Below are 144179 nucleotides of genomic sequence, written 5' to 3' on the forward strand. Positions count from 1 at the left end.
TTTTCCTAGAGCATCTTTTTTTCCCCTCCAGCTTGAAGAGAGCAGAAGTCTGAGGAACGCAAAAAATGTGAGTGCTTTGCTTGGTTTCTGCTCCTTCAAAGCTAGGCATTCCAACTTCACCCCTCCCCTTTTTGCCTGAACTAATTTACAAGAGGATTCTTTCTTCGGCCGGGAGGCAAGCCAGCTAAATATACTCGCTAAAATGGACAATGACAGAGCTTGAGAATTTGTTAATGAGAGCTCAGGGGAAGTCTCTGAAAGTACACAGAGATTTTGCAAACTGATAATGTCTAAGCACCCAAACTCTCGTGAGACGAGACTTTATTACATACTGCATACAGAAATGGAAAATCTAACAAACGCACATATGTTTTATTTGTTAAACAAAAGCAACTTAGAGATACTGAAAGCAGTTTAAAAGATTGAAAATGAAATTCAAGATACCAGGAAAGAGCTCTCAGATAGAATTGACGGTTTGAAGAAAACAGCTGATGAAAACACAAATCAGCTGGCAACATACCAACGTCCAGATGCCAGACAACAGAAGTGGGAGACAACATTGGAAGCAGAACCACAAGCTAGGAGCACTAAAATTAAAGGCGTCACAGAAGAACTTGGGAAAACAGATCTAAGGAAGGAAATTACAAAAAAAAAAATTTACACTACATACAGGAGGAAGAGATCCGGATTGATAGAGTATACAGAGCCTACTCAAAGGCGACTGCAAGCAAGAATCAACCAAGAGACTTCTTTGGTCCTGACAGAAAGGCGGCAAGAAATACTCTATACAGGAACCATCAGGTGACACCGCTGAGTGGGATGGATCAAAAAACACAAATACTTCGAGACCCACAAGCAGATACATCATGGAAAAGAACACAATTTCATTTTCTGCGACCACCTGAAGAATGTGATGAACAGTGGAGCATTCACTAGGCTTCCTGTGGGAAAGACAGCAGCAGTAACTCTTAGGCCAGGGCCAATATATGAAGGGAATTGACTTTATACTACCTAAGACAATAATAGAATATATTATCATAACAGATTATACTCTCATATGTATCAACAATTACTTTGCTAAGAAAGATGGTAATAACTTCTAGATTAGGATTAATTTGTGATGGGAACTGAATATGTATGTCAAAAGAGGATGGCAAACTATAGTTTCATATGTATCAATAATTATTTGGTTAGTTGATTGGCTTTTTTTCTTTATAATTTAAGCGATGGGAATTGAGCACGTATGTTTCAAGATAAGAATGGATTGTGTCTTTATATAGATTAATGATTACTCTGCCGGCCAGCTGTTTCCTTTTTTCTCTCCATTTTTTTGTAAATTTAAGAAAGACAGCAGTAACTTAGGTTAGGACTAACATGCAATGGGAACTGACTATATATTTCTTGAGATAATATCAGATTATACTATTATGGTATACATGCATAGACGATGTATAGACTGTGTACTAATAATTATTTATTAGCTGGTCATTTTTCTTTCTCTCTCTTTTACCTTTCTTTAAATGCTTTACATAATAACAAACAATAAAATTTCAGAAACAAAAAAAAGAAAAAAAGAAATTATAAATCTGATTTTCTCCCTGTTTATGAAGATTTTGAGAAATATAATTCCACCATTTTACCTTAGTTTCATTCCATTACCTTTCCAAATAGAAGAACTGTTTTTTAAACCTACTTTTCACCAATTGGAGGAGTCCCAAAATATCTGACAAGAACCTTTCACTTCCTTTTTCTACAACAGACACCCTGTGAGGTAGGTGGGGCTGAGAGAGCTCTAATAGAACTACAATAAGAAACAGTCCTAAGAACTGTGACGAGTTGACTGCAACTGGAGGAGTGAGGAATCAAACCCAGTTCTCCAGATTAGAGTCTGCTTCTCTTAACCACTGCACCACCCTGGCTCTGGATGTACCAAACATGTGCCAGCATGAACCAAATAAACATCATCTTAAGAATGTGGTAAAATAGTAGCAGAAAGACTATCTACATGCCAACATGACTGTACTTTTATAATGCACATAAGCAAAAAAAAAAGTCACAACAAATGATCTTATATAAAAAAATAGAGATCAGAGAAAATTGCCCAAAGGTAGTTTAAAGACAGTATTAAATACCAAATAGGTTAGCAAATACATCCCAAACACTGCAGGTATGTGCTGAAGATTTGAGAAACATATTGGCTCTTATCTCAACATGTGGTGGAAAGGACACAGTATAAAAGATTATTGTGAGGCTGCTTAGAAAGGGATTAGAAATATCACAGGGGAAAAAAACATACCTTTTATGTCATTGATGTGTCTTTTGTGTCATAACACAGACCAGTTACTGAACAATGTATGGTATCTAATATAGAATTTATTGATAGTGGCTAGAATGTTAATTCCTAGGAAGTGCAAACTGCACTTTGTAAGAAGAAGAAAAACACAGATAATTTCTGCTTACAGTTGGATCCCTCTCATTGATTTTTGTTTTATGAATTTACCAACTGAAACTGTTTGTTTTTTTTTAAAGAAAGTATTGAACTGGGTGGAGAATTTGGACTGGGAAATCCCTGATGGTTGACATGATTTTATTCTCCTAAATATGTATTCTCTGTGAATGAAATTTTGTTATCCCTATCTGTCTTTCTGTCTGCCTGTCTATCATCTATCTATATCTTTTTTTTTAATAAGTCACAACAAATCAGTGGATAGAAAAAAATGGAACCCAGCTAGGAAAGAATGGAATCAGAATATGGGTACTTTTATTGGCATAAAGGGAGTAATGGAAGAACAATGGATTGATGGTATCATCTAGGACCCCTATTACAATTGCATGTGCCAACCGCATGTACCCATCCAGATGACGGAAGTATGTTTGACTAGTGTGTGGAACATCCAGTTGGTAAATGTGGTTTCTACAAGTAGCACTTGAGCTTCATTTTCTAGATTCCCAATTATTTCCAGAAAAGATTTCAGAAGAGGCCTGGCTCTACCATAAGGTAGAATGAAGAGGGCTGCTCATGATGGCATACATTGGGTGCCATTTTGAGCATCAGAATCAAACCTTTATTGGCATACAAAAAGGGAAAACAGAAAAAAAAAGTTATAAAGCATGAACTATTCTACAATTGTGAGACTTCACAGCCAGTGGTAGAAACTTGGCAACTGATTCAATTACGAAAGGGGTTTTGGTTGCTAGTAAGAAAATCATCTTGGCCTTAAAAGAAGTGAGTTTATGAGCTGCCCATGTATAGTGACAGAGTGGACAATAGAAAAAAACACATGTAAGATGGTTTCGACACAGCTTGAAGAGAGGACACCATTAAAGTTCAGCATTTCTTTTTAATCATCACAATTTATGGCAAGTCCATGGAGTTTTCAAGGTAAGAGACATTCAGAGATGGTTTGCCATGCCTGCCTTCATGTCACAAATTTGGTACTCCTTGATGGTCTCCCATCCAAATACAAAGGACCAACCCTGCTTAGCTTTGGTGATCAATGATATCAGGTTAGCCTGGGTTCTCTAGTAATCTAGTAATTTCAAATCATTCGATTTATTATTGTATTGTTATCCTGTATAGCCATGGGAAAGGGGGTTACCCCAATATTTATTCTCAGACAACAAAACGTATGGAGGCCGGCTTGTTTCAGAATGTTATTTCAAATGATCTAGGTGGTTCTCCTGTGTCTTTTTCACATGAAACGAAAAACAGCAAAAGTCAAAATTGAGGATCAACTCAAGCAATACAGCATCTACACTTAGAGTCTTTCTAATTCCACACTGATATTATTTTATATGCTATTACTGCAGAATCCCTGGGAATGTCTAATGAAAGCCAAATCCTTGCTCATAATCTTATGCCTTTCCATAATAAGAAATCAGAAAAGTCGCTTTTTGGAGTTCAGCATTGCCATGAGGTATGTTTCCTGAATTAGACAGAAACATTGTCGGTTTGATGAATGGAGGAAAATATTTACTTCATTCCTGAAATGTGCAAACAGGTGCCTACACTCTCAGGAAAATAAATACTTTCAGTGTTTCAAGAACAAACCAATTTAACTAATTTTAGCATAATAGCTAAGGGAAAAGACTGGAGGGGGTGGTGATTAAGTCACAGCCAACCAATGTTGCTGTCACAGGGTTTTCAAGGCAAGAGATGGTTTTCCCTGGCCAGCCTTTGCATGGGGAGCCTTGGGTTTCTTTGGTAGTCTCTCATCTGTGTACAAACCTGGGCTGACCCTGCTTAGCTTCTGAGACCCAAGGATATCCCGGGTTGGGAGGTACATTCCTTCATAAACTGTTAGTTCTGCCATCCATCTGGTTCTCCTCTGACTCACAACATATAATCCATGGATAAAGGTAAAGGTATCCCCTGTGCAAGCACCGAGTCATGTCTGACCCTTGGGGTGATGCCCTCTAGCGTTTTCTTGGCAGACTCAATACGGGGTGGTTTGCCAGTGCCTTCCCCAGTCATTACCGTTTACCCCCCAGCAAGCTGGGTACTCATTTTACCGACCTCGGAAGGATGGAAGGCTGAGTCAACCTTGAGCCGGCTGCTGGGATTGAACTCCCAGCCTCATGGGCAGAGCTTCCAGACGGTTGCCTTACCACTCTGCACCACAAGAGGCTCCTGTTTTAATCTCTGAACAAACATTAAATATATTAGCAACCTAGGCAATCAGGGAAGGGCTGCAGCTCAGTATCTTCTTAGCATTCTTCTGTGCATTATCCAGGACGCAACTCTGTACACCTCTAACCATTTTTCCACAGCCATGTTCAGCAATGTCCATTGCAGGAAAGCATCCAAAGATTACTGAGAAAAACAGGTTCATTTAAACACAACCCTGTCGGAAGGTATTAATAACATGCCACTTATCAATTTGGCTTCATATATTGCCATCCCTCAGCCAACTTGTTGCTGATAAAGAAGCTCATATGGCAACTGAGATAAGGAAGCCGAGCTCTGTAATTGACACATTGTAAACAAGATCCGTATCTTAATTTCATTTGACACTCTGCAATTGCATTCTTCTCCCCGGCTTTTGTGCACCTTTCAAACACAACAGCGAAGGATTCACCCAGCCAATACTTTGCTTTGTATGATATCTATTTTCTAAGATGAGTCTTCCTTTGAGTCGCAACTCATGGATTAACCCTAGGCTGACTATTATATCCAGACTGAAGTCAGGGTTTTTTTTTTCTTTACAGAGTCACATTCCCTCCCCCCAGACACACACGGACCTAATATAAGTTACCAGTGGTGGCTTGGGCATTCACAGATCTCAGTGACAGTAATGTGTGTGATGGGAATGACAATGTGGGTTGGGGACATCAATAAACCTGGTTACTTCCTACACCAATATTGCTTGCCTATGTTATGTGTTTTCTTCAACCAGAACAGCTGTATATCAGTGCAATCCTAAATGGAATTACACCCAGCTAAACTCATTGACTTCAATGGATTTAGGGTGTAATTCTAGACTGTACTGAAACAGTGGCTTCCATACCACTGCTGCTAATGTATGGTAAAAGATACACAACTTAATATGTGTTGTTTATATTTTGATTATTCTATGTCAGGTGTCATTGATACTACAGTCAATATCTTAGATCAGGGGTAGTCAACCTGTGGTCCTCCAGATGTCCATGGACTACAATTCCCATGAGCCCCTGACAGTAAATGCTGGCAGGTGCTCATGGGAATTGTAGTCCATGGACATCTAGAGGACCACAAGTTGACTTACCCCTGTCTTAGATCCTTGTGATAACTCTCTACTCTTGTAGAGGGGTGTTTGGATCCCGAAAAAAGTAGATTCTACAACCAGGAGGGGTACAATTTTATTTATTTCTTCAAGTTGTTACCCGCCATTCTCAGGACACCAGCTCATGGCAGGTTATATAACAATCCCAATACAATAAAATACAATCCCCAATTAGAACCTCATAAAAAGTTTACAGAAAGAGTCCAAAAGAATATGGCAGAAATAACTACAAGCCCACCCAAACAAAACAGCTACCAGCCAGGGCAGTGACAACTGGCCACACTGTTGAAGATGCCAGCACGGGATGATGGTGCACTTATAGTGTCATTTCCCCCTTAAAATCAAGGTGAATATCATTAATTTAGCCATTTAAACTGATTAACCAAATTGAATAAACAAGGCTAATCTAATAATCTAAAAAAACAAAAAACAAAAAGGGGAGGAAAACCCAAACTGCTATATTATACAATAAAATGTATTTCATTTGAATTTTATTGATGGAGCTCAAATATATAAAAGTATAAAAGCAATAAAAACAGCAGGGAGTGACACAGGTTATACATATAAGTTCTGTCCTACCATCCAAAGTCCTAATGCATTTTGACCTATACAGGTCTTCCCAAGGGGTCAATATTAAGTACACAGAATTGTTTTAGAAAAGCACACAGATATACATAAAATATATTTTATATCATTTCCCAATCACCATGGTAGTGAGCCAGCTTCTGTGTTCAAGTTGAGGTCCCTTGCATATCCACTGGATGTCAAATGTTCTCATGCAGATAAGAGTATTTCAAGTGGCTGTCTTCAATAACCTTCAGCTTGGTATACTGGTTAGGAGTGTGAATTTATAATCTGGTGAGCTGTGTTTGATTCTGCGCTCCCCCACAAAAAACCAGCTACTTGGGATCATCACAGAACTGATAGAGCTGTTCTGATCAATCAGTAATATCAGTGGGAGACGACTGAGGATGGCGCCATACTAGCCGGGCTTGTGCCGGGCTCTTAAGCCATGCTGCGGGTTAGGAGCAAATGCACCTGGCAGACCTGAGCAGATATGCAAATTTTGCTCGCCGGTCGCCCCAGGAACCGGGAACGGCATCCTGAGAGTCCTACAGATCCGTGGAAACTGAGTTCTCTGGATTGCCGCGGCATGTGCTCAAGGTCATGATGGCACCCTTGTTGTAAATAACTTTCTAAGCTTGAAACCACCAGCTGACCCTACATTCTTCCCAGATCATCTTTTACCAGACTGACAGGAGCCAGAGTCTGCAACAGTAAAGACTGTGAGTTTTCTGGTTTTTCCTTTCCCCCCCCCACAAGCTTTCCCCCCCTCCTCAACCAATTTACAAGTAAATCCTTTCGTAGAGTGGGAGGCTCCCAGCTAAATACTCTCATTAATCAAACAAAGAGAGAGCTTAAAGAAAAGAGAGACTTTAAAGATTTGTTGGAGAGAGTTCAGTTGGGGACACTGACTTGATACGGAGATCGACAAACTGATAATTTTGGATCACTCGAGCTCCCGCAAGACTTCACGAGACTTTCTGTTTATAATCTGTGACTGCCTAGAACTATGGAAAAATTAACTAAGGCACAGCTCAAAGATACTGAAAGCAGTCAACAAGGTGGAAAAGGAAATCCAAAAGATTAAGAAAGAGCTTTTAGACAGAACCGATGGTTTGAAAAAAACAGCTGATGTAAACACAACTCAGCCAACAATACATCAAACAAGAATTCAATGTCCGGAAGTTAATCAACAGGAGGGGGAGAGCTAGGGACATTAAAATCAAAAGCACCTTGGAAGAACTTGGGAAAACAGATTTAAGGAAGGAAAGCACCAAAAACCTGGAAGTCTATTTAGAGCAGGAAGTGATTTGGATCAACAAAATAAACAGAGTGTATTCAAAGGCGGCAGCACGCAGGAAGCTATCAGGAGATATCTCTGTGCGACTAGAGGAAGAGATCCGGATTGACAAAGTATACAGAGCCTACTTAAAGGTGACTGCAAGCAAGAATCAAGCAAGAGACTTCTTTGGCCCTGACAGAAAGGCAACCAGAAATACTCTATTCAGGAACCATCAGGCAACATTATGGAAAAGAATACAATTTCATTTTCTGCGACCACCTGAAGAATGTGATGAACAGTGGAGCACTCTCTTGGTTTCCTGTGGGAAAGACAGCAGCAGTAACTCTTAGATCAGGGCCAATATATGAAGGGAACTGACTTTATATTACCTAAGACAATAATAGAATATATTCTTATAATAGATTATACTTTCATATGTATCAACAATTACTCTGCTAAGAAAGATGGTAATAACTTCTAGATCAGGATCAATATGTGATGGGAACTGAATATGTATGCTAATATGTATGCTAAAAGAGGATGGTAAACTATACTGCATATGTATTAACAAGACAGCAGCAGTAACTCTTAGGTCAGGGCCAATATATGAAGGGGACTGACTTTATATCACCTAAGATAATAATAGAATATACTCTTATAACAGATTATACTCTCATAAAAAGGTAAAGGTATCCCCTGTGCAAGCACCGAGTCATGTCTGACCCTTGGGGTGACGCCCTCTAGCGTTTTCATGGCAGACTCAATACGGGGTGGTTTGCCAGTGCCTTCCCCAGTCATGACCGTTTACCCCCCAGCAGCAAGCTGGGTACTCATTTTACCGACCTCGGAAGGATGGAAGGCTGAGTCAACCTTGAGCCGGCTGCTGGGATCGAACTCCCAACCTCATGAGCAAAGCTTTTCAGGCGGCTGCCTTACCACTCTGCGCCACAAGAGGCTCTATGTACTCTCATATGTATTAACAATTATTTCGCTAAGAAAGATGGTAAAAACTTCTAGATTAGGATTAATATGTGATGGGAACTGAATATGTAAGTTAAAAGAGGATGGCAAACCATATCAGCTGCTCGCTTTTTCTCCTTTACTTTCTGTAAATGCTTTATCTTTAAACCGCCCGTGGCGCCACGGGCGCCATAGACTAAATAATTCGTTAAGGGGCCTTGAGGTGGGCTTTGTCCGTGATGAGGAAGGGTCCGGATTGGACCCTTCCTCACAACAGACAATCGGAGGGACCAATTGGCAGGTGCTTCGCACCTGCCGATTGGTCCCTCCGATTCCCAGCCCCAGCAATTGCGAGCCGCGCACAGCGCGGCTCACAGTTGCTCCCAGCCTGATGCGGCGAGAGGCGCAAAGCACCTCTCGCCGCGTCAGGCTGCCGCCCCAGGGAAGCGCCTCTCGCCGCGTCAGGCCGCCGCCCCAGGGAGCCCCCGGCATTCGCGCAAAGTGCGGCTGCCGGGGGCTCCCTGCCTCGCGGCCTGGCGCGGCGAGAGGCGCTTTGCGCCTCTCGCCGCGCCAGCCCGCCGACGACGAGAGAATGCCGCAGCCGCGACTCCTAAGTGCGACTCCCAGCGCGACTGAAGGATGAAGGCCCGCCAACGACGAGAGAATGCCGCAGCCGCGACTCCGCTCTCTGCCAGCTCCTGCCGCTGCTGGCTGAGGAGCCGGACCTGCGCTGGCTGGCCTGGGTGCTTCGCCAGAGGTGAGAGAGCGCTGCACACGCTGAGAGAACACCGCCGCCGCCACCGACCAAGCCGCCGACAAGCAAGCCAGCCACCGCTGAACCACCGACGCCACAGTAAGTCCCTAGCGCCCGCTGCATTTAGCTGCAGCGGGCTTGATTACTAGTATAATAATAAATAATAAAATTATTTTAAAAAATCAGTAATATCAGAGCTCGCTCAGCCTCACCTTCAAAAGATGTTTGTTGTGGGAAGAGGAAAGAGAAGGTGATGGTAAGCTACTTTGACTTATTATGCATGGCGGCAGCTATGCTGGGCTGCCACTGCAGGGATGCCGTAGGTTGGGGAAGGAGCACGGCCCAAAAGCCCAGCTCCTCCAATTACGCATAGGGGTAGCTCGACCTAGCCCTCCCCTGTGCCTACGACAGTTCCAGGCCCACAGAAGAATCCACATTTCCTTAAACTGGGTCTTCCGAGGGCCTGGGTTGGGCCAGGCCTCAGATGGTGGTAATGTCATGCATAATCAGGGATTTTCCCCAATGCCCTGTCACCACCATCATGGGCATTCCAACCTGTACATAATTGGTCTTTGTGACTCCTTCGGGTAGAGAAAAGCAGCCTATAAGAACCAACTCTTCTTCTTCCCTAGTTTTGAACAACACCTGCTGTGTGTTCTTGTATGCCTATACAACTTTAACAGCAACCGTGGTGCTCCTGGGGCTGGCGGGCACGCTGCCGCTGGCAGCATGCCCGCTACACATGGGGAGGGGCCAGGAGCGTCTGCATGAGATGCTTCCAGGGCTTTCCCGCCTCTCTGCCGGGCCACCGGGCAAGTTTCCCTCCCTCCCATTCCCTATTAGCATAGTTATTGTTATCTTTTGCTTGTTATTTGTCACAGTGCGGTATGCTCATGGAAAGAAGCCAATTTCGTGGGGAGCCAGTATGTGATTCAACTCTCTGCAATGGTTGGGGCCCCCTTAAAGGGGTGGTAATGAGCAGTGCAATACCCAGCAGGATGGGCAGTGCTGCTTGTCAATGACCAGAGAACTCGAAGGATGAAGCCACGGAGGTTTGCACCCTTTGACTCTCTTTACGGGTTGTCTACCATCTCAGCATTCCAAGTAGAGGATCACGTATTCCTAGCGGGGATCATGATGTGTTCCTTTACATTGTGGATTGAAGGGGGAAGCTAGCGGACTGCTTAGGATTAGCTCTTCCCATGCTGCACCAACCTTCCGGTGGGACGTTTTGTTATATAATAAAAGCTGTGGTCAAATTTAAGCCAAAGAGCATTGTAGTCATGTTTTCCTTCTGCCAACACTGGCCTCCTGCCTGCCAATCAGATCACCAACATATACCAAAACCTTAACAGATTTAAGTTAGTTCTTGTTTGATTGATCCCAAAGTAGCAGTTTTGATCACACATACTCTGTGACATTAACTAGCGCCACAATTTGACGTTGAGAATGTTGAATTCCAAATGATTCGTACACATATATTATTTGGGTGCTAGCTTGCCATCTTGGAAGGGTGAAATATCATCTGCTAAATATATTCTCAAATATTTAAAATAAATTCCACTGCCATCTGCTTGCTCTGAAATTAGATTCCCCAGTTGCTTGATTTTAAAGAAGGACATTTTCACACATGTGTTCCCCATCACTGTTTATTAAGACAGCAATTCATGACACACTGGGGTAATTGAGCTAGTAGGAGATGAATGGAACGTAGTTGCAAATAAGTGCATGGAGGATTCAATAGCGGAAACGTATTGGCTTTGTTTGCGCAATGTTATTTTAAATCATTCACTTGTGCCAAAATTTAAGGAACATACTTTATGACACTGGATAGAGACTGTGGTGCACTCTCCTTTGTGTCCTCTTTTCCTTGTCTGAATGTATTCTCAAAATAATCAAAAAAACATTGCTTTGTCCAACTGGATAATATGTGATACACTTTAATTTAAGATAGCTATAAACCCCCTGCCCCTCCCCCCAAAAAAACCCTGGGACCTGAGTCAGGTACCATCAATAAAACTAATACATCATAAAAATATCAAAGAATATCCAGCAATAACACACTGAAAATAGAGCAAAACCATTTCTCGTTGGAAACCAGCATGATAAATTCCAAAAATATAAAACAGTGATTTTTTCTTTTTACTTTTTAAAAAGGCTTTCAAAAGAAGGGAGATAGGCAAATCAAGTATTAAAAAAACAAAAGTAAATAATTAAAATAAGGGGACAGGCAGGCAATTTGTGCTTACTTGTAGCAAGACTTCTTCCATATCTTTGAAGATATTTTCAGGTAATGAGGAGCAAAAGATTTAAATCCCCCTCCTAATTATCACTGTAGGATATAGCATCTGCTTATTGGCTAGTTGGCTCAGGATATCCTGATCTCTGCCTGGCTTTTTATCCCAAGAACAGAAGGGTCCTCTGACTTAATGAGAAATCTCCCTCAGCTTGCCACCATTACCTCGGAAGCTCTTGGTGGCCCTTATGAGGGCAGAAGGACAATATGTACATTTTGTAAAATAAATAACTAAAAAAACTAGGAACCACTTCTCTATAACTGATGATAAGCTCTGCAGGACAAAACAGATTAACAGCAATTGAGTCCTATCTTGTTGAATGTGGCCATGCTCTTCTAGGACATTCAGGGCTCAATAAAGCACCTCTTTTTGTTGCTTGCCAGAGACTACAAAAACAGGCTTGCCATGCAATTTACAGGACACAGATCATTGTTGATAAGCTATATGTGGCAACAGGCTGGGCAGGTCTTACCTAGAGTCAGGCATTGTGCTTATATCACTGTGCTTGGTGACTCAGTACTATGTAATTGAATTGAATTAATTTCAGAGTATATTTGAAAAAACGACAATAGCTCAACCCAAGATCCCTTTTCAGTTGCTCTAGTGACATGTACCAGAAGCCCATGGAAGGCAGTGCATGCTATCTAGAATGCTCTTTATATATAGTCATCATTTTGCATGTAAGGGCAACACACTGATTATCCATGTGTTTACAGATTCAATAGATGCCACATATAGAGTAATAGAATAGAGCTGGTAGGGGCTATTCAGGCCATCTAGTCCAACCCCCTGCTCAATGCAGGATCAGCCTAAAGTATCCTTGATAAGTAGAAGTCTAGAAGCTACTTAAAGACTGCCAGTGAGGAGGAAATCATCACCCCCTTAGGCAACTGATTCCACTGCTGAAATACTCCATGATTTTTTTTCTCCTGATACCTAGCCTACATGTTGTTTAAAGCCATAACTGTGGGTCCCATCCTCTGCTCCCAATAGGAACCACTCCCTGCCCTCCTGTAAGTGACAATCTTTCAAATAGTTAAAGACAGCAATACCAAAACACGTCATGTTGCTCTCATTACTTGAAATGGAGTCTGTGAATATTGTGAGCACCCTGAAGAGCACACACCTCTATTAGTGGGCTCCTGGTATATACACAGTTGCAGCACCTGGAAAGGGCTAGGTAAAAATGTTATTACTAGGATTCATCTTTAAATCCCAGATCCTCCAGTTTCCTTCATTCATTCCACTGGATAGTATTTATACTCTTGTGTTTAAAGCAAAAAAAAAAAATTCTCCTTATACTCTCCCCTCATGAAATGAAACAAATTTTCTGGCTCAACTTCTGGGGAAAAAACTTAATTTACTCACACACAACTGGAATAGAACAAAATAAATGCTGAGATCAAGCCTGACCCCGCCCCCAAATTTGACATTTAATAACAATCATTCCTCAAAATCAAGACACTGTTGAAAATTGATTAGTATTAAAAATGGGTTACAAATTATAGTTTATTTAGTTTGAAACATGGATGTTCCTGTCATTCAACATCATGGTGGAATTTTTATTCTTCTATTAGAGGGATTATTTAAATAAGACCCAGCGGGAGAGAAATACCTTTTCGCTCTGTGTGTAAATATCTTTATTATATGTAGACGATCTCTGCAAGCCTCCAACTCTTGATTTCATTGGGAGTTTCATTCAATCCACAGAAGGGAATGGGCAGCTTGTTACTTCATGTAAAGCAATGTGCAACACAAACCAGCAGGCCAACAATTTATTTCAATAAATAATTTCTTTTCTATAGGGAAAAAAAATCTGTGTTTGCCTTCATGTTGCAAATGTCCAATATCAGAAATCTATTTCCTATTGACAGTTTAGAAGTAGCATCAGAACCTGATATTGACCAAATGAGTTGCATGAATTTGAAGTTGATCAGGTGAGGTCACTTAAAGACCTCTTTATGAAACAAGAGGGTTTGTGTATGCTCCATTTTAAAGGGACGTACACGATAATTTACACTATAATGTAATATTTGGATTGTTATTTGGATTATGTGAAGCCTGCTGAGAACCAGCTTGGCCCCCAAGACAAAAATTCCCTTATCATTTCCCTCCCCTCGCATATGATATTCCCAGTCAGAAATAAATAGTTGGGCAAGAACCAGCTTGATGTAGTGTTTATGAGTGTGAACTTCTAATCTTCTTCTTCTTCTTTTCAGCTGTGACTAAGACATGATGCGTGTTTGTGTGTTTGTGTGTGTGTGTGTGAACAGGGCAACACAAGCATTTTTGTATGCACCAAGAGGTACCTACAAAAAATCTAGGTTTCTGATTACAGATATCATAGCAGGGAAATACATGTGTTGGCCTTTTATACACAAATGGAAGCCACACATCTGGAGGGGAAACCGCAAATGCAGCATCATCTCTGCTAGGATTACAGAAATCTCAATGACTGAGCAGTGCTATAGAAACACACATGTGGAATGCAAAGATAGGAAAAGCCTGCTTCCCCTGGATCATCTTGTCTTCCCCAGGACAGTCTGGACCTCTAGAAGTTTGTCCTTGTTGTCCCTTCCTTCTCATTATTCCTGTGTACACTGCCAATAACTAAGCAAAGGAACCCAAACAACAATGAATTAGTAATAAACTAGCAAGGAAAGGGAGATGGAGAGGGGAAAGAGGACCTCAAAACCAGCTGAATATGACTCTCTTCCAGACTGACAGCTAGACTGTAGCATACCAATCAACCATGTATTTGCAAGTCTGTCACTAAGCCAGCTTTTCTCAACTTGTTTTGCCATTGAAAACCCCCTGAAACATTCTTCAGGCTTCGAGAAACCCCAGAAGTGGTATGATCATGCAGAATATGGTTGGGAAGCATAGGTGTATACATACCCACCGAGGCCTGTTTCCCTTCCAGCCTCCTCCAGGCTCATCACCGCAGAAAACCTGCACTAAGAAACTGCCAAGGAAGGTAATTTCCAGACTTCAGAACTTAGTAAGTGAATGTGGAGGGAGAGTAAACCAGCAGTACTTGCAACCAGAGGGGACAGAAATTCCTTAGATAAGACCTGAGAAGAGAGGGGGCTATCGTACATGTCATTCAATACACGAAAGAAAGGTCTACTGAGTGCTCCAAAAACTTGAGTAAAGTTCTCCCACTATCTACTCACGTACTGCTTGCCTCTGTGGACACAATGGGAAACAATAGTACAGACTCTAACCTAAAAGTTGCTTTCAGGATATAATCTTTAATGGCATGAAAAGAAAGAAAATGAAAGACTACTTCAGTTTGGTAACAAAAGAACACACTACACTTTGATAAGCAAAAGACCAAAGGGGGAAAGAAATACTTCCAAGCCTTAGGCGAAGAAAAGTTGCTGAATTTCATTTGGAGAAGAAGGGGAGGGAACCTGCATTGACCTTGTTCTTTTTGCTGGAGTTGTATGCTAATCCACAACTTCTGTTGCATTTTGTGATTTTTTTTTTTTGGAGGGGGATTGCAAAATCCATGGCTAATCCATGCTTATGACAATTGTAATAGTATTGGACAATGAATTTGTAATAGCTTCTTCCGATATTAAATCCCAGCCAATATTTGGGACAGGCTGAAGCCTAATTAAAAAAGAAACCCCAGCTATCAAATTGCTCTCAGAAACAGAGAAAAAAAATAACAGGGAATAAACAAGAGTTCTATGCCAACAAGAACTGAGTATTGGTACACCTGTTGATGGCACTGTGAAAGTGACTTTGGACATTTTGCAAAGCCAGTATTTGAATGGCGGGGTGGGGGACAGAGCATTTCTTGGGGGGATTTTGAGTATGGCTACTAAGGCCAGGTTGCAGCAGGATGGGACAGAAAAATGGAGTGGGGACCAACAGGTAGTAGAAGACCGCTTCAGGAGGTAGGAGGGAGGAAAACCTGTTCTTAGAAACTGCATAAAGTAATATGTATTTATTGTATGGCATGTGTAGTGTAGCCAGCTTGGCAAAAGACTTCAGATGTAGTTTGCCAATTCCTGCCCCTGTCTCATGACCCCTAGTGTTCCTTAGAGGAACTACCACCCAAATCCTTGGAGGTCTCCCATCCAAATACTAGCCAGGGTCAGCCCTACTTAGCTTCTGAGATCTGATAGGCTCAGGCCTGTTTGGGCTTTCCAAGAGAGGGAATAAAGAGACAACTTGGATCCTATGACAGTGTTCCCCTGGTGCTTCTCTTCAGCCACTACAGAGGCTTCCTCCTACTTTGGTGCTCACTTCCTCTGCACCTAGCATTTCTACTTGTCCAAGGCTGATGTTTTCCCAGGGGCCTTTACACATGTAGAAGTTCTAGTGCAGGGGTGGCCAAACTGTAACTCTCCAGAAGTCCATGGATTAGAATTACCAGCATGGCCAATTGACAGTAACTCTTAGCAACTGTAGTCCATGGACATCTGGGGAGGCACAGTTTGACCTCCTCTGTTCCAGAGGTACAGGAAGAGAAAACCACAGCAGGAAAATGCCTCCAAAACAGCTGAAGTGAAGCATGGCAATAGTGTCACAGTCAACCCAATTGAGTTCACTATAGAGTTTGAGGCAACTCCTATAGCCTCTGCAGACACAATGATGCCATTTGTGCAGGAAAAGACATAAAGATCTAAACATGACACTGATCATCCCTGGTTTAGTCCTGTTGCTCCAGACAGCAGTCGTAGGAGCCCAAGGGATGGCAATCAAGAGATCTCCCACCAAAGTGGAAGTCATAGCACCCCTAATCTACACCCAGGTTATTCTACCTTAATAGCTGATTTTCCAACAACACTAAGCACTTTATGACAGACAAGGACAATTATATCCTTAGTTAACGAAAGTCTTTTCTGTCCATCCAGGCCCAGCATTGTCCTGGTCTGGGTTTTAAACAGCTTACTTAGGCATGGCACTCATTCAGGTTCACATTGGTTCTTCTCCTTGTGTGGGGAGCAGAAAGCAGGAGCTTAAATGTCTCCCTGTTATTTAAATTAAATATCGAAGCTGTGCTCCCTGACCCTCAGACCCTCAGCTGTTTGGAAACCTCTGCTTCCTGCTCCCTGCAAAAAGTCACTGGGAGCAGATCAAAGGGGTTTAAATTTTAAACGGTCCATGAATCCATTTGAACCAGATAGGTTTGCAAACCAACCGCCCAGTTCGTACAGGTTCATAGTTCAGTTCACAGCCCATCCCTGGTCAACCATTCTGAAGCTATCTCACCAGCCAAAGAATGTGAATTGGCAGGCTATACATTGCATATTGATTGCACATGCACTGACAATAGACATATATAGGGCGGCAAAGACTCACCGCAGCCGCTGGTTGACGCTGCGGAGGGCTGGCTAGAGGCGGACACGACTTCCCCAGCAGTCCTGGTACGCTGCATGCTTGCAGTGTGCAGCACGTAAAACGGAGAGGCGGGACCGCAGTGCCTATAAAAGCGCCATGTGTGCGAGTCCCGGCCTCTTCTCCAGGACGCCTCAGCGCAGCTTCCCACCCTCCCACCCTATGTCAATGTTTGAGGTGGATGTTCTCTGTTACTATTTCGTCACAGTTGGGGGTTCGCATGGGACGGTGTGCGATCAGACTCCCTGGGGTTCGGGACCTCCTTAAGAGGTGGCATGTAAACGAGCGCGGCTTACCCGGATGGGAGGCCAGGGGCTCGTTTAGCCAGGCGGCCTGGGGACAGCCAAATGAGGTTGACGCCCATTGGCTCCCCTGCATAGGTCGCTTCCCCTACGGCAGACTTCAGTAGGCAAGGGGATCTGCTTTCCCAGCTGGGAATAGTGCAGGTCCCCAGAGCGCCTCTGGACTCCGTGGATTGTGGTGCAGTCTGCTGACTGCTAGATCAGGCTCCCTCTCCCATGCTGCGTCAACCCTCCCGTGGGGAGGTAATAAAAACTGTGGCCTTGTTTATCCCAACATCGGTGTGTTGTGTCTTATTCCAGCCCAAAATGCCCTCCTGCAATTCAACTGCTGCATACTCTGAAACATTAACATTTAGAAGCTCTGGGGAGGAAACTGAATCCTGAAAATAAATGTCCATCTTAGTATGAAACAGTCTGGCACTTGCAACTCCATCCTTTGGACTGTACATTTCTTGATAGCCATTCATACATTCCAGAGAAGGGGCTTTTCTGGGTCCTCTCTGTCATCCAACTGTTAGGCAGAAGGGAAAAGTTTTCCCCCCTCAAAAGGAAAGCACACACATGCCCACAGACCCCCCTGTGTTGCACTCAGAAATGCCCCCCTCACCTCAGTCATGGGCTGTTAGAGGCTTCCTTTACAGCAGGCCTGAAAGGAATGGGGAGGGGTACAGAATCCTGGGCAAGAACAGCAATTGGGCCTGGAGGATGGGAGCTTCAAACCGGCCGGCAACTTATTGGAGGCTGCAGTTGGTGCAGCGGGTGGGTCGGCCAGAGAAGTCGCAGCCACGTTGGCCCAGCAGGGAGCATGGGCTACGGTGGCGCGTTTGGGTGGTGGTGTGAGGGGCGGTCTCTAGGTGGCACCGATTTAAGGTGCCACATGTGTGAGCCTGGCCCTTTCGCTGTGCAAGAGCCGAGAGACAGCAGCCCACCTTCCCACCTGTTCTTGGGTTTATAGTTGTCAATCACTCACAGTGGCAGAATAGGGGCACGAGGTGGAGTATTTGCCAGGAACCAGTCTGCATGCTGGGACCCTGGGGGCAGGGGTCTCTGTAAGAGACCAGCTAACACTGAGCATGGCCTTACCTGATGGGGTAGCTCAGGGGCTAGGAAGGGATGGTTGAATGAGGTGGACACCTGGCAACCATCTACTGGCCTCCTCCCAGAGGAGGGTATCAAGGGACAAGACATCCTTCCTCCCGGCTGGGAGGAAGGGGCACCCAGGGTGCCCCTTGAACCCCAGTTAGCATCCGGATGGCTGTGCGGGGATTACTCTACACCTAATGTCAGGCCAACCCTCAGTTTGTGTTGGTTAATAAAGCTGTGGCCTGTTTTATGCCAAACAAAGCGGCTTGCATAGTTATTGGCCTGTATACCATCCTGCCAGGCAACACCAATAAGAGTCTTTGGAACCTTCAGCATGTTGTCAGAAGTATGAATCATTCTTTTTGTATTCAAAGATGCATTTATGTATGTGATTATTCTGTATGTTTATGTTATGTGGTACTCTGCCCTGAGACCAATGAGAAAGGATGGGTAATAAATACAGTAAATAACAGTACAAAAAACCTGACCTGAGCCAGGTAGTATACTAATGATTTAGTACAAATCTGTCTTGTCTTTTTAAGATTCTAGTTTCTGGATTTAAGTATCCTCTGATGGGGCCACATTCAGGATTAAATATATTGATTGATATCCCTGTATATTAAACCTATGGAGGAATCTATTAATGCCAACATACTTCTCCTTATCATTAGAATTAATAATTTGTTATTAATAGAATGCCAAAGTAATGGAAACTGTAAGGGAGGAATGTGCTCACACATACTTACACACATACACAAAAGTAAAGATAATTTTCAGCAGCCTATTATAACACTGCATATAATATTAGAAAAGCTGGATTTTTGCTATGTATCAGATCCGCTGTATAATTCAGACTGAAATTTATGAGTATCATTAGGGATTTTCAAAGAATTTACTGACTGTTGTAAAAAGAAAAAAAGAACATGCTCCAAGGCAGAAAGAATTAAGAGTGTCTTGAATTGCTCCTAAAGGTTGTGGGAGTAAATTACAAAATTACATTAAAATTAGCTTCCCCCCCCCCCCAAAGGTTCTTTTCAATACATCCGACATTCCCCAGTGCGTCCAACCCTGGGGAATGAGTCAGAATATTCTTGTTCACATCACATCAGACCTTTGAACGTTCTAGTGTACTTCCTCAAGGCATTCCAGTTACTCAGTTCAAGGAGAGAGGCTTCAAATTGGTTCAGGCACTCAAAATTCTTAGAGGTTTACTCACTTGGCACAATGCTTGAGGGTCATTTTTTTTTTCCGTTTATAAAAATCATTTTTATTTTTCAGTGAAACTTCAAACCAGAGGGTGCAGTCACTGGGGCTGCCAATATATTCTTTAAATGCATTGAATTACTAGTGCAACTAATGAAAATTAAAACTTACTGTGTGACAACCTTTTTCACTCCGTCTCTCTATGTCCTTCCACAACTTCTCTCATCAGTAAGGTGACCAGATTTTAACATTGGTAAAGTGGGACACCATTGACCGGGGGGGGGTCTTGATTAAAACTTTGATCTATATGGAGCAACAAAAAGTTTCTTAGAATGCTTTGAATGCAAAAATAGTATTGTAATATATATATTTTTAATTTCAACGTAAGTACAATTTGCGAGGTACCCCCTGATGTCCCTCCAAAAGTGGGACAATCTGATCACACTCAACAGGTTCAGAGCTTTAGGGAAGCCGGGTAGTGACAATTTACCACCCACTTTTCCTATGGTGACCAGATTATCCCACTTTTGGAGGGACATCTAGGGGTACCTGGCAAATTGTACTTATGTTGAAATTAGACCAAAGTTTTAATAAAGAACCCCCCCCCCCCCGGTCAATGGTGTCCTGCTTTACCAATGTTAAAATCTGGTCACCTTAACTTTTCCTTTCTTAAAACATATAGACAGCCATGACCATTTTACATACCAGGGCATATAGGTGTGCGTGAGTGTGTTTGTATTAACCAGAAGAATGCAGGGATTAAAGAGTGATGGACACTAATCTGGAGAACCTGGTTAGATTCCCCCACTCCTCCATTTACAGCCAGCTGGGTGACCTTGGCTTAATCACAGTTGTCTTAGAGATGTTCTCACAAAGCAGTCATTTTAAAGCTCTCTCAGCCCCACTTACCTCATAGGATGTCTGTTGTGGGGAGAGGAAGGGAAAGCTGTTTATAGGCTGCTTTGGGACTCCTTTGAGTAGGCAGGGCATTAAAATCAGCTTGTCTTCTTCTGCATATATACCTATCTGTATATATACACACACAAATATATGTACATGGAGATTTTAGTTTACCTATGTGACTACATATATAGGCTGATATTTTAGTTTGTATGTGTGTTAGACAACAAATTCATGAGTTTAAGCAAACAAGGGTTTTGAAATAACATTGATTGAACAGAGTTTACAAAGTTGCTTTCAGTTGAACTTTTGAACTATTTAGGTTTCATTGTTATAATTTGACTTTTTTCCAGTCAGCATTAAATTGCTCTTCTCCACTGCTTCACTCAGCCAGACTCACTCTCAAATGAACTAATAGATTCCTTCAAATGTCACTCACACAAACTTTCTGTCAGCTCCCACTGCCCACTCTTAGGGAGAGGCAGAATCTAACCTGTCTGTCCACACCTATTTAAAGCAAAGCAGAATCCATTAGTATAATAACATGTGAGTTTAAATATTAATAAATATCTTTTTTGTATTGCTATGCACTCCACATTGACTTAAACACTGGCAACTTCCAGGACCACGGCTGTCCAGATCTGATTTCCTTTAAATGAAAGAAGCAGTAAAGCCTTATGGTGTGTTAGTAATATATGCTTCTTTTAAAATATATACAAGCAGGACATGTTGAAATACAGAGGCAGCAAGCTCTCTGTTCTATATTCAATCCCTGAAGACAGAGTTACTAAACATCAAAGTGCTTCAGTTTTTAGCCAGCTCACACCTTCCTATGTGCCCTGACTGCTTTCAGATTCCCTTCCAGCTTGCTCTTCTCCCTACAGGCACTTGCTACTTCTTTTCATCTAGAACAGTGGTTCTCAACCTTCCTAATGCTGTGACCCTTTAATACAGTTCCACATGTTGTGGTGACCCCCAACCATAACATTATGCAAGTGTTCTTTCACAGAAATTAAACCAAAACTGGCCAATGGCGTGAAGATCCATTGTTCATGAGTGTATATAAATTGTTTTTTTTTCAGTTCAGTTCTGCCTCTTATTCCACCATGCCCACCTTGCTCTTTTCTGCTGCTCCAGACAGAAATGCCCTATCTTGATCTACCCCGCAAGGCTGTTTTGTGGATGGCACACCTCCAGCCAAACTGCTTGCCCTGCCGTGATCCCTATGAAAGGGCCATTCAACCCCCAAAGGGGTCCCAACACCTACATTGAGAACCATTGATCTAGAAGGACGCATCTTCTCCAAGCCTGGAAGGACATCTGATGAAAAGATGACACCTTCTCCAAGCTCTAATGGGCATCTCATTGAAGAACACAGAGCTGTTAGGAGATCATCTCCTAACAATTAGCTCCCATGGAGGAAACTGATGCTGAAGAGCACTGACTTTCTTTTTCCAAAGTTCCTGACTCTCATCAGGTGTCATTAGGTAAAACCATCCTGACAGATCTATTTGCAGTTAACAGAGAGTAAACTTACAACAGTGGTTATCAGATGGCTCAGTGTAACAGTGTTTGGTCATAAGCTGTCATAAGGAAAAGGGATGACAAATTTTAAAGAAATGTCTGGTATTGTTAGCTATTCATTTCTGGCACATTAAAAAGAAGGAGGCCTCAAAATCAGCCATACCATGTTATAAAGGTTAGCAAGGTTTTCCTTTTCAATGTGTTACCATTTCTAACCTTGCCACTATGAAGAGATAATATTTTTTTCTCCTATGCAATTTGATATTTTTTTGGATTCAGATATACAAGATCTCAAACTATTGTTATTCCCAAATACCAAATGTCAGTATAGTATGCAAATCTGGAATTTTTTGTTGGTGGTCCAAATTTTTCAGATCCATTATTCCCTATGGGTAAATTTTGCTGGGAGGGAGGGGGGAGTTAAAGGTACAAAGACCAAAATTGCAGCCAAGCCAAATAGAACCCAAATCATACCAGAGAATCTCTGAAATGGAAACTGAATGTATGGGACACTTTATCAAGACCAACAGAACCAATGGCAAGGTACGTATACCCAGAAAAAAAACCACTGTCAATGTGACAATACAAGCCCAACATAACCAAAGTCAAACCACAGAATCTCTATAGTAGAGGCTGAAAATGAAAGTCATTTCTGCAAGCCCATCACTACCCAGTGTCATTGTGGCAGTAAAACTGCAACTGAATCAAAGTCAAACCAAAGAATCTCTACAGTAGAAACTGAATGGGGGCATTTTGTTCTAAGTATTATTACCAACCACATAAAGAACAGAAAGAACTCCAGGACTTAAAAATGAATTTTCTTTGTCACACTACACATGCTAATCTCATTTAATACTTAAATCTGTTTTCTCACCAAGAAGAATCATATATTTTCTTTGTTTTATTTAATTTTATTTCTTATTTGAAACAGTACACTGGAATGGATATTGTAATGCAATGCAATGAATAGCAGAATGTAATGTAATCTGGAATGGTAGATTGGAATGTATTTCTCTAGTCTGGTGACAATGAACAACCAATCATCACCACCTGAAAGAAAAGGGATGCTGGTAGTTATCTCCATGCTTGAGAGAAGATGGATGGAGTATAGCAACTGTGTCTCAACATTTCACATTTAAGAAGGGTGAATTTACACATCAACCTCCAGTTCTGATATGTTTGTTTCACTATGTTTTCCCCTGGAATTAAATCCAAACAAATTGTGACCATGCAAAGTAAGTTTGCTATTCCTTTTTGGTGTTTTCATCTGTTAAACATCTCAATTATGTTGTATGCTAATTTGCTGTTCATCCTCTACTTATTTGCATTGACTGGTAACTTCTGGGCTGTGCTGTCAGTGAATCCAAACTGAAAAACTTACTCATGTGATTTTTCAGATATTAATTTACCCAGATTTTTTTCTTTCTATTTTTGGCCATCCAAAATGGTCAAGAATAAAAAAAAACAGTGCCTGGGGGACAGGAGACACTATTTTGAGTCCACCAGATAGCCACAGTTAAAGTACATATAAAGGCAACTTGGTCCCTTTGGACTCTCAGTATCAAGAAGACATTTAAAGATACTGTGAGTCCTTTAAATGCCCTTGGAGTTCATTTGGCATTTAATTTTAAAGGAACCAGGGTCTCTTCAAATATTAAATACCTTTTCCCACCTCCAATAGAAACACTGGAGGATGGGGGCATCTTATTTGGGGGCCCATAGAATTGGATTCCTTGTCCAATCTTTTTCAAACTGTGGGCTTGAGGAAAGACACCAGCCTCTGTGCTGCACATTTGGTGCCTATGCTCAACAAACCCCTTCTAGAGCCCCAGATAATCTCAGATCATTCTCCATTATAGCTCCTAGATTATGAGCCTCAGGGGAGGGCAGCATATAAATACAATAAATAAATAAAATTATAAGCTATAGTAGACCTGGGAAAAAATAGTGTTCCCAAATATTTACCGAATCCAAATACTGTATTAGTATTGGGATTTGGGAATATAAGGAAATACTGATATTTTGGGGGTTAAATATACACCCAAAAGACCCTGTATTTTTTGCAGATTCCTAGTAGCTTCCATTTTAATGTATCTGAAGAAGTGTCCATGTAAATGAAACTTATACCTTGAATGAAACTTTGTTGGTCTTAAAGGTGCCACTGAACTCAAATTTTGTACTGTTGCTTAAGAACAATACAGCTACCCACCTGAAACTATATTTCCATCCATTTGTTATTTTGCCCACCTGTCTGATGAAGAGAGGTGAAGGACATTGTTGACAGTGGATGGCATATATATCATCAGAAGATGATCAAGTGAATGGAGCTGGTTTTCTTAGGTCTGATGATTTTGTTCTTAGAATGAATATGGGAACAGAATTTATTGCAAGCCTTTGTACCATACATGCTAAGTGCATTATGGGTGATAAGTTGGTTAAAGTTGATGCTTTCTGGAGGCAAGAAAAATTCTCCTTCCATTTGCCCAGGAGACAGGAACATCTTTACCCAGAACAGGTTACAGGTCATTAAAGATGTGATGTGAGCTGCATGGGACCACTTGTGGTATTCTGTTGTTTTGTTTGGGTCTGTCTCATAGTGGGTTATCCCAGGACATAATTTTGGCTTTGCAAATGTGTTTCCTGACTACATCAGGTGGGTATTGGGAATTATTCTAAAAAAATGTGGTTCTAATCCATGATAAAAGTACCCCTCTGATCTTCCTTTTTTCAAGAAGTATGGAGAGAGCACAGCTATAGTGATGCACTATGGGGTATACTAGATGTCATCCAGACCAACCATAGCAGTTCATGATTCTGGGAAGCTTGAATTACAATCTTAGAAGACTATGAGATTAAAAAAAAGCTTTTCAGTATGGTACTTGAGAATATTAGATTTCTCTCTCTTTGTTCCTTTCCAATTTTCTTTCAGAGATGTGTGGCCTTCTGTAGTTTACATCTGCTACATTCATTTGATTGCTAATCTATAATTGTACAAATTGTTGAGATCACTGAGTACTGATTGATCTGGTGCTAAGGCAATGCTTTTAGTGCTTCTAATGTGTGTCAGGAGCAAAGAAATAATTATAGTGGGAAGGTTTCTTTTGGTGGCAAGTTTCATGGTAATGCTAAACTGGAAAAGGCCAACTCCAAGATTAGCTCTCCTAATTATTTCTTGAGAGCAAAGGACAAAACAAGTCATGGGTAAACGAAGGGCATAATGTAAAGACTTCTCATGCAAGGGATTTCTTAGAAGATGCTAGTATGCATAAATTTTGTTTTCTTGAGATATGTGGATCTGTGAAGTCACATAACCGATCTTCCAACATGCTGCTAGAGCACTATGTAACAAGTCTACCTTCTAGAGCTACTGGGGGGGGGAGCATAATAATATAGCTCATATTATCCATTTCTCAGAAAAGAAATTCCAATTTATCAAAAGTATAATTCTGAAAATTTCCAGGCAGTGCAGCGATTTGGTATCAAAAGCAAAAATCCATGTGGTATACTAGGCAATATTTTTTGTGACATTGGGGTTAGATTACCTAAACATGTTCTACCTAGGACCTTAAAGTCAATGAAGAAAATCGAATCTTTTTCAAAATACTTCAGTCCAATTGTTGTCATAGGCCAAGTCATGAAAATGCATCTTTGCCTATTTTGAAAAAAATAATAATTGGATGCCACTTGTTTCAGAGTTCAATTCAAATATCCGTTAAAGATTATGACCTTTAAAATATATCATGGATTCACACCCATATATTATTATCTACATATGACCAATCTCAAATTGACCAGAATGGGACTTTGTTTTAGTTTCACGTTGTTCTTAGGCAGCTGGGTTTTTCATTAGGTTTGGTACAAATGAATTGTTTAGACTGTAACTAAAATATACAAACAGCCTTGTTTGATCAGACCAGTGGTCCACTTAATATACTATCCTTTTCAAACAGCAGTCAACCTGTTGCCCTGGAGTGCCAACAGAGAGAGCACAGAGGCCTTCTATTGATGCTGTTTCCTAGCAATGGTAATTAGAGGTCTGTTGGTGTTACGCATGGCAGGATCCCTGCCTTATGCCTTGGCACACTGTCTTCTATAACCAATGGCACCCCACAATAGTCTAGGCTTAAGCCAAAGCCATGACACTGCTAGGGTCAGCCGAGCCAGGCCAGACTCCATCTTAGAAATCTTGCTCTCTGCCTTAGGTTTGGAATGACAGCCTTTGCCTTCAATAAAAGCTTATATTAATATTTTACCATTTAAATCTGTGTTTGCCTTGAGTTCCTACAGGTGTAATAAACCCTCGTATACAAAGGTAACGATCCGATAACGCTAAGTTACCCCCCTCTCGTAGTATTTGAGCTAATATTCCCTACAAGCTCAAAGATACGTGTTTTAGGACACGTGTCCACGCAATTTGGGTAACAGATTATGGTGGATCTCGCGGGCAATTGCCCCAGGCTTACTCGGGAGTAAAGTGGACGCATGGCACTCTCCAGTAACCCGGACGTAAGGGGAAAAGCCCGTTTGAACTCTTGGCATAAGTGTGTGAATGTGCTCTTGGAAGTGTGCTTTCTAAAAGGGTTGGCCTCTCTCTCTCTCTTTTCTACCCTTTTGCTATTGTTTTGCTCCTGCTGGAGATTAGTTTCCTTTAAGGCTAGGAACACCGAGGCAAGGTTTTCTTAGGCTTAGACGGGCGGGTGGACGACACGCACCCAACAACTAGGGATTAGCCAAGCGTAGGAAGGCGTTAGGCAAAATTCCTCTTAGCTGTAGGAAGGACCAGGAAAATCCCCCTACTGCTACTTTTCGTGCAAGCAGAGTCGCTCTCTGTAGCACAAAACTGCCCTGCGGCCGCAGGAGTTGGAGTTTCAAGTGTCGGGAGTGGCACGAGAACTCAAGCGGGCTTTGCAAAGCTCAGATGATCCAGGTTTTGGTAATTTTCCCCGTGTTCAGGAAAGCCAGGGCGATCCTAACCGAATAAATTAGCCGGTACCCTCAGGTTTTCTTGGTAGTTTTGTCCCTGAATCGAGAGAGCCCCGGCCATCTCGGTATAAAATAAGAAAACTAGCCAAACCCCGTAAGGACGTGCCTTGACGGGAGCCCTTCCCCTTTTTCCCCTTGCCGCTTTGAAGGATATAGAAGCCGCAAGAAAATCCCCCAGTGATCTCTTCCCTAAAAATACCTTCAGGTTTTCGGTGGTTTTCCCGAGGATCAAGTGCGCTCCGGCAACCTTGATTGGAAAAATCAGCCATCTGCTTGGTTTTTCGGTAGTTTTTGCCCTGAACTGAGAAGAGCCCCGGCCATTCTCAGCCAAAAACAAACTAGCCACACCCGTAAGAGGTTAAACTCCACGGGATCCTTTTCCCTCTCTCCCCTGCTGTTCAAGAGACGAGCAGCGGCTGCCCCTAAACTCATCCCCTCTGTGCTTGCTTGCCCAGCGACAAGAAGCCAGAAAACCAAGCCCCGTCCCCTTTAAGATCTTGGAAATTAATAGGAAGAAATGGCATCCAGATTCAATTTGACTAGCCTGATTGCCCGTAAGGAACCGGCAGACAGATTGACACTCTGGGTGACCAAGAAGGGCGGCCGGAACCCCTGGCGCCTGGGAGCTTTTAAAAGCTCTAACCCCCTGGAAACCCTTACCGAGGCTTTCCTAGAAGGGTGTAACACTAGGAAGCTCGGGGGTGGCACTAAGGACTCTTATGCCACTTGGGGTATGTTTGTTGCACTTCAGGACAGTGTAGCTCAGATTGCTGAGCTGCAACATGCCCTGGAGGAAAAGGATGCCCTATTGAAGGAGCAGGTAGCTCAGCTAACTGATCTCCTGGAACAACAGGAGGCCCAGTCAGCTGATCTCCTGAACCAAAAGGAGACCCAGTTGACGGATCTCCTGGAACAGCGTGAGGCTCATATCATCCACCTCTCCAACGAGATGGAGGACATGAGGACTGAGCGCTTGAGTACACGGGTGGAGAAGGCTCATCAGCTTCAGACCATCCAGGAACTAGAAAGTCAGCTCCAAGCCACAAGGCAAAGAGCTGAGGTAGCAGAGGCTCGCATTCTTGAGCTAGAAGCAGAGCTAGTTAAGATCAAGGGAGCTGCACAGTTCCTAGTGGAGAACAATGTGGCCAAACATGCACAAGTCAGTCATGATGCATGCCACAGGGAAGTAGAAGCCCTGAAAAAGAGATTAGGGAGTCAGAATGCCCTGATCTCTGTCATTTGCCCTAATGGCCTTCCCAGTCTGCCAAGTTTGGTTCCAACTGAGCCCTTGCCAGAGGAGGCTGTTAGCAGTCTACCAGTAAGCCCTGAATGGGTAAATCTGGCCCCTGCAAACCCAGTCCAAACTGAATCGGTTCAGCAGACCACCCAGGGAGATCCCATGGAGCAACAAGAGATCAGGAAGACCCTAGCTTGGAAACCACATGAGGTTAAAGTAGTAGCAGACTGGCTTGGACCTCTAGACAAGGACACCGGAGTACAGTGGCTTTCGGTAGTTTATTACCAGCACACTGATGCCACTGCAGAGGACTTGTGCCAGCTAGCACGACTTTGCATGTCAGGGTCTGACCTGGCTGTCTTGAACTCAGCAGTTGCATCTAGAGGGCTGAACACACTTCCGCGTCTAGAGTGGGTCCGAGAGGTTGCCAGAATACTTTGGCCAGATCAGTCTCTCACTGACATGTTTTACACAAGCAAGCAGGGAGCAGATGAAAGTGCAGAGGTTTATGTCTGCAGAAAGCAGTTCTTAGGGCTGCTTTCGAAGCGTGTGAGGACAGACCACAATGGTATCCCTCAGTATAACACCCCTGAGTTCAAGGAAGTCATCATAAAAGGACTCAATGCCCCGTCCCAAATCATGTTAGGCCCCATTGAACTGGCTGACCTGAGTTGGGACGTCCTTGCCAGCAATCTTAGGCAAGTCTCTGATTTTCTCAGGAGAACTGGCTCCCTGCTCCCCACAGCAGGGAAGGGGAGAGAGGCAGCACAAGAGCCTGTTCAGACAGTCACTGATGCCATCTTTGACCCCCATTTGAAACCTAGAAAGAACAGGAGAAGCAGCAGCTTTAGAGCCAGGAAGAACCCCTTTGGCCAAAGTGCAGAGTCTTCTCTTGGCATCCAGGCTGCTGCTCCGTCAACCCCTCATGGGAGCCCTCAGCAGGCCGTTCCCTCTGCCCAGAAACAGTCTCAGCCCCCAGAAACTTCCCTTCAGAAGTGCTTGTGGGCTAGACTCAGGAAAGCCGGACTGGACATGGCCCAGTTCCATAAGCAGCCTCTGGACAAGCTGGTCCTAGCATATGGGAGACTCTCCCTCAACCAGGCAGAGTTCCCACCGCCACCTTCTCCTGTACAAAACAGGGATAAGCCACAGAGTGGTTTTTCTTCCAATAACTTCCCCCAGAACAATCCCAAACCTAATAGAGATTCTGTCCCTCAGAGGCAGAATAAAATTAGGGACCGGATTTTTCTGTGGCGGGAACTTAGAAATACTGGGGCAGACATGACCCAGTATGATAACCAACCCACATCTGTGCTCATGTGTGCCTTTGTGAAGGCCATGAGGAAGAGAAAAACCAGGAAAATGCTCAGATCTGAGCCAGAGATGGAGACAAGAACTAGGCCCCCAGAAATTTCTTCTGAATCCCCTAAGGATTGGCAGAAGGAAATAGAGAAATTTAAAACTCTTACCCAGAAACAAGATTTAGAAATTAAGGATCTTAATGAGAAAAACAAGGAATTCCAGGGTGAACTTTTTAAAGTAAAAACACATTTGCAAAATGTACTGGATTTCCAAAGCCACACAGATAATAAATTGAAAAGAAAATACAGTAGACCCAGTAACCCAGCTTCACCTCTTGTCTTTAAAGAAGAGAAAATATTCTCAGTTCCCCCATCACAGAGTCAGGAAGGAAATCTTGCCTCTGAACCTGTACAGAGTTCCAAAATCCAAGTTGACAACAATTGTTTTAACAGGGAAGAATTTGTTGCAAGGCTCTTAGCTTCCCTAAAGTTAACAGGTTTCCAATTATTTTCTCAACTTCCACAAATGGTTCCAGTGCCACTGAGTTAATTTAACATGTGTGCTTCCATTTTTACTTTTTAAAATTTTCAAATTTTAAATTTGGCTGCAATTGGTAGAGCCTCCAGCTATAGTTGCAGTCACACTGAAACAGCCACTATTTTGCAATCTTAAAACAGACTCTCTTTGTCTAACTGCCTTCCTAGGCACTCAGCCCCATGACTCATGCCTTGCTCTCCCCCATCCAGGCAACTAATCCACATAACAAAGGACTGAAAGTATTCTTTCTTCTCAAATCAGGAAGGGGAGAAGTTTTGTTTCTTTAAAGACTGACCCCTACCTCAGAGAGAATCTAAGGGGGGGGAGTACAGTAAAATAGTTCTGTTCTAAAATATGTTTAGTTTTAGTTTTTATTTTAAGACAATTTTGGCTGCTTTTAATATTTGAAATATTTTCTCTTTGAGAAAAAGCTTTTCCTTCCCTCTGACTTCCTGTTTCAAATTTTAATTGGCAGTTAACACTTTGTTCTTTTTTATTCATAAGACCATTTTGTTTAAAAATCTGTTTTTGCAATTTTGTTTTTGTTTTGAATATGTTTAGAAAGCTTCATACAGACCTTTCATTTGGGTACTCAGGCTTCCACTCAGCCTGACTCCTATGAAAAGGCACTCTGTGTATGTACAGAGGAACAGTCTTTCCTCCTTAAGAACACAATTCTTTTGACACACTATTATGTAATGGGACTCTGACTTCATCTTCATGTTCTTCTCATTCATTCTTTCCCATTCATATTCTCAGCAGTACTCCAATGTAACTTTTAAAAGAAGCAATTGACATCTAATCAGCCTGGCCTACAAGCAGGCAGATCTCAGTCTGAAAAACAAGTTTCTATTCCTCAACCCTTGAATTTTCTTTAAGGTTATTTGTTTTATTCATTTTTATAAGAAACCTTTGCTTTTAGATTTGTGCTTATGTGCTCTAACTTTTTAGATTGTTTATGTCAATCCACAACATTTTGCAAATTCTTTTGCCATGTTTTTGAGTCCTCTTTTAATTAGGAGTCCTCTCGTGCTCTTTATAGCAAGATCTTTATAGATCACAATCAAAGTTTTGTTTTTGAAGCTTTCTTTTTGTGTTTATTAACTGGGAAGCAATTGACCAGATTCTATCTAGCAATTCTTCTTTTTTCCCCTCATATATATATGTGTATTTGAGCTGCTAATCTATTCATTCATAGACCATTTGCAACATGTTTGCAGGAACCTTTAACTTTGGCTCTTTGATTCTTTTTCTGAATGCTTCTTTTTACACAACAGTGCAGAAGGCCAGTAGACCTAACCTCCAAAAACTATCTTCTTACAGGACTTGAAGGACTTTCTCTCGTGTATTTCTACAAAGCATCTCGCTTCAGTCACCCATAGTAATCTATCAGTTTTCTCTCAAATTCCCAAACTCACCAGGAGTTTGGCATCCTCCTTCCCTTGTCTTATAATTTTGCTCTAATCTCCCTCTCCCTCCCTGGAGATGGCATCTAGCTCCTCTTAAATTCTATTTTCAGTCTCTGTAAGGTCATGGTGGGCACCCAGCACAGTAGATCTTTTTGACAGTCACTTATGGGGGCAGCCCTCTGCTCCAATCTTTCATCTTGAGTTCATTGTCTTCAAAGCTCTAAATTTTGAGTATTTTTCCTAATCTGCATATCCATCAGGCTGTGTGCCTACTTGAGCCCAGCCTCAGCAGACTTTGCAGCATCACTCTTTGCAGCTGCACACACTTCTCCACTGAACTTTTGTCAATCTTTGTCCTTCTCTCAATTGGGTGTCTCCCCCTTGAGCTCTTCAGCTCCACTGTGCTGTTGATGCCCTGGGTCATTCAAATATTCTTGCAACCCACGTCTGCCAAGTCTGCTCTAAGGAGGCTCCAGGCTTGTGCATCACAACCACTTCCTGATGGTCCTGCCTGCATGCTGTTCCTGCTCGCCAACCTCCAGACCTGACCTGGTCAAGATGACAGCGATCCTCTGCCTGCGTTTGCTATGGATGTGTCCTGTGATCATGACCTGCTGCTCTGCGCTTTCTGCCTCAGCCTACCTGCTGGTGAACTTCTGATGCTTGCTGTTTACCCCAGCTCCTGCTCTAGGAAGTCTCACTGCCCAGCTGGCCTGCTTCTTCTTCTGTATGCTACCTCTGACCCTGCATACGCTCTGACAACCTGGATTAGTGCCTTCACCGCCTCTTCCCCTGCCATTTCAGTCACAAGGGGGGGGGGGAGAAGATCAGTTTGCAAGCTAACCTGGACCTGCACACATCTCCAGCTATTTGCTTGTTGCCACAACCTCTTGCCAGTGGCTCTCTCATAAAATGGATCCTCGCCAAAGTTGCTTTTTACCCCCATGGAGGAACCTCCTTCACCATTCTATGTGTTTGCAAACATCACCCAGCAATGTCTTATATATATATGCATATATATATCAACATCTTCAACTGCTGAACCAGTTGCTCATCTTCATCAATCCTCATGTTCAACTATTCAAGGTATCTCCAGCTTCACTCCCACCTTTACCAATTGGACAAGGGGGGGGGGGGGGGAGGAAGTTTTTCAAACTGTATTGTCTGTATTCCAAATTGTATTGTGCCCTGTATCTCAACTCACTGTATATTGCATTGTGCCTGTATCAGTTTTAAATAGTTTGCTAGTTTGTGTATATAAGTTTTGCTAAATTGCTTAGCTTTACCTTTTATTATTATTATTATTATTATTATCTTTCGATTTATTGCCCGCCACTCCCTTACGGCTCGTTGTTCTTATTGCCTTGCTTATTAGAAGCCGTTGCTTAGTTCATTGTTTAACTTTTTAGTTTCTACCACTTTCTGCCTGCTTCATAGTAATTGCTTGATATTCATTGCCAGCATCTTTAGGATTGCCTAGTGCTCGCATTATAAAATATTGCTCAGGTACTGCCCCCAGTTTCCTGCCTGCATAGAATTTGGTTTTCACTGCATTTGCTTTTTGTCTATTGTTTGCTAGATTGCCTTGCTCAACATATTAGTTTGCATTGGTTCATTGCTTTATTCATATGGTGGAGACCTCACGCTTAGCTAGTTCATAGTTCATGTATGTTACATTTAGTTGTGAGTGGTTGTGGTAAAGAGGAACGGCAACTTCACAGCTTTCCTTAAGTCACCTAAACCCCTCCTAAATGTGTTTTGTTTTTAATTTGGCTTAAGCTTTTGTAGTTTTTGTAGTGGCAGAAGATGGCCCCACTTTTCTCTCTGAATTTCTAGTCTGAATTTCAATCTTTGCCAACACTTGAAACAGAGTATATTGGTCTGTAGTGAATAAATTGGACATATAATTCACTACAGAAGGGGGGGAATGTTACGCATGGCAGGATCCCTGCCTTATGCCTTGGCACACTGTCTTCTATAACCAATGGCACCCCACAATAGTCTAGGCTTAAGCTAAAGCCATGACACTGCTAGGGTCAGCCAAGCGAGGCCAGACTCCATCTTAGAAATCTTGCTCTCTGCCTTAGGTTTGGAATGACAGCCTTTGCCTGACCCAGAGGTGCCTCTGGACTCAAGCTTGCATCAGCTCACCCCCCCCCCCCATTGTATTTCTAAGTGAGTGGACTGGCTTCCTCCTGTTTGCCTAAGGGCTCCTAGGAAAATCCTTTGTCTTGCAACATTTTTCACACTTGGCCCCTCTGCCAGGGGATATTTCCCCCACATCCTGCCAGCGAGACCTGATGGCTCTCTTCCTCAGAGCCATTAATACCTTTATCCAAATCCATTTACAGCCATCACCCCCACTTGGCCAGGTATTGTCCTAATCTTTGGGGACCCTGGAAACCTCCAGCACATGCTTACCTGAGCCTTGTCACATAGCCCCCTTCCCAAAACCCTATAAAAACTGTGGCTTCACACAGACACTCTGAGTGTCTTCCAACCCGGGACCTCCCACGCTGGTTCGTGCTTCTTCCTCTGACCCACCACTCCTCGGACAGGTAACTATCAAGCCTTCCACTCTTCCTCCCCCCTTCTCTATATGACTGCTTGTATGTGTGTTAGCTATTTGTGTGTACTTTTGTTATTTTCCTTTCAATAAAAGCTTATATTAATATTTTACCATTTAAATCTGTGTTTGCCTTGAGTTCCTACAGGTGTAATAAACCCTCGTATACAAAGGTAACGATCCGATAACGCTAAGTTACCCCCCTCTCGCAGCATTTGAGCTAATATTCCCCACAAGCTCAAAGATACGTGTTTTAGGACACGTGTCCACGCAATTTGGGTAACATTGGGTATATATATGGAATCTTCCAACCATGGCTAGTAGCCATTGGTGGAAATACTTATAACCTGTAAAGTTATAAACAAATTCAATAGCACTGGTCCCAACATGAATCTTTGTGGGATCCTGTTGCTCATTTCACTCCAATGTGAAAACTGTCACTTAATTCCTGCTCTCTGCTTCTCGTCATTTAACCATTTAATCAATTATCCCATCACTGCTAAATTTTCTTAGGAGTCTGATTAAATACTTGGTCAGAAGTCCAAATATATGATGTGCACTGAATCATCTTTGTCTAGTTGCATGTTAACCTGCTTAAAGAACTGCAAAGGTTGGTTGAGCAGGACTTCTTGCAGAAGCCAGGCTGATTTTCCTGCAGCAGGCCTTGTTCTTCAATCTACTTAATCAATACAGTTTTAATATTAGTTTCTACTAATTTACCTGGGACAGATGTCCAGCAAACTAACCTATTCCATGGATTTCTTCTGGATCCCCCTTTTTTTAAAAAATGGTGTGACATTTGCCACTTTCTAGTTCTCTGCCACAGAGGCAGGTTTCAGTAACAAGATACATACAACTATCTATCTATTCCCCCTTGTTCAGCCAGGGAACAACCATCCTGCTGTTCTCCTAGTGGGAATGAGGCACCAGATCAATCAGAAGGACACAGGGAGTCCTAGATCGAATGTCAGGACCCCACCCTGGCCTCAACCATATGCCTGGCGGAAGAGCTCCATCTTATAGGCCCTGTGGAAAGCTGACAACTCTGGCAGGGCCCTTAGCTCTTCCGAGAGCTCATTATACCAGGCTGAGGCCAGGGCTGAAAAGGCCAGGACTCATTATACCGGGTCGAGGCCAGGCGAACGTCCTAAGAGCCTTGGACTACCAGTAAATTCATACCCACAGAACAAAGAGCCCTGCGGGGGGCATAAGCAACCAAGCGGTCCCACAGGTAGGCAAGACCCAGGCTGCGTGTAACCTAAAAGGTCAATACCAAAACCTTGAACTTGACCCAGAAACAAACTGGTTAGTAGATCACATATTTCACATTTAAATGTCTTAAGCACCTCCAGGTTATGCCAGCTGGTCCTGGAGACATGCTAGTTTTCCGTTTGCCTAGCAGTCCTCGAACTTAGATCTTTTGTCACTACAGTTTGACCCAGTTCTTCAGACACCCTTTCTGAAAATAGGTGTCTGTGAATACTGGCTCCACATTTTCCACAGAGAAAACAAACACATAGAATTCATTCCATTTATCTGCCATTTCCCCATCTTCCTTAAGTAATCCTTTCATTTCTAGGGAATTGCAGGATTACTGCGAGTTGTACAATAGAATAATTTAAAACCTCAAGAATAATTTAAAAGCTAGATCTCTCTCATATACCAGTTAGACTTTCTGTCTCAAATCGCTTCTTCATCCCTAAAGGCACTTGGTAGGTTTGTCCTCTTTCATGTCTGTTATTTTTTACTATCAAACTTTTAGCAATGGCAATTAGGGAGAATCATAAAATTCCAACTGTCAGTTTGGGGAAGCAAAAATTAGTCTATATGAAAATGATATCGCTCTTCCTCTTAATAAGCCGGTGATCTCTGAAGTTATGCAGCCAGTCTTCCAACAAGCTACTAGAGTGCTATAACTAGCCTACATGCTAGAACAATTTTGTGTTGGGGGAGGGGGTGCCAGAAAACAGATCCCTGTTTTCTACACATTTCAGCCAATGTCTTCTATATTAGCTTCAGACTTACACTACCATACCAGTTCAGTGCAGCGGAAAGGAACAAGATCCAGTAAATGATCATCCAGACATTAAATGATCCACCTTCAATCTGACTAAATCTAGAGAAGTGGGGCTCAGTTGAAACCTCCTTTGTGTTTCCATTTTGCAAGAAACATCCCTACATTATTCTCCTACTGGCCTATTTGAAGACAGGCAAGGCTATCCAAACCCATGAGGCAGCATTACCTAGATCTGCCCAACAGCTGTTGTATGGAATCATTGCGGTCTTCTTTTCTCTGAAGGAGATTGAAGACATTGCTTCTCAGCTACAGCTCTGCTGAAATGCTAGATAGATCCCCTTTGGTCTTCAAGCGAATTTGCACGATAACAGCTTGCACTTCTTCGACCCACTTCTTCTTCTTCTTCTTTTTTTTGTGCTGCATTGCAGAGGCTGGTTTTTGGTGCTAGGGACAGAGAAGCACATGTTACATACTAATGAACATTGATCTGAAAGGAAAATCTAGTAAGCTATAAATACCTGAAACTTTCATTTAGGAGGCATTCGCAAAAAGGTCCTGTTAGTGCACATGGGCATTTTCTCATAGGGGAGGAAAGGGGAGAAGTTAAAGGTAAGATGATCTGGATGTCATTTTGTAGTAGTATTGAATTAATATTGTCACTGCCTATTACTCAAGTCTTCCTTCCTTCCTTCCTTCCTTCCTTCCTCCCTCCCTCCCTCATTCCTTTTGCTACCTTGCCCAGTTTGGGAAGGGCCGTGGCACAGTGGTAACGCTTCTGTGTCGCGTGACCTAATCTCCAGTGGAGGGCAGAAGAAAGCAATATGTGATATGAAAGACCACCACAAGAGACACTAGAGACACTGGTTAGCTGCATTGATATTCAACAGTAAAAAATCTTTGGTTACAAATGGAAAATCTCTTGGATCTCCAATTGAAAGGATCAGCTAGTAGATGATGTGAAAGACCACAGCCTGAGACCTTGGAGTCCTGTCGCCTGTCACAGTAGATAGTACCAAACTTGTTAGACTAAGTCAGTTTCACATATTCATGGGGGGAGTGGTTTAGTTAATTAAGAAAACAATACATAAGTGAAGTAGAAGAGGCAAACTCCTGTAGTGGTATGTTAGAGCATCAAACTAGGACCAGAGACATGGGGTTTAGTCCCTCACTTGGCCATAATGCTCACTGAGTGACTTTGGGCTCAGCTCAGCCTAACATATGACTGCTGTGAAGATGGAAGAAGAAGAAGAAGAAGAAGAAGAAGAAGAAGAAGAAGAAGAAGAAGAAGAAGAAGAAGAAGAAGAAGAAGAAGAAGAAGAAGAAGAAGAAGAAGAAGAAGAAAGCTTCAATGGGTATAAAACAAATAATCTTTCAGCTAAGATGGCTACCCTACACTAAACACTGCTGAATGAACTTCTTAGAACTTCAAAAAAATGAACAAAACACAGCCAGTGCAAAACTGACCAATAAGGGGAGACCAACCATGGGGTACAAAACAATTTTTCTTTTAAAGTGACATTATCTACATTTTCTTTTTGGAGATCAGAAGATATACTCCAGGATTCCAAAGGGGGAAGGGAATGTGCAGACTGCAGAGTGCAGTCACAGGAGCATTGCAGCCTTATCCTGATTGCTAAATGGGTGGAACTTAGAGTCCCGCCTATTAAAGTTGGAGGAAGGGAGCACATCCAATGGGGAAGGGACAGCTGGAGGTAACAGAGGAAGACACTGAGACAGAAGTGTCTCCTCAAGCTCTATGATTCCCAACATGGCCACTTGTGCCATACATTTTCCATGTGAGAGTATCTACCCATTTAATAAAGACACTGCCACAAACTAGTCCTGTTCACCTTTGATAGTGAACACATGTCCATCTGCATGTATGTGTGTTCATCTGCTGACAAGAAAGAGCCAGCTCATGTTTACTTTGCAAATGAATCTCGGGGGCCAATACCTGGATAAATGTGCGGTTTTAATCACAGGTTGCGTTGTTACTGTTGGATGCTACATAAGAATTGTTCAACACATGTATAAAGTAACCTGAGTGTACACTGTACTCAGATTGTGATGGATACCCATGGTATGAGTCTGCAATATCCAGAAAAGTTAGCAAAATGCTTCATTAAACTAGTATGTTTTGCATGGCATTGCTAGTTACTGGGTGCCTGTAGACAGAAAAGAACGAAGAAAGAAAGCACAGATTGTGATTGTGCTATTAAATTAATATAATAACTATTTATTAGAGAAATCCATTCTAGACAGGATCTATCATACTGACTCTATGGTAAGGAATCTTCTTCTACTACAGGCTGAGGCAAGGGACATAGAAGGGCACAATTTTCAACTGATTGAACAGGCGTTCACTGTAATTTATGAGGACTGTTGGATTAAAGGGTTGTAAGGATAGGATGTGAGTTGTGGCCCAAATAGGCAAAAGAGTAGACTTCTGAATTTCAGTACCCAAGCTAGTATTGTATGGGGAATCATGGAACACAAGCTTGGCACCCCAATACCAAAAATATTTCTCTGTCTCTCTGTCTCTGTCTCTGTCTCTGTCTCTCTCTGTCTCTGTCTCTGTCTCTCAAGCTGCATATCAGAATGAGCCTCATGTCAAGGGTAAGGTAAGGAAGGAAGAATCCTGTCAAGGGAAGTGCAACAACAATGATGGATGGATTGAAAATGGGGAAATGACACCTGCATGATATCATTTAGTAGATTATCCATGGTGTTGCTGCTTAAAATGCAGGGAAGTTAGCAGAGATGTCACACTTTGCTGCGATGCATGGAGATGACACAGGAGCTACCCAAGCAGGAGACATTTTGAGCCAGTCATCAGAAGTCTAAACTCAATGGAAATGAAGTCTAAATAGTCAGAAATAAAGGATTTATCTGGAAACATAATAACCCTGTCGAAAAGGAAGATAGTTACACTGCAATCCTAAGAAGAGTTACACTGTTCTACATCTGTTGAAGTCGATGGGATTAAAAGGGCATAATTCTGTTTAGGATGGCACTGTGAGGTGTAATGAAGTATTTGGAGTTATTTTTTATTTGTTTCAAATAGTAGCATAAAAGGAGTTCATTTATGCTTTTTGGTCTGAATATGTCATTAAAATATGCATTTAGACATGACAAAGTTATTAAAGCTATAAATCTCTCGCACAGTATAGATGCTTTTTAATAAATTACAGGGCTGCCGTTATTCAGTACTGCAAATATCAGCATAAAAATATATCACTTTCAGAAATTGTCATGCATATTAATCTAAATTTTCAATTTATGGTGTTAGCAAGAAGGACGGCAAAATCTGCATTTTAAAAACCTATTCTCTTGGCACCAAATGCAAATACAATGCCTATTTTGGAGATGTGAAAGGGGGGAACGTTTCACATATTTATCCAAATAGAACTGACATTCACAATAACATTTACTGCTAATTAATCAGTAAAATATGCTTCATTTAAATCATTTGGCCATTGGTTGCTTTAGGAAACAAGAGATGCCATTGCAGTGATCTTCAACCCACATGGTCTCCTTCGAGTCCTCCCTAGGTGCAAAAAAAAAAAAAAAAAAGGGAAAAAAAAGCAGAGTATATATATCTTGATAAATAATAAATGATTTTAAAACAAACAAATGTGTAGCAAATTCTTTGAGGATCCTGAGATGGCCATCAAGCATTAAAAAAAAAAAAAAACACTACATACACTTTTGTTTTCAAAAGTCAGGGGTCAAAAACCCAGAGATTTTAATCTATATTTCCCAAAACTACAGTGTGCTTCCTTTTCGGGACCATTTTTCACCTGCTCCAGGTTCCAAATAAAGTACCTAGTACTGGTGAACGGAAAGTGATAGTTATAACAGTTTGACATGTTTGGCAGGTCAAAACTTCACACATACAAATGCTCTCCTGCTCCAAGAAAGTTAGCCTCCGGGTTTCCATCATATCATGACACTCCAATTTCCCCCCTATAAATTCTGCTTTGGGAAAATCCAGAAGAGACACTATGTCCTTTTTCCATTTTTGCCACAGCATGGCAGGGCCATGTTCTTTTTTACGGTCTATATATCTGAAACTGCTGACACAAGCCAGAGTTCCTTCTTTATGGAACAATAAAGATATAGACCGGTATACACAGACTTCATCTGGGTCCTTTTGATTCAGAGAGTGGGTGACTGCCATAGTTTTGGCAAAGAATGTTCTAATTCACAGTACACACATTGACTCACAGCTGTAAATTTCTACCCTCCAAGTGGAGCCTGGTGTTCTGTCAAACATGTGATATCTAGACCAGCCATTCTTAGAGGGGGCTATATGGGGGCTCATGGCACATTTGAAAGGGGCCACAGACTGAAAAAATGTGAGAAGGGGAGCCCAAAGGGTTGAGGGGGGGGTCTGGTAACTGAGCAGATCAATGCCCCTTTTGTCATCTATGACATCAATAATTGCTAGAAAGTTCAAATTGACCCTCATGAAGGGAAAGAAAAAGAAATCATGCAACCCAGTCCTTTGTATGTGCTTGAATGAATGCATTCAAGGGGGGAAATGAACATACATTCTTTTCCTGGTTCTAGAAATCTGTCTCGCGTGTATATAAGGCAAGGTCTGACAAGCATAGTAAGTTCACTCTTAGTTTAGGACCTTGTTAGCCAAGCTAATTGTGCAAGCACGAAGCTCAGGATCGTATGAGGCCTGATAGATGTTTAAACATCAATTTCATACACGTCTTTTAAAAAGTTTAAAAAGTGCCCCCAGTATGTCAGAATGTTCAGGTTTTCTTGGGACTCAATGATAAATGTTCTGTCTATGTTTCATGTTGTGTCTTTATTTGATGGGGGTCCTGGAACCTGAGAAAAGATCCTAAAAGGGCCCTTGCTTCCTCCTTGCCCCTTGAACCACAAAATTATTCTTTTAAACCTTTTGAGATAAAAGTATCAGTTTCCCAAACCCAAGTGTGAACCCTGTTGAGGGAAGTGTACCCATTACTAATCTAAATTGCATCAATTCTTGAAGGAAGTATCTTCCATAGACATCCTAGTTAGTCTTATGAGTAGACACTTCTTGGTTTCTCAGGTAAATGTCTCAGTCTTTCAGTCGGTAATTTCATCACCTTACAGATACAGCCATGGATTCCTCAAAAGTCACAAGGCAATCTCTTATAAATATTGTTTATAACAGACAGTAGATCTTGGGTGCTTGATAAAAACTTCCATCAGGCTGAAGGTCAGGCTGAAGGTTGTTGCTGGAGTTTGATGGGAGTTTTGCAGTTTGTTTATGACATCATGCAGAACGTTAAATTAATAGTGTTTACAAAAGGTAAGACTTCGGCTACATTTAAGTTGTGCGGAATGGCCCAAAGGGTTCCTTTGCATTCCAGTTCTTGTCCCTAGTGTGTCTCTATTGCTTTGGGGATTTTTTCCTGAATGAGTTTTGCTCCCTCTAGTGGTATGTCAAGCACAGCCTTACTCAACCTTTTACCTTTGAGAAACACCTGAAACATTCTTCAGGCTTCAAGGAATCCCAGAAGTGATGTCAGCAAGCCATACTTCCCTGCCTTCCCTCAGAATTCACTCCTACCAGATGTGATATCATGCTTCATAACCCCCCACCACTCCAATACTGGAGCAGGGCTGGGGCAAGCATCCACCACTCTGTTGCCCCCTCCCACCCTCCCCAATGTTGCTAAGTTAAAATAAGAGTAAACTGTCTGGATTCTAGTTGCTACCACATGTGATGAATCTTGGCCAGCAAGGATTTTTTCATTTTTTAAATTTATTTCTTAAAATTTCTGGACCAACCCTATTGGCATATCTGTCTTGGGGCAGGTTGAAACATTGTTAAAAATGCAATAGCTATTAAAAACTGACAAACAATTGGTGATAACCCCAGTTAGTTTTTTTTCTGGTTGGGGCAGAGAAAACCCCTGTTGAGAAGGCCTGATCAGGTATAAAAACTTGCAGTTTAAATCTTTAGGGAGATAGCTGGGCACACAGTGGTCTAATACTGAATTGACTATTAGAACAATTCACATTTTGAAAAGAACAAAGGGCAACAACAAATCAACAGGGAGACACGAACAATGAGAACGAGAATATGGAAGAACCCAAAATCATGTTTTCCCGGGACACATGATTCTGTGGGTCATTCCACATGATTTAAATGTAGCCAAAGTCTTACCTTTCGTAAACGCTATTAATTTAACACTCCGCATGATGTCGTAAACAAACCCCAAAACTCCCTCTGAACTCTAGCAAAAAATGGGAATTTTATAGCGCTTAGGGGGAAATCCAGGAAAGTGGATTCCCCCTGAAAAAACCACTACTCTTCTGAGCACATGCTGCAACACATCAGCGAAAGACATGTGTGCTCTCAAAATAGTGGTAGAAAGAATGTCCCTCCCTCACTCTCGCCCCTGAGCTTCCGGATATGCGATTGCCATTTTTTCCCCCTTAAACCGGCGAAAGCAATGAATAAGCATGTCTTCTCCAGCTGAAGTCCCTCCAAAGAAGTGCTTAACAGTAAAATAAAGCTCCCTTCTGCAATTGTCTTTAAAGTTTCCAAGCACAATACAGCCCCCTGTTCGACACTGCCCATAATTCGGCCACAAATCGCTCCCATTGAGGGTGGGATTTTTTTTTTACTTGAAAAGGGTTTAAATGATTAAGCACCAGCTCCTACGCCAGCAAAAAAGGTCTTTCTGAGACAATGAATGAACAAATATTCATTGCAACTGGTGTGTTTGGGTTTTTAAAAAACAGTTTTTAAACGGAAGGGGACTTTTTGGGAGCATGAACACAACGGATCATTGGCTGTTCTGTTTGATTGATGGCCAGGGGCAGGAAGAAGCATGTAAAATATCACTTCCTTTGTTGCAATTCAAGCGAGACTGGAAACCTGTGGGGAATGAATAGACCACTACTGGGACTTCAATATTCCGCTAGAATTGAAGGTATGCGGAATGACGAAATTCCACTATTAAATATAGGGTTTCTGCAAACTGAAAACATTTAGCAACATTGGTCATTGTGCGGAATGGCCCTGTGTCTGTCTTCATTGTGCTGGTTTCAAACCAGCGTCAGTCTTTTTTCTCAGACCAACCTGGTGTTCAAGTTGTAGTCTGAGTCTGTGTAGTTTGCAACATTCCCTACTTGCTTGGCCACAAAGCATCCAGTGAAGCACTTGTGGGGAAAGCTGTGATGTAATTTAGAATTAGTGATGAAAGTACTGATGTATGAGAAAAAAGTGGTCTTTCCCTGGCTCTCTTGGGCAAAGGAGAGCCCATCTCGAAAACCTAGAAAAACAGAAGTTTGTAGTGTGGAATTAGCTTCTGAAATAAAATGTTTGATTCAGAAATGCCCTTGTTCACAGGTTCCTCCCAGTGCCCCTGCTCTGTACTTTGTGTGCGGATTTTACTGACTTCTTCACCTCTCCTCTAAGTCCCCTGTACTGAATCATCTCTTGAAGTTTTCTTCCTCTCGCAAAGCAATTACAATCATTTTTCCCCCCTCATGCAACGTTGGGATTAATGTTAAATCTTCCAGCTATAGTGAGAAGGACAAAATACCTCAAAGTGAGTGTTAAGATTTGAGAAAAACTGGCCTGCCCAATGAGCCGGTTCTCTGGTTGCAACATTATTGGAAGATTCAACAGCACAGACCCCTATAAGAAGAAGGGGTGCAGTGATGCAAGGCGTAGAGCTTAAGATATTCCTAGAGCTTTTTTATTACTAACAAAAGCCAACTTGTCCTCTATTAATGCACCTTTAACATTCAGGGCCTCATTTAATTCATATTGCTTTCTATAGATATAACTTCCCAAGCAGTTACAACCAATGCATAGCTGCCTCTCTTTTTTCCACAATATATATTTTCCTGTGGGGGGAAAAAAAATCAGAACTAAGCAGCAAAAGCTACAACTACAGCAGCAGCAGCAACAACAACAAGATAAGCCCTCAGTGAACTATTTCTATTACCTACCCACTGGAAAAGACACACTTCCTTAAATAATTGTCTTTGTTTTCCAAATGAAAACCCAAGACATGTGCTTGTTACAGGGATAGGTCTGGCTCAAGTCAAAAATTTTGCAAAGGGGTTCTTTTACGGTGAGGGGAGAGAGCACCATTCAGCCACAATATGTGTTTCCCTATCAAATTATGAGAGGAAAAACAGATGTCATGTATATGCCCTTCTCTCATATTGACTTTTGAGTTTCTTGGCTGATCCTTTTTGGGAAATAAAAAAGAGCATTATCATATGGTGTTGTGTATGTGACTCAGCAGAAGGCTGAGCTTGGGGTCTGGAACAGGATCCAAGCTGCCCCGTTGAGCAGCCAATGAGTTTAAACTAATCAGGCGCGGCTGAGCCAATCAAGGTTCAGCCTAGGGCGTGTCCACCTCTGCCCTGTGTATATATTCAGGGGCTTGTCCAGGCAAGCCCCAGTCAACGTGGTTGCTTCCATCTGAAATCACTTCTTAAATAAAAAGAGCTGTTCTGCACGACTGCGTCTCGCTTGTTCCTGTTCGAACTCACTATTTTACACTGGCGACGAAGGTGGGATTCTACGGAAACGAAGCTGCTCCTGCACGCATCTGGACAGAGCCCGCCATCCTTGGGGACCCTCTGCCAGCTAACAAGCGTGAGTCCAGCAGCACCCGACCGGCATCACGAGCCACTGGAGTGGAGCCCAGCCGTCTGAAGGGGGGAACCAGCTGCCAGCTGAATCGCTCAAGCCGGGCCGACAAGCACCGAGATCGCACGCCGCAGCATGGCTACCTTGGGCCAGATCGAGCAGTTTGACTCCAGCCGCCCGAGCCAATGGAGAAGCTATGAGAAGCGCTTCCGCCACTTCCTCACGGCCAACGAGATCACCGGGGCCGCAAGAAGACGGGCGGTCTTCTTGAGCACGTGCGGGGCCGCCACGTTCGACCTGGCGCAGGACCTCTTTGTGCCCGACGATGTGGACGCTGCGGACCTGGACGAGATCCTCCGCCGCCTCCAAGAACACTACGATCCACAGCCAGGGGAGATCGCGTGCCGGTATGTTTTCTACCAGCGGGGACAGCGAGAAGGCGAGTCCATTGCAGAATTCACCGCCGCACTCCGCAACCTCGCCCGTGACTGCCAATTCTCCAATCTGGAAGAGGCACTCCGGGATCGTTTTGTGTGCGGCCTCAGGGACGAGGCCACCCAGCGCCGGCTTTTCGGAAAGAAGGGGCTGACCTTCAAAGAGGCGCTGGAAGACGCGGCCAACGCGGAGGCCGCCAACCGCAGCGCCAGGACCGTCCGCGGACACGAGGCGTCGAGGCACCCACCGGTGGAGAAGCCAACGACGGCCGTCCACCACGAGGACCTGGGCGGAGACCTCGCGGAAGAGGAGGCCGAGGTGGACCACAACGTGGCCCGACCGCACCGCCGTCCAGCAACCTCAACGGGGCCCTGCGCTGGCTGTGCAGGCCCGCATGCACGCAGCATGTGCCGATTCCGCGACGCGACTTGCCGGGTCTGCGGAAAGAAAGGGCACATCGCCCGGGCATGCCGCTCAGAGCCGGATTCCGCGTCCCACCCCGTGGCCGGCGAAAATGCCTACCGCCAACCGAGGGCGGCCCAAGGCAACAGAGGTCAGCGTGAGGTGACCAGCCGCCAGCGTCGCCTGGAGACAAACAGCACCCGGACCGTCATCCTAAACTCCACGAGGAACTGACCCAAGGAGAAGATACGGCTGAGGGTAAGCATAGAGGGGGCCCCTTGCACCATGGAACTGGACACAGGGTCGTCGCTCTCTATAATTTCAAACGCGACCCTCAAGCGACTTTGCCCGCACGGGGGACCCCCTCTCCGCCCCTTGCCCTACATAGTCAAGGATTACATGGGAGGGCGAGTGCCGATCAAGGGGGTGGGGGATTTTCATGTTTGCTTCCGGGACTTTGCGGGAAAATTGCCCCTTGTAATAGTGGAAGGGGAGCGCACCAGCCTGTTGGGGTTAGACTGGGTCGAGCCGCTGGGAATCACGATCGGCGGTATTACTCAAATCCAGCGGCTCCAGACCACCGCGCTAGAGGACATCTGCGGGGAATTCCCAACAGTCTTTGACGCGTCGCTCGGTCGCTACACCGGGCCACCAATCTCGTTGGCCCTCGACCCCCAGGTGGCACCCATTCGCCTCAAGGCCCGGCGGGTCCCGTTCGCCCTGAAGCCCCGGATAGACGCGGAGCTGGACAAACTCCAGGCGCAAGGCGTGCTCGAGCCGGTTCCGAACGCGCGTTGGGAGACCCCGATCGTGACGCCCATCAAGGCAAACGGGGACATACGAATCTGTGCGGACTACAAGTGCACGCTGAACAAGGCGTTGCAGCAGCACGCGTACCCAGTACCGGTGATCAGCCACCTCCTCGCGTCCCTAGCAGGGGGTAAGGTTTTCGCCAAACTTGACTTGGCCCAAGCGTATCAGCAGCTGCCCGTTGACACGGCAGCCGCGGAAGCGCAGACAATCGTCACTCACCGGGGGGCGTTTAGAGTTAAGCGTTTGCAATTCGGGGTCAGCGTGGCCCCCGGAATTTTCCAGAACCTAATGGAGGACCTTCTCAAGGGGATTCCGGGGGTGATCCCATATTTTGACGACGTCCTCCTGGCCGGGAGAACCGTCCCGGAACTCGCCAGCCGACTCCGGGAGGTCCTGCACCGATTCTCCGGGGCCGGGCTGAAGGTGAAGCGGGAGAAATGTCGTTTGGGCGTCCCCAAGGTGGAGTTCCTGGGTTTCCTTATCGACGCGGAAGGGGTCCACCCGACCGAAGACAAGGTGAAGGCCATCCAGAACGCGCCACCCGCCGAAAACCAAGCACGACCTCCAAGCCTTCCTGGGCCTCCTGAATTTCTATCATTCCTTCTTGCCCAACAAGGCCACCGTGGCAGAGCCTTTGCACAGGCTCCTCGACAAGAAAACTCCCTGGGTCTGGGGTCCCTCACAGAAGGCCGCGTTCGCCTCGGTCAAGCGACTCCTCACGTCCGACAGTGTACTGGCACACTTCGACGAGGCGCAGCCGGTCGTCTTGGCCTGTGACGCATCGCAACATGGCATCGGCGCCGTCCTAGGTCACCGCCTGCCCGACGGCCGCGAGGCCCCGGTGTCCTTCTACTCGCGGACCTTGTCATCGGCTGAGCGGAACTACGCACAGATCGACAAGGAGGCGCTCGCTATCGTCGCTGGAATTAAGAAATTCCACGACTACCTCTACGGCCGCCGGTTTACGATCGTCACGGATCACAAGCCCTTGCTCGGCCTCTTCACGACGGACCGCCAGACGCCCCAGATCCTGTCCCCGCGGATGCTGCGCTGGTCCATTTTTTTGCATGGATATGACTTCAGCCTCGTTCATCGGCCTGGCAAGTCCATCGGGCACGCCGACGCACTCAGCCGACTGCCGCTACCACAGGTCGACGCAGACCCGGCCCCTGCTGCTGAGGTGTTGCTGATCGACTCCCTGCCTCAGCAACCCCTGCGATCGGCGGACATCGCCGCGCACTCGGCCAAAGACCGCCTCATCGCCCGAGTGCTCAACTGGGTGTGGAGGGGATGGCCAGCGGGCAAACAGGACCCAGATTTTGCCCCTTTTACCGCCAGGCAAACGGAGCTATCGGCACACAAGGGGTGCCTGCTGTGGGGACACCGAGTGGTGGTGCCGCCCAAGCTACGCCAGCGGGTCATGGAGGCGCTGCACGATGGCCATCCTGGCATTGTGCATATGAAGGCACTGGCTCGCAGCTACGTTTGGTGGCCGGGGCTGGACAAGAACATCGAGTCCTGGATAAGCGGCTGTCGGACCTGCCAGGAGAACCGCCCAGAGGCGCCGCGAGCACCGCCGCGGACATGGGAGTCGGCCATGAAGCCTTGGTCCCGCCTGCACATCGACTTTGCGGGGCCATTCCAAGGGCACACATTCTTGGTCGTCGTGGACTCCTTCTCGAAATGGCTGGAGGTTGTTCCGGTCTCGGCCATGACGTCGGCCGTGGTCATCAGGAGCCTCCAACGCCTGTTCGCGACCCACGGGCTCCCCGACACGATAGTCTCCGACAACGGAGCCCAGTTCACGTCCGCTGAATTCCGGGCGTACTTGGGGCAGCACCTGATCCGCCAGGTGACCTCAGCACCATTCCATCCGTCAACTAACGGGCAGGCTGAACGGATGGTCCGGACAACCAAGGACGCGTTGTCAAAACTCCCCCAAGGAGATTGGCAGACGCGCCTCACGCAGTTCGTCGCCCGCCAGCACACCACGCCATCCTCGGCAACCGGGAAGAGCCCGGCGGAACTACTAATGGGCCGGAGACTCCGAACCCTCCTGGATCGTCTACACCCCGACCATGACGAAACCCGGGAGAAGGGCCACGAGAATCCCTCCGCGCCACGCGCCTTTGCCCCAGACGATCCGGTTTACGTCCGGAACTACAGCGACGGGCCCAGTTGGATCCCTGCAACCGTCACACACGCGACGGGACCCGTGTCCTACGGGGTCCAGGGCGAGGACGGCCGGATCCTCCGGCGACACGTGGACCAGGTGCGCCGCCGGGACAACTCCGTGCATCGGGAAGGCGACACCGCCAACCCCGTCCCTGACGCTACCCCCGGCGGGAGACCACCACTCTGCAGTCCAGCGGCTGAGCCGAGGGCACCCAGCATGGAGCCCGCAATAGCCGACGCGGCGGCGGACCCTAGGAGCGCGGCAGTACGGACTGAGGTCAGTCAACCCGTGCCGCCTCCAGAGCCGCGCCGGTCGGGGCGGACCCGCGTGCCCCCCAGATACCTACAGGACTTTATTCACCACCTCCTGAGTGACTATCTAAGGGGGGAGGGGTGTTGTGTATGTGACTCAGCAGAAGGCTGAGCTTGGGGTCTGGAACAGGATCCAAGCTGCCCCGTTGAGCAGCCAATGAGTTTAAACTAATCAGGCGCGGCTGAGCCAATCAAGGTTCAGCCTAGGGCGTGTCCACCTCTGCCCTGTGTATATATTCAGGGGCTTGTCCAGGCAAGCCCCAGTCAACGTGGTTGCTTCCATCTGAAATCACTTCTTAAATAAAAAGAGCTGTTCTGCACGACTGCGTCTCGCTTGTTCCTGTTCGAACTCACTATTTTACATATAGTTCCAAGTTTTGTCTGTTCCCCATGATCCAAACAAGCTGGGTGATTGGCTCACACCTGACTAACATCTTTGAGACTGGAAAATTTGCCCATCAAACACATTTGTAGAAAAATTCAAAGCAATCCTTAAACATGGACAATAATTTCTGTAAGGATTAATTATCATCAGATGACTTGGCTTACACCTCTAATGTATCATTGATATATTAAAGCCAAGATTTAATGAATTTTTCTTTACTGTAACTGCATATTGACTTTTTTTCCCAGTGAATTTGCATTGAGAGTATAGAATTATAGAGTTGGTACATCCAGGGTCATCTAGTCCACCCCCTTGCAGAATGCAGGAACTCAAAACTACCGCCTACCCACAGTGACCCCAATTTCATGCCCAAATGATGCCCCTCCTCACCATCACCAAACATCTCCAAAATCCAGCCTGGCCTGCAGTATCTTAGTGTATCTTTTGATATACTATTTTTTTAAAACATAGAGATGAAGACAAAAATATATCTTTTTCAGGCGTTTGATTTGGAAGATATAAGATTGTTGTGGATATATTGTAGATATTTAAATATTTACATCCTGTTCTCTTCACCAGTGACATCTTCACAAAGTCTTCCAGAGATTTGTGAAAGCCTCCACCTAGTGTAGCGTGGTTAGAGTGCTGAACTATGATCTGGATGACCCAGGTTCAAATCTCCACTTCGCCATGGGAGCTTTCTGGGTGACCTTGGGGTAGTCACATATTCTCAGGTTCACCTACATCACAGGTTTGTTGTGTGGGTAAAGGTTCAAAGCCATATGGTATGTATGTGGGTAGACAAGAAAGCTACAAATTCATCTAAGAATTCAGGCAACTCTGCTCCAACCATCTTCAAAAGATTTGGCAAATGTATCTGGGAGAGAGTCTGGGCAGCCATCCATCAGGAGATTGAGCTGGATGTCATCCACATATTGGTAACAACCCAGCCCATATCTCCAGAGCAACTGGGCCAGAGGGCACATATAAATGTTAAACAATGTGGGAGAGATGATCGCTCCCTGAAGGAGTTCGTAGGGATGTAATGACTCCTCCCCCACTGCCACTCTAAGAAATCCATTTCTAGATAGGATAGTGGAGGAATAGAGGACACATCTATTCTACCTAACAAGGATGGAGAGAGAGATGCAGAAATCATTTCTACTCTCATGATGCAAAGATGGACGCTGGCAGTGTGTGAGAGAGAGATGTGTTCAAAAGGAGGGAAGGAAGGGAAGGAAGGAAGTTTGTTAGCTAAGAATAGCATTCTACACATCAGAGGGATAACAATAAAGTAAAACAGGAAGGATCTTCTGCGTCCAAGCATATTTATCTTTCTGTCTGATATCCCCACTTTGTAGCCTAAGAGACACTGCAAAAGTCTTTCACTTCCAATACACTTCATAGTATAAATTAATTCTTTCTCACCTATTTATGTATAGTTAGTCACCTCCTACCAATAGCCCAGATGATGCATCTCCAAATATACTCTAGGTACAACACATTTTTCATGTAGAAAACTGTTGTCTTGAAAACATTTACTTGGCAGTCATTAAACACAGTTGGACTTCCTACAGAGTAAACATACAACAAATCAGGATACAACATTGTTAGAATATGCATGATCTATAATGTACATGATTCAACAGCATGGGAAAGAATATCCTGTGTGGTACATCAGAAAACAATATATATATATAGCATATTTAGATTAGGAACTTTCTGATAATTTTCAGATAGTATCCTCCTGCATCCCGGGGCCCACCTGAGCTGTTGCTGTAGTAGTTGCCAGGCTTGATTCTTAGTGCATAAGGGAAGCCCCCTGACCGGGTCATTATTGGGGAGAGCAGCAGTGTCGAACTAGAGGGGAAAATTGGTGAGGGATCTTTACCCCAGCTGCTATCCAGGAAGCAGAACTACCTCTTCCTTCTCCTTGTCCCCACCACCTCCACCATGAGTAGTTTGCGTGGTTGCCTAGCAACATCTCAGCCCTCAAGGAGACTGGTCCATGACTGCAGTGGGTGAAGCCTCAGGAAAGAGGGAGGGGGGATGGGTGAGCAGAGGGGCATTCTCTGTGGGTGGAAAGACATTACAGACATACAAAGGAGCAGCAGAGCAAGCCAGTAGGAGGGGATGGGTGGCTCCTTGGCCTTTGTCCACCTGCATACTGCCTCTCCTGCCACAGCTGCTGCCTTTGCAGTCTTTGAAATCAGCAGTGGAAGGGTCTGCCATGCAGAGCCTGGACCGGCCACCACCAGTTGCAAGTTACTACTGTGGTAGGTGTGCTTCGGCCCCACAGTTGCCGATGGGAGTGGAAACAGCAGAGTTGGTAGAAGGACCATCAGAGTCCTGCAATTGCAGCAGAGGCAGTGGTTGCAGATGGTTCCAGGTCTCAGGCAATGGTGGTGATGAGGACAGGAGGAGGGGCCCCATTCTTTCACTTGTTCCATTGTTCCTCTCCCTGTTGCCCTACTTTATTACCGTTCTGACTTCCATTGCATTGCCTCCCCCAGGATGCTGCTAATGACATTTCCACACCAATGAAGCCATTTTATTCTTTAAGCCTCATGGTGCTTTGTATTTCTTTGCATATTTAAACTCTACCAGCAAGCATTACAGTCTAATAATTCAGGAAGAACCCCTCATTGGTTTCACATTGTACATGAAGCACTCCAATAGTAGCAATGCTGCACAACTACAGCCTAACCATTATTTTTAATGGGCCTTTTCCCTTTCAGTGTTTCAGGAGACTGTGCATTTATCTTTCAGTAAGAGACGGGGAAGCTCACCGATCTGATTCAACTAACACTGCTGTCTAATTTAAATGCCTAGCCCTCAGTGCCTATCTGTGGCATGTTAGTGTACTGGAGACTCTTAACCCAGGCAGGTTTTGTGTTGCCATGCGAGCATCACACACTATATGCACAGCAGCTTAATTTAAACAAGGCCATGCCATATCGGTAAGTTACTTATTGTCAGCAACATGTTGAAAACAGCTTGAGTCTCCACAAATCTAAGGTATGCTGGGGAAATAGAATGTGCCACTTTAGACTGCTTGCTCCAGATTTCAGTCTCATTGAAATTGGAGTTTTCTGTTCTGAGATAGACAATTCAATTGCAAATGAGGGTGTCCTGTGACACGTGTATATTCAATAATGGGGAATTTGCTTAGCGAGAGGTGGTAACATAGTGAAATGGCTGATTTGCCAATCTTTACAAGGTGATTACACCCTTAAGAACTCAATGCAGACAACAGATAGTTATAGCAAAATAATAACAATCTTTATTGAAAGAAAAACAATAAACAGGAATAAGCAAAAATATATCTAGCACACCACCAGTCTAACAGATAGGAAACTAAAGTGGGAAAAGGTCTGTAAATATTTTTACCAGTCTTACAGAGGGTAGAAGTAGAGGAGGTGACACAGCCAGTGCCTTGGATGATCTGGATGGATCCAAAGTAGATGTATGATTTTGGGTGAAGGGGCTGCACTGTGGATGTGGCTGAAACATGATGGGATTAACCAGGGGGCAGGATATTAGAAAAATGCCCCATCTTGGTCAGGAGATAGGCTTTTAATAGGTAACCCATCTTGTCTAGCAGTGTCTAGATGTATGGGAAGTATGTATGGGATTTCCCTTGGCAGATTGGTGCAGAGTGGATTATAGATGTGAGATTGAGAATTTTGCCCAGGAAGCTTTTAGGCAAAGAAGACACTGCTGGACACCTTGCTCAGCAAATACAATGGGATAGGGGGTCAGTGAGAGGTGAGCTTGACATGTCTTGGATTGAACCTGCTATGTCAAACTTGTGATAGGGAAGATGGAGTCTGGTTCTGGCAGACATCTGCAGGGCTTGCCTTGGCATAAGCCTAGACTCTTGATGGGTGGTGGTGGTTGTTCACAACAGCATGCCAACCTGTAGGGCAGGGTGCTGCTATGACAGTAAAGCTTTTGAGAAGATTCCACATGATATTCTTGTTGACAAGTTGGTAAAGTGTGGTATGGATCCTATTATTGTTGTTTGGTGGACCAATAACTGTTTGACAGGTCATACCCCAAGAATGCTTGTTAATGGTTCATCATCCTCTTGGAGAGGAGTGATGAGTGGAGTGTCTCAGGGATCTGACTTGGGCCCTGTGTTGTTCAACATATTTAGAAATGATTTAGATGAAGGGATAGAGGGGTTGCTTATTAAATTTTCAGGTGATACTAAACTGGGAGGGGTAGCAAACACAGCAAAAGAAAGAATCAGAATACAGGATGATCTTGACAGCCAGGCAAACTGTGCTGAAATGAATTTCAATAGTGAAAAATGTCAAGTTCTGCATTTAGGTAGGAAAAATCAAACACATCATTCTAGGATGGGGACAACCTGTCTTGGAAGTAATATGTGCAAAAAAGATCTAGGGGTCTTAATAGACCACACACGGAACCTGAATCGGCAGTGTGACTCAGTGGCTGAAAAGGCAAATGGGATTTTGATATGTAGCAAAGGAAGTATAGTGTCCAGATCGCGTGAGGGGATGGTATCACAATACTCTGCTCTGGCTAGACCTCAGAGTACTTGGTTTAAGTTTGGGCACCACAATTGATGAAGGATGTAGATGAGTCAAGAGGAGGGCAATGAAAATGGTCAGGGCTTTGGAGCTCAAGACATATGAGGCAAAGGTTGAGGGAGCTTGGTCTGTTTAGCATGGAGAGAAGTTGACTAACAGGAGATATTTTCAAATGAGTAGCTGTGTTGGTCTGAAGTAGCACAATAAAATCAGAGTCCAGCAACACCTTTAAGACCAACAAAGATTGATTCAAGGCTTGAGCTTTTGAGTGCAAGCACTCTTTGTCAGATATGATAGCCATCTTCAAGTACTTGAAGGTCTGTCACAGAGAAGATGGAGCAGAGTTATTTTCAGTTGCTCCAGAAGGACGGACCAGAACCAATGGGATGAAATTAATGAAAACCATTTTCAGCCTTAGTCAGAGAGGTTCCTCAATGGAATAGGCTTCCTCAGGAGGTGATGGGTTCTCCTTCTTTTGAAGTTTTTAAGTAGAGTCTAGCTACTTAGCCACCTGACAGAAATGCTGATTCTGTGAATTTAGGCAGATTATAAGTAGGTGGGCAGAAGGTACTGTGTCTGAGCTTGGCTCTTGTGGCCCTCTCTTGCATGCCCAGGGAAATAATGATCACCACTTTGGGGTCAGAAGGCAAATTTCATCCAGACCAGACTGACCAAAGATTCTGTTTTTTTTTGGGGGGGGGGGGAGGAAGGCATCATCTAAATAGGAATCGGCGTCACCATGGGTTGGCAGGTAGTATTGATTTTCCTGCATTCTGCAGGGGGTTGGATTACATGACCCTAGAGGTCCAACTCTATGATTCTACAATTCTATTATTCTAACTCAAAATCACAAGGAGGAAAAAAAAAACATAACAATGAATACACAAAGCCTGAAATGGAAGTTATAGGGTTGGGATTAGGGAAAAGGAGAGGAAGAAATCTCATATCCTTTGTTCCCAGCCAACATATAAGGAAGTAGGAGGCTGTTCCCTGGCTTTAGAAACAGCAGCCTCACATTCAAAGCTCCAAAGGTTCAGCCCAGAATTTTCTCATACGAGGAAATTGCTCTCTGGGCTGGGGTTAGAGTGAAGGTGAAGATCAAGAGCTAAATCGTCTACTACATTTTAGTTTGAGTTTCTATTTATTGTAGCTGTTCAGAATATTTATGCCCTCTCATATACCTGGAGAAGCCAAGGCAGCTGAAATATATAAAATCGTATGCCAAATGAATCATGATGATTTTTTGTGACTACTCTGAATGTCAAAGTTCCTTTTATAGTGTCTTAACACTCAAGACACAACAGCCATCATTCCCCGCTCCAAAATAACAGCCTTTGCCATTACGAATCAAATGGATGCCTTTCTTGGGGTTTTTTTGGCAAAAATGTCATAAAAACGGTAAAACCATGTTGAAAAGAACATAAAATCAAGCCCCTAAGACCTGGTGGGGGGAGTAATTAAAAAATTACATTCTGATACACTGAAAACAAATGAATGTCACACCCACAAAAAGAAAACAAAAATTATAAAGTGTTTGGTTCCATTTTGACTCCAATGGTAGTCACAGGTAGCGTTGCCACCTTTAGGTTGGGAAATACCTGGAGACTTTGTGGATGGAGCCAGGAGTGGACAGGATTCGAGGCAGGGAGGAACCTCAGTGGAGTATAGTGCTATTAGATTTGACTCTACAAAGCAGCTATTTTCTCCAGGGGAACTGTCACCTGGAGATAAGCTGTAAAACTGGGGGGTTCCCCAGATCCCACCTTGGGACTGGCATCCCTAGCCACAGTGGAAAAGATTCCCAAAGAGAATGCGTGACTTTTGTTTATCTTGGCTGAGTGCAGAAAGTAGCCTCGATATCCATTTGGTTCCCACCTACCCCCATAGAAAGAACATTTTGGAAATCATTTATTCATAGGGTTGCCAAAAGTCAGAAATGATGTGATGTCAAGCAACATACACATTCTGGGTAACATTTTCTTAGAGATTACGGCACATGGCAGTAGCAGCTGTGAGCCTGGGATATGTAGACGTTTCCTCTATGTACAGAAATATGCATGGTTCCCTCATTTCCCATTCATTGAATCTTTCACCTTCACCAATGTAACAACCTGCAGTTAATTTCTTTGCAGAATGGCTTCTACAGTGCTATCAGTGGAGAATGAGACTCAGTGCAAAAAAACAAAGAGAGAGAGAGAGAGAGAGAGAGAGAGAGAGAGAGAGAGAGAGTCAAGAAAGATAAAAGATCTCACAGACTTGTTGATTGGTCGTTATTGCAGTCCTAGCACATTCACTGGCATCTTGTGCCATGGATACTTTTCTATTGAATGACAAGGATTGTTTACACACAGAGCTATTGTTCCATATTTCCTTCTTCACAGACTGTATCTGAGGCAGGGTTCCTGCCTTGCAGGTTCCCCCGGCTTTGGTAGAATTTTCCAGGAAGATTGCACTGAGAGCAGATGTGGGGTCTGTGTGGCCATGAAGGTAAAGATCTCCATTCCTCCTCAATCACATCTAGTATCATTCCTGCCCTGTTTGCCCCATGTCTGCCATGCCTGTTGCTGATTGGACTTATGTTGGATTTTTGAAAAAAAGTATGCATAATTGAGCAGAATCCTATAGGGGGCATCAGAGGAGATGTGTATCTGGCATAGTTAGGAATGTCCTGATTACTTTCAAACTAGAGTCAAAGCCCGTTGCATTCAGGAATACAATGGGTGCTAGATTGGGGGGGGGGAGAACTCTGAGGATGGCCTCTCCCACTCCCCCAGGACCTGGAAAGGCTGGAGGCCTCCAGGAAGGGAACTCACCAGCAGGGGCAGCTCTCAGATGGCATGGATCAGCAATCTCCGGGCCTTGGAGGGAAGTGGAAGGAAGAAGGGTGGTCAGGGGTGGGGGATGGGAGGTGATTGGCTCGCTGCTGGACAGACATGCAATCCAGTTAGAGGAGGAGGCACTCGTGGGCAGGACAGCTGCCCGGGGTGGGTGTTAAGCACTTAGTGGTACTTAAGCCATGAGACCAGCTCCTCTTCCTAGCCCTTACCAGAAATATTAAGTGGACCATATGGTCTCCTCCAGTGTTCTGTTTGGCTCTTTAGAGTCTTCCTGTTTTGAGCACACTTCCCCCTGCCAGCCTCCAGAACAGCAGACGAACAGTAAAAAACAACAGTTAGTTAGACCAGTTAGTTAGACCAGCCTTTCTCAAGTTTTTTACCTTTGAGAACCCCCTGAAACATACATCAGGCTTTGACAAACCCCAGAAATGGTGTGATAATGCAAAATATAGCTGGGAAGCATTGCTGTGTAACCAGGGCACCCACCCCCCTTTCCCACTCCTCCAGACCCCTCATTTGCCATTTGGGAGGGGAGGGACAGGTTGACATTACCATGTATGGTATATTAAATGATACATGCTTAATTTTTTAAATTAAAATTAACTCCACCCATTCAGGGCTACCAAGAATCCCCAGGTTTTCAGGGGTAAGTCTGGGTTAGGCCATTTATGCATGGCAGCAGCCACGCTGGGCCACTGCCAGAGTATTGTGGCAGAGTAGCATGCTCCGCCATTTACTGGAGACAAATGGGAAATGCAGGTAAGCAATGCAAGCTTGCACACCATATTCTACAGGGGAAACATTTTGGTGATGGACCAAGTCCACACCAAAATACCTCCCCTGGGGAATGCAGCTGCAGTGGAAAGGGTTCGCTGTGCAGGGGGACAGGGGTGTGTGTTATGTCACAGGACAGTGGGATTGTATAAGAACACAATCCCACCTATCTGCACCATGGCCAAACCAAATCCCAATTGACCCAATTGACCGCAGTGACCTAAAATGGCATGGAGCTGAGTGGGGCATGTTTGGTCCCCTCCCAGCTGCCATAGCACAGGGAAGGCCTGGCTCTTCCTGTGTGCACGGGCCTGGCCTGGCCAAGACAGGGCCAGGCTGCTGGCCTAGCCAAGAAAGGGCCATCATGCTTAAGTGGGGAATAACCCCACTGCCATGCTACCGCCAGCCCGGCCTTTCCTCCCCATGCATAGTCAGCCTCTCTCTGTCTTTCTATACATAGCTATTTCTCTTCTGAATAAAACTTTTTTTTTTTTTAAGCAGCCTGGTGTTCCAGTTTCTCTGCATATTAAAACTTTGCCAACAGGGGATACGTGGCACGTCCAAGGGGAAAACCTGCAGAAAAATCCTGAACAATTGCTCCTTTTTATTTGCAGTGCATTAATGGGAAAGGGAATTTCCTTTTCCAAAATTCATTTTAGATAAAGCCATTGATTCCTTATACTCTGACTTTTTTCACTTTCAAAAGAAGGGTTTCTCTTTTATTTTTTCCTTGTAGAGAAATCAATGCATCCTTTTGTAACTTTTGTAACTTCGGCTCTTGCATTTGTTACATCTTGCACACCACAGGCTGGTACTCTGGGAGGAGGGCAGAAAGGGTTGAGAAGACTTTACCTACCTCTGAGCATCTACAGAAAGGAAATCTGAGGGCCATTCCACACAATAACCAATGTTGCTAAATGTTTGCAGTATGCCGAAATGCTATATTTAGTGGTGGAATTTCGTCATTCCGCACACTTTCAATTCTAGCAGAATATTGAAGTCCCAGTACTGGTCTATTTATTCCCCACAGGTTTCCGGTCTCACCGGAATCACAACAGAGATATATTTCCATGCTTCTTCCCACCCCTGGCCACCAATCAAACAGAATAGCCAATGATCTGTTGTGTTTGTGCTCCCGAAAAGCCCCTTTCCCTTTAAAAACTGTTTTCTAAAAAACCAAAAACACTAGTAGCAACGAATATCTGTTCATTCAATGTCTCAGAAAGACCTTCTTCGCTGGCATAGGAGCTGGTGCTTAATCATTTACACACTCTTCAAGTAAAAAAAAAAATCCGCCCCCCCCCCCCGATGGGTGTAATTTCTGGCCAAAATTATGGGCAGTGTCGAACAGGGGGGCTGTATTGTGCTTGGAAACTTTAAAGACAATTGCAGAAGGGAGCTTTGTTAAGCACTTCTGTGGAGGGACTTCAGCCAAAGAAGCCTCGCTTATTTATTGCTTTCGCCGGTTTAGGGGGGGGGGGAAATGGCGATTGCATCTCCGGAAGCTTGGGTGCAAGAGCTAGGGAGGGACATTCTTTCTATCACTATTTTGAAAATGCAGATGTCTTTTGCTGATGTGTTGTGGTTTGTGCTCAGAAGTGTAGCGGTTTTCAGGGGTAATCCACTTTCTGGATTTCCTCCTAAGCGCTATAAAATTCCGATTGTTGCTGGAGTTTGGCGGGAATGTTGTGGGTTTTTTTACAACATCATGCGGAACGTTAAATTAATAGTGTTTTCAAAAGCTAAGACTTTGGCTACATTTATGTTGTGCGGAATGGCCATAAAATTCGGTAGAGCCTACATCCCTGCCTAACCTTCCTCTCCTGGAATTTCCCTTTGATAAAAGTGGAACTGATTACCTACAGAATTCATAAAAGGATTCCAGGAAGAAATTGGGTAAAGAAAAAACTGAATTTTTGTTAACACTACAATGAACAAAAATGGGGATTCATTGACTTTTGACAGCAACCTTCAATAATTCTATCTCAGCCTAATTTAGGTTATTCTAAGGAAAGAAGAAGCTCAACGTATCATCTTTCATCTATCTTTTCCCATCACATGAGGGGAGTGTGACTTCAAACTGTGGGTTGGATCTAGTGTAGGATTGCCTGATCCAGCTGGGGGAACTCCTGGTGGTTGAAGGATGGAACCTAGGGAAAACAGGAACCTCAGAGGGATATATTGCTATAGATTCCACACTCCAAAGGAACTATCTTCTCCATGGGAACTGATCCCTGTAGTCTGGAGATGAACTGTAATTTCAGGGGATCCCCAGGTCCTACCTCAAGGATAGCATCTCTAGCTGGATCCCATTCAGATATCTGGAGTTGCAAGGGGAGGTGATTCATGTTGATTTCTCCACCCAGCAGCAACCCCAAATGCTTTGTCCCAAAATACTGCTCTGGGAGGGGGAGCAGTAGACCCTAGGAGTAGCTTTAAAAGAATCAGAGGACTTCCAGTTGAGGAAAGGGAATGGCTATAAAACAACTTGGCTAGTGTACTAATAACATTCAAAAGCTGGTCATTACATTGGGAGCAGGGAGTGTGTGAATAAATGCTTTTCATATATGCTGTCAAAACACATCAACAGTGACCAGAAGCCCAAAATAAAATCCTGAATAAAAACTCAGCAGCTAGGCCTGAAGCTAAAGAGAGAACACTTCAAGGGGAGGGATATTGTTGCACAGAAATGCAAGAGGAAGCATTACCTAAGGAACCAGACTGGCTGACTGAGGAGAATACGCCCCCTAGTGTGCTGACTGCAAAACAGCAAGCTGATGAAAGAGTCACGTGGGCAGCCATGTTGGTCTGAAGCAGCAGAATAAAATTGGAGTCCAGGAGCACTTCTAAGTCCAACAAAGTATGAGTATAATGAGGATGTCTGCATGGACATGGAAGCTTATACCTAGAATTAAACTTTGTTGGTCTTAAAGGGGACCCTGGTCTCCAACATCATTCAGCAAGCTGATGAGACTTTAAATACAGCTCACTGGTGAAGTGTCTATAGAATATCCCGTAAGCTTGATTTTTAAGGACAGCAAGATGAATAGAGACTATTTGTGAAGAAACTGTGCAGCCGTTTGGAAGAAGCAAGATAAACTGACTGCTCCATAAAAAATACTCATTGCAATTGCTATCCACATGACAGCCCAGTTGTTGGTCACCTTACAGGGGCAAGAACCCAATGCTTTTATTGGCCCTGGTTAGAAGAAATGCAGCAAACATCTGTCCAAGGTGTCATATTTGCCAAATTATGGGCAAACCAAGGGACAGAACCAACGCAAAACTGCAGCCTCTTCCCATAACAGAAGTGCCATTTGTGAGAGTGGGAACTGACAGCATGAGCCACTGAACAAACCCTCTAGAAGTGGCTACAGATACATTGGGATGCTCTCTTGCTCTGCTATGAAATTTCCTGAAGCTGTGCTTTGAGCAACCTCAAGGCACACAAAGTAGTGGATGTCCTACTGTTTCTTTTCTGAAGACTCAGTTTTCCTAATGAGATTATGAGTAGCCACAGGACTTCCTTTATGTCCATTCTAATGCAGCAGCTTTGGACCGTTTGGGCATGAAACATCTTACATCCACCACATATCATCTGGAGGTGAATGGTATAACAGACAGGTTCAATGGAACACTGGGAAGGATGAGCAAATCTTACACTGCAATGCATCAAAACAACTTTCTGAAGGACTGGCAACATCTGTTTTTTGTCCACAGAGAAGTCTTCCAGGAGAGCATTGGGTTTGCCCCCTTTGGACTCCTGTATGATCCGCATGTGTGAGGACTGCTCATCACCAGAGAGGTATGGAAAGGAGAAGACAGTCCTGAAATAGAGAACATTGTATAATGCGTATAAGACTTGCTAAACATTCTACCTGCAGTGCTGGAAGCTACAGATGAGTATTGTCATCATGCCCAGTAAAATCAAAAGAGCTGGCATGATTCTGTTGGAATATGCAAGGCCTGCAGTGTACATGGTTCAATAACATATGAAAAATGTCCTACAAGAAGCATTGGAGGAGATGTGTATTTAGCATTGTTAGATTAAGACCTTCCTGATATTTTTCAAATACTCTCCTCCTATGTCCCAATTGGTTCAATTGGAGACTTCCTGCTCCCTTAAGCACACTTCCTCCCTGCTTGCCTCCAGAACAAACTGAATAAACAGGGCAGTTAAGACAGTTAGGAACCTCTCTCTCCTCTATTTCTATACAAAGTTTTTGCTTTACTAAATAAAGCTATTTTATTATTTTAAGCAACTTAGTGTTTTGCCCTGTCTTTGCATATTTACACTCTGTGAACAGATTCAAGCTCCCAAGTCAAGGGGATAAAGTACTGGCCTTAAGACCAAGAAAGGGGGAGGGGGAGGGGGGCAGAAAGGCAGGTGACAGTGCAGCCATTTAATCCTCTTAAAGTTGCCCTCCAGTACAGCAGTGGAGGTAACAGGACCCATGCAAACAGACCCATGCAACCCATGAAGCAATTCCAATGTCCAAACGAAAAGTGGATAAACCTCATGTATTTCCTGCCTGCCAATAAAATGAATGCTTATTAAGCCTATGGCAAGACCAAATATTCTTTGCTTTGGTGGATCGTAAGTCATATAGGCCTGCTGCAAAAGCACCAAGACTACTTACAGCTCACTTTCTACTATGCTAGTCAATTAACTGATAACAGGAGCCAAGCTGGGAGGTGATCGCTTCATGGCTTCCCTTTTAAAGGCATGTGTGAATGCACCCCTGTGGAGTTGCAAAAACAACCCGGGATGCTCAATTGCTCTGCACTTGATCCAAGTTCACACTGCAGCGGGAAAAAAGTCTCTGCTTTCATCACAGTTCAGGTAATTATACGTGTTAATCTTAGTGCCTTTATTAATCTAATTAGCACAACCCTGATTCAAACCTCGTTGCTTAAAGAACACTTCACACTGTACCATGCAGGAAAGAAAAGCCCATTCAAACTTCACATTGTTAAACTTTGGCATAAAAGGTACTGTCAACTGTGAAAGGAACACGTATTGAAACAAGATGGGGCCTGTGAACAGGGGAAAGAAAGAGGGGTGGATTTGGCACAGGAAACACATTGCACTGCCTAAGATGAATTCCTTTAAGTAACTTAAGAGCAAACCCATAACCCCAACAAGTTCTGAAGACTGCCTCCTAATCCAGGTACCACGAGAGCAATTTAAATATGCAAACCTGGCTTCCCACTGATTCTACTTCACTTCTGAGATTTACTGAGATCAACCTGGCCTGACCAATTCCTTCATTTTCTGTTAAATTGATTTGTTAGATGGATCAGGAAACTTCTTTAAGCAGAAGTCCCTGACCCACTTGTGGATCTAGGCAGCTCTTGGAGAAGATGTGTATTTAGCATAGTTAGATTAGGAACTTCCTGATTGTTCTCAAATAGCTTCCTTCTGTGTCCTGATTGGCTCACGGGACTTCCTGCTCCGAAGAAGAAGAAGAAGAGTTGGTTCTTATATGCTGCTTTTCTCTACCTGAAGGAGTCTCAAAGCAGCTTATGGTTGCCTTCCCTTTCCTCTCCCCACAACAGACACCCTGTGAGGCGGGTGAGGCTGAGAGAGCCCTGATATGACTGCTCGGTCAGAGCAGCTTTATCAGTGCTGTGGCAAGACAAGATCACCCAGCTGGTTGCATGTAGAGGAGTGGAGAATCGAACCTAGCTCACCAGATTAGAAGTCCATACTCCTAACCACTACACCAAGCTGGTTCTCCAGTATATTTCCACTCTGCTTGCCACCAGAACAGCAGCTGGACTTTCCTGTGTGAAACTGGAAAATCTGCTAAAGTGCATTGAAAGTGCATTATCTAATGGGTGCAGAAAGGCTAATGCAGGTGAGATCTGGGCCCATTCCGCACACATAGGCTAATGCACTTTCAATGTGCTTTGGCAGCTGGATTTTCCTGTGCAGAACAGGAAAATCTACTTCTAAAGTGCATTGAAAGTGCATTATCTATTGTGTGCAGAATAGGCCCTGGTCTATGAGTGTTTTTTTAAATACGTTCTGTGTATGTGCATGTAAACATGCTAGAGGGCACCAACTGTGCAGGGACAGCACCTGATAAACCATTTTGAAGAGGCATCCAAAAGAAGCATTCCTTATTTGTAGGAATAATGATGCAAGCCCTGACACAAGGACACCTATTTGCAATTCAATACATGGACAGTACTTTCCTGGCAATTCTCAGCACTTCCTCTCTAAAAGGAATCTGTAAGCGATCTGGCTGTAATTTCAATCACGGCTTGTGATGTAAGAGCATATCACCTTTCCATTCTTCATTATTTTAGTCATCAAAATTTCTGTATTTTCCTGTCAGTGCCAGGAATATTTAGCTTTAAATAGTTCCGTCTGAAAGCATAACTTATAATAGGAGATATAATCCATCAAAGTCTAGAATTAAGCAATCGGCCTAAATAAGAACATCTGAAAGCATCCTGATAGGTAATTAAAGGGCTTGAGAGGAAACCAAGAATAGAAACTCCTGGAAGTTTCCATTTCTTACATCTCCAGTTTCCATGCTGAGAGCCACCATGGTGTAATGGTTCAGAGCGGCAGCCTCTAATCTGGAGAACCAGGTTAGCTTTGCCACTCCTTCACATGAAGCCTGCTTGGTCACTTTGGGCCTCTCACAGTTTTCTCACAACTCTCTCAGCCATGCCTAACACACAAGGTGCCTGTGGGGAGAGGAAGGAAAATCTGTTTAGCATCATGTGGCCCTGATCCACAGATTTAGATATCTACAGATGGGGGCGGGGCATATGTTGCTAATGGTACATAGACAAACAGGAACCTGCAAGAAATGTATGCCCCATCACTCTTTCTTTCTTTCTTTCTTTCTTTCTTTCTTTCTTTCTTTCTTTCTTTCTTTCTTTCTTTCTTTCTTTCTTTCTTTCTTTCTTTCTTTCTTTCTTTCTTTCTTTCCTTCCTTCCTTCCTTCCTTCCTTCCTTCCTTCCTTCCTCAGGTTTGGAGAAAAATCTGGGATTTTTCACTGTGTGGCGCTGATTTAGATATTCACAGATTGGGACCATGCTTGGAAAATAGTATATAGTTCAAATAATACATTTACTAAATTCAAATGTAGAATTTTTAGGAAGGCTTTAATTTCTCTTATGGATAAAGAGGGCAATTAAAAAAAAAAAAAGGTCTAGACCAAGGAAATTTGAGAACCAGGGAAAACCAGCCCATGTGTAACTTTTACTCACCATTCTCACTTTTAAGTGCTTCATATGAGGATTTCATCTTGCCCTGGGCTTTAATTATTTGATGAGGGAATGAGTAGTGACTCTACTTCCATACCAGTAGCAGGAGACTACAGGGCAGTATTGGAAATATAGTTATTAAAGTTGGAACAGTCAGAATGTTGAACTACTTTATTGAAGATAGTTGGAAAGTGTAATTCCCAGCTGGAGTTATCAACCTTAAAAAACAATTGACCTTGCAAACCGAATTCCGAAAGCTCTTGCCAGTCTAAGATTGGCAAAGCCCACACAGAATTGACAGACATCTCTGGCTATTGGGTTTTCAGAAGAACTTTATCATCTACTCTTATTTTGCACTAAAAAGTGACCAAACCACCCCACATCCTTTAGGTTTCCTTCCAATACAACACGCCATTTCCTTAACTATTCTACAATCCTGATGACAAAGTCTTGATCCAATTAATGGGTAAGAATTTGACTGGAAGCGTGGAAATGAATGTAATTTTGACCGCTTTCCTTTGAAAATGAGTTCTTTTCTTAGTCATTTAACAGAATAAAAATGCAACCAGTATATCTTAGAAGGGTTGGGGAGAGGTGTCTGGCTCTCAGTAATATCGTATGGATTTTGTAATAGACAAACAAGATCAAGGGACCAGCTCGTTTTTCAAAACGAGAATTAAGTTGAGAGAAAGAGAGGTGGGGGCACTTACTCTTGAAAACTGGAGTAATCCATTAGGTAAAGAAATTTCTAACATTCCCAGCATCAGATTTTTAATGTAATAATAATAATAATAATAATAATAATAATAATAATAATAATAATAATAATAATAATAATAATAATAATTTCAAAAAACAAACATTACATTACAATTTTCCCTCCTAATATTGGCATTATAGGAGAAATTGCTTAGATAATAATAATTATTACCAATTCCAGGTCTAGCTGGCTTTGAGACGAATTACCCAGATCAAAATTGGTTATCAGAACTACCAAGACTTCCCCTATGGCAGGAGGCTTCCTGCTGACAACCCTAGTTACCCACTGTCCCTCTAAGTAGCAGAGGGATACATTCTTTTTCAATGGCAGCATCATCTACACCGCTTCATCACTTCTAACGGAACTCAAAAGAGAGGACAAAGTAGCTCTAGAATTGCAGTGATTTTTAAAGCTACCCTATATCATTTCCAGATTGTGGCATGGATAACATTTCATTACACGCACTCTCTTAACAGGCAGTTATCGGCATCAGGATTAAGCCTTCAGAACTAGTCTTAATTTACTCTTTACTAATGGGGCTGTACTCACTATGGAGACCTGACCTGGATGGTCCAGGCTAGTCTGATCTCATGAGATCTCAGAAGCTCAGCAGGATCAGCCTGGTTAGTAGTTTGATAGGAGATCACCAAGGAAGTCCATTATCATTACACAGAGGCGGGCAATGGCAAGCCAGCTCTTGCCTTCAAAAGCCCATGAGGTGTTATCATAAGTCAGCTACACCTTGATGTCAAGCTCCTTCAACCACAACAGACACAACCTTCCAAAGAGTCTAAGGTTCACAGGAACTTGGTTGTTGGTTTTCCAAGTGATATGCATGAGTTTCGGAGGCCATAACAACAGAATGGAGGTTCCAAATGCATCTAGAGAAAAACAGACTCACTAGTGGTTGCAGTGGCTTGGGCACTTCTCATTTCTTCCAATGCAAACTTGGTAGCCAACTTGCCAACTGAATCCATAAAGGCAGAATTAATTTTGGGTCCCTTTGCAACCCAACCTCCTTAAGCCAAAAGAAATGGAATCTGTCTTATTTCATCAAGAGCAAAGTTTATCATTTATCTAGGAATTAGTTATAGAGAGCAATTGTTCAAGTCATCAGGCAGAGCTGGAAACCAAAAGACATTAGGGAGTTTGAATAGAATACTTTACTTTATCTGGCAATCCAGTGATGATCCTTTCTTTAATCAAAAGTGGCATAGAGGCTAGAGTGTCTGACTAGGAACTCAGAAACCCAGATCTGAATGTCCACTCTGCCAAGAAACCTCACTGTGTGACTTTGGGCCACTTACTCATTTTCAGCAGGGGAGACGTGCTTCCTGATCCTGCCCCCTTCCATCCAGCCACAGGACCTCTGTCATGGAGGGGTTAGATTTCAGATGGCTCTGCCTGAGCCACCCAGCCACTGCTTCCAAACAAGTGGCAAATGTATCCGTAGGGGAGTGATACCTGGAAGGATGAGTGATACCTGGAAGGTTCTTCAAGCAAGGTAAAGGTAAAGGTAAAGGTATCCCCTGTGCAAGCACCGGGTCATGTCTGACCCTTGGGGTGATGCCCTCTAGTGTTTTCATGGCAGACTCACTACGGGGTGGTTTGCCAGTGCCTTCCCCAGTCATTACCGTTTACCACCCCCCCTCCAGCAAGCTAGGTACTCATTTTACTGACCTAGGAAGGATGGAAGGCTGAGTCAGCTTTGAGCCAGCTGCTGGGATTGAACTCCCAGCCTCATGGGCAGAGCTTCAAACTACATGTCTGCTACCTTACCACTCTGTGCCACAAGAGGCTCTTTCTTCAAGCAAAGGGCTGTATAAACCCCTCTAGTTGCTGCTGGAGGAAAGTAGCAGCATACCTATTCTAATCAAGCATTTTGTTTGTGTGTTCTTTAGAATGTGGGGGGATGAGGTCAACATGTGATATGACAGAAACCAAACTGGAATCTTTGTCTCAGGATCTGTAATTCTCAGCAGTACCAATAACAGAATTCGAATCTTCAGACAGCACCCACTAGACTCCCAATGAGTGTTTTGATACCTCATTAAATGAGTTTTCATTATTTCCGCTGTACCACTGGAGCAAGAACTTAGCTTAATATGATGGTTTCTACCAAGCATTGGATAATTCGTTGTAGAGGGTCTCTCCCTCCCCCTAGTTAAATCACTCTATATTAATCCTTTGTCAAATTGCCAGGTTCAGATACAACTTATTTGGTAATTTCCCTTGACTAACATTCTTAGTAATGAATATATTTTCTCAGGAAATACAGCCCTACACCATGAGACCAGGCCAACCAATGAGAAGGGTGGTTTGCCACACTTAATTTGTACAATTGCTTGAGCTCATTATATTTATTTAGTAGTTTAAATCAGCAAATTTCCATAAGAGCGTTCCTTCACACACCCAGAGGACTGCCTTTCCCGGAGCACTTAAACCAGATAAATTTGATGGACAAGTTATTTGATAGACCAAGGTTATTTGCTTCATTTGAGTTTATTATTTGTTTTCCTGAATGATTGCTTTTATCTCAAAGGGGCTACAGGATGCACAAATGTGTGGGATCGTATTGTGATAGGGAGCTCTATAATGAACCAGAACACAATGTGATTGTTTTGAAAGTGAAGAGGCCCTGGGCCCATGCATGTTAATTAAAACATGTTCATGCAATAGTATTTACCATGGATTGTAAATCCAGCCAAAGCCATAAATTATAAGATATCCAAACACTTGTTGAATGCATACAGTACATATGGCTTCATGTGGATTGTTTTTATCCCTGATGGTTTCTGCCTAACAGTGTGATGGGGGAAGGAGCCAGGCAACTGATATGGCCTTGTGAATGAGCATTAATGATTTGGGACACTGACGAAAATTTGAATAGATACCCATTACATGCAAACATTTCCCCCCTGTCTAATTATTATTCTTCAGATCAAACAATGGTTCAAGTATTGTAAATCACTCATATAATAAAGCAAACTATGAGAGTAATACGAGAACCAGTTTGGGGTAGGAGAGCCAGTTTGGTGTAGTGGTTAGGAGTGCAGACTTCTAATCTGGAATGCCGGGTTCGATACTGCAGTGGTCCCCAACCCCCGGTCTGGGGACCAGTACCGGTCCGTAGATCAGTCAGTACCGGGCCGCAGCTCCTCCTCGCCCTTCTCCCCAGCTGCTGCCTTGGGGGCTGCCCTGCCACTCTGCTGCCAGCTCACCTTTGGTGCTCTCCGGTGGCTGCCATGGCTGGGACTCCCCCTTGGCGTGGGACTGCGGCAGCGGTGGCATCCCTCGACAAAAGACTACCCCCTCCCGGGCCTCAGTAAAATTGTCAAGTGTTGACCGGTCCCCGGTGATAAAAAGGTTGGGGACCACTGCAATACTGCACTCTCTCACATGCAGCCAGCTGGGTGACCTTGGGCTCTCCATGGCGCTGATAAAATTGTTCTGACCGAGCAGTGATATGACGGCTCTCTCAGCTTCACCAACCTCACAGGGTTTCTGTTGTGGGGTGAGGAAAGGGAAGTTGACTGCAAGCTTCTTTGAGACTCCTTCGGGTAGAGAAAAATGGCATATAAGAACTAACTCTTCTTCTTCTAATAGCTGATGAGAGGCATGCTGAACAACGTCTATAGGGTTTTGGGGGGTCACTTTCAGATGGACAGCAATCTGTGCCCAAGTTTTAGTGCAATCCTAAAGACGGCTTACAACAGTGTAACACTTTTTAGGACCACAGTGTGAGTATAACACTTTTTAGGACCGCATATTTACATTAAAAAAAAAAGAAACGGGTTTTATTTTGTAGATATGATAATTTATGTGTATTATGTACTTACTAGATTTAAAGCCTGTTGTACTTTTAAATACAATGGGCGCTAGAAAGTTTGGATGGGAGAGTGTCTTGCCTGGTAGTGGGTTTGTGCCAGGGGTATTGTAGTTTTTTTGGCAGAAGAGATGGAGAGGTTTAGAAAGTATAGAGATAGTAGGGCAGCCTTTCCACCGGGCCTAGAACCTTCAGGGCCTGGTGGGAAGGTCTCCTTCCCCCCCCCCCCCCGGCCTCAGCGCAGCCTTCTTGCCAGGCCTAGAAGGCCCCGGTGTGCTTCTGGCCCCAGGGGGAAGGCCTCTTTCCCCTCTCCTTCTCCCCCCCCCCCGGCCATGGCGTGGCCTTCCCCCCAGGCCCAGAAGCTTCGCGCCTTCTAATTTGGCCCTCACCCTGACTGACTCTGCCCACTCTCTGCCCACTTAGCCCTTAACCAATTATCTATACCGCTCCCCAAGTGGTTTAAAGATGTGTATATAAAGGTGCAATGTTGCTATGTGCCCAAGTTCACATTCTCTGGTATAGTTACCTCCATATACATTTTAAGAAAGTAACTACATGAATTGCTTTTACTAGAGAAGATGTTCTGGCCCATCTAATCCAGCAGCCTGTTTCATATAGTGGCCAACCAATTACCTCTGACTATGAAGTCTCCTTTCAGTCACCATAGTGGACCTCTCCATCATAAATTTCTCTAATCCTCTATCTCATAGCTTAACTCCACAGTTTAGTTATTGTTATTTTCCTGAAATAGTTGTTTATTCTAATAACGCTGAAAAGGTTTTAGATCATATATTGAAAGGGAAGTAGCCGTAGCAGCAGCAGCAGCAGCAGAAGAAGAAGAAGAAGAATAGGAGGAGGAGGAGTTAGGTTTTATATGCACTTTTCACTACCCAAAGGAGTCTCAGTGACTGATTATAAATGGGAGGTATAAGATGGGACAGCGCTCGCAGAACAGTAGGGCAAATTCCCGCTGATGCATGACATTGCCATCAGCCCAGCCTCCTCCCAGCTCTGGTCTGCTTTAGGGCCTCCAGTGCCCTGGGTTAAGGGAATGCTGATTTTTCAGCATTCTTATTTGTACCATGGGCACCACTGGTGGCCATGCCAGGCTGGGCCCTTGCATACAGGGCATCCTACAGTGTTCCAGAAGAGACACAAATTACCCCATTTGGCTCAATGGCACTTGGCAGCAGTATGGATCTGAATGTGGCATTTTTTCACTCCCACAATGGTGGGATAGCATTGTGAAGCTATATCCTACCTTTGTGAAGTGAAAAAAAGCCCGCCCCACCACCCCCTGTCACCACCACCATGGGATGTGGTGGAACCTTTCTGCCTTGGCTTAGTGTGCACACATGAAAAACCAGGGTGGACCACAGTGGGAGAAATGTGGCTTACAATTGTGTATTATTTCTCTCCTATAACAGACACCCTCTGAGGTAAGTGAACATGAGAGCTCTGAGAAAACTGTGACTGAACCAAAGTCACCCAGCTGGCTTTGTGTGAAGATTGGGGAATCACATCTAGTTCTCCAGATTAGAGCCCACTGCTCTAATCACCACACCACCACACCACACAAACTATTTCCTGTCTTTGGAAAATCTGGTGAAAATATGGACTGTGTCACATTAACAGAAAGTGAAAAGGATTCATGGCATTGCCAATGAGAGCAGATTTGGGAATGACGAATTGCACAAATTATTTAATGCATCCCCAGCACACCATCATCTTGGGAGTTCCTGTAGTATATCTGTAATTTTTACACAAATTCATGAGAATCTCAGTAAGCCACAATAATAAATACTGTGTTATATCTTCTGGCGTGTTAACATTTCACCTCAGAGAGAGTTCAAATTTCAGAAGGAGAGTTTCTTAGAGACATTAATTCATAGATTAAAAATCAGTAGTTGCCCTGGCTATATTTTTATGAGATGAGTGATAAACTCCAAATTGCAGAAAAGTCTGGACACTTCTGCCATGCTAAAGAACCTCTGCCTATCTTAAGTGGAAGAAATACTTAAATTTGGGGGAGAGTGGGGGGGGGCAAACTGTGACTCTTCAAATGTCCATGGACTACAATTCCCATGAGTCCCTGCCAGCACATGCTGACAGGGGCTCACGGGAATTGTAGTCCATTGGGTATCTGGAGAGCCACAGTTTAATATGTGACACATGCTGATATGTGTCTAGGAAACATCAAAGCAAAGGTAATTTCTATTACATTCTAATCATAGCAAGAGCTTTCCCAACTATCAAGTTCTTATCAAGGTCTTATAATCAATTACCTCATTTAGATTTAGGAAAGGTTTTTATTCTATTGATACACTAAGTATTGTGGTAATTCGGGAGGAGCTACTGTAGGACTCCTAATTTGCACAAGAAACCTCACAGTTTCAGTCCTCCTGCTAAAGAATCTTGGGTGTTGGAAAAAACTTTTATTTTCCTGCTGAGACTCTGGGGAGCTGCTTCCCAAGCAGAACTAAATGGACCACTGGCCTGACTTGATACCAAGGCAGCTCTATACGTCTGTCCCTCTGTTACAGATAACCTTGTCATCATCCAGGGTTGAGAATGGCTTCAAGAAAACAACAGCATGGCCAATATCCATCAAAGAACTGGCAGAATAGAAATGCTTTATTTCTCATCAGTGGAGATAGGGCCTGATAGCGCTCATCACCTGCAACAGAAAATGAAATGGTGTTTTCTGGAAACAAGGTAATCACAAAGGAGAAAAGGCCCACTATGAAAACTCTGAGCAGGGGGAGAGGGGGAGACAACCTTTATATACAATATTTTTTTTCAATGGGATATATAAACTACCCCTTCATATAAGTCTTCGGGAGGTATATTAAGATTGACATATCAGATTCAATAAAATACATAAAGGATAAAACTTTTAAAGCCATTATTCTATTACTCGCCAGTTTTCCTGATCAACCTAATTCCCAACCTAAGTCATTGACATATTTTACTGGGATGTTCTTTCTTTCTTTCTTTCTTTCTTTCTTTCTTTCTTTCTTTCTTTCTTTCTTTCTTTCTTTCTTTCTTTCTTTCTTTCTTCCTTTCTTCCTTCCTTCCTTCCTTCCTTCCTTCCTTCCTTCCTTCCTTCCTTCCTTCCTTCCTTCCTTCCTTCCTTCCTTCCTTCCTTCCTTCCTTCCTTCCTTTCTTTCTTTCTTTCTTTCTTTCTTTCTTTCTTTCTTTCTTGGGGGCTTATGTTCTGAGAAGTGGAGGAGACCCAATTGTTTTATTATTTGCTCTGACCTCAACCTAGTAGAATAGTGCAATTTTGCAGGCCCTACGGAACTGCAATAATTCTGTCAGGGCCTGGATCTCTGCTTGCAGAATATTCCACCAGACTGGGGACAAGGCTCAGAATGAAAAAAAAAAAAAAATTGAAGGTAGAGGACATCCTAATGCAGGGAGATGTATTGCTAAATCTATGCTCCATGATTTTTTTGTTTTTCTTTTAAATATTGACTGTAATATCCTTATCCATTGTTGTTCCTTTTAATATTGTGAAACAGCCTGGGGGGTGGAACGGTCCAGGGTGTCTGAGTTGGAATAGGGCCAATCAGGGTGCATCCAGCAAAGCTGCCTGCACCCTGATTGGCCCTGCCCCTACAACTCCTGCCCTCCTTCCCTTAATGCTAGCCACGTTGCTCTCAGATGCCCGAGAGAGACATACAGAGACACAGAGAGCCCTGCCAAACTGCAAACGACCCCTGATTACCTGCCATTGCTCCTGCTTCGAGTGGGAGAGAGAGAGAGACAGAGACAAACTGCAAATGAGCTTCAAACTGCAAAAGATCCCCAAACTGCAAGCCAGACTTGCTTCTCTGCTATGAAGGAGCCCTCATTACCACCTATGGCTCCTGCTGCAAGAGAGAGAGAGAGAGAGAGAGAGAGAGAGAGAGAAAGAGAGAGAGAGAGAGAGAGAGAGAGAGAGAGAGAGATCTGCATCTGCCAGTGTCCCCTGAGTCCTAGCACCCATTTATTCCTGCTTGTAATGGGCTTTCTTGCTAGTATAACTATGTATTTTTTTCTCTATGTATTTTTCTAAAAATCTGTACACCGTCTGTGGCGCCGCGGGCGCCACGGACTAAATAAAACAGTAAGGAGTTCTGAGGCGGGATGTGTCCGGGATGAGGAAGGGTCCGGATTGGACCCTTCCTCATGACAGACAATTGGAGGGACCAATCTGCAGGCGCGAAGCGCCTGCCAAATGGTCTCTCTGATTCCCAGCAACTGCGAGCCGCGCGCAGCGCGGCTCGCTGTTGCTCCCGGCCTGACGCGGCGAGAGGCGCGAAGTGCCTCTCACCGCGTCAAGCCGCCGCCTGAGGTAGCCCCCACCACAACAAGAAGATGGCCGCCGCCGAGAAGACGCCGCTCTGGAGCCGCCTGCCTTCGCTCAAGGGAGCCCCTGGCAGTCGCGCGAAGCGCGGCTGCCGGGGACTCCCTGGCCGGCGGCTTGACGCGCCGAGAGGCGCGAAGTGCCTCTTGCCGCATCAAGCCGCCGGCCAGGGAGTCCCCGCCGCCGAAGGACACACCGCCGCGTCCCACAAGGCAGCCTACGGCCAAACATCTCAACGGAAAAGCCTTGGGGAAGGGGCTGGGCAGCGTCTGGGGAAGGGCCTGGCCGGCGTCCTCGGCCACGGACTTCCACCTTCACCCGCAGCGCGCAGAGAGGCGCAGAGAGCCCGCCCGCGATGAAGTCCGTGCTGCCTTCCCGCAGCCGGACCCCCGAGCCCAAGCAGCAGCGGCAGCAGCAGCGGCGGCAGCGCCGTCCCCCAAGCCAGCTAACAGAGCAACAAAAGCCACAAAAAGCCTCGGGGAACGGCCTGGCCAGCAGCCACCTCTACGGGGCCGCGTCTCGTCTCTGCTGCCCGCCCAACTCGCTCCTCCTCCTCCACCCATGGCGCGCCGAGAGGGGCGCGCAATAGCAACACCCACAAAACACTCACCTTCCGCTGGTCCTCCTGCTCCCTGTCCCTCTCTTCCCTGGGCCCTTGCATACACGCTGCCGACCTGCGCACCCTGCGCGCAGCCCGGTATGCCAGCCAAATGAACCAGGCATGCGCGGACTCACGCGCATGCCTGGTTACTCATGCTGACGCCCCCCTGCTCCACCACGCATGCCCGGACTCCCCAGCATGCGTCCTTCCCTTCCCTTACCCAACGCCCCCCCTCCAAGCCGCGCGTCTTCACTGCCTGCCTCCAGGAGCTTCCTCCCAACATCTCAGGTAGGACGCACTCGCCCTATGCCCCTTTTTACGCCCATTTTTATAAATGGGCTTATTTACTAGTATATATATATTCTACTGCGAGGTGCTGGTGGAAATCCTGTAACTGAGGAATCTACAAAATTACTTGATAATATATATTTAGTGGTTTTCCCATCCCCGACCTATGAAGTTCTGTTCACCTGCTTCAGAAATGGAAATCTTATAGGAAGGAAAAATTTTCTAGAACTTTTGCTTAAGTTCTTGGATGACATAACCCACATTACTACCAATGATGTGAAGTTAATTTCAATACAACTTGGTTGCATCTTAAACTTCAAAAAGTCCTTTCAGAGGCCCATTTCCTTTGAATTTTGTTGTATGAGTCCGCTGGGATTTTTGGTCCTGAAGATGGGCCTTCACTCTCTTTTATGATGTAATGCAGAAGCATGTGCAACCTGCATCAATAAATTAGATTAAAGCTTTTATGCTACCCTGAGGTCATTTTCCCCTATGGGATAATTCATAAAGTAGTCTGTGACATAATCGTGATAAAAGCCACATCACAGATGGCATTATAATGCACACATTAGAGGCATCAAGTGATTTTTTAACACATAAGTATGCATTTAAAGATGTCACATTATTTGACATGTCTGCAATACAAATACCTCTTTCAGTTCCCAAGTGCTTCCACCTGGAACAAAATCACATTCAACGGATTGTTTGATGAGCCAAAGACAATCTATTTGATCTCTTATGGACCACAGGTAAATTCATAAGGCAACTCATATTCGATGATCAGGGCATGTATAGAATGCCATAGTGAGTCAGCATCCTGGGGTAGCCTCTGATTCCTTCCTGCAAGTGAAAACCTAATCTTCATATCTTATAGTTATGCCTTTGTCACAGTGAAGTCGGTGTACATGGAAAAGAAAAAAAGCTGAATGAAGATAAACCAATTGTCTGCAGCAGCTGGTACCTATGGTGGCTTGTGGGACTGGGTGGCCAACTTCATGTGGCATCAAAATTACTGGCAGGAGGAGCCTGAGCAAACAGTAGAACTCATGCCTTCTGGTTGTCCTTGTCCTCCTCTCTTGCAATGATACTATTAAATACTAATGCACTAAAGAACTGTACTGCAGCTCTTAACATTCAACTGAAGTACAATTGCCAGCTTCACTGGTTCCGGTGGGCGGTCCACCAATTTTAGGATGCACCTCTTCTTCCCCCACAACCCCTTGCAAATTGGAAGAATGCTTCAAATTAAAGCATTGTGCTGATGTCACTCGGCACATTGGCGATATCAGGGCTGAACAGGTCCATCTTAATAGCGTTATAGCCCCCCCCCCCCCCCCCCGAGCAAAGCAGGGCCCTGTGGTCCCAGAGAAATAAGAATGTACATTATCAGTAAATTCAAACATACTTATCAGTCCCTCCTACGAAATCAGTGTTTAAACATTTAAAAACATGCTGGACAGCAAAGATTAATCAACGCAATCCTTTGGACAAAATGACAAGAGCCTTGAATGTGAAGGGGAAAAAATGTCACCATTTGAATGATACTCGGTTGATAAATCATACACGTGGAGCTGGCACGGAATGAAATCACTATCAATTATTTATCATTAATGAAGTGTTCCACACCAACACATTGCAATTGCAAACTATTAATATATACCTAGACTAGCTAGGGACCTCCTATGCTTGTGGAGCCCTTGAGCAACTGCCCAGCATGCCCATGCATTGAGACAGCTGCAGGTGCCACTCTGGTTTGGGGGCAAAACACGGTTAAAAGTTAATTCTGCCATAGAGTTTTTGCCTGAAAGCCAGAGTATGTATGTATGTATGTATGTATGTATGTATGTATGTATGTATGTATGTATGTATGTATGTATGTATGTATGTATGTATGTATGTATGTATGTGGCTACCTCATGAGAAGGAAGGACTCCCTGGAGAAGAGCCTAATGCTGGGAGTGATCGAGGGCAAAAGAAGAAGGGGACGACAGAGAATGAGGTGTCTGGATGGAGTCACTGAAGCAGTCAGGGTAAACTTAAATGGACTCCGGGGAATGGTAGAGGACAGGAAGGCCTGGAGGATCATTGTCCAGGGTTGCAATGGGTCAGACACGACTTCACACCTAACAACAACAACATGTATGTATGTATGTATGTATGTATGTATGTACGTACATACGTACGTACGTGTGTATGTATTTAGATTTTTATAGTGCCCTTCCATACGGTTCTGGGCAGTTTACATAGAACATCACAGGGTAACTACACAGAACATTGTAACAAATCTAACAAGTGTAGCAATCATAACATGTCAACTGGAATGATATTTTAACAGGAAATTGACACAACCTTGGGTATGTTGGATTCTTCGGTCATGGAAGGGGCATGTCTGGGAGGGCAGAGGGTGTTTTTGGGTCAGCTGGCCTCAAGAAAATGTTGCCCGCCATACACACTCTCACACACATCACTGATGTGCTGGTGTCACTTCTGGGTGAAATCAGCACTTTGCGTTCATTTACACTCTTCCCCCTCCCCCCACCTACAATGTGCATCCTCATCCCTCACTGGCAACCCTAGAAGTATTCGGCGTGTATGCTTCTTACATGCTACAGTTAGCGTTAACCAAGTTTCCTTTCTGGCTCACAAACGGTTCTATTGTTCTGTGATTAAACTTAGACATTTCTTTCATCAGCCATTGTTCCATGAACAGCACTGCTAATGAATTGAGCTCATCTTCTGAGATAGAATTTCCCCAGGAATTATTCTCTTCCGAACAGGGGATGTTATTTCTGATTGCAAAGTAATCACGGAAGCCCTAGTACTCAAGCTTACCTGGAGGTATCCTTTTAATTCTTTCTTCAGAAGTTCTGGCGACAAAACAATTGCGATTTCATACTCTATATTTTTTGTTGTACCGCTAACATTCCCAACCTATTCCTGTCTAATCGGAAGTTCACCATTCTATATTCTATGGACGTCACTGTCAGGCAAGCACATGCAGAACTGGAAGGTTGTTCTCCTCAGAACAAAGCTGTGGAAGGCAGGGGAAATCTCCAGCCTTTTTCCTTGGTAGATATTCTGCTCAGCACCTGAGCTTTAGAAGGAGCTATGTTCCATCACCCTTTTATAAGTTCTCCAAGCCAGAAAGTATGTGTGTGTGGGGTGGGGGGTGGGAGAAGCTGAGGACAACATTTTCCTCCTTGGTGCAAAAAAGAAAAGAAACAGAAAATGGGTGTGGCAGAACGTGCTGCGTTCCATCTGCTGACATATAGCAATCCCTTAGGACAGGGGTAGTCAAACTGCAGCCCTCCAGATGTCCATGGACCACAATTCCCAGAAGACCCTGCCAGCAAATGCTGGCAGGGGCTTCTGGGAATTGTAGTCCATGGACATCTGGAGGGCCACAGTTTGACTACCCCTGCCTTAGGATTTTCAAGGCAAGAGATATTCAGAGGTAGCTTTCCATTGTGTTCCTCTGTGTTGTAACCCTGGACTTCCTTAGTGGTCTTCCTTCCAAATACTATCCAGGGCCAACCCAGTGTCACTTCTATGATATGATGAAGCTGGGTTAGCATGTGCTATCCAGGTCAGGGCAGTAACAGAGAATCACTGTCTTTTTCTAGCTTTGAAGGAACAGGATAAATGTCCTAATTAAAATAGGGACGAATTAGAAGGAAACAAAAGCTTTAAAGAGACAGTCCATTTGTTCATTTGGACTTCAGTAGCTATCACATTTATCTATCTAGTAAAGGTTAGGCAAATTGTAGCTCTCCGGATGTCCATGGACTACAATTACCATGAGCATACAACAATTCTGTGTAGCTGAGAATATGTAACTGGCCCAAAGTCACCCAATGAGCTTCCATGGCAGAGTGAGAATTGAAACCTGGATATCTGAGATCACAGTCTGAAACTCTAACAACTATACCATAGTGGCTTTCATGGGGTGATTTCGATTGAACAGAAACTGGACAGGATGAGTTATGAAAGGTAAGTGGTATCAAGTCACTTGGTAATTACTGGTGGACCCTGCTGAAAGGTCTCAAAGACCTTGCCCTTCTCTCTGCTTTTTTACTGATGGAAAACAATGCTCGCAATGTTGTTGTGATTACCAAGAAACAACCACTAAAGTAATTAATTCTGTGAAACTGCAGGGTTCTCTATTAATTGTTGTTGTTGTTTTTTAGATTTCAGATATTTCTGGAAACCTGTTTTGTTTTGTTTTTTTCAGGTTTGTCAAAATATCTGGTTATGGCTCCAGCCTCTGAATTTATGTATCCACAGATTTTGCCATGTTGAGAATAAGATAAGCATATTGATTTTAGAACTCTTGATATTTTGGTGAGCAAATCCAGCACCAAAGAAGCTTTGTGGATATTATGTACTATATGCTAGTGGCTAAACCCTGTTCATAAAGTCGCGAAGGTTAGCTCTTCGCTACATCAGTTCTGACAACAATTATGATTTGGAATTGCAGTTTTGAGGGGGAGGTGTGGAGCCTGCTGTGAGAAATGAGACTGAAATCATGAATGATACATGTAAACCTATGAAAGCTGACAATTGAACATAAATTTCAACAACCTGTCAAACAGTATGACACCATATTTTTGAAGGAATCCTCGACAATATGTAGTTGTATCCCAAGTTCTTATCAAAATTTCATCATTAATAGAAGGAGAGGGATAACCTTTTGAGAAGAGCCAGGAGAACAGATAAACTTTGGATTATGAGTTCATAAAACTGATTTATCCTGTGCCAGACTTTTTGGTCTATAAAGGTCATTATTGTCCATTCTGAGTGGCAGCGGTTCTCCATGACCCCAAGTACTGGTCTTTCATGTCATGTACTACCTCATCCTTAACTAAAGATATCTGGGACTGAACCTTATCTTCAGCATGCAAAACAAATTCTTTACCATTTAGTCATGATTCTTACTTATTTATGTAAAATATTTCAGAGGTGCCTGTTTGGAGTTCTGGTTAAAAACACAATTTTAAAGTACAAATCATTGGACATATGCTGCACAAACTTTGTCCATAAAACAAACAAACAAAAAACCCCAGACTGTTCAAAGGCTTACAAGATAAAACTTTCAATTTAAAAGCCTGCATAAAAAAGATGTGTTTTAGCCTGAGTCATAACGAAACCTAAAGTAAGTATGAGAGTGAACATGGTGTAGTGGTTATGACTAGTGGACTCTACTCTGGAAAACCAGGGTATATTATGCACAGCAGGAAACTTCACAAAAAGTCTGCCCAAAAAGTCTGCATAATGCCACATGCAGAAATTAAAGCCAAACATCTTGTTGGGCAGACCTTTTGTAAGGTTTCCTGCTGTGCACAATAAAACCTGGTTCTCCAGAGTAGTAATGAGAACACCCCTTTTTCATGTTTTTTTCATGTTTTTGGTTACTGCAGCTATGCCACTATTAACCAATGGGTGAAGAGACAGCCCCTAGTCTCTTGTCCACCAATGGGAGCTCAAAGCACTCCTTGTTTGGTACAGACCCTCCCATCTCTGCCATGACACTACATCAGCGGCATCAGGGATGCTAAACCTACAGGGATCCCTGAAGCTACCCAGATAAAGACTTACTTGTGCAGAGGGAAAGAGCAAGCTACACTTTCAGCCTCACTTCCCTGAAGCCTGCAGATCATATGTATAGTCGCTCCCTCATTCCCCACCCCATCAACCAGTCAGAGTTTGTGCCCTGACTCATGCCAAGGCCCTCCACCACTTCACATGTGGAGGGCCTTGGCAGGTAATGTTAACCAAGCCATCCAGGTGTTCATTGGCCCTAACCAAAAGCCTGTCAAAAGAGCTCCATTTTACAATTCCTGTGCAACTGATTCAGTTTCATGAGGGCCCTTGGCTCCTCAGGGAGCTCATTCCACAAGGTCAGGGGCAGGGCTGAAAATACTCTGGCCCTGGTTGAGGCCAGACATACTTCCTTTGGACCAGGGATCACTAATTTATTCCATCTGGATGATGTCAATGTCCTTTGGGGGAATAGTCAGTCAAGCAGTCTCTCAATTATCCCTTCCAAGAATTATTCAGGTAATGAAAGCATGGTAGAAGAAGAACAGCTGGATTTTATACCCTCCTTTTTCTACCAGAAGAAGTCTCAAAGTGGCTTACAATCACCTTCCTTTAATCTCTTCACAACAGGCACCCTGTGAGGTAGGTGGGGCTGAGAGAGCCCTGATGTTACTGCTCTGTGAGAGCAGCACTATCAGCGATGTGATGAGCCCAAGGCCATTCAGCTGACTGCATGTGGAGGAATAGGGATTCAAATCCGACTTGCCAGATTAGAAGCGGCCACTCTTAACCAGTACACCAAAACTGGGTATAAAGAACAACTCTTCTTCTCTTCTTCAAAGCATAGGGTATTCCAAATGTTGACAGAAGTTGAATATGCAAAGAAGGTTTAAAGCACTGTCTGCTTAATGAATAACTAGTTTTATTGAGAAGAGCAACAGCTTTGTAAATAAAAGAGGGGAGAGATAGTCCTGTCTAATTAAATAAATGTTGTGAAGGGAATCAGGCAGGAAGTGTGCTCCAAAGAGTTTCCAATTGAGTCCATGAAGATTCAAGAGGAGTTTATTTGAAAATACTAGGAAGTTCCTATTTAAACATACTAAATAAACATCTCCCCCATGCCCTCTGTAGGATATTCTTTATATGTTGTTGAATCAGGCACACTACCAGTCTTGTGTATTCCAATGCCAAAGACAAGATGCCACCACATAAAACAATCACTCTTTAGTTGCCACCCAATTCATCTCTGAAGATGGAGCCACAGAGAGCAGGCATTGAGAGTCAGATCTTTTCCACACAAAGCATTCATCAGGTTGAAGTACATTCAAAAGCTTCAGGTTATAATACAAAGGTTGAAATCACAGCCCCCACATCAGTTTCTCTCTCTCTCTTCCTAACCTTAGTTTGTAGCTGGAGTAAACCTGTACCTTCAGGAAAGAAGTCACCAGAATGACAGTATCCAGTTGCCTAGGCTGAATGGTACCTTTTTTTTAATTATAAGAAGCTGTGACCAGGTTTGGGCCCCTGTTGAAAAAGATAAATTCTTAAAGCAAACAAATTCAGCTAGGAATTGAGCAGGAATCACACATGGGAATGATATGACATGGAAGTTAATTGATTAATATGTTTTCAGAAGTCAGGTGTATATTGAAACCATGTTTGTTATTTATGCAAACATTATCTAGAACCACATTAATATTTATGACACTAGAATGCCAAGAGATTTCAAACATACATGGAAACATCTCATAAGCCATTCCAGCCATGTTTCTTCTCAATTACGTATTCAATGGGATAACAGATAACCAGCACAGAGTGAATGCTGATAAACTGAAGGAGATTGGCTGGAGAATACTGGTCAGCCTAACAGGTAAATAATTCAGAAATGTCATTATAGTGGAATCAGAACACAAGCTAATGATTACGGTGTTGGAGAAGGGCATTATTAACAATGATGGAGCCCATCACAGGGATAGACTTCTTATGACCAAGTAAGTGCTCATTAAGCAGGTCTTTACCAAAATAGCACAAGAACTTCAGTCATACACATCACCTCCATCATTATTTGATCATTTTGAAGGGCCTTTGAGAAAGTCCCCTCTTGGCCAAAATGTGGGTGCCACCATGACTCTCAATGTATCTTCTAGTTATACAAAGGAACTTGCCATGTTCTTGGTTACAGTCAGCATATCAAAGCCAGCCACAACTAAAATTTTGCATATGCTCTGATAAAGTAAAACCATTTGTACATTGCAAAGTATTACAGATGGGTGACAATTATATTTGGTGGAGATGAAGTGTCCATCCAGCATCCCATGGCACATGAACACCAAATGCACCAAATGGCAAATTGTGGACTGGACTCTGATGACAATTTCCACAGGCAGGTGGAGACATTTTTTCTTGCCTCTTTCAGTCCCAGAGCAGACCCCGCCTGTTACTGTTTGTCATGGCCTCCTTTTTTGGTGTAGTGTTTGGTGTAGTGGTTAGGAGTGCAGACTTCTAATCTGGCATGCCGGATTTGATTCTGCACTCTCCCACATGCAGCCAGCTGGGTGACCCTGGGCTCCCCACAATGCTGATAAAGCTGTTCTGACCGAGCAGTGATATCAGGGCTCTTTCAGCCTCACCCACCTCACAGAGTGTCTGTTGTGGAGAGAGGAAAGGGAAGGCAACTGTAAGCCGCGTTGAGCCTCCTTCAGGTAGAGAGAAGCAGCATATAAGAACCAACTCTTCTTCTTCTTCTTCTTCTTCTTCTTCTTCTTCTTCTTCTTCTTCTTCTAGCAGGAATGTTTCAAGGATGCTGGTGGGTTGAAGTAGGAGGAGGGAGACAGGACAGTTTCATCCCTCTGAAAAAGTGACCCTAATTAGTTGAAATTGTTGTTGGGATCCAACTCTGTGACAGCAATGTTTCCCAAGAATGCAATGGTTATCAAAGTGCTTCTTCTTTTCAGCAACAAGCACAAATGTTTTAGAGATGTGTTATGGCACTACCTGAAAGGCAAAAGTCATATTGTGATTCATGCTAGAGATAACGTAGATGTACTCATTATGTAAAGTACTTTGAATTGACTGATGGCACATACTTTAATATTGCTTCTGTCTTATACTACAATTAATACTTGTATGCAATTTATCATAAAGTGGGTGTAGAGGGGACCTAACAATCTGTAATATTATAGATAGGTAAGCAGGAATGGCTGTGGGTGTTTATGGGCCCTTCCTGACTTCCTTTATATCTCTCTCTTTCTCTGTGTTTATTTCACAAACATACTGTGCAGCTTCCTGTACCCTCTTGACATCACCAAATAGGGTTGCCAGCCCTGGGTTGGAAATACCTGAAGACTTCGGAGATGGAGCTGGGAGTGGGCAGGATTTGGAGCAGGGAGGGACCTTGGTCAGGACTGTTTTAAGGGTTCATGGGGCCCTTAGCACCAGCGGAATTTAAGGATTCTTGAGGCCCTAACAGAATACAATTGAGGTGACAGCAGCCAGACTACGTGTGGAAATGGGTGTCCACAGTGGAAATGGGTGCCACTCCAAGTGCCCTTAAGGAGGGGAAAGAAGAGAAGAGAGAGGCTTCAGCCTTGGACCATGGGATGGGAAGGCACCATGCATGGCCTCTGGAAACATGGGGCCCTTGGCATATGCAACATGTGCTACATGGACAAACCAGCCCTGACCTCAATGGAGTATAATGCTATGAAGTTTGCCTTCCAAAACAGCCATTTTCTCCTGGGAAACTGACCCCTGTTGCCTGGAGAAGAGCTGTAATCCCCAGGGGGGGGATTACCTGGAGACTATGCCCAAAAGGAGTATACCTCTCAGCAAATCTGACAAAGGGAACTTTGACTTTCAAAAATCGATATCCTGGGGAAAAATCATCTTTAAGTTGCAATTAGACATAATATGACCACCCATTTAGCAGCACCAGTGTGGTTTGCTTTTCAAGCAAAGGTTGGATACACACTTTTCTTGGATGTTTTAGGATGCTTAGGGCTGATCCTGTGTTGAGCAGGGGATTGGACTAGATGGCCTGAATGGCCCCTTCCAACTTCATGATTCTATGATTCTATAAACTGAATGAAAGTCTTGCAGAGGTCCCCAAATGTGTGAAGCCTGTGGATATGTTTGGAATTCTGAGGCTGGAGAGCAGACACTACTGCTAAATGACTGTGAGACCAATCACAAAATGGTTACCACAGTCATGGAATGTTGAGTGGCTCTAAGCCAGGTGTCCTATCATGGAGACAACAGTTTCTGAAGCAGTGCCCCTCACAGATGTAAAGCTTGTGCCTTATGGGGTCTTCTGAATCATCTCACACTGCCACAGGGTAGAGGAAAACAAAGATTTGCCCTTTACTTTAGGGAAAAGATATTTTGGGAAGAAGCAAGCATGTACCTGAAAACACATAGGCAGGTACCACAGAACACATAGACTCGATTTTGAGGATCTCTGATATACTGCCTCCAGCACCATCTTTTCATCAGAGAACCCAACATTCTCTTGGTTTAAGGGAGTGGAACAGTGACTGTTTCACGTTTTATTTAGCCCTGCCAGAACTGGAAATGGAATTAGAATGTGACAATGAGAAAATTCTCTCAATTACATTAGGTGGTCAAATTGATAAGAAACTTGAAAGCCTCCCTTTCGAAGTCCTTCAGCTTAAAAATTCTTTGTGGAATGTAAGGTTTCCTCCAAAGTAATGAGGATGCAGTATTAGACTTTCCATGTGTGAGAGAGCATGATTGTGATTCTAAACTATTTCTTTGAGTCAGATCCAGGATAAATTTTCCACTTGCAAATGGAAATTCTCTCAATGGAAGAAAATATTTCTGTCTCTCCCCTTCTGTTGCTATCAGTGGATCTCTACAAAAATGTTTCTTCTAGAGCCAGGGAACCCTTAGGAACAGCATGAGTGGTAAACTGGGACTCCGCATCAGGAAAAGAGAATTTAGTCTGGAGTCAGCCACATAGGGGACACATGAACCTGAGAGACATACTTGTGTAAATTTCCATTTGGAGTCTAAACCCACACCCAAATATCCCCAGGGAAGGAAATAGGCTTCTTCGTAGCTTTCCATTCTTTATCTTGGTTTCAACACTTTTTGCTGCTGCAGGTTTTTACTCTCACTGAAATAACACTAATTCTAGACTATGTTGACCCACTGAAAAACCAGTAAGAAAAATTTGTAACTAGACACTGAAGGGCCACCACAGGACGTAAGTTTGAAAATCCAAGGCGAACTTCTAGAAGGTTTTGAAGAAAACTACAATAGATCAAAGTTGAGTTCCTGGGAGAATGTCCTTGTTACAAAAGGTGAATAACTTGGAGTTGCAAGGTTCTGAACAAAATTATTGGCTTTGACAAAAGTTCAATGATAAGCTCCTCAGAGACATCTGTTCGAAAATGATAGCGAATAAAGTCCCCATGGGGTTCATTGCAATATACTAACAAGAATTGCTAATGCCATCTTATATCATTTATAATCTAATTGGAGAGAGGAGCTGATAGTACAACATCTGAATAGCATTCTGCCTTCAACTATGATCGTGGAAGAAAAGATAGCTGTATGAACATCACAGGTTTCATACTCTATTATCAATCTCATATTCAAGTGCCCCTTGCTATTTGCTCACATATTCCAGCCTGGATCTCCAAACACAGGTATATAGCATGTTATATAAAACAGACAAGGAGCTTTTGCCATCCGAAAAAATGAGAGTGTCAGAGGGAGCCAATTCCCTTTTAAGCTCTCCTTCATAAAGTCTTGCAGCCAGTCACAAACACATGAAGCTGCCTTATGCTGAATCAATACACTGGTCCATCTGGGAAATTATTTCCTACTGAGACCGGCAGTGGCCTTCCAGTGTCTCGGGTGGAGGTCTTTCACATTGCCTACTCACAGATTCGTTTTAACTGGTGGTGCTGGGGATTGAACCTGGCACATTCTGCATGCCAAGCAGATGCTATACCACTGAGCTTAATTTGAAAATATTGAACCATTGGCACATCATCATTACTCCTTGTCAAAACAAAGTCCTATTCTATTTTTTTAAATCTTTTTATTAGGTCATCTACTTAATTTCTTCACGTTGTTAACTGCTAGGCATAGGGCATTGTCAAGTAAAGGTGTCTAGCAATGCTATCAAACTTAGATAGAAAGCACAGCTTTTGACATGCAGGTAAGACTTCCATGACTGTGATTTATGGGGAGACTTCCTAATTTTAATCTGCACACCAAGAAAGCATGGGGATCCTTACTCAGAAGGAAGTCCCATGGATTTCACTGAGGCTTTCCTTCCATGTAACTGAGCTTAAAATTGTAGCCACAGTTTCCAAAATAACCTTCCAAGTGACACATTTATACATTGTGGAAGGCTGCAATCCATCATGTGAATGAGGACATTTCATTTTTACCATAGGTATAGCACTGCACAGTGTTTACCTCTCTTTGAAATCTCCTGGTACATTACATTGAACATTGCCAATGATGTCAAGGCGACAAAAGCACAGAAAAGTCCTATGACTCACTCTGAAATAAAGACGGCTACTTTCCATACATTTTGTCAAGAGGCCCATTCTTTAAATTAATTTGGGGGGAAAGGTGTACTTGAAGAATAGTCCTTTGCTAACTTTTTATGGTTCATAAGGAGAGAGAACTCGCCCACTTGACGTGCAGATAAGCTTTGCACACCGCCAGCAGCGTTCCTGGACACGGCACTATGAGGGAGGATGGGAGGGCAGTGTTAGCCCAACTGAGAGAGAAAGGGAGGGAGAGAGAGGGGGGCTTTCTCGTGCCAGAGTGGCTTCTTCCATGCCACCACTTTTCATTTCTCCTCTGGCTGTTGCCCAGTTTGGCCTCTCTATTTGGTGGGAATCGCCACTTGCTGAATATCCAGGAGCTGCTGGCCAGGTGATGTGATGTAAAGCATGGGTTCATTTGAGGTGAAAAATGCTGGGTGGATTGACTCCCACCTTAACCCCCTTAAAGTTCTGGGGAAAGGGGCCAGGTCCTTAAGGGCAGCCTAAACCCAGCCAGCTGCTCCCTGTTTTCCCATTCTCTACCCCAACCCATCTTTCCTGAGGGTTATTTTCTTCCTTTGCTTCTGGGGAAGGGGGGGGGTGCTTGTCAGAATTCCTCCCCTGCTCTGCCACCTTGATTCTGAGGGAGAATACATGGAACAGAGGAAGGCTGACATGTAACTTTAGTGCCCTACAAACCCATGGCAATTTTTTTACATAGTATTTCTGATGTCAAGGCTGCACCAGCACAGCACAGAGGTAAGCCAGTAGGACTAGTAGACCCTTTTCAGGCTGCTTTGAATATGTTTGGTGTTTTTATTGCATAATGGGTTCAATAAGGTGCAGAGTCACACATGTCAAAACCTCAACTCTTTATTGATAACACACAACTGAACTAAAACTGCAGGCCGCCACCCAAACTTATATATAGTTCAGAGGTTCCTGCCAAAGTCTGTGATTGGCCTTAAACAGAGCCTCCTGATTGGGTAATGACAACAGCCAAGAGCAGGCTGGATCCTGTGAGCTAGACAATGGTAATTAGGATCCAAGTTCCCAAAATCTGCTGCACACCATACACAGCCGTTTCCACATAATCTAGAGTGACAATTTGATTCTTGCAGGGCTGTCATGATCTGCTGTAACACCAGCCTTTCATTGCTCCCTTCTGACTTGGCAGGCTGGGGGGGGGGGAGGTTATAAAGGGAGCCCCCCACCACCACATTACAGGGTTGTCATGATCTACTGTAATGTGGGGGCCCACTCCCTTTCAATGCTTCTTCCCTGCCTTCACGGGCTGGGAGGGAGCATTGAAAGGGACTGGGGGGCCACCTAGAGCCTGTTATTTTTTTTTGTACAGTGGGCTTTACTGCTAGTCATGGTATAATGCCACAGAACCCAACCTCCAAAGCAGCCATTTTCTCCAGGGAAACTGATCTCTGTCCCCTAGAGAAAAATAATAATTCTGATTGGTCTTCTTTGTGATCCACTTGGACCATTTATGCACTGGAGGTTTCATGCCAGGCTGCAGGCTGGAGTTTTAGTCATGGCAGGTTGCCCCACCTCTTCCTGCACCCACATGGGGGAGCATTTGGCCCGGTGAACCTCATCCACCCCCAATTTGTGCTCCTGCATGGAAGCTGGAGCAGTGACGTTCCCAGTGCGTAAATGGTCATGGAGGATGATATCCCATGGTTCTCCACAGTGGGGGCCAAAGCTGCTTTCATTATTCCCTTCTTTGTCCCATGAAGAAGGTGAGGCTGAAAATATGGAACTGGTCCAAAATCACTCAGTCAGCTTCCAGAACTGAGGATCTGAACTTGAGTCTCACAGACCTTAACTGCCATACCACACTAGAGTAGCTGTTGTTGAACAGTAACAAGCAGCCAAGTAACAAGCACTTGAATCATGCAAGTCATGTGGTATTAAGTCACTCAGAAGTTGCTGCTAGGGCTAGGCCTAACTTTGCCAGTCTCCATGTAAGATCTGGAGATCTCTCAGAACTACAATTCCTGACAACAGGGATCTGTCCCCATGAATAATATTACTGCTTTGGAGGGTAGATTCTATGGCATTAAATTTGGTTGAGGCCGTTCCCCATCCCAAATCCTGCCCTTTATAGACTCTACCCCATCAATCTCCAGGAATTTAACAGCTGGAGCTGGCAACCCTAGCCAGACCTGGACTCAATGAGTTCTCCATATAAGCGAAAAGTGACCTGCCCCTAACTTTTAATGACAGAATGTAGCATGGAATACCATGGCTGCCTAGCAACACCCACTGAGATAGACAGTTGCTTAAAGCTACAGGATTTCCTTTTATCATTTTGGGATTTTTTTTTAAAAACTGCCTAGTATACATACATACACACACACACACAGAGAGAGAGAGAGAGAGAGAGAGAGAGAGAGAGAGAGAGAGAGAGAGATTTAAGTCTATTTAAGTAGATTTTAGTAAGTTGCTATATTTAAGTATTCTGAATTTACTATTAGAATATTATATTCTCTCTCTCTCTCACACACACACATACAAACATCAGAAAAGCTAAAAATAACATTTTTGGATAGGATCAACCTGCTAGCATCTTATTTGAGAAAAAAACAGTGCCTTTATGGAAGCATTATGGAAACTGAATTTGCACCTACAGTACCTTCAACGGGTACCAAATTATGTATGTATTCATCATGCACACTGATTCAGTGTGAAGAAGCCATTAGTGTCAATCAAGTAAATGATATGTTTTTGAAATATTTATATGCAACCAATTATATATTTAATAGAGTAAACAAAAGCAATTTTTAAAATTGCACAAACCCCTGAAGAGATATGTACTCCTTCTTTTGGATTGGATACAAAAGTATAATCATGGCCAATGAATATTTGCACTGTTATTTCCATTACAAAGACTTGAGAAACAATTGGTCTTTTTTTGCCATCACTATATTACTGAATTTGTTTTTATGCATTCCCTCCCAATAATATTGGGATAATAATAATACCATACATTGAACATGAGTCAGCAGTGTTGTTACGCATGGCAGGATCCCTGCCTTATGCCTTGGCACACTGTACTCCTTAACCAATAGCGCAGCATGACAGTCTAGACTTGGGAGCAAGCTAGACACAGGACAGACCAAGTCACTCTGGCAGGGCAATGTCAGAGCAGACTCCATCTTAGGAAACAGGACAAGCCCAGGCTTGTTCTCAGCTACTGGTTTGGAAATCCAGGTGCCTCCATGCCCTACTCTCGACCCCCCCCCCCATTGTATTTCTAAGTGAGTGGACTGGCTTCCTCCTGTTTGCCTAAAGGCTCCTAGGAAAATCCTTTGTCTTGCAACATTTTTCACACTTGGCCCCTCTGCCAGGGGATATTTCCTCCCCACACCCTGCCAGCTAGACCTGATGGCTCTCTTCCTCAGAGCCATTAATACCTTTATCCAAATCCATTTACGGCCATCACCCCCCCCCCCACTTGGCCAGGTATTGTCCTAATCTCTGGGGACCCTGGAAACTTCCAGCACATGCTTACCTGAGCCTTGTCACATAGCCCCCTTCCCAAAAATCCTATAAAAACTGTGGCTTCACACAGCCACTCTGAGTGTCTTCCAACCCGGGACCTCCCACGCTGGTTCGTGCTCCTTCCTCTGACCCACCACTCCTCGGACAGGTAACTATCAAGCCTTCCACTCTTCCTCCCCCTTCTCTATATGACTGCTTGTATGTGTGTGTTAGCTATTTGTGTGTACTTTTGTTATTTTCCTTTCAATAAAAGCTTATATTAACATTTTACCATTTAAATCTGTGTTTGCCTTGAGTTCCTACAGGTGGAATAACCCTCGTATACAAAGGTAACGATCCGATAACGCTAAGTTACCCCCCTCTCGCAGCATTTGAGCTAATATTCCCCACAAGCTCAAAGATACGTGTTTTAGGACACGTGTCCAGCAATTTGGGTAACAGATTATGGTGGATCTTGCGGGCAATTGCCCCAGGCTTACTCGGGAGTAAAGTGGACGCACGGCACTCTCCAGTAACCCGGACGTAAGGGGAAAAGCCCGTTTGAACTCTTGGCATTAGTGTGTGAATGTGCTCTTGGAAGTGTGCTTTCTAAAAGGGTTGGCCTCTCTCTCTCTTTTCTACCCTTTTGCTATTGTTTTGCTCCTGCTGGAGATTAGTTTCCTTTAAGGCTAGGAACACCGAGGCAAGGTTTTCTTAGGCTTAGACGGGCGGGTGGACGACACGCACCCAACAACTAGGGATTAGCCAAGCGTAGGAAGGCGTTAGGCAAAATTCCTCTTAGCTGTAGGAAGGACCAGGAAAATCCCCCTACTGCTAAAATCTGTGCAAGCAGAGTCGCTCTCTGTAGCACAAAACTGCCCTGCGGCCGCAGGAGTTGGAGTTTTGTGTGTCGGGAGTGGCACGAGAACTCAAGCGGGCTTTGCGAAGCTCAGATGATCCAGGTTTTGGTAATTTTCCCCGTGTTCAGGAAAGCCAGGGCGATCCTAACCGAATAAATTAGCCGGTACCCTCAGGTTTTCTTGGTAGTTTTGTCCCTGAATCGAGAGAGCCCCGGCCATCTCGGTATAAAATAAGAAAACTAGCCAAACCCCGTAAGGACGTGCCTTGACGGGAGCCCTTCCCCCTTTTCCCCTTGCCGCTTTGAAGGATATAGAAGCCGCAAGAAAATCCCCCAGTGATTTCTTCCCTAAAAATACCTTCAGGTTTTCGGTGGTTTTCCCGAGGATCAAGTGCGCTCCGGCAACCTTGATTGGAAAAATCAGCCATCTGCTTGGTTTTTGGTAGTTTTTGCCCTGAACTGAGAAGAGCCCCGGCCATTCTCAGCCAAAAACAAACTAGCCACACCCGTAAGAGGTTAAACTCCACGGGATCCTTTTCCTTCTCTCCCCTGCTGTTTAAGAGACGAGCAGCGGCTGCCCCTAAACTCATCCCCTCTGTGCTTGCTTGCCCAGCGACAAGAAGCCAGAAAACCAAGCCCCGTCCCCTTTAAGATCTTGGAAATTAATAGGAAGAAATGGCATCCAGATTCAATCTGACTGGCCTGATTGCCCGTAAGGAACCGGCAGACAGACTGACACTCTGGGTGACCAAGAAGGGCGGCCGGAACCCCTGGCGCCCGGGAGCTTTCAAAAGCTCCAACCCCCTGGAAACCCTTACCGAGGCTTTCCAAGAATGGTGTAACACCAGAAAGCTCGGGGGTGGCAGTAAGGACTCTTATGCCACTTGGGGTATGTTTGTTGCCCTTCAGGACAGTGTAGCCCAGATTGCTGAGCTGCAACATGCCCTAGAGGAGAAGGATGCCCTAGTGAAGGAGCAGGTAGCTCAGCTGACTGACCATCTCGAACAACGGGAGGCCCAGTTAGCTGATCTCCTGGAACAGCGTGAGGCTCATATCATCCACCTCTCTGAGATGGAGGACATGAGAACTGAGCGCTTGAGTGCACGGGTGGAGAAGGCTCATCAGCTTCAGACCATCCAGGAACTAGAAAGTCAGCTCCAAGCCATAAGGCAGAGAGCTGAGGTAGCAGAGGCTCGCATTCTCGAGCTAGAAGCAGAGCTAGTTAAGATCAAGGGAGCTGCACAGTTCCTAGGGGAGAACAGTGTGGCCAAGCATGCTCAAGTAAGCCATGAGGCATGCCATAGAAAAATGCAGGAACTTGAAAAGCAGTTAGAGCTCCAAAGGGCTCTAGTTGCCACAATTCATACAGAGACTCTTCCCCTTCTACCTTCTGAGCCTCTGCCAGAAGAAATAACCCCCAAAATGTTCATAGAATCCCGAGGGGAAAATTCAGCTCCCTTCCACCCAGTTCTAGTTACAACCCCTGCAGATAGAACTGAGAGGCAGGAAATCCAGAAACAGCTCCCCATTGCAGGCCAGCTTAGAGAATCAGGTTCTCTTGAATTTCCCACTAACCAGGACTCCAAAAATTTAAACATTCAGGCAAACAGTGGTCTCCACTCTCAGTACAGGATCAAGAGGGAGAACCGCTTTAATAAGAATCACCCCAATTCTAATAGGAATAGAGACAATCGCTCCCTGCAGCCACCTAATGGCTGGAGCAAACAAAAGCCAGGAGAAAGGAGTAAGCCACAAAATAGTTTCCCTTCAAATAATTTCCCCCCAAATACTCTCAAACCTAAATACTTCCAGAATAGAAATTCTGTCCATCAGCAGCGCAATAAAAGAATCAGTAACAGGACTTTTCTATGGCGGGAACTTAGAAATACTAGAGCAGACATGTCCCAGTATCATGACCAACCCACATCTGTACTCATGTGTGGTTTTGTAAAGGCCATTAGAGAGAAAAGGAACAGAGACACATGTGAGCTACAGAAAACTAGGCCCACAGAAATTTCTTCTGAATCCCCTAAGGATTGGCAGAAGGAAATAGAGAAATTTAAAACTCTTACCCAGAAACAAGATTTGGAAATTAAGGATCTTAATGAGAAAAACAAGGAATTCCAGGGTGAACTTTTAAATGTAAAAACCCATTTGCAAAATGTTCCAAAGCCACACAGATAATAAATTGAAAAGAAAATACAGCAGATCCAGTAACCCAGCTTCACCTCTTGTCTTTAAAGAAGAGGAAATATTCTCAATTCCCCCATCACAGAGTCAGGAAGTAAATCTTGCCTCTGAACCTGTACAGAGTTCCAAAATCCAAGTTCACAATAATGGTTCAACATGTGTGCTTCCATTTTTACTTTTAAACCTCCAAATTCTAAATTTGGCTGCAATTAGTAGAGCCTCCAGCTATAGTTGCAGTCACACTGAAACAGGCACTATTTTGCAATCTTAAAACAGACTCTCTTTGTCTAACTGCCTTCCTAGGCACTCAGCCCCATGACTCATGCCTTGCTCTCCCCTATCCAGGCAAATAATCTACATAACTAAGGAACTTTAACAGCACAGAAAGTATTCTTTCTTCTCAAATCAGGAAGGGAAGAAGTTTTGTTTCTTTAAAGACTGACCCCTAACTCAGAGACAATCTAAGGGGGGGAGAGTACAGTAAAATAGTTCTGTTCTAAAATAGGTTTTGTTTTAGTTTTTATTTTAAGACAATTTTGGCTGCTTTTAGTATTTGAAATATTTTCTCTTTGAGAAAAGGCATTCCCTCCATAGCTTTTCCTTCCCTCTGACATTTTTTTACTTCCTATTTCAAATTTTAATTGGCAGTTAACATTTTTTCCCCTCTTTTCATAAGACAATTTTGTTTAAAAATCTGTTTTTGCAATTTTGTTTTTGTTTTGAATATGTTTTGAAACAGCTTCATACAGACCTTTCATTTGGGTACTCAGGCTTCCACTCAGCCTGACTCCCATGAAAAGGCACTCTGTGTATATACAGAGGAACAGTCTTTCCTCCTTAAGAACACAATTCTTTTGACACACTATTGTGTAATGGGACTCTGACTTCATCTTCATGTTCCTCTTATTCATTCTTTCCCACTCATATTCTCAGCAGTACTACAATGTAACTTTTAAAAGAAGAAATTGACATCTAATCAGCCTGGCCTACCAGCAGGCAGATCTCAATCTGAAAAACAAGTTTCTATACCTCAACCTTTAAATTTTCTTTGAAGTTATTGGTTTTATTCATTTTTATAAGAAACCTTTGCTTTTAGAAATGTGCTTATGTGCTCTAACTTTTTAGATTGTTTATGTCAATCCACAGTATTTTGCAAATTCTTTTGCCATGTTTTTGAGTCCTCTTTTAATTAGGGGTCCTCTCTTGTGCTCTTTATTGCAAGATCTTTATAGATCACAATCAAAGTTTTGTTTTTGAAGCTTTCTTTTTGTGTTTTGATTTATCTTATGTTCCTTATAGAGAAGAATCTGTAGTATGTTTTCTGCTTATGCTTTTAATCTCTTGCATATCAGAGCTTCTATTTCTTTTTGTGCTTATTAACTTGGAAAATAACTGACCAGATTCTACCTAGCAATTCTTATTTTTCCCCTCATATACATGTGTGTGTATTTGAGCTGCTAATCTATTCATTCATAGACCATGTGCAATATGTTTGCAGGAACCTTTAATTTTGGCTTTTTGATTATTTTTCTGAATGCTTCTTTTTACACAACAGTGCAGCGGACATGCACATGTCCAGTAGACCTAGCCTCCAAAAACTATCTTCTTACAGGACTTACAGGACTTTCTCTCCTCTTGTGTATTTCTACAAGCATCTTGCTTCAGTCACCCATAGTAATCTATCAGTTTTCTCTCAAATTCCCAAACTCACCAGGAGTTTGGCATCCTCCTTCCCTTGTCTTATGATTACACTCTAATATCCATCTCCCTCCCTGGAGATGGCATCTAGCTCCTCTTAAATTCTATTTTCAGTCTCTGTAAGGTCATGGTGGGCACCCACCACAGTAGATTTTTTTGACAGTCACATATGGGGGCACCCCTCTGCTCCAATCTTTCATTTTGAGTTAATTGTCTTCAAAGCTCTAAATTTTTGAGTATTTTCCCTAATCAGTATATCCATCAGGCTGTGTTCCTGCTTGAGCCAAGCCTCAACAGACTTTGCAGCCTCACTCTTTGCAGCTGCACACACTTCTCCATCGAACTTTTGTCAATCTTCATCCTTCTCTCAGTTGGGTGTCTCCCCCTTGAGCTCTTCAGCTCCACTGTGCTGTTGATGCCCTGGGCCACTCAAACATTCTTGCAACCCGCGTCTGCCAAGCCTGCCCTAGTGAGGCTCCAGGCTTGTGCATCACAAACCTCAGATCGCCAGGCCAGTTCCTGATGGTCCTGCCTGTGTGCTCTTCACCTGTATCCTGCTCGCCAACCTCCAGACCTGACCTGGTCAAGATGACAGCAATCCTCTGCCTGCGTTTGCTATGGATGTGTCCTGTGGTCATGACCTGCTGCTCTGCGCTTTCTGCCCCAGCCTACTTGCTGGTGAACTACTGATGCTTGCTGTTTACCCCAGCTCCTGCTCTATGAAGCCTCACTGCCCAGCCAGCCTGATTCTTCTTCTGTATGCTACCTCTGACCCTGCGTACGCTCTGACAACCTGGATTAGTGCCTTCACCGCCTCTTCCCCTGCCATTTCAGTCACAAGGGGGGGGGGGAAGAAAGATAAACTGGTATGCTGAACACATCTCCAGCTATTGGCTTGTTTCCACAACCACTTTTTTTTTTACCCCCATGGAGGAACCTCCTTCACCATTCTATGTGTTTGCAAACATCACCCAGCAATGTCTTATAATATATATATGCATATATATATCAACATCTTCAACTGCTGAACCAGTTGCTCATCCTCATCAATCCTCATGTTCAACTATTCAAGGAATCTCCAGCTTCACTCCCACCTTTACCAATGGGACAAGGGGGGGAGGAGGTTTTTCAAACTGTATTGTCTGTATTCCAAATTGTATTGTGCCCTGTATTTCAACTCACTGTCTATTGCATTGTGCCTGTATCAGTTTTAAATAGTTTGCTAGTTTATGTATATAAGTTTTGCTAAATTGCTTAGCTTTACCTTGTTCTTATTGCATTGCTTATTAGAAGCCATTGCTTAGTTCATTGTCTAACTTTTTAGTTTCTACCACTTTCTGCTTGTTTCATAGTAATTGCTTGATATTCATTGCCAGCATTTTTAGGATTGCCTAGTGCTCGCATTCTAAAATATTGCTCAGGTACTGCCCACAGTTTCCTGCCTGCATAGAATTTGGTTTTCACTGCATTTGCTTTTTGTCTATTGTTTACTAGATTGCCTTGTTCAACGTATTAGTTTGCATTGGTTCATTGCTTTATTCATATGGTGGAGACCTCACGCTTAGCTAGTTCATAGTTCATGTGTGTTACATTTAGTATTGAGTGGTTGTGGTAAAGAGGAACGGCAACTTCACAGCTTTCCTTAAGTCACCCAAACCCATCCTAAATGTGTTTTGTTTTTAATTTGGCTTAAGTTTTTGTAGTTTTTGAAGTGGCAGAAGATGGCCCCAATTTTCTCTCTGAATTTCTAGTCTGAATTTCAATCTTTGCCGCCACTAACACAGTATATTGGTCTGTAGTGAATAAATTGGACATATAATTCACTACAGAAGGGGGGGAATGTTACGCATGGCAGGATCCCTGCCTTATGCCTTGGCACACTGTACTCCTTAACCAATAGCGCAGCACGACAGTCTAGACTTGGGAGCAAGCTAGACACAGGACAGACCAAGTCACTCTGGCAGGGCAATGTCAGAGCAGACTCCATCTTAGGAAACAGGACAAGCCCAGGCTTGTTCTCAGCTACTGGTTTGGAAATCCAGGTGCCTCCATGCCCTACTCTCGACCCCCCCCCATTGTATTTCTAAGTGAGTGGACTGGCTTCCTCCTGTTTGCCTAAAGGCTCCTAGGAAAATCCTTTGTCTTGCAACATTTTTCACACTTGGCCCCTCTGCCAGGGGATATTTCCTCCCCACACCCTGCCAGCTAGACCTGATGGCTCTCTTCCTCAGAGCCATTAATACCTTTATCCAAATCCATTTACGGCCATCACCCCCCCCCCCACTTGGCCAGGTATTGTCCTAATCTCTGGGGACCCTGGAAACTTCCAGCACATGCTTACCTGAGCCTTGTCACATAGCCCCCTTCCCAAAAATCCTATAAAAACTGTGGCTTCACACAGCCACTCTGAGTGTCTTCCAACCCGGGACCTCCCACGCTGGTTCGTGCTCCTTCCTCTGACCCACCACTCCTCGGACAGGTAACTATCAAGCCTTCCACTCTTCCTCCCCCTTCTCTATATGACTGCTTGTATGTGTGTGTTAGCTATTTGTGTGTACTTTTGTTATTTTCCTTTCAATAAAAGCTTATATTAACATTTTACCATTTAAATCTGTGTTTGCCTTGAGTTCCTACAGGTGGAATAACCCTCGTATACAAAGGTAACGATCCGATAACGCTAAGTTACCCCCCTCTCGCAGCATTTGAGCTAATATTCCCCACAAGCTCAAAGATACGTGTTTTAGGACACGTGTCCAGCAATTTGGGTAACAGTGTGACTCAGTGGCTAAAAAGGCAAATGGGATTTTGGAGTATCAAATGGAGTATTGTGTCCAGATCACGAGATGTGATGGTACCGCTTCACTCTGCTCTGGTTTGGCCTCACTTGGAGTACTGTGTTCAGTTTTGGGCACCCCAGTTGAAGAGGGATGTTGACAAACTGGAACGTGTCCAGAGGAGGGCAACAAAGATGGTGAAGGGTTTGGAGATCAAGACATATGAAGAAATGTTGGGGGAGCTTGGTCTATTTAGCCTAGAGAGGAGATGACTGAGAGGGGATCTGATAACCATCTTCAAGTATTTAAAAGGGTGCCATATGGGGAATGGAGCAGAATTGTTCTCTCTTGCCCCAGAGGGACAGACCAGAATGAATGATATAAAATTAATTCAAAAGAAATTCCATTTAAACATCCAGAAGAAGTTCCTGACAGTTAAAGCAGTTTCTCAGTGGAACAGGCTTCCTCAGGAGGTGGTGGGTTCTCCATCTTCAGAAAATTTTCAACAGAGGCTAGATAGCCATCTGACAGAGAGGCTGATTATGTGAAGGCAAAGGGGTGGCAGGTTACAGTGGATGAGCAATTGGGATGTGAGTGTCCTGCATAGTGCAGGGGGTTGGACTTGATGACCCATGAGGTCCCTTCCAACTCTATGATTCTATGATTCTAATAATGTGTGGCAAGAATGAGCTAATGGGTTGTCTGTACAGACCCAAGAGGATACTGGGAAAAGACAGTGGAAACTCCAAGTACTGCTATAGAGACTCCCACAAAGGTCAATAAACTTTTTTTCTTTGTTAGATCTTTGAGTTGTGGGTGTCCATGAATATTCATAAGCAAACATGATATTCATTTGAACGGAGTAGACACAACACACACCCACAATTGTCAGGAATGCTTTTTTCTATAGAATAGTAACAATGTCCAACTACTACATAAACTAACCATAGCACTCATACAAAGATAGAAGAATGGATGAAGTAGTCAGTTTTACCAGATGTTGCATGAAATGATTTATCAGATCTGACTAGATCATGGGTGGTGTAGCTTTGGCTCTTCCACTACACCCCCAAGATATCATTAAGGTTGAGCCATCAAAATCTGCTCAGGGTCTTCAGCCCTGAAGAGATAAAACTGACCTTGTTTAGGGTCAGGTGGAAGATCAGGGCCCTATGAGACATTAAACATTTCCAGAGGGCCTATAATACATAACTGTTTTGCTAGGCCTGTGGCTGGGGCCAGGAAATACCATCACACAGATGCTGGCCTCCCTGCTCGAGAGACCACCTACCTCCACCAATAAGAACATCAACCAACCACATGAACATGTGGAGAATGACAGTTTGGACAATCCTTGACTTGATCAACATCAGTACTTTGTATGGATCAATATACAGTACACACATTCCCCAATTTTTACCACTTTGGCCTAGACATTGGTGGATGGTTAGTGCAGAATATGGTGGATCAGCCTTGAGAGAGGACTTTAGATCTGATAGCCTTGTGCTTTCTTTTCATTCACAAACTGGACGATGTAATGTCTGCTCTGGAATGTAAAGGTAGGAGTGGCACTCATGAAAAACTGAACCATTCATGGAGATGTCCATGCCTAACTGAAGACACAAACAAAGAAGCAAACTCTTGTGTGCTTGGAAGTAGTCTTCAGAGAGGCCTTTACTGAAGTGACAGTTGTGATTGAGGGCATTTGAAGGTTAGAATGAGGGGAATTGTCATTGTTTACCAATAATACTATTTGATTTAATTGTATGGGCCATTTGCTTTGTTAAATTTATAATGGGTTTTTATTGTAACATATATATATTTAATTTACTAGTGGCTTTGAACTGGATTTATAAATAAACTTCAAAGAAATTCAAAGGGCACATTATTCTAACATAGATTTGGATCTCATGAAAAAGATAAATACAAAATATAAAGCTCTGTATGGAACAGGCTGTACAATGAATATAATGAATTATATTAAAAATGACAAAGCCCCAGGTTCCCTGGCTCCAGACAGAGATAAATACTTGCTAAAGCCAGCTACATACCATTTCACCCTGGAGAACATTAAACAAAGATGTGATTTTATGTTGGCCAGATGCTCTGCCCAGCCCACAGCTGTTTTGGAAGGTTGTTACAAGAAGGTCCCTCTACTGCAGATGCCATGTCCTTGTAACGGTGGACAGGTAGAGACCAGACAGCACTTCTTGCTATACTGCCCCTTGTATGATATGATTAAAGGCAAACTTTTGCTACATGCACTGGATAGATATTCAGAACTGCCAACAAGAGAAATGATAAAGAAGATGATAAGTGATGGAAGAAGTTGTTTAACCATCTGCATTGCTAAATTTTGTGCTGCCACCATTGTGCAGAACCAGTAAAGGTTAAATATGATTAAATAAACACCTTCATTTTATACAGATTTAAGACTATTTATATTTCTAGCTGCATCTCAAGAGTTATCTTTGAAAATATATTTCTCCTTATATTTCTTAGTTGCTTTTTTAAATAGAACATTTGTAGATTTTTAATTACTGTATTATTGGTTTGTTTGTTTGTTTTTGAGTGGTCACCAAACTCTCTATATATACATATTTTGTCTGATCTGCGATACCATTGCAGTGCTACTCTAAATGACTGTAAATGGCTAAAAATGATCTCAAGAACTTCATTTAAGTAAATCCTTTAGATAAGCTTCTCATTCACATCTGTTTGTAGATCGATTATTTTAATTTCTCCATGTACAGTTTGACAAGTGTACCAGATATGACCTGGTTTCATTCTGCTTCATCAGATACATACACACATTCCTCTAGACCTCAGTCTTAAACAGCATTCTGAGTTTCAATACTCTGACATACAGAGCTTCTCTAATAACCACACACAGACAACAAAGTGATCCAAAGCACAATTAGAAGATTATTTAGAAGATTTAATCAAGTTTTTTTAGATCATTTTAAATATGGTCCATTATACTTTATTGTACAGCCTGTTCTGTACACAGTGTTTTGTATTTTGCATTTAACTTTGACTATTTTACTCAAAACTCTGGTCACATGCTCACTGATTACCTTTTAATCTGTTCCTATGGTCTTGCTATGAGTCATGTCATGTCTCCATGTTATCTGTTTGCATGTGCCCTGCATTCTTGTTTTAGTGGGGTCCATTCCGCACGACTTTAATATAGCACTAGTCTTGCATTTTGTTTTCGCCTCTAAAACTACGTTCCGCATGACGTCGTGAGCAATCTGCAACACTCCTGCAACACTAGCGTGAAAATGGCTTTGTTGTAGCGATTTTAGAATAATCCAGCAAAGTGGATTCACCCCCAGAAAATCGCTACACTCCTGCCAACAAACTGCAATACTTGCGAAAAAGACCTGTGCGTTCTCAATATAGTGGTTTCAACGAAGTCCCTCCCCCTGGCTCTCTCCTCCGAACTTCCGGTTAAGTGATCGCCATTTTTTCCCCCCTCAGAGCGAGTGGGGAAAGCAGCGAACCAGCGAGGCTTGATTCACCCAGGATGGCTTCTCCGGCTACAGTCCCTCCACAGAAGTGCTTTAAAACTCCCCTAACTCCCCAAGCACAACACAGCCCCGTTTGCCAGTTCCCTTTAATTTCGGCCAAAAATTGCGCCCGTGCGGGGGGGGATTTTTTTTCTACTTGGGGGAGCATGGTAACAATGACTCACCAGCTCACACGCCAGCTAGATGGGCCTCTACGTTAAGAAGTATCAAGGCATATTCGTTGAAACGTGTTTTTTTTTTAACTGTGCTTCAAGGGAAAGGGGCTTCTCGGGAGCTTGATAACAACCGCCCATTGGCTGTTCATTTGATTGACAGCCAGGGGCGGGAACAAGCACAGAAAAAATCGCTTCCTTTCTAGCAATTCCTGCGAGACCGGAAACCTGTGGGGAACGAATGAAACACTACTGGATTCCACTACAAATGAAGGTATGTGGAACGCCAATGGCAACATTGGTCCTTATGCAGAATGGGCCTAATTTTTCACAGACCAGAAGCTCAAGGGCCTAATCTCTTCCCAGAGCTTGTTTTGATGTATTTGGCCTTGTAGATACAATAATGTAGGAATGCTTTGTAGTGTCTAAGCCCAGCACATACTTTACATGGAAAAACCTGCTTGGAAATGTTGTGTGTTTGGTATGTTGCTTAGCATGCCAGAATTCAAACTGGGTGAAGGGTTCACAGGGGTCACATATAGGTGTGCTTGTAAGCCTGCTCTTTAGTTCTAGCAAGGAAACACCTTACACTCTCTGTGTTATATTCTTCCATAAATAAATTCCTGTCACCAATGGATCTCCTTATTGGAATGTGACATAAGCCTGACAATATCCTTCTTGAATTGTTTTTATTTCACGACAAAAGATCCATGTACAGAATGGGGACAGTTTTCACATATTTTTCACTCCCATGGCAACCCTCAAGCTTGTTTGTTCATTTGTGTGTTTCATCACATTCATAAGGCACTACTCCTGGACAGCCAGCTTGTGGCATTTGACAACAAATTCAAAATACAATGTTAAAAATTAACCAAGACATAATACATTAAAACAACATAAGATCCCCCCAAACACACAAACACACACACAGACACACACACACTCATCCACATAATCTCCCTGGCTGCCGACGCCTGTTAAAAGATGCTACCCAGTGGGGTTCTTGGGGAACATTGGTGGAAGAGCCCAAAATGTCCCCTTAGTTTCCTCAACCAAAAGCCTGGCAGAAGAGCTCTGACTTATAAACCCTGCAGAACTGCATTAGCTCTGGCAGGGTCTGTAGCTCTTCTGGGAGGTCATTCCACCAGGAAGGGGCCAGCACCTCCCCTATCACCCAGGGACAGCCTGAGGAGGGACATTTTAGGCTGCAGGGGGGAAAGGGGAAGTTGCACTTCTATGCTCAGAAGTCCTTCTATATGACCCATTATGCACGGGGTTTTAGCGCACATTCAGGGTGGAATGGCGGCGACTAAAATCACGGTGCCGGCTGCAACTGGCCGCAGCTTCGGTGCATGCCGCCGAAAAAGCCGCGTTCGCGAAACACGGAAGAAAGTGCAGCTTCTGGGTGACCGGGGCGCAACCAGAAGCGGCGCCCGGATCGCCGCATGCATAATCGGTTACTCTGGGTTTTGCCGCCATCGCGCCCCGCCCCGTGCATAACCGGTGTGCATTGCATCTTCACCCTCCACGTTTTCCATATGACCCGAAATTGCCATTTCGGCGGCCGTGCATAAGGGGCCAAAATGAATCTTTTGCATTCAATCCACAATACTGAAATGTTTTCTGCTCCAGGTATAAATTAATCATTTCAGTAGGATATAGTCTTCTTTTGCCCAGGGGAGGGGCACAATTAAGATTTCCTCTTAGCATTTAGTTCCTCTGTCAGTTTACAAGATAGAACAACAACGACTAGAGTCAACAAGAAATAGAGATACTGTTGATGACTAATCACATGCAGGGTAAAATGGCACCAAAAGACACTTTTGACTCTGACAAGTTATATGGCTGGCTTTTAACGCCCTCAGAAGTGTTTTCTCTGGCTGCGCACTGATGCACTTCACCAATGTTTTCTCTACACGTATGAAAAATAGCAGCTCTTAAAAAAGGGGGGGGAAAGAAAACAAAAAGAAAGACAAACAATAGCAAGACTTAACCCAGAGATTACAAGATTGCAACACCCAGTGCTGTGGGTGCACTTTAAAATGATCTTTTGTCACTTAACATTACTTTGGTGCTGGCAGCTATGGTTATTTTGGATTACAAGTTAATTTGGACAGCTTCCAAACTAAATAAGCCATCGCAAAAAAAAATGTCTCAATGCATTTATTGTGCTTGAATGACTGGGAAGCTCTTTTAAAATTTAGTATTTGAGAATAATTTCATCAAGCACCAGGAAGCAGTGAGAGTTCCTACCCAACTCTTCAAATGATACATCTTATTAAACTGACATTAAAAAAAGAGAGAGTTAATTTTAATTACTGGACAAATATTGGTAGGTGTGAGGATCTGCAATTCAGCTGTCAACAGGTGTGTTTAAAGCTGAAGGCTATAGATTCATTAGCTGTTTTAACTTACCTTTAGAAAAATGGCCAATTCACGAAATAAAAGTATTGGAATTACAGATAATAGCCTGTTACAGGTATAGCTTCAAATTATGTCTCACAATTTTCAGCATAAAGGTAAATCAATTTACGAAATATTTTGATACTATTTTTTGTCCTGAAAGGCCTGTTTCAAAATAAGTGATATTGAGAGGACTCCTCAAATCCAACACTGGTAAAAATCCAGTTTTTCTCCCTATAAACAAAATTTTTTTATTTATAATTTAATTTATAGACCACTCCTTCCCAATGATGGGCTCAGTGGGGTTTCCCACAATAATATACATTTGAAACTCGGAAACCATAAGAAAATACAGTTTGTTCCATAGCACCACAGTATAGCTGGCGAATTCAGTAGTATCATGGTGGTGATAAAAGTTTCCCCTATAGAGGAAGCCTCATATAGAAGGAGGAAAGAAACACAGGCTGGAGAGGACCCACCTGGAAGCTGGCAGCCCAAAAAGAAAATGATACCAGCATCAAAAGGTCCAAATGGGCCATCAGTGATATGTATAGCTGGACACAGAGTTAACTCTAGTTGTGATTTGTTTTTTACATACACAAGTGTCCCTGTTTTCAGTTCATTTCTTTTAAACTGGATGTTGTTAAGACACAGCTGTTGTAGCGATGGACACAGCATGCTTGCACAAAGCCCCACTAAAGGCAGCCAATCACCTCTCCTCTCTGCCTTGATTCTTTATGAGGTCACAAGGACATTGGCTCAATAATACTGTCAGTTAGATGATGTCTTCAGAGTTACTGCTTGAGCTCTTGGGCAGCAGGTATGGGATCATGGTTTTTCTCCATTATTTGCCAATGTATTTAATGTTTTCATTTTTTTTCAAATGTGAGAATTCTGTTGACAACTTAGTTGACAATTATATTGACAGAAAGGATTTTCTTTGTATTTCGTTTGCATATAATTAGCTTTTTGAGTAACCAATATGGTAGATACAACAAATAATTTGATGATATCTTGGATTTTTCTTCCTAATTACGTACATCAGATTGAAGACCAGATGTAATGATATTTTATGCTATATTGTCTGTATCCGGTGTATATAAGTGCTTGTGGGGGAATTAGCATATTTTATCAAGTGAACAGTCCCCCAAAAAACTGGGAACTTGAAAAGGGTGGAGACATGTTCACATGTACAGCTCTTGTTTCAGTCAGTGTGCATGGACATGTAAAACTTACGTAGGCTCATTTGTAGCACAAGTGTCTCTTGTCTGAACCATGAGGTCAACCCAGCTAGAACATCTCTGTACAATTTGCCTTCATTCAGAAGACCTACTGGCACAACCACTCAGCTGGTCACGTGACACTGTATTCCAAAGAGCACATAGTATGTCTCTCTAAGTGATTATTCTTTGCTGCCATCCATCTCTCCTTCTGAGCATAGACAAGGAGCCAGAGCAGGTCATATTATCCCGGGCTCTTTACACAGTGTGGCAAACCCTTATAGGCCCATGAAGGGCTCCCAAATTCTGGACAGAGATTTCCCACTCCAACATACCCATCAGCATCTCCTCTTTCCAGCCCTATTCATCTCATCACGATCCCTTATATTTGCACTTTTCACAAATGCAAAGAGACTCAAAGCAGCCTTATACTAATGAGATAAGGCCAGTTTGAGACCCAGCTTGATGTAGTGGTTAAGAGCAGCAGCTTCCAATTTGGAGAACTGAGATTGATTCCCCACTCCTCATCCACATGTAGACAGCTGGGTGACCTTGGGCTACTCACAGTTCCCTCAGAGCTCTCTCAGCCTCATCTACCCCTACTCCCTGTTGTGGAGAGAGGTGAGGAAGCAGAGGTGATTGTACGCTGCTTTGAGACTTCTATGGGAAGTAAGAAGTGGCGTACTAAACCCCCAGCTCTTCTTCTTCTTCTTCTTCTTCTTCTTCTTCTTCTTCTTCTTCTGAGATGTAGGTGACATAAGAAGGAGATTTTGACTAACAGGAAGGCTTATTTAATGTGATTTGCAAGAGAATGAAAAGTAGATTAAGTTATCTAATTGGGCTTCCATTGGCTGTCTCATGCAACTTCATACCTTTACCTGCCAAGGTCATACAGTGACATCCAAGAAATTTCTAGTCCCCTCCCCCACAAAAAGGGAGGAATTTTGAGTCTCTCTTATCTCAAGATATATCAGATTCATGTGTTGGTGTGTAATTTTGCCTCTTGCCTGAAGTAACTCAAAATCAGTTCCATTTGAATCTTCCTTGCATCTAACAAATAATACAAATATAGGGATATGCATGATTGAACAGCATATGAAGATGTCATACAGGGGATATCAGAGGAGATATGTAGTTAGCATAGTTAGATAGAAATTTCCTGACTTAAAAAAAATAATCTCTTCCTATGTCCTGATTGGCATAATTGTAGGCTTCCTACTCCCTTGAGCACTCTTCCTCCTTGCTTGCCTCCAAGAAGAACAGGTAGTCAATTAGACACTTAGACACTCTCTGCTCTCTTCTTTATAGATATGATACTCTTCTCACTAAAACTATTTATTCTTTTAAGCAGGCAATGCTTTGTTCCTTTGCATATTTAAACTCTGCCAACAGCAAGCTTCCTGCTCTACTAGAGCACCACAACCCATTCAAAATCACAAGTTGGTTCAGCACCTACAACAAATGCTTGCATGACTAGGTCTTAAGAATATGACCTGAAAATATGTTTCCCCCACATCATACTTATGTATATTTTTTTAAATATCTAGTCTGAAGAAAATTCTAGGTGTGCTCCAGAGCTTGTGCACTATCATTTGCCAATGGATTGGTCCTAAAATGCAGCCAAGATTCAACACAGCCAGTATTGATGGTGTGGAGGGACAGCTGGGGGTGAAGTGACTACCTCAGGGGCCCCTTCTGGTGTGCATGCAGCACTCACTGTGTCAAGGGGAAAGTGGGACCTCCAGTACCTCTTTGTCCAAGACACTGCCATAGCAGCTTCTCTCCCACCTACCCTATGTTGATGTTTAAACAGCCTTGTTACAGTGTTTGAGGTGGATGTTTCATGGTTAAGATTTCATCACAGCTACAGGGTTGCATGGGATGGAGGCTGTTGCCAGGAAATCCACTGTGTGATCAGACTCCCTGGGGTTCAGGGCCTCCCTAAGAAGCAGCACATAAATGACTTCTCACCCATTTGGGAGATCAGGGGCTCATTGCGCGGAGACCTAGGGGACAACCAACTGAGGTTTGTGCCCTTTGGCTCCCCCACATAGGTTACTTCCCATCAGACTCCAGTTGGCAAGGGGATCTGCTCTACCTGCAGGGAATGCTGTAGATCCTCAGGTGACCTCTGGACTCCATGGGTTTTGGTGCAGTCCGCTGACTGCTAGGTCAGACTCCCTCTCCCAAGGTGTGCCAACCATCCTAAGGGGAGGTAATAAAGCTGCGGCCTTGCTTATACCCAACACTGGTGTGTCATATTTTATTCCAACCCAAAACGCAAATCAATAAATTCCAGCCCAAAATGCAAGTCAATAAAGATTAAAGTAGAAGAAGAGTTAGACTTTTTACCACATTTTCACTACCCAAAGGAGTATCAAAGTGGTTTCCAATCACCTTCTCTTTCTCTCTCCACAACAGATACCCTGTGAGGCAGATGGGACTGAGAAAGCTTTGTCAGAACTGCTCTGTGATATGAGCTCTTAAAGGATGTGCCTAGCCCAAGGTCACCTAACTGGCTGCATATGGAGAAGCAGGGAATCAAACCTGGCTCTCCAGATTGGAAGCTGCCCCTCTTAAGAACTATACCACGCTGGCTCTCTTGTGCTCTAACAACAAGGAGAAACTAACAAAAAATAAATCTCACCATAGGTAACTTCCTTCTAGACCTGAAGAAAGCCAGTAAATGGCAATTAAACTCCCCCCCCCCCTTGTCATTTAAAAAAAGCTAACTTAAAAGAGCTAACACTGATATCTGCTCCTCGGAACAATTAATCTTCCTTGGACTTGCAGGTCTCACAAGTCTGTGAGAAGTTTCATCACATTTGTCATGTGGAAACCACTCTGCTTCTCAAATGTGCTATCTAAATATTAACTCATGTCCCACTGCTGGAACTGAAGGCTTGTTAATTTGTATTATCTATCATTCTGATCACCAAACACACATTACTAGGCTTGAAGTATTCATAATTAATCAGAACTAGTACCGTGCAAACTTTAGTGCTTAACCTTTTGGTGTAATAAATGCTTCTCCTTAGCAAATATTCATTTCAGTGGGGTGTTGTAGGTATTGGGCATATCCAGGAGTCCCCAAAGTCTGTCGTGATATACATTCTAAGTCAACTTCATGATTTTGTTCACCATGTGCTCATTTTGAAAACAAAAATCCAGTAATAAGTTTATAAAAGGACTGAAAATTGCAACAAAAGAACATCCCATAATATGTATGCCATAACCATTTATGGAAGCAGGTGGGTCTATGAGTCGGCGTTCCTTCCTTCCTTTATTTATTAAATTTCTATACTGCCCTTTCCCGAGGGCTCAGAGTAGTTTACAATGTTCAAGTACATATGTATATTCAACGCTTACAACTTTCAATTACATTGGATTAACATAATAGTAGGAAAAGAGATTTAATTACAAAAGGGAAATGATCACTGTCAAAAAAGGAAGGCACGTCACATGTTACCAAATTCTGCATCAAATTTTTATTATATCATCAATTTTGCTCTTTTTATTCCCTGCCCAAAAGGTAAATTCTGAAGGATGATCTGCTGATGATGATTCAAAATGATCAAATCCAGTCTATACAGCAATTGTGCTAACTTGAGGCCTGCATAATTAGGTTTGGTATCTTTAAATATTATTTTGGATTGGGGCAGCTAAGATCCAGGTTCAGGTAGGTACAAGTTGTAACTGTCAGGATCAGTGCCTGCTCTCTGCCATGAATTGTTTGTGAACAAGGGTTACTCCATTTTGCATGTATTCTAATGTTCTTTTCCTTGATTTCCATGTAACCCAAGCCTGTGCTCTGTTCCCATGTTATCATGCTTTGTAGTGTCCGCTCTGAATTGTTTGTGCTTTGATCCCTGCCTGCTTGCTCGGCATATTGTAACAGCAATAGTGTAACCGAAACCCTGGGGTGCCTGTGAGCAGCTTTATCTTGTCGCTGGCGCCAGCCAGTCCAAGGACGCGCAAATTGTAGCACCTCTGGCAGGAAGCCAGGGATGGCACCTGGAGGAGAGGATACCCCTCCCCTGGGAGCATTCAAGTTTTGGGCAGGAGAATTATATTGAAAAGAGCTTGCAGTTCTATTGTTGGCAGATTTGACTTCTCAAGTTATAGTGGCTAAAGTTAACTTCCATTAAAGCTTTCATTCATAGAAGTTTTGTTGTGAGTTCTTTTTGCGCTTGACAGTAGCTAGTAAATAGGAAATTGCCCATCCTGGCATTACAGTCCCCCCCCCAAAAAAAATAAGAAACATAGATTCTACCTGTGCTTTGGATCCACCCAGGGTACTATATAAGTTAACAAGTAGACAGGTTGCTTGCTGGCATGTAATAACCATAGCCATTGCTTACTGCCCAAATTTTTGTAGGGAATTGACCCTTTGTTGAATGGAGATCAAAATGGCAAACCCCCTTTAGCTCTTGCCTGTGGTGAAGGTTCTGCCAGTAAATCAAAGTATTTATAGTATAGGAGGTATGACAAATCTAATAGCCAAGCCTCCTGAAACATTATAATATCATACCCAATGAGATATTAGAGGACTGTTGGATCACTTGTTCTGCTGGACCAATCATTTTATCATTCAACATCTGTAAACTGGCTGGAAGCAGTATATGAATAATTGGTTAAGGCCTAAGTAGGAGGAGAAAGTGGCAGGGCCAGTCCAGGATAGCAGAAGGTGCTGATTGGCCCCTCACCTGGGCTAACAAGAATTCCAGCCAGTCGGGTGAGGGGTCAATCGGAAGGTGCAAAGCGCCTTCCGATTGGGCCCTCACCAGGACAGATTAGAGTTCCATCCAGTTTGGAGGCTTGGACAGGCTGCGCCAGCCCTTTTTACCCCAAGGCTATCCTAACAGTCATGTCCAACTGTAAATTGCCTCAGAACCCTGACAGAGCTGGCAGGAGGCTGGTGAGTGCACTCCCTCCCCCTCCCTTCAAGCCTGCTGTAAAGCCTGCTTTCCTTTTGAAGGTGGGATTTATCCTTCTGCCAAATAGCTTATAGGGAGGCCACAGAAAAGCCCCTTCTCACTTAAAATACTGCTCTGGCCAGGGGTTAGATACAGCCCATGTGTATTTCTTCTTTGCAACTCTGCAGATTTGAGGTCACTGCACAGTGTTCTTCTGCAGACAAAACTGGATGCTGTTGCGGTGGTTCTATTGTCTCCTGTTTCATCTGCACAGCAACCCTGTGCAGTAGGCCTCAGGTTTTTCAATTCAACAACAACCTGTGTGGGAGGCCTTAAATGTTTCTTCTCTACCACAACCCTGTCCAAAGTAGCCCTTTCTGCCTGAGGGGCTGATCTTTCTACTATGAAGATGAGCTGTAATTCCAGGAGTTTAGGATACTTTGGGCTGATCCTGCGTTGAGCAGGGGGTTGGCCTGTATGGCCCCTTCCAACTCTGTGATTCTGTGATTCTGAGCTCTCCAGGACCCACCTGGAGGTTGGCTACCCCTGGGCTGGAAATATTCCTGGAGATTTGGAGGTGGGTCTTCAAAATCGTACACTGCCTCAGAATCCAGCCTTCGAGGAGGCCACAGATGCACTTCTGGGCCCAGTGGGGGGGGGGAGGAAGCCTTTCCTCCCAGCCCCAAAAGCACACCTAGTGCCCATTGTATTTACAAGTATAGTGAGCTTGGTCCCTAGTAATAGCATAAATCGATTTAAATGATTAAAGGAGCAGGAATGCTAAGTCTCAATCTGAGCCAATCAGGATACAGGAGGAGATTATTTGAATATATTAGGAAGTTCCTAACCTAAAGATGCTAGCTGCACATCTCCTCTGATGCCCCCTGTAGGATATTCTACGTATATGCTGTTGAAACATGTACACCAGCGGTCCCCAACCTTTTTATGGTTGAGGACCGGCTCTGGGGGTGGGGAAGAGCCGGTGGCCCGGGTGCCGCACATGCGCATTAGCGCCCCCTGATGGTGCATGTTTTCACCACCAGGGGATGCTAACACACATGTGCGGCAGCTCCACGCATGCACGTTTGTGTCCGCCGGTGCACCGGTAGCCGCGTCTGACTCTTTCCCCCCCTCTCACAGCAAAAAGCTAACTGGGCCGCGAGTGAAGCGGCCGCTTTGGCAGGCGCTTCTCTCGCGGCCTGGTGAGCTTCTCACTGCGGGGGGGGGGAGGCAGCCGTGGCTGCCGGCGGCCCATTACTGGGCTGTGGACTGGGGGCTGATGACCCCCGATGTACACTACAGATCTTGCATATTCTAACAAGTCTGAAACTCTAACCAATACACCCCATAGGCACTGACCCAAAACTAACTCAAAGGGCTTCCTAAATCAACACATGGCAGTAAAGGTTTCTTTGTACCATATTTGTTTCACTATCATCTCCCCGGTGCACTCCTCTACACATCTGTTTCTCTTTTGACACTGACATTTCTGTGCAACTCAAAAGACAGCTCACTGCTTTGTGATTTTGATGGGAAGTCTTGTGATGCGACTCTTCCTGATTGACTACAAAAGGCTGTTCCTGATTGACTACAAAAGGCAATAACAGCTAACCTTAAAAAAAAATCCAAAATGTAATCTGGGATTTCAATAGCTTTCCCTTGCTAATCCAAGCATGGATATTCTGTTTTGACCACCTGCTAAATAATTACTATACATTTCTTAAAGGATCTTTGTTCTAATTAACAGAAAGTATGTAAATGAACATTCAACACACCCAAGGCATTAGCTTCAAAGAGAGGGAAGCTATGTATGCTTTCCATTGCAAGAGATCTATTGACTAACTGAGATTGCCTGGCTGTTCAGAACACCTTGGTGGTTACAGACAGTTGTCACTGAGAGGCCCTTTTGTCAAGTCGAACAAATGTTGACAGATGAGAATCTCACCAAAATGTGTAATTCTTTGGTTCAGAAATTACAAAGTTTAAAAAAAAAACTAGGGCCAGTTTTATGATTTTATGGTTCCACTAGCTATTGTCTCATTTAGATCAGGAGTAGTCAACCTGTGGTCCTCCAGATGTTCATGGACTACAATTCCCATGAGCCCCTGCCAGCGAACACCAGCAATTGTAGTTCATGAACATCTGGAGGACCACAGGTTGACCACCCCTGTTTTAGATGACAATTCATTTCCTTCACAAGGCTTTTTTGAAGAAGAAGAAGAGTTGGTTCTTATATGCCACTTTTCCCTACCCGAAGGAGGCTCAAAGTGGCTTACAGTCGCCTTCCCATTCCTCTCCCCACAACAGACACCCTGTGAGGTGGGTGAGGTTTTAAGCCTTAAACCATTATATCTTATCATAAGGTAAAGGTAAAGGTATCCCCTGTGCAAGCACCGAGTCATGTCTGACCCTTGGGGTGACGCCCTCTAGCGTTTTCATGGCAGACTCAATACGGGGTGGTTTGCCAGTGCCTTCCCCAGTCATGACCGTTTACCCCCCAGCAGCAAGCTGGGTACTCATTTTACCGACCTCGGAAGGATGGAAGGCTGAGTCAACCTTGAGCCGGCTGCTGGGATCGAACTCCCAACCTCATGGGCAAAGTTTTCAGGCGGCTGCCTTACCACTCTGCGCCACAAGAGGCTCTCATATGATATCTTATCATATGGGGGAATAATACAAATTTATTAATTTTAATTTTATGTTGAATTGCCAAGTTATAGGATGCCAATAATTTCAGAGATTCACCACCACTTCACTTGCTTGGTTGCTACTATGTTAGTCTCATGTACCATGACTGGTTCATATCCATCTGGATGTTTTCTCCCCCTCTGGAGTTGTACTCCTGAGAGTTGCCCCTCCTTTTCTACTTGCACCCACCTTTCCTGGCTCTCTGCATTTCAGAGGCTCTCTCTGTAGTGCCAATCCCTTACTTCATGTACCCTGATTGAACGTATGCAACTCCAATTGGTCTCTGACACCTGGTCACCCTTTTGTAGATCAAACACACAAAATGTGGGAAAGTAGTTTCGTGCCCAATGTGTATTAAGCAACAGATTTTCATTTAAGGCACCTGCCAGAAAAATGGGAGAGACCTCCTCCTGTTGAAATAGCAACCAGTTCCATAATTACATGGAGAGGAAGCGAAGGTGATTGAAAGCCACTTTGAGACTCCATAGGGCAGGGTATAAAAAACCAATTCTTCTTCTACCTCCAGGGGGGTAGCACGCTCTGCAAGTTCTGAGTAAGGACTCTTATGTATGTATGTATGTATGTATGTATGTATGTATGTATGTATGTATGTATGTATTTATTTATTTATTTATTTATTTATTTATTTATTTATTTATTTATTTATTTATTTATTTGAGGACTTATGAAAATGTCTGAATAGTTTTAGAACGAAAGGGAGGGGATTTTTTTTTTTTGCCAAATATTCCAATGGAGTTCATCTATTGCTACTATCAATCTGGGGAATACATCATGCAAATGAAATTAAATTCAAGGGCTTCGCCTGAAAGTATCATGAACATTTATGGAGACTTTTAGCATTTTTCTATCAATGAGCATGCACATTATTGGTCATAAAGGAAACATACTTGATTTTCTGTTTCTTGTCTATTGCAATGATTACTATCTGAGTTATATTTTTAATTGAGTTTGTTGGGATGACTATTGGGATGTCAACCTTATGAACAATTATATCCTTTTTTCTATCATTCACATACGATCCTTTCCCCCTGTTTGTATTTCATGCTGGTCTGAGACTGTAACAAATCAATTGAATTATGACCCTGTGGTCTTCTAAAAGCAGCCTTGGATGCTACAGGAAATGCAAAGAGGGTTATTTATTCATTTATTTATATCCAACTTTTCTCCCAAACAAGGGTCCAAAGCAGCTTACAACACCATTCTTCCCTCCGCCATTGTATTCTTGTAACATCAAGTTCTAGCCAGCAGCATCTAGTGGATATTTGGGAGCAGATAATGGGGGCACCGTGAGGTGTCAGAGTTAAATCCATGGGTTCACAACACAGAGATTGGAAGTGATTTGAGCTTATGGTCCTTGACGGTGGTGAAGCAAAGACCATAAACGTAGTTGTGGAACTTCTTTTTTCCAGCAACTACGGCAAGCTCTGAGGAAAACCATCATGTCTAGAGCTTCCTAGAAGCAAAGTAATGTTGTTGCCCATAGATTTTAATGGACTTTTAAAAGTCCCTCCTCTCCTTGTCAGCTATTGGAGTGCTGATGGACAACGGGAGCCTATCCCTATCACTTTTTAAAAATGGTCAGTTGCAGTGGTGCTTCTGAAAAGTAAAGTATCCATAATCCTCTAAAGAATTCAGCAAATCATAATGTTTACCTTGGACTGCAAAGTGTGCCCACAATGCAAACATTTCTCATATATTTTATGTGATTCTGTACATCCTCGGGGATTTTGTCCTTTTATTTTCCTTACGATTTGCTTCTCCTGGGCAGTGAGAAAAGGATATAGGTATTAGCATGTGAAGCCCATCAATCAACCACACAAAACAATGTTCTGGCACAGATAAATGTCTCCGTGTGTTCCTCATCCATGGGGAAATGAAGACTCTATTAAGCCACTCCAGTCTCTGGGTTGTCCGGTGTCCCCTGTCAAGACAGTGATAAAGGTCAGATTCACCCCATTCATCACATGGTATAAAACTATCACATTTGGCAGCCAACTTCAAGGATGTTTTGAACCCCCCAATGGCAGCTTAAAACACATCTTTCCCGTCTCCTGGATTAACATTCTGGGTGCTTTTTTTAAAAGTCAGCCAATCCTTTAGAAAGAAAACAAACAACCCCCCATGGTGCTGTATGCAACACCACATATGACAGAACACCCAAAGAATGACCTTAGTTCACCTCTGGAGGACACGTTAGATTCCTTCACTGTGATTCCTTGGCCGAGTGCTTTCTGTAGAACCATCTACTTGGAAAACTGTTTATACCAATAAGATCCCAATCCATAAGGTGTCATTCCCTACCCACCGCACATACCTCTTTAGGGAGCTAGCAAATACAAACAGATTGAAATGCACACAAGACTCTTTTATTTCCCTGCAAGAAATTGGCATCCATCTTTTCTTTTTGGCCAAGCTTTTCACTTAAAAGTCGGCCACAGAAGTGTCTTACATTTGGCAGGCTTTTATTTTTGATTAATAAAGTCATTTGGCATACCTCAAAAGCCCGGTTTAGTGACCTTCAAAATCCTCGGTGGCTGGATTACAAACAAACAAGCAACTGAGCCTGTATAAATAAATAACTCCTGGGATAGAATTGTGGATTAAATAAAAAATGTGGAGGCATTTTGTGCTAATTGCCGTCATGCTACTTCTAACTTATTATTATTATTATTATTATTATTATTATTATTATTATTATTATTATATTTATATCCCGCCACTCCCTTGTGGCTCGTGGCCGTTATGTTAACCCTATGAATTAATGACCTCCAAAACATCTTACTTTAACAGCCTTGTTCAGGTCTTACAAACTGAGGCCCATTGCTTCCTATATTGAGTCAAGTTTGGCCTTTCTCTTTCTTCCAGCTGCCTATAGGGCTGTTATTCTCTTCTCTCAGTGATTCTTGTCTTTTCAAAGACCATTTTTGCATTTACGACATACCTTGTTTTGTCCCTCCACTGGATGCTGCAAGTTGACATTCAGCTTCCCACATTTGGGATTTCTCCAATCATTCCCCTCCACCATTCTGTACACTCCCTCAGACATAATGATCACCTCCCCCTCTTCCCCCCATGTATACAGGATGTGATTTTTTTTAATTATCATATTACAACTCTGCTGCAGTGTAACGGGCAAGATACTCTTTTTATGGTTAGAGAACATTATAACATTATCAGCCATTTTTTTAAAAGTCAAATGTTTTGGAACAAAGGGAGGGGAAGAAGACAGGGGGAGGGAGGATGGCAATGAGAACAGAGGCATTCATAAACAAATCAAAATGGAAGCTTGGGGGGGGCAAGTGCAAGGATTTCTGCATTGGGCAGCCCTGAATTAGAATCTATCTTAAAAAATGAAATTGTTGTAATCAGGGAATTCTTAACCCTGGGGGAAGTTAATGAACAATTCTGGTCTGTGGCTAGAATAACAAAATTAGGTGCAGAAATGAACAAAAAATTGGTACTTTTAAAGTCAAAAGCAAGGGATATCACTAGTGCGGAAATGGTCATGTTGTGCAGTGGTCCCCAACCTATTTATCACCAGGGACCACTCAACGCCAGGGACCACTCAACACCTTTTACTGAAGCCCGGGGGGGGGGTAGTTTACTCCTCTACTCTCAACCACTGCCCTAACGCTCTCTGATCACTATGGTAATATTTACACATCCCTTTAAAATAAGATACAGACATGCCACAACAATGAACATAAGAAACATTTTATTTTCATGGAAATTTTAACTCATGACAATGACAAATCAATGGGAACCCTGAGCTTGTTTCTCTGCAACGAGATAGTCCCATCTGGGAGTGATGGGAGACAATGACACCCGAAGTGTGTTGTAAAGGGCTGGGGGGAGGATGAAGTTAAGGGGGGGGAGAAGGGGGGAGAAGGCATCCTTCGGGGCCCACCTCCAATTAGTCAAAGGACCACATGTGGTCCACGGCCCACAGGTTGGGGATCGCTAATGTTGTGACTGAAGTACATTAGCCTCAATTTAGTTGTTTTGATGGTGATGTGTTAAAGCCATGTTTCACCTAAAACTGAACTGAGCAATCTCTCAGCATGGGGCTGCCCCTAGAAAATGCTTGACTCTTAGCTCTAGAGAGTAAAAGATAAGCACCACTCCTTAACAGACTCTTTCCCTTTCCAGAGCTAGTAAGTGCGTGCATGGAAGGGACATGTTTTGGTTTCATTTGGAGAAATCATGTAGGGATAGAAGAGTGCAGCAAACATCAGTGCTAGGCGGTAGCATCAGATGAAGGCCTTGGCCTCTGTTCCAGGTTATTTGTCTCTCCAGGACAATTGATGGGCTGCTGTGTAGAACAGTGAGTTGGAATAGATAGACCACTAGTTTGATCCAGTAGGTCTCTTTTTATGTTTCAACAGCCTGTAACCCATAGCAGTGGTGCATGCACTAGTCAAAAGGACCTGTGACCAGGAAATTAAGCATGGTCAAAACATGGAAGGAATGTTAAGAACTCAAGCAGAAATAATGATCAGAAACACAGTTTACTAAAATGAAAGAAATGGGGGAGGGGGGAATTATATCTCAAATCAAAGCAGAGCAATTGATTACAAGTGCTAAGAAACTTAACAAATTATCTGTTTGCTTAAGAGGAAAGAGCAAAGTTGAAGGAGGCAGGGCAGAATATAATTTTAAGGGAGGACTACAGCTACTGACCCTAGGATCCAAAGGGGAGTCTTGTATGCCAGGAGAGCTGCTCAAAAAACAGAGCTAGTCTTTGATCTCTGTGGTTCTGTATTATAGGATACTGTCTTGAATATTGAGAGGCCTGAAGTAGGAGCCAGGTCCATGAGGGGATGGTTTATCAGCTCTCAGATGAATTTGGGGGTGGTTCTAGAAAGGAAAGGAAATTTCTGTAGCAAAAGCCAAACTGGGCAAAGGTGAGAAATTGAACACAAGTGACATAGATCCTGAGTCGAATTAGCCCAGAGAGAGTTCATATTCTTTCTGTAAGAACCTGCTTTCATTCCCTTTCATAACAGAGTTTTGGACAGCTACACTCCATGTGAAACATGTTGTCTGGCAGTATCTTGTTCTCGACCGTTCAGAATGCGATACCAGGTTTAACTATTTGGTGGAATGCAATTTTATTCTTGTCTTGTGGTGATTCGAGTTCTCATTTTAACTTACTGTTAGTAAATGAAAACTGCTCTGAGGAGAGTTATAGTGAAAGGGTTACAGTAAAATGACACGGTTATGGTTGAGTCACCATAACCTGACAACAAAAATAAAATAAATACTAAAAATATAACCGTTGGATATATTAATAAGTTCCTGGAACATGCATCAAGGTCTTCCTAAACATCTCTATTCATGCAGGAAAAGACATAAGTCTGCATACTGGAGTTCAGATTGTGAACACAAACATGATATTGCCTTATACTTTATCCATTCATACCCTGCCTTTCCCCCCAGTGGGAACCCAAAGTGCCTTTCATCAATCTTCTCTCCTCTATTTTCTTATCACAGTGATACTGTGAGGTAGGTTAGGCTGAGAGGTCATCCAGTGATTTTCTGAGGCTCAATCATATATTCAAACAGAGGTCTCCCAGATACTAACCTGACCCTCTTAACTAGGGATGTGCATGAACCAGTTCATGAGCCAAGATTCATTCCCTGAATATTTACTGAAATTTCATCTGAACTTCATCAAAGTTTCATCCTGTTCAATTCACCTGTTAAAACCATTTAATCCTGACAACTAAGCAGAGAAGGTCCACTTATCAGCTGTTAGATTCAAATGACTGCGAACTATTTCATCTATCTATTTTGCTCCCCCCCAAAGAGCCTCTTGTGGCGCAGAGTGGTAAGGCAGCTGCCTGAAAGCTTTGCCCATGAGGTTGGGAGTTCGATCCCAGCAGCCGGCTCAAGGTTGACTCAGCCTTCCATCCTTCCGAGGTCGGTAAAATGAGTACCCAGCTTGCTGCTGGGGGGTAAATGGTCATGACTGGGGAAGGCACTGGCAAACCACCCCGTATTGAGTCTGCCATGAAAACGCTAGAGAGCGTCACCCCAAGGGTCAGGCATGACTCGGTGCTTGCACAGGGGATACCTTTACCTTTATTTTGCTCCCCACTCCTGATTCCAAGCTGTGAGCCATTGCATTCCCCCTGCCATTTCCCAAAAGATGGAAGCAAAACAGACCAGTGAAATGGCTCACAACCATATCAGCTTAACAGCTGGCAACTGCACCCACCCCACTGTTAGGCTGAAATGGCTGCTAGCCATTTAAACCTGACAGCATGGTGGGTCTGGTCCTTAGAGAGAAGCAACATGGATTGGTGAAATGGCTGGCTGCCATTTAATGGGTGGACCCATCCTGCTATTGGGCTAAAATGGATGTGAGTCATTTAAACCTAACCGCAGGGTGAGTCCACTGGACAGGTGTTACATTTAAATAATGGTGATCCCTTATACAGGTCCACTTTGTTTCCTGGGCAATTCCTCCCCCCTGTCATCAAGCTGTGGCAAGCAGTAACTAGGAGAAATAGGGATCTGAACTGGCTGATTCATTTAAGAGAAATTCTGCTTCAATTTGGTTCAGGGCTCTGTTTGGGGGCCACCTTTTGGTTTGTGCCCTTAACTACTGCACCACACTGACTCTATGATTCTTCCCCTCTCTCTTTCTCTGATATACTGAATCAATATATTAGTCCATCAAGGTCAATATTTTCTATTCCAACTGGCAGCAGTTCTCCAGTACCTTAGGCAGAGGTCTTTCACATCACCTATGATCTGGTCCTTTGAGCTGGAAATTCCAGGGATTGAGCCTGGGCGTGATGGACCTTTTTCATGCACACAGTGTGCCTGCTACCCTTTGCAATCTTTCTCACAGGCTCAGGGATACAAGTAAGTGAGGCCATGACAAGTCACTACCCTTCTTGCTGCTTTCAAAATCTGTCGAGTTCTCTGTGCACAGCCTCCATTCCTCTATGAAGAGCCAGATTCTGCACCAGCTACATCCCTAAAGATTCATAAAGAACAAATCCATCAGGCCAGTGGTTAAAAATAGGTCATTATTAACTTTTTCCAAGTGCTAATTTGCTGGTATTAGAGAAGCAAAGAAAGAAGATGGCTATAAGTCACTAGAGGTGAACCAAATCTGAGAATACTGAAAGTGTAATGGCAACACACACACACATATATTCCTGTTACTAATAACAATTGTCTGATTTTTGGAGGATTTTTTTCCTGAATGTTTGGAGTGTTATCACCATGGCAGGAAAAATAAGAAAAGAATTGCAGCTCCTAGCCTTTGGCATCCATTCAGGTTTTTTTTTCCACCCCACACTTAGTGTGTTATCTGGCTCCCATGAAAGCCAATTTCTGTGCCAGAGACATCAGAGCTCAGAAAAGCCCTGAAATTAAAAAAGCACACCTCACCCTACTTTGACAGGAAGCTATCCATATTCAAGAGATTGGATTTGCCTCATTAGAAATCCGTTCGGCTACTATGGCCACACACACCCCAATCCAAATTTAAAGAAAATCAAGGTATAGGCTCTTCCTGAGGCAAAGTATCAGCTGAATCCCAAAGTTTTAATAAGGACCAAAGCAGCTAGTGTCAAGAACACTTCCGTGGTCTCTTGATCAAAAATGAAACAGTGGTTCAGACTCCAGGCTAAAAGAACATCGAAGATTTCTGTATCCAGAGAACCAAGGTTGAGCTAACACTATGTAGCTCAGAAGGAGAGAGAAAGGAGGATGGGAGGTATTCACAGGTCCTGGGAATATCATTTGCCTTTAGGGCTCCCAGCCTACACGTGGGGCTCAGAAACCCTCCAGAATCTAGATTACAGATGTCAGTTGTCCTGGAGAAAATAGATGTTTGGAGGGTGGAATCTATGGCATTATAACCCACTGAAGTCCCTGTTTTCTCCAGGCTCCATCCTCAAATCTCCAAGAGTTTCCCAACCTGGATCTGGCAACCCTAACTCCACCCTCCACCCCCTTCTGGTGGCCAGGAGGGACCTGAAAACCTGAACTTCCCTCATTCAAGGCTCTCTAAGACCATTTACGCACTGGGAACTTCACTGCCCCAGCTCCCATGCAGGAGCACAATTCAGGAATGGATGAGGCGCACCGGGCCAAATGTTCACCCGTGTGGGTGCAGGAAGAGGTAGGGCAACCTGCCACGACTAAAACTCCAGCCTGCAGCCCGGCATGAAACCTCTAGTGCGTAAACGGTCCATGAGAGATAAACTGGGACTCTGCATCAGGAAAAGAGAGTTGGTGGGGATTACCATACGCCTTCCACTAGCAAAAATAAATTAAATAAAGAGGTCACCAACATTTAACCAATACACCAAGCTGGCTGTCAATTTTGATGGGAGACCTCCAAGGATCACTAGGGTCATGACATGGAGGAAGGCACTAGCAAGCCACCTTCAAACATCTTTAGCCTGATGGTCAAACAATCCAAGGATCTTCTGACTATTCTATATACTTGTCATACAATAAATAAATAATATGCTTTGTGAAATTGTAGTATATTTTAATGCTAGTTCTGGTTGTTGTTGTTTTTTTAATTAATTGCTCTCTGTATGTGTTCTGTGAAATTGTTCTGGATTTGATAAACTTCTAAAGATATTCTTAATATACTTTTATGTTTCATATTATTTCAGTAAATTCCCCCCTGATGAAGCTGCATGCTGTTTGATTATTAAAGATTCTTTTCCTTTTGCACCATTTCTTTCTTCTCCTTCCTTTACACACACACACACACACACACACAAATACACACACGCACACACACACACACACACACACAGAGAGAGAGAGAGAGAGAGAGAGAGAGAGAGAGTTATACTATTAATCATGGAAGAGGAAAAAAAAACATTCCCTGATCCCTTCCAGGTTTGTTTTTTTTTTAAATAGTAAAGCCAATGTTGACCCACAAAAATACACAATAAGAAGCATAAAAACCACTTTCCCATCCAAACGTAGTTCTGATTCAGTTTGGTAGCCCCTGAATGCATCTGCTTTTTGCCTTTAAGCATCTGGTACTTTCCTTCAAACAGTGGTGGAAATATCTGATCATGAATCTCTCAGTATCTTCTGATGTTATTTTGTGAAGGTTTACATGTCCATGAGCTGACACTACATGTTTGCCTAAAGTGGGATTCAAAGCAATGTTGGGAGTTCCTCCTCAAACATTTGAGGAATGTCACGGGAAGCCAGGAAAAGTTTGATAAAATTAGCAACATTTTCAGGAGCGAGATCATTAGACCTGATATTTATTTACTTATTTAAAATATTTATATCCCCTCTTTTCTCCAAGGCACCCCGGAAAAGCTGGTAAACTGTCACAGTACATCTCCTGAACAGCATTTCCATTGCTGTTAGGTTTATGTGGGATGTTGCCTTGGAGGCTTATAGCCATTTATAATTTAGCATAATTTTGTGAGAAACAATGTCAGCTTGAATAAAATTGCTATAAACTTTTTTTTTGCTCCACTTGCATGATTTATCAAGCCTAAATAATAGAAGAGGCTTTCTTCAGCAGGACGGGTGATTGTTCTCAACTATATTAGCTGCTTTGGTCATGCCTTCAAGGTTCATTAAGCACTAGTCATCAAACATTTAAAAGCAGGACTCTCCAATAAAGCTGAAAGAAGGGAATGTGACAATCAGGAATTGAAAGGGGGGGGGGTGAATAACTAGATTTCGAAAAACCTGAATGGTATCCACCAGTTGAAATCTGTAATTTGATTTTCCTGTTATTCAGGTGTTTAACTAGGAAGAATGGATTCTATTTCACATGCAGGACTAGGTTTTTTCATTGCCGTGCCATCCAAAAAAGAGGGAATTGTCTTACATTAGCATACAAGTCACAGTTACATCAAATCATAATTTTTGTTGTGGTTTTATAACATTTTAAAGGGGATTGTCTTATATTCAGCATCATCTTCCATTTGAGTATCTATACTAACCAGTGTAGATAAGGGGTCCATATCTGATGCCGCAGAAAAGTAGCATCACATGAGAATCCTACAAATCTCATCAGGGCAGAACCAGACATTAGAACAGCCACCACTGTGATGTGTCTCTTTATTTCTACCATCTAATATCTACTGTGGCATAATGCTGGGGAAAATACCATCCAACTAAACATTCCCTCAACTATTCCATCATCAGACATGTGAGAGGCAATGAATTAAGCAGGATGACTGGTACGATAGAAGATGTTCTGAGGTGATACAGAGAAGAAAAGAACACTTAAAGTACAGTGTTCTGCCGCAAGATCTATTGTTTCTCTAAAAAGGAATTTAAATCCAGTAGATGGCTTCTAACCTCTCTCTGCTTGCTTCTGAGCTTCATGTAATTTACACCAGCCTGTTTTACTTCAGGTTAACTTCAAAGCAAAAGTAATCCAGAGTGTCATGTCTCCTTAAAGACTAACAAGAGTTGATTTCCACATAAGCTTGGGTGCTATAGAGGTCATTTCCACAGTCATGTACCATTTCTTTCCTGGTAACTAAAATGGTACTTTATATTCTTCAACACAGGGTGACTATATATATATAGGAAAAATATATATATAGGAGATCAGCCCTGATTGCTCCTTGGAAGACCAGATCCTGAAGATGAAACTCAAATACTTTGGCCCCCTCATGAGAAGGGAGGACTCCCTGGAGAAGAGCCTAATGCTGGGAGCCATCGAGGGCAAAAGAAAAAGGGGATGACGGAGAATGAGGTGGCTGGATGGAGTCACTGAAGCAGTTGGTGAGAGCTTAAATGGACTCTGGGGAATGACAGAGGACAAGAAGGCCTGGAGGATCATTGTCCATGGGGTTGCGATGGGTCGGACACAACTTCGCACCTAACAACAACAATATATATGTGTGTGTGTGTGTGTGTGTATGTGGGTGGGTGGGTGGGTGTCGGTGTGTGGGTGTGTGGATGGGCAGGTGTGTTCTCTCATATTGTCCAGACTCTCAGTTAAGATCCTCCTCACAACTAGTCAACACTGTTGTGAATTTTGGCTAGTTTGTGGCAGGTCAATCAGTGAAGTAAAGTTTGTGGCAGGTCAATCAGGTCAAACTTTTCACAACCCTGTGCAGTAGGCCTCAAGTCTTTCAATTCAACAACAACCTGTGTGGGAAGCCTTAAATGTTTCTTCTCTACCACAACCCTGTCCAAAGTAGCCCTTTTTGCCTGGGGAGCTGATCTTTATACTCTGCAGGTGAGCTGTAATTCCAGGAGCTCTCCAGGCTCCACCCAGAGGTTGGCTACCCCTGGGTTGGAAATATTCCTGGAGGTTTGGAGGTGGGACTTCAAAATCATACAATGCCTCAGAGTCCAGCCTTCAAAAGAGCCATTTTTGCCTGCAGTTGGGAGGGAGTGGTGCAGGTGTGTCCCTCCTGGGCTATGGGCTATGGCCAGCCCTTACTAGTAACTGTTTGTATTCTGGGGCACAGACAGGCAGACCAGCATCAGTCCTGTGAGTCTGGAAAGTGCAGGAAGATCTAAATAAATATTTAAAGCCTGAAACTGTATATAGTGAACAAGTAAATGGCTAGAGAGATATGAGAACTGAAATGACTTTTTTAGCCTTGGCTTGGCAAATAAAAAAAAAACAGTATAAAAAACCTTACTAAGATCAAGATTGCTGTGCACAGTCTTCCTCTTAGGGTTGCCAGCTTCCATGTGAGGCTCTCTACCCTCCCTCCCTCACGGGGAGTCTGCTATGGGGAGAGGAAGGGAAGACGATTGGAAAATGCTTTGAGACACCTGAGGCCTGCTGGGTCACTGAGGCCCATTCCCATTCTCTCAGACCTCTCACAGCCCCACATCCCTCACAGGTTGACTATTGTGGAGATACGAAGGAAAAAGATGTTTGAAAACCACTTTGAGACTCCTTTGGGTAGTAAACAACAGGGTACAAAAACCAGTTCTTCTTCTAAGGAGCAATCCTGAAAGAAGCAGGTGGGCACATAATATTTTATCAACAGTGAAAAAAATGGAGAAGAAGGATCAGGGTGGATACCTGTGTACTGTGGCTATCCCATGTATATTTGGGCAGAGGGGCATTTCAGTGTCTGTGGCCTAATTCACACAAGAAGCGAAATGATGCAGAACTGGGTGGAATTGGTTGCCTTGTAATCTTCCTCTAAGAAGAGTCTCCAGTCTGATTTTCTCTTCACATATCTGAAGACATGGCTCTGGAAAAGCTCATCTGTAACCACTATGCCACATTTCCCAAAGGTCAGTCCTGTCCCACACTAAACGAACATTCCAAATCACAGGTTCTTGACACCCATACCTCCACACCCATGCCCTTATTTTCCACCATGCCACCACAACCTCCCACACAACACACACATTCAACCCCATGCCCTTACAGACTGGACAACTCCTCCCCTTCCTCTTCCCACTGCCATGCTCTAGTGCCCGTTGTATTCTTGGCTTTGCCCCTAGTTGAAAATAAATAAGTAAAATCCACAATTTGATAACTACAATAGATTGCTGATGGGAGAGTTCAATATCCATAAAACCAATCCGCTTTTTTGCCTGATAGTCTAGGTCCCATGTAACATGTATGTGAGTAATGTGTGTTTGTACCACCCTGAATATGCCTTATCTCATCTGGTCTTGGAAGCTACTATTGTGCAGTTGTAGAGATATAAACCTGACTTCATAGTCCCAACTCCTGATTCAAAGAAAATCAGCTCTGCACTGCAATCCTAAACAGAATTACATCCTTCTAAGTCCATCAAAGCCAATGTTTAGGATTGCACTGTTAATCAGCTTAAAAGCAATGACACTTACTACCACATTGAAGTACTATCTGCAGGACCTGTATCTATCATTTGCCAGCACAGGGTAATTTAGGGGTAGAGTATGCCATTTCCAGGATTTTCCACAGTTGTCCAGGTGATTTTCCTTAATTTAGTGGTATGGATCCAACCAACCTAAGAGTTTACTACCCCAATGGAAGAGCAGTTTAGGTTTGAGAATGAATTCTTAGGCTGGTAAAAGTCTTCATATTTCATTCCTTGGGCTGCTAAAATAAGGGTGTAATCCACCCCCAAGTAGGTTTAAGGTGCTAAAATATACAATTTGGTAAATGAAGTCTAAATATAAATTGTATATTATACTTCTGTACAATGATCAGAGAATGAAGAACATTTCTGCACCTCTGAGACTGCCTAGAAGTTAGTTTGAAAGGGAAGAGGAGAAGGAGGCATATTGAAGGTGAGTTGGCACACTGAGAAAGGAGTCAATGTCTACTGATCTGGGAATTTTGTTTTCTAAAGGATAAAAGGGAAAATTCTAAGCATTACTTTTCATTACTTTTGATTATTTTAATCTTCTTTGTCATCAAATAGACTATTTAAGACCACGTTTCAAACAGAAGTTTGAGACTCCTTGCAGTGCCTGAAAATATTCTCCCTTATTGAGACTGCAGGATTTTTCTAGACTCATAAAATTCTTTTGTTCTTCAAGCCTAAGGGAGAGTTCTTTTTTTGCAGAATGACACTTGTCAAGTATATATTTTCCCACTGTACTATTAGAGTAATATAAGAAGCCCTGAACCATGCACAAACGTCCTGGGTTACATTAACAGTGCAGTCCAGAGCAGAGTTAAACCTTTCCAAGCCTGTTGGCTTCAATGGAGTTAGGTGCCTGTAACTCTATTTAGGATTACATTGTAGCAATGCTGGTTCCATTTTTGCTATGGGGTTCCGCAAGGGTTCCATCAAAATTCTGGTTTTCCCATGCAGAAGTTGTAATATCTTTTAGTGGCTTTTCTAAAGGTCAGGCTAGAGGTGATGGAGGCAACTACATCCAATCCAGCCTCATCCAATTACTGTTTGTTCAATGATTGTCACAGCAGCACACAATTAAGTAAAACAAACCAGGTTGGTGGCTCTTTAAATATGCTGGGATATAACAGACACCAAACACCTGGTTTTCTGCAAATCTTAATAGCCAAGAAATTTACTCATTTGGGGAATCAAAGCTAGCTTCAAATAATGGGAGAATCAACGTGACCTTAAATCTAAAAATACAGGTTGATCTAATATTATATGGTCAATATATGGTCAGTTTGATCTGAACCATCTGAAACCGCTGAGAGTGGTATTCATAATTGGTTAAAGCCTAAGTGGGCAGAGAAGTGGGCGAGGCCAGTCAGGGTGAGGGGCCAATCAGAAGGCACAAAGCACCTTCAATTGGCCCCTCACCCGGACTGACAAGAATTCCAGCCATTCAGGTGATGGGCCAATTGGAAGACACGAAGCACCTTCCAATTGGCCCATTACCCGACTAGCTGGAGTTTGGTGGGGAGTGGCCCAGGCGGCGGAGGCTTCCCTGCAGGCCTCTGAGCAGGCCCGCAGGGAAGCTGGAGACTCAGCGGGGAGGGGGGAGAGGGGAGGGGGGAGGGGGAGGGGGGAGAAGGCTTCCCTATGGGCCTTGGAGCAGGCCCACAACAAAGCTGGGGACTCGCCAGGGAGGGGGATGGGCAGGGAAGCCTTCCCTGCAGGCTTCGGAGCAGACCCGCCATGTTGGGGATGTGGCAGACCAGCTCTGCGTCCTGCAGGGAATCCGGGGACTTGGTGGGAAGGGGAGGGGAAGATTCACTGCAGGCCTCGGAGCAGGCCCACTGCCTTAAGGATGTGGTGGACCTGCTCCAAGGCCCTCAGGGAAGCTGGGGACTCATCAGGGAGGGGGGCGGGTGGACGGGGGAGTCCCTGCATGGGGGGGTCCCCAGAGTGTGCAGGGGCTGCTGCCATAGCCCCCCCTTTCAAAGCCTGCTCTTATGAGCGGGCTTTGAAGCCTAGTTAGTACATAATCTATCAGAAAATGGTATGGCTTGGTATCTTCCCATGAAAACTGCAGGTGGCAAAGCATTCACCTGTACTAATATGAATGCCCTTCTATACCTTGATATTGTCATCAGAAGAAATCTTGGCATTTTAACTGGAGGGGAAGGAGGCATCTGCATGGATGTATTCATGCATCTAGCTATTCAAGTGCCAAGTAAGGCATTACCTTTTTCAGGAAATGGAGCATACAGGTAATGAGAATTAAAGCCTTCATTCTCCATGACTTAACCTCACTGTAAATATCATATAACACATCTCAATTTCAGTATTGATGTATGTTGGGAGCCTCCCCCCCCCCCCAATGCTTCAGTGACTTTTGCGGGAAAGTATATTGTCCACTGTTTTCTGCCAAAAACAAAACTTTGCTCCTGCAGGCTTACTCATAAAACAGGAAGAGATCTTATAGACTCTTGTCCAACACCCTGGTCTGCAAGAAATACAAACCTAGAAAATGCCTGGTGGATAGTTGTTCAACCTCTGCTTGAAGAGTTCCAGAAAGGCAAAACCAAAAAGGGAACAAAAACCCAACCTTACAAAATCAGGAACTCAAAAGTTGAGCTGTAAAACAAGATAATTTTTTTAACAATTATGTATTAAAGTGCACCAATATTAGGTTCAAAACAAAGTAAAAACTATTTAAAAACTATACAGATCCAACTGCAGTATTTTTGTTTGTTTGTTTGTTTTTGCCATCAAGGGGGTTGATATTGGGATTTTTATAATGTTTTATGGGTTTTGTTGTTGTGTAAACTACCTCAAGCCTTTCTTAAAGGGAGTAGCGGTCTATAAATCAAAGTATAAATAAATAAAATGTACTTGTTTGGGAAGAGCTGGAGAGTGTAACTGTTTTTCTAAAGCAGACTTTTCTCTCCTTGGTATCTATTTTAAAATCTAGAATGACTACTTACATTAGATTGATTAAATTTGGATACTGATATTCATAACTAATACATTTTGTTCAGAGCAGAGAAATCCAAAATTATTCTGTCTGGGTAGACCTTCCTCCATTACTGTCATCCACAGTGGATCACTGGCCATATGGAGAGCCAAATCATACAACAGTTCCTTGGTTGTCATTTCTTTATTTATTATATGACATGTATGGTGTAGCCAGGAAACCTGAGGGTTTTCTGACAGCCAGGCAAGGGATGTTTGGAAGTGCTGTGCCATTTCATGCCTCATCTCCATGACCTTTAGTATTCCTTGGAGGAACTACCACCCAAATCCTTGGAGGTCTCCCATCCAAGTATGAGCCCAGGTCAGACCTGCTTGGCTTTTGAGATCTGATAGGATTGGGCTTGCCTGGGCTATCGAGGTCAGGAATAGGTGTTGAGAGGAAACAGACACACGATCCAGGCACTGTCAGTTTCAAATTCTGCTTCACACATTCAGATGACAACTGGAAAAAAAGGAATTGTGGAAATATGATTACTCTGAAGAGGTCCCTAAACCGAGGCACAGTTATTCTTTGTTAGAAATAGATTATGGCCATATATGTAGTTCGTTTTCTGCCTTTGTAAAACAGGAAAGTATCTACTAAGGAAAGATGATTCTTCTTGGCAAACCCCTTCATATATATTAGTCATGAGTAATGTAAAGCACATTTCATTATCCATTCCCACCAAGTATAGCTGATCCTCAGTCCAGAAAGGGAATGGGGTGAGGAATTAAAGTTGCATTGTCTGCATAGGTTTATCTTTCACAACAATTTATCTCTCTAATCATGACTGCCCTTCTGCCAATATGTATACTTGAAGGCAATAAATGAATAATAAATAATATGCACAATTGCAGCACTAAAAATTGATTGGTTTTCAAGATGGCCAGGGGAAGAATTGATCAGCAATTGAATATTATTTATTTGGTGGAGTGGATGGACACATGAGCTTCATTCATCATTTTCAAGCAATATGAAACAAAGACGCTTGCAGCTTGCAGGTTGGCAGTGGAGATTGTCCTTAAGTTGCAGGCAACTTATGGTGACTCCAAAAGGTTTTTGAGACAAGAGGCATTCCAGAGTGGTTTGCGTCTGTGGTTTGCTTGCCTCTATGAAGCAACTCTTTATTTCCTTAGTTCTAACTAATCCCCATATTAGCCAGGGTCAACCCTGGTTAGCTACTGAGATGTGATAAGATCACAGTAGCCTAGGTCATCCATGAGAGAGCTGTTGTGGGCTATTGCATCTTTATTACCCATGGATAAAAGTGCTAACGATGGATAAAATATTGGAATTTTGGACTGAGTTCAGTCACGAGTAAGCAAATACCTGTATACAAAATCATAGAGATTCAGGAACAATCTTAGGATGTAGTTCAAAACTGATTTCACATAATCTCCAAACTGCACCCCACAAAAAATTCCTCCAAAAATGTTTGATGTTATACATAAAGGTAAAGGTAAAGGTATCCCCTGTGCAAGCACCGGGTCATGTCTGACCCTTGGGGTGACACCCTCTAGCGTTTTCATGGCAGACTCAATAAGGGGTGGTTTGCCAGTGCCTTCCCCAGTCATTACCGTTTACCCCCCAGCAAGCTGGGTACTCATTTTACCGACCTCGGAAGGATGGAAGGCTGAGTCAACCTTCAGCCGGCTGCTGGGATTCAACTCCCAGCCTCATGGGCAGACAGCTTCAGACCGCATTTCTGCTGCCTTACCACTCTGCGCCACAAGAGGCTCTTTATACATAGATCAGTCTAAATTAGGGAAATCCCTGGAGCATTACTATAGAGGGCACTCTCTGACCATTTTTTCTGCTTCTCTTCAGTATCTCAAGGTGGGGTTGCAAGTTCCCAGTGGGTCACTGGCAGGGGATGGGAGGTAGAGAATTGTGGAAATATGGTTGCCAGATCCAGGTTTGGAAACTCTTGGAGTATTGAGGTTGGAGCCTTAGGATAATAGGGACCACAATGAGATCATATGCCATAGAGTCTACACTCCAAAGCATCCATTTTATCCTGAGGAACTAATTTCTGTTGACAGGATATGAATTGCAATTCCAGGGGATCCCAGGTCCCAACTGGAGGCTGTCATCCCTTTCTTAAGCTGAGACTGTGGGCAGAAGGGACTGTGTCTGAGTTTGGCTCTTGTGACACTTTCTTTCATGTGCAGGGAAATGCTGATCACCACTTTGGGATCAGAAGGTGAAATTCCTCCAGACCAGACTGGTTGATTTGGGGAGGGGGCAACATCTGAACACGGAATTGGGGTCACACTAGGTCGGCAAGTAGTTGTGAATTTCCTGCATTCTGCAGGGGGTTGAACTAGATGACCCTGGAGATTCCTTTCTAACTCTATAATTCTATGACAAAGGCAGGAGTTTACCCAGCATGGGTCAAATTTTTCAAGGGCCCCAAAGTTTATATTTGTGCAACCAAAGGTCCAGCGATGCAGACTAACCATGGCACGATTACAATCTTCTTTTCCAGCATATTGATTTTTATCCTCTTTTCCCTATTAAGTTGTATTTATTTATTTTTAAGGAAAAAATTCTTTGGTACCAAAGAAATCCTGCCAAATCAAAAAGAAGTACACAGAGAAAGTGAAAATATCCCAAAACAAGCAGCTCCATATATAAATAGTAATGTTTCTATTAATATTTCTTGGTTCCAAATCACTCTGATAAACCATTGCTCATAAATAGTTACAGAACTTTTCACATAATGTAACAAAAATAATAGACAGGGTTCCAGTATTTATCACCTGCTTCTAGTTCTCTCCATCAATAACCAAAGCTAAAATAAAATAAATAATGGTTACAATTATCACAAACATATAATATATGAAACATACGATATTCCCCTTTTGTTATATCCATAATAGAAACCATTCTAAAGCCATACTTTCTTACCAACTATAAACTAAATAACCTTTCCCATAGGCAATTAGCTCAAATGAGAGTAAGTCTCAAATTCTGTGGAAACCAAGCAAAACATTTGTATGATTATCTGGTTACCACAAGAATGCAGAATTTATGTGAACATTTCTGTAAAAATTTCTGTTTATGAGCAGTGGTTTATCAGAGTGATTTGGAACCAAGGAACAGAACATATATATAGTGTTTTATTTCACAGTAGATTTGTTTATAGAGTAATTACTATTTATATATAGATCTTTTTTTTAGATACCAAAGATGTTCAGACCTGATCTTCTTTACCTGATAGATTCTGAAGATTCTCCTTCCCTCTCTAGAAGAGAGGGGTGAAAAGAAAGGGAAAACCTGAAAAGAGGATTTTGAGCCCAAAATGCTTAGAAAGAGAAAAGGATCCCTAGAAAAGTCTTAGAAAACAGCTTAGAAGAAGAAGAGCTAGTTTTTATACCCCATTTTTCAATACCTAAAGAAGTGTCAGAGCAGCTTACAATCACCTTCCCTTCCTCTCCCCACAACAGGTACCCTTTCAGGTAGGTGAGGCTGAGAGAACTCTGACAGAACTGCTCTGTGAGAACCGATTTGACAGAACTGTGACTAGTTTAAGGTCGCTCTGCTGGCTGATGTGGAGGAGTCAGGAATCAAACCCATTTGCCGCACTTAACCACTAAAGGTAAAGGTAAAGGTATCCCCTGTGCAAGCACCGGGTCATGTCTGACCCTTGGGGTGACGCCCTCCAGCGTTTTCATGGCAGACTCAATACGGGGTGGTTTGCCAGTGCCTTCCCCAGTCATTACCGTTCTACCCCCCAGCAAGCTGGGTACTCATTTTACCGACCTCGGAAGGATGGAAGGCTGAATCAACCTTGAGCCGGCTGCCGGGATTGAACTCCCAGCCTCATGGGCAAAGCTTTCAGACAGCTGCCTTACCACTCTGCGCCACAAGAGGCTCTTGATACTTAACCACTACACCAAGTTTATCCTAACCACCAGGTACAGTAATAATACACAAACATTCATTTCAGTTCCCACCTTTGGATTCACTTTAGCTATTGACTTCGATTGTTTTAGGAAATGCAGATACTGAGAAAGTACTTGATATACTTATCCAGAGACTCAAAATCTTGCTCAGATGTCATTTATTCCTTTTGTGTGGACTGTTTCATCCACTGCGTGTTCATTTTTCCCCTTCCCATATTTCTACTCCCTGACACAGAATCTTCATTCCCTGTATTGACTGTGCTATCAATCCTCCTGTCAACTTAATCGCTGCCATTAAGCTGTTGAATTAACTTTAATTCGTCATTGGTGATAAAAAGTGTTATCAGTGTTTTCATTTCATAATCCGAAGGAAGAAAAAGTATCGGTCTTTATTATCTCTCGAAATAGGTTTTCTTCTTGGGGGAGGGGATGGAATTCTCATACAATTAGGCACATGGGCCAGTTTCCTATTAAGCTATTTATTTCTGCAGATATGGTTGAACGTGCTTGAAATCTGTGTCACGGAATGATCTACACCAGATACTAAGAATTTACTGACATTTAATGGGTATCTTTTAACCCCTAGCACTTAGCAGTGAACTCCCTTAATAAGCTTCCAAATGAAATTTCTTGATGATTTGCATGATGGACCCTCAGGAACTAGAGCTCTCTATCATGATTTGCTGCAGATATTAACCTCAGTGATAACACCAAGGGAAAGTCATGGCATTTCCGCAGCCGTTAAACATAACATCATGCCAGTTGATTGCAAGCCCCTGCATATAACGTTGCCCACATCCAGATGACAGCTTGCTACATCCTCCATTTTAAAGCACTTCTTTGAGAATCGAAAAAAGTGGATTCACCATCCCCAAAAGTGCTAACTACCAGAGAGCAACCAGCAGACAACCAGAAGAAGGAAGGTATGGAGGCTCAAATGCACTAAAGTCACGTGCCTCATACCATCCTCGTACCTGCCTCCCTTTCCCCTGTTCCTGGGCATAAGAATTTCTTTTTAAAAATGGTGATGTGCCTGGAGCAACGAATAGGCGGACAGGCATATAGATGATGCCAGAAATAAAAGAATATTCTATTCAAGAATGTGCACCTCTTGAAAGTTTTCTCACCCCCAAAAAAATCAAGAACGGTATTAATTTTTTAATTTATCAGAAGACTCATGATCCCATAAAGGGTAGCATCCCAAAAACACTATGCATCTCTGATTTTATGCACAGACATTTCAACGGAAAATTAAAAAAAAATAGTGGGCATCGCGGAAACTTTAAACTGCATAAAAATATGGAGAAAGGGGATTGGTTGCCTGAATTAATTGACAGGAAGTGCAATGTGTTTAAAGGTGCATTGCTTTCTTCTGCCTCTTCCAGCAGCAGATGAGGAGGGTAAGACACGCAAAAAGAAGGTAGACAAAGGCGAGACAGCAAAAAGGTGAGGAGAGCCTGGGAGGCATGATAAAATTTAGCGCTTCACCATTTTTCGGGCATGATGCCATTTTTACTAATGTGTGGAAAGTCCCATACTATATGTGAGACCATTTCATAGAATGACTTAATCGCAGTGTATTGCCTTTTCTTATAGAGGGTCCCAGTTTCAAGCTAAGATTACATTGGAGGGTGGTGATGTGGTGAATTTGGAATGAGTTTTAATCATTAAAAAGGTTTGTTGCATGGCACGTTGCAAAGGAAGAAGTAAGTTTCGCCATTGCCCTGGAGGACTTAATCCATAAGCTATTGCTAGTTTCCTAAAAGAAGTTAAAGACCCGGATTCCAGCAGCATCTTAAAAACCAAGAAAATTTTCAGAATATAAATTTTCAAGAGAGCTTTGACGCTTACAAGCTAATACCCGGAAACTCTTCTTAGTCTCTAAGGTGATACTGGACTTGAATCTGTTTTACTGCAGACAAATGGACTACTCTTTGAACATATTTCAAAAGGAGGACAATAGCCTCAGATGGCTAGGCAGCACCGGACCATTCAGATGGTCTGGAATCGGAACTCGATACCCAGTCAATATTGAAAGTTTCTTTCTTGGAGAGTATCGTGTGAGCCTTATAATAGCCACAGATATTAGACAATTGAGGTGGCAAATGGATGTGTTAAGTCTTTTAACTGAACTAATATGTCACATGAAAAGATATATGTCCTTGTGATGTCTTAGTCCCTGGAATCTCCAGCTGAAAGAATCAGGTAGTATGTGAAACAGGTAGCATGTGAAACAACTTGGCCCTTTCTGAATGCACAGCTTGATTCTGATATCACTGAATTGAAGATGGTATACCTTTAATTCACACCCAGTTCACATTCTGTTCTTGCACTCTATGCATTTATTTCTTCCATTTTTCTCCTCCGCATTATGGAATATTACTCTGCCTACTAATGAGAAAGACTGGATTACAGAGGTGTCCTGCCCCCCCCCCACTTTTTGTTTTCTTTTGTGCTGCTGGCTGGTCTCTGTTCATTGGTCAGCTTTCGTTAGGGTGTACCTTGTGATGTGTAGTGAAAAAAGATTAGCAGGAGATTATCCTGCCTTTGGTTTGTCCAAATTCTAGCTTAAACATTTAATTGTTTTTGTTATAGGTTCCCCATTCAGTCTAGTAAAAATCAGGGTTTGGCATTCATGTCAGAACTGAGTTTAATTTTGGAGTGTATTGTATCTCATATTACACTGGAGCATGCACATTGATCTGTGAACTACCCTGAGCTGCAAGGGAGGGTAGTATAAAAATGTAATAAATAAATATTTTAAAAAACCTATAGAAAAGCCTTTCATGTGGATCTCCTCCAGCCACCCTCTCCCTTCTTCCTTCTGACATACACATCACACAGTATGTGTGTGTGTGTGGGGGGGGGGATGCTGAGAAATGCTCCCCAAGGCTGCCATCTGTCCTTTGTCCCCCTTTTCCCACCCATATTGTCAATTTTTTTTTCTTTTTCAAAACAGGGAACAAAGTACAGTTAGATTCCAAATGTGTATGGTTTTTAAACAATTCCTGCGAGGCCTTGTTGCTTTTTAAAAAGAAAAAACTCCAGCCTAGGCTGCATAGCTAAATGAGTAAGCATGAACTTCAGAAGTTTATGAGATCTAGACCCAGTTGTGGGTGTATTTTTTCCCCTCAAACATAATTGTCCATGTTGATTCAGTTTCCTTTTCCTTCCCCCCCCCCTTTTTTTTTGAAAAGCTTGCATTTTTAAAATGCTCGTACCATAGTTTAAAAACAAAATGTAAACTGAATTAGCATGGCCAATTCTGTGTGTGAGAGCAAAAATCTGAAAGTGAAAGCAGCTTTAAGAAGCTTCCTTTATCATTTCAAATTGCATCCCCTGCATGGAACTGACTAATAGGCAGAGACTACAGCACAATGCTAGTGGTAGAAGCATGGTCTCCTGGGGGTGGGGGGTGGAAATCTGATGGAATCATACTGCTTGTGAATTCCCTTCACCTGGGAAACCCAAAAGGAGGAAACTGGGGCAATAGGACTTTTAAAATAAACCAACTGAATATGAACTGAGCCCAGAAGGGAGCGAAATCCATGCAGAAGCAAAGCAAAACCTGACATTCTTGCAGAAGAAAAAAAATAAAACATCCAAGGGAAATTCATGGTAAAAGCAAAGGAAAACACTAGTGCATAAAAAGGTCCTTGTGGAGAAATGCATTTTTCACTCTGAGTTTTAAGGGGGAAGTTAGTTCATTCACATGAAGCCTCTTATACTAAATCAGATTATCAATCCATCAAGGTCAATAGTATACACATGGAAAAAAATGGGTTATTTTACGTTTGGGTTGAATCAACCTGAAACCAATTCAGTTTAACCTGCTTCACCTAAATCCCAGTTTCAGTACTGGGGTTTGCATTCAGTTTAATTCAAACTGGCCCACCCCCCACAGCCTGACAAACAGCTGATCCATGAAGAGAAGCCTCTCTGCCTGATTGGTTTGGGCTGTGAGTAGGAGGGCATTTTGAACTACCCATCCCCTCACCTTGACAAACAGCTGACCCTCAAATCAGCTTTTTGTGATTTGGGTCCTGAAACAAACTGAGTTTTACTTATCTAAATGCACACTTCTAGTCACCTGTGTAATCAGATTGGCAGTGGTTCTCAAGCATCTCAGTTCAATAACTTCCCAGCCTCACCTCAGTCACCTTGTTGTAAATACTAATAGGTCTAGCTAGAGACAATGGGATGGTTCAATCTCTCTCCCCCTCCCCCAGCAAGAAAAAAAATATTGGAGTGCATTTTGGAATGTAATTCTTTGGAGGAATTAAGTACTCAAAAGATCTAAGAAACTCACTCCTGGGGACTTCAGCAAAACTTTCTTTGACCTAGCCTGACCTGGTCAGTGGGAAAAGAAAGAAAAAAGATAAAATTCCTGTGAGCAAGGAAAAGGGGTCTTTTGTGCTGATTCAATAGATGTAGACAGAACTAAGGTCTGTGGGAGGCAGCTACCCTCACCATGTGCTAACCAGCACACCTGAAAGAGGCTTGAAGGTAATGGAAACCCAGTAACTTTCTAAGGTAACGAACCTGCCTTATATTTAACATTGTATAGGACAATTGTGTTTTACCTTTTTCTTATGAATTTCTTGCTCACTCTAACGCTGTGCATGAAAGGACGCTTGTCGAGATTTTCTTTTTAATAAATGCTTTATAGCTTTTGATCCTGGTAGTGGCTCTTTGTGCCACATAGACCTCCACCATCTTGGACACACTATTTTAAAGGGAGAACCAGGAGGAAGGGGAGTACAATAAACTGTTACCATAGTAACTAGAAACTGGGTAGAGGGAAACACAGAGAAGATGCCTCAGAACTTAGAAAGTGTACCGTCAGTTAAAGGTTGATACATATATGCACACTCAGAATTTTGATCACTACAGTTAGATGGGGTTATTAAATTTACATTCCTTGGATATGTGTGCTTAAAACTCAAAGAAAACTTTTCATACAACCTAATAACTATAGACATATTGAATTGTTGGGTTTTCATTGTTACATGTTACATATATTCCGGTCTTCATAGTCCAAATATTTGCAGCTTCAAGGGCAGAATGTGCCTATGCTTTTAAAGTAGAGCTTTAGTGCATTTTGGAATAAACATATGTTTTGTTTTTTAAAAAGTGTAAAGGAAAGTTGGGAGTTCTGACCTTCACAGAAGGCAATTCCAACAAAGGTAAGGTGGTGGCAACAGCTGAGCAGACGGAGAGATGTCCCTCTTGGTGATGAGAAAACCTTGGAGAACAAAGTGGAACAGTCCATGCAGGTCAGAGCAAATCTAAGACAGCTGCTGACAGCCAGAGTAGACAATACAAACCTTGATAAACCAATTGTCTGGTTCACTATAAGGTAGTTAATATTTAATGAACAATATCTATCTTACCAATGTACATGTTGATGCAGCACTGCAGCTGTGATGTTTCAGGTGTTTGATTTGCATTGGGGGGGGGTATTTGATATTAGCCACAACATTCCCTATTAGTCTGGTCTACCCAAATTGGCTTTGAATATATTGCCCTTGTGGTTCAATGGTCAAACTTTTTCTGAATCAAAAAGAGTCTTCAGGAATTGCATGTGACATAATACAGAGAACTGCAGTTGGAATGAAAATGTCAAAAGTTCCCAAAGATTTAACAAAAGGCTTTGAGCTCTTTGGATGTCCGCCCTTATGTTGAGTCTACTTTTATAACTCTTCAGGATGGAGTAGGCTAGACATTTCGAGAAAGAAATCTTTGCGCTCTGTTTGGTTCCCTGAAGAGGAGATAAGGGGAAGACTATTCTCTTTCTTAATGATCTCAAATGTGGTCGGAACACTTGGTTTATGGTGATAAACTAGGCAAGGGAAGCATAAGTCACTCCTCGGTAGATGTTGGATGGTGGCACTTTGTTAGATGGGAGATCACTAAGAGAGGCCCACAACAAATAACACAGTTATGTTTTCACAAAAACTGCCAGTTAAACTTTTCTTTATGGGGCAGGTTTGCTCTTTATGATGCTAATAAAAGGAGACTATCATCAACATATGTCTCAGATGGTGTTCAGTGGGGAAATGGTTGGTTTGCTGCAATTGTAATGAGGTGTTTGAGAGTCTGTGCGGCAGAGCCTATCAGCAGTGCTCTCTTCAAATCACTTCTTGTTAATTGATCTCCTTGTGAACTTTAAACAACCCCCCAAAACATGGTATGGGGTTAATATATGCAATTTCATGCATGATTTGTTAATTAGCAATTAGCACGGCAGTAGCTAGCACACAGTTTTTACCCAACATCATTATCTCTCTCTCTCTCTCTCTCTCTAATGCACTGATATGGAGCTTTTTGTTACAACAGGTAAATGGAGGAAAAATCAGATCAATATACGACTTCTTTTCTTGAACCCACATGAAGCCGCGTTATATTGTATCAGACCCCACAACCCACCAGGGATTAACAAAGTATGACAGAAGCACTGTTTTTTTTTTAATTTTTTATTTGTAACATGGTATAAATATTATCCAATGCTCAAAGAACACAGGAAATGTCATTGCTAAATTAGGCTGCAGATCCTCAAGTCCAGAAGTTCTCATCCTTTTTGGAGTTGGAATCCAGCGAGCACATGACAGGAAGCCACTTGAGATCAAAGTCACATGACAGGTATAGGAGGACAGAGTTATGACCTCACCAGCATGGAGGATCACAGAATCATAGAGTTGGAAGGGGCCATACAGGCCATCTAGTCCTGCTCAACGCAGGATCAACCCAAAGCATCCTAAAGCATCCAAGAAAAGTGTGCATCCAACCTTTGCTTGAAGACTGTCAGTGAGGGGGAGCTCACCACCTCCTTAGGCAGCCGATTCCACTGCTGAAGTACCCTGACTGTGAATTTTTTTTTCCTGATATCTAGCCTATATTGAGAGCTGGGGATGGAAAATTCAAGCCAAGCACCAGGAGGTGGACCATCGTGAGAAACAAATGAATGGTCAGAGCCATGGAGAGTATCTCTCCATTAATCAATTACCACATACCTCATCATCCTGCTGCTCCTCTAAACAAAAAAGCAAGAAGAGGTAGGAGACACTCTTGTTCTTCTACCTCCTTATCCATACTGAAATCTGGACACAAAATAACTGCCAGAATGATCAGGCCATTCTAGGGAGTTTTGAGGCTAAGAATGTTCAGAACTACTGTTTTAAATGTTTAATACTTAATTTGTTTATGTTTTTTTATGTGAGCCTTCCTTCCTTCCTTCCTCCCTCCCTCCCTCCCTCCCTCCCTCCCTCCCTCCCTCCCTCAAGGGGAACTGGTGCCTAGAGGTCAGTTTTTATTCCTGAAGGTCTCCAGGCACCCACTTGGAGGTTGGCAACCCACCTCACTGCTCATAGGGGAGGCATTGGAGATCAATTCTGGCTCTTGAGATTAGAGTCTTTAACTGCTTCATCATGCTAGATCTCAAGATCAAGTGAGGAGCAGGGGGAGGAGGGCCAGCACCCAGGCAGGCCACAGTGCGGGGGGGGGGCATGCAACCACCCGTTGTATGCTTGGGTACAATGGGCTTTGCCTCTAGTTAATGAATAAATATATGTGAGCAGTCACAGCATAGGCCTTCCAAAAGGCCATGCAAAAAACTGTGGCTTTACTGTGGCTTGTGACTTAGTAAATGGGGCTCTGTGACAATCTCAGAGTCCTTAGGGTTTCTGGCCCTGGGAGACCAGAGGATAGGACAAGGTAGGGCTCCAGAAGACCAATGTTTTTACCAATGTTTGGCCCAATTCCTAGAAAGGATTTGACACTACATCTGGATTTTCTTGGAAGTGACATCACACCACTGGGCTGGAGGCTATTTTAAAATTTTATTTTTCTTCTTCCACTGCTCAGAGCAGCTGCAGGAAATAGCAGAGGGGGGAAGAGATTCCCCCCCACACCTAAGACCTGTGAATCCAAATCCTAACCCATCGCTTGATGATCACTGTTCTAGCCCACCCCTCAGCTTCCAATGTTGGGCAGGTCAAACACCCCTGGGAATCAGCTCCATAATGATATAGGTCTGCTCCTTTCCTCCCATGTATCAGACCACTTTAAGAATGGAAATTTTTACCATAAGTGTGTGTGCTAAATGTTATGTATGAATTAATTTCTCAACCCTGTCTTGTGTTCCTTGAAAAGGAGTTCCACTGAATTGAATGTGACATATTCCTGCAGCCTTGCCAATGAGCCCGCACATATTTGAGTAGCCTGTCCGTATCGGTTCTCACCGCCTCAAATCATTTTTGGAATCTTATCTTGTTGCCTACGGGTAAGTCTCCATTGCCACAGGCAACCAGGACAAAGTCCATGTGCAAGCTTGAATTGACTCCCAAGGAAGTGTGCAAGTTCAGCCTTACCTGCACTGATTGAGCAAAACAAGTTAACAATGCAATCCTTCACAGAGTTACTTCAGTCTAAACTGGTCTGGTTTCAACAGGCTTAGACTGGTGCAACTCTTGCATGGGATTGCACTGATGTTCACTTAAAGAAAGAAGATGTATTTTTAGCCCCTAGTTAACAGAATTCCATATCACTGCAAAACTATACAAATTAGCACTACAGGTTATTATTATTATTATTATTATTATTATTATTATTATTATTATTATTATTATTATTATTATTATTATTATTATTATTATTATTATTTCGATTTATTTCCCGCCACTCCCAAATGGCTCGCGGCGGGTTACAATGTCTTAAAAGACCCATTAAAACTCCCATTAAAAGACTTTAAAATGTCACAACATGGCAGCACAATAATAAGATCCCCTTCCTACCCCCATTCCTAAAAAAAGGGGGGGTGGAGGAGAAGGAGGTCAACGATGTTCAAGAAGCCCGGGGAAGAGCAGTTGATGTACCCTGGCAGCCCCAGCCTCAACCATAGACCTGGCGGAAAAGCTCCGTCTTGCAGGCCCTGCAGAACGTTAAAGGGTCCCGCAGGGCCCGCAGCTCACCCGGGAGCTCATTCCACCAGGTGGGGGCCAGGACCGAAAAGGCCCTGGCCCTGGTCGAGGCTAGGCGTGCTTCCCTAGGGCCGGGAACGACCAGAAGATTCTCACTCGCAGAGCGCAGAGCCCTGCAGGGGGCATAGGGCACTAGGCGGTCCCTCAGGTATGTAGGTCCCAGCCCGCGTAAAGCCTTAAAGGTTAGAACCAGAACCTTGAACCGGATCCGGACAGCAATTGGTAACCAGTGCAGCTGCCTCAGCACAGGCTGGATGTGGGCCCTCCAAGGTGTGCCGGTGAGGACCCTAGCGGCTGCATTTTGTACCAGCTGGAGTTTCCGGATCAGAGACAGCGATAGGCCCGCGTAGAGCGAGTTACAGAAATCTAATCTGGAGGTGACCGTTGCATGGATCACAGTGGCCAGGTGTTTGGGGGACAGGTAGGGCGCTAGTAGCCGAGCTTGGCGAAGATGGAAAAATGCCTGGCCGGCTACTTTCCTGACCTGCGCCTCCATAGTCAGGGAGGCATCAATGGTCACACCCAAGTTTCTGGCCTGGGACGTGATGGTAAGATGCGCCCCTGCCAGGGTGGGTAAATGCGCTTCCTGTTCCTGCCCCCTACTTCCCAGCCACAGGACCTCCGTCTTGGAGGGGTTGAGTTTCAGGCGACTCTGCTCAAACCATTCTGTCACTGCTTCCAAACATCTGGTGAATGGTTCCGGGGGGGAGTCTGGGTGGCCGTCCATGAGGAGATAGAGCTGGGTGTCATCAGCGTACTGATGGCAGCCCAACCCAAAACTCCGTACCAGCTGGGCCAGAGGGCGCATGAAGATGTTAAATAGTGTGGAGGAGAGAACCGCGCCCTGTGGGACCCCACAAGGGAGTCCATAAGGGTGCGAGAGCTCATCCCCCACTGCAACCCTCTGGGTCCGGTTCTGGAGGAAGGAGCGTATCCAGCGCAAGGCTGTACCCCGTATCCCCATACCGGCGAGGCGGTGGCCCAATATCTCATGGTCCACGGTTATCTGGTTGAATGTATGACTGGCTGTCCTAGGCAGATAAATGACTTCTCAAGCAATCGCAAGTATGTGTCCTTCACCTTAGTGCTTCCTTAGAGTCATAGAATCATAGAGTTGGAAGGGTACTCCAGGGCCATCTAGTTCCACCCCATATCAGAGGAATGCCAAAGCTGTATTTTTAATTGCACAAGAATCTCAGCTAGGGTTGCCAGTTCTGTGTTGAAAAATTCCTGGAGATTTGGGGGTGGTATGGAGCCTAGGAAAGAGAAGGACCTCAGTGGGCTATAAAGCCATAGAGACCACCTTTCAAGGCAGCCATTTTCTCTAGAGGAACTGATCTCTGGAACCTGGAGAGCCATTGTAATACGGGGAAATCTCCAGCCACGGCCTTCAAACTGGCAAGCCTCATTTCAACTCACATCATTTCAAGGTCATATGGCTAGCCAATTTTAAGCAACTAGATGCTTTGACTTTGTGTTGTATAGTGGTCAGAGTATTGGATGGTGATCCTGCTGTGAATTCTCTCTCTGCTAAGGAAGCTGGCCGGCTGACTTTACTCAGTCATGTTCTCTCAGCCTAACCTGCCTCACAAGGAGATGACAGCATTACAAACAGCTTTGGATCACTCTTGAGGGGGAAAGGTATGGTATAAATGAAGTAAATAAATAAACCATGTGTGTAAGTACTTTTCTGTGGAGCAGCTATACATTAGTCTCTTGAGGGTTCCGTATGCTTGTTTTTTTTTTTAAGTTATTTATGTCTGGTAATAATGGAGGCGGATGAGAAAAAATCATTTACCGTTAAAAGAAATTAAGCAATAAGAGATAAGACAGATGATGTCATGGGAAAACAATAAGGTTGTAGCCTTATACGGGAAAGTTGAGATTATTCTCAACATTCTTGATTTAAAAGGGAACACTCAAGTCAACTAATGATAAAGGAGAAGAAATGAAAAAGCAAATGTAGATTTCTTTGCATCTCACTTTGGAAATTTCTTCTTTTAATATTGTATTGTCTTCTTTGAGTTCCATGTCTTACATTTGGGTTTGTGTGTGTTATGGTGTAGTGGTTAAGAGTGGTGACCTCTAATTTGGAGAGCCAGGTTTGATTCCCCACTCCTCCACACGGAGCCAGCTGGGTGACCTTGGGCCAGTCACAGCTTTGATAGTGCTGTTCTCACAGAACAGCTTTGTCAGAGATCTCTCAGCCCTCTCTAAGGTATCTGTTGTGGGGAGAGGAAGAGAAGGTGATTGTAAGCCACTTTGAGACTCCTTTGGATATTGAAAAATTGGATATCAAAACAGCTCTTTTTCATTGCTTGCCTTTTTGTCTGAAAATTTCTTTTGAAGCATTTTAGAAGATATGACCAATATCTCAGAAACAACTTTAAAGTGTTTTTTAATGAAATGAAATAATGATAAATGAATGTGAATAGTTATTAATGAGAGAAACTGAGATGTATGAACTTCCTAAGTCCATCTGTCTTTAAAAAAATTAATACTGAATAAAACAATACTCTGGAGACACCTTGAGAACTAGCTTGGTGTACTGGTTAGGAACAGCAGCCTCTAATCTAGAGAACTGGGTTTGATTCCCCACTCCTCCTCCACACGCAGCCGGCTGGGAGAATTTGAGCCAGGCACAGTTCTCTCAGAGTTCTCTCAGCCTCACCCATCTCACGGGATGTCTGTTGTGAGGAGAGAAGGGAAGGCGATTGTAAGCCACTATGACACTCTTTGGGGTAGTAAAAAAGAGGGTACAAAAATCCAGCTCTTCTTGAATACTAACAATATGTCAACATAAGCTTTCATGGGTCAGAGGTCAGAAAAGGTTATAAAGTTTGCACATCTGGGCTTCTGATTTAGTTTGGTGCTACTGACTAACACAGCTACCCACTTGCATTTCAGCCTCGAATCTTATTAGGATTTCTTTTTGAACTACCAACTCCCTAAAGCTCAGTTTCAGGAACCCATTTCTGAAATGGCCTTCATATATGTGAATACGCTGTTTTGGGGAGGAAAGGGTAGCAGCCATTATGCCATATCAATCTGTCTCCCTCAAGAACTTCAGTTCCCTTA

At 43.4% G+C, this 144179-nt stretch overlaps 1 long non-coding RNA gene across 1 annotated transcript; it reads right to left on the minus strand.

Moving 5' to 3' along the window:
- Window positions 1-30527: 30527 nt before the first annotated feature.
- Window positions 30528-93810, minus strand: LOC143840399 (uncharacterized). Its single transcript, XR_013232176.1, has 2 exons — window positions 93756-93810; window positions 30528-30610 (listed from the first exon to the last, which is right to left on the minus strand). It is a non-coding gene; the product is annotated as an uncharacterized LOC143840399 (long non-coding RNA).
- Between the last annotated feature and the right edge of the window lie 50369 nt (window positions 93811-144179).

This window comes from Paroedura picta, chromosome 6 (genome assembly GCF_049243985.1).
Source record: "Paroedura picta isolate Pp20150507F chromosome 6, Ppicta_v3.0, whole genome shotgun sequence".
NCBI classification, from domain to species: domain Eukaryota; kingdom Metazoa; phylum Chordata; class Lepidosauria; order Squamata; family Gekkonidae; genus Paroedura; species Paroedura picta.